This window comes from Paroedura picta, chromosome 12 (genome assembly GCF_049243985.1).
Source record: "Paroedura picta isolate Pp20150507F chromosome 12, Ppicta_v3.0, whole genome shotgun sequence".
Taxonomy (NCBI): domain Eukaryota; kingdom Metazoa; phylum Chordata; class Lepidosauria; order Squamata; family Gekkonidae; genus Paroedura; species Paroedura picta.
This window is the reverse complement of record NC_135380.1, coordinates 4325874-4447769: the sequence shown is the minus strand read 5'-3', so window position 1 is coordinate 4447769 and position 121896 is coordinate 4325874. Positions and strand designations below refer to the sequence as shown.

General features: G+C 46.6%; 3 protein-coding genes across 7 annotated transcripts; all 3 read right to left on the bottom strand.

Annotated features, from left to right (window-relative positions):
- Nucleotides 1-367: 367 nt before the first annotated feature.
- ARHGEF12 (Rho guanine nucleotide exchange factor 12) lies at nt 368-88612 on the bottom strand. 5 transcript variants are annotated; one of them, XM_077306789.1, is made up of 41 exons: nt 88041-88612; nt 57317-57340; nt 56604-56692; nt 53677-53733; nt 45585-45683; nt 43251-43300; nt 42539-42596; nt 41434-41618; nt 40130-40207; nt 39127-39246; nt 38504-38638; nt 35428-35499; nt 32145-32237; nt 31468-31581; nt 30408-30506; nt 29302-29344; nt 28812-28917; nt 27983-28120; nt 27291-27323; nt 26169-26283; nt 25754-25856; nt 25244-25453; nt 24837-24969; nt 24434-24469; nt 23673-23827; nt 23248-23394; nt 22251-22336; nt 20874-20999; nt 19884-19998; nt 18592-18692; nt 18345-18422; nt 17279-17354; nt 16530-16697; nt 14997-15084; nt 10876-10965; nt 10653-10729; nt 10056-10286; nt 9138-9596; nt 8259-8569; nt 6358-6427; nt 368-4804 (listed from the first exon to the last, which is right to left on the bottom strand). In XM_077306789.1, the coding sequence occupies exons 1-41, from the start codon at nt 88070-88072 to the stop codon at nt 4794-4796; spliced, it is 4611 nt and encodes a 1536-aa protein (XP_077162904.1). In that variant the 5' UTR covers nt 88073-88612; the 3' UTR covers nt 368-4793. The 5 variants fall into 5 exon arrangements, with proteins under 5 accessions (XP_077162904.1, XP_077162901.1, XP_077162905.1 ...); XM_077306786.1 differs by lacking the exon at nt 88041-88612 and adding an exon at nt 65979-66093; XM_077306790.1 differs by lacking the exon at nt 53677-53733.
- Nucleotides 88613-95388: 6776 nt separating this feature from the next.
- LOC143821668 (TLC domain-containing protein 5-like) lies at nt 95389-103402 on the bottom strand. The gene is made up of 4 exons (XM_077305873.1): nt 103284-103402; nt 102189-102303; nt 101586-101785; nt 95389-100814 (listed from the first exon to the last, which is right to left on the bottom strand). The coding sequence occupies exons 2-4, from the start codon at nt 102257-102259 to the stop codon at nt 100276-100278; spliced, it is 810 nt and encodes a 269-aa protein (XP_077161988.1). The 5' UTR covers nt 102260-102303; nt 103284-103402; the 3' UTR covers nt 95389-100275.
- Nucleotides 103403-106668: 3266 nt separating this feature from the next.
- LOC143821831 (TLC domain-containing protein 5-like) lies at nt 106669-110198 on the bottom strand. Its single transcript, XM_077306228.1, has 2 exons — nt 110000-110198; nt 106669-107333 (listed from the first exon to the last, which is right to left on the bottom strand). Exons 1-2 carry the CDS (start codon nt 110196-110198, stop codon nt 106804-106806), a joined length of 729 nt encoding a protein of 242 aa, XP_077162343.1. The 3' UTR covers nt 106669-106803.
- Between the last annotated feature and the right edge of the window lie 11698 nt (nt 110199-121896).

The window sequence follows — 121896 nt, the reverse complement described above, 5'->3', positions numbered from 1 at the left end:
TTGAGGCTTTGTAGAGACATTGTTGAAAAGGAGACAACACTGGATTCATTTTTGCGATGGTCAGGTGCCCTCTGTTGAACCACTGGATCCACTGGATTCCAGAAGGGGGGGGGGGGAAAGGACATTGTTTCTGTCACAGGTACCCGACGGGACGCCTTCTACGGCGGAGGTGCCAAAGCGACATGGATCGGCAGCATTCAACCGAAGAGAAGATCTGGCCTAGTCTGAGTGGATCAGAAAGGTCAGCTATGTCAAATATTAGACAGTTTCATGTGCCAGTCAAGCCCCCCCCCCCCCCCCCGGTAAGCTTATGCTGCCAAGTTCCAGGCAATTCAACGGTTTAAAAAACACACCACAACACGCCATAGTCGAAAGATTGGTTCCTTTAAGCTTATTTACTGATATCTGAATGCTTGAATTTTCTATTTCCCAGATTTTTTAAAAAAAACAACAACAAACTGCAGGTTTGTTTTTTTTAAATGACCGATATTTTGTTCCAAAAACATACAACCTTATCAGCTAATTAATGAGCGCTATTTTACAAACATACATACATCTGGATAATTAGAACAATAAACTCTTTTTTTTTCCTTAGACATTCAAACATGATCAGTTAAAAATACAGGATAGTTAATAAAAGGAAGGCTGTGTGTGTGTCACTTTTCAAACAATACGTCCAGATTTGGGTTTTTAATTTTTCCTTTTTAAAAAAAAAAATGTAGTCTGTTAAAAGGAATACATGATTGTACAGAGTAACATGGGGGAAAATATCTCTAGTAGTTAAGAGTTTCAAACAAGTCAAAAGCAAGTAAGAAAAATGCCAAGTATTTTGCTGGTGGCAGTGCACCATCGGGAATATATCTGCTTCTTCCGTTGGCACGTGGGCGGGGTAGGGGGCAATGCAAGGAAGGGTGGCACAGAAGAGTCACATTCACCCGTCATGCAAAAGCTGCATTCGGAATGAAAGGGAGGCAAAAACCTTAACACTGGTGCCTGGTTTTATCCAGGGCAACCAAAGCAAGTTATGGCAGCGTGGTCTCTGTGACTCTTTGCAGACCTTGACGGGAGTCAAGGATAATAGCAAAGCTTTTTTTGCAAGCCAATGTGCATACCTCAATGTCCATAAGCAACACTGGATCTGTTTGGACCCTTTGTTCTAACCCTATCCCCAGCAAAATGGGTTGGGAAGTTTGCAGTGTAAAAATGCAAGTGGTGCAGTCCAAACAAGATTGGGCCCGTGACTGCTGCAGGGGGAAAGCCAATACCCCTGCACAGAACCAACACACACACACACACACACACACAATACTATTATCTCATGCTCCTGTGTTTAAGATCAGGCTTGCACACACTGTAGGAGGAGACGGCAGAAAGCTCTGCATCACTTTAGACTGCAGGTCAGGGAAGCTTTGCTTTAGTAAAAAATGAAATCCCTGCAAATACCAGACTAGCCCAGCAAGGCACAGCTTGGGCTAGATTCAGCTGGCTAGCTTTCTCCCAGCTGGGCTGTTCAAACCACGTGGGAGAAGTATTAAAGCACAGTCTGTCAAGTTCTTACGGTACTGCTTTTAAAAAGTCAACCGTTGTCTTATCCCAAGTGCACGCCTCTCTAATAGTAAAATTGCTGACTGAGAGCAAATGCAGAATTTCAGATAAATACACACACACACACAATCACACACTCCTTGAGTGGAGAAGGCTAATTTGGCCCTGGCATTGCTGGGAGGTCCCCTCTAAAAGAGACCACAGCCTGGTTCTCTGCTTGTGGTCCCAAACATCTGCAAAGTGACACCATCACACAACCCACTCTGCCCCCCCGCGACAAGACCTGTTCAGTCTGGATCAGGCCAAGTCCACATCCACACAACTGATGGCTTTCCTTAGGAGGTTGTCATGTAGATCCACGCACTGGCTTTGGAATCCAAGCCCCTGTAAGCTGGTGCCAGGGACTCTAGTTAAACACACACACAAATTCCTAAGAAATGCTGTGGAGTGAACACCGGGGGGTGGGGACGAGGGGAGATGATGAAACGGGAATTGTTCCATTCCTCTGTTAAGTCTAAAGAAGGGAACGTTCACAGCTGGCAGGGAAGGGGAGAAAAGGGTCTCTTTGGCTGGAATTTCTCATGGCTATTCTAGGACACTGAAAGACAAACAACGGGAATCCCACAAAGTGCATTTGAGCATTGAACCCTCTTTCACAATGACAGATTTGTGCTCTGGGGTCTGCGGTACAGTAGATGCACTGGGGAAGTCAAGACAGCCCCTGCGTTTGAGATTTATGGCAACGAGAAGCAATTCTCTCCACCCCCACCTCCCCCCCAAAGAGCAGAATAATGCCCTTAACAGGGAATACTATTCTACAGGACAAACAGGCCTACCAACAAAGAAACAACAAACAGAAGAATGGACAGGAGCGCAGCACTGCACTTTGCTGCCCAAACCGAAGTGCCACCACACACACACAACTCACTGAGGTTACAGCTGCCACAGGACACTGGGAAGCTTTTAAGAGCTGCCTCTCAACCTGAATTCTGCTGGTCTGTTATGAGGTTGGACAACTTTGGCATCGGAAACTCAGGCATGCACTTCCCGAGCCACAGCTGAGAGAGCCCCTCTGCTTCTACGGAGCACAGACGGAAGGGAAGGGCAGGTTCTCCAGCCATAAAGGCAGAAGCCAAAAAGGGGTCAGAGACAGGCAGCTAGATGCTGAGTTGCTCAAGGGCTCCTCAAGAAAGAGGGCCACGAGGACAAAGCATACATACCGGGGTCTGTGGCCAAGAAAGAAGAGTAAGGCTCACAATGCAAGGCCAACAAATGGTACTTGCTGAAGAAGAGGGGCGTTAAAATCCTTCCTGCCCTGCCAAGATGGGCACCCTCTGTTTTCCTAACACCAAGAGGGGGTAAGACAAAGTTTCCCGTGGGAAAACAATTTACACTTTAGGAGTCAATGCTTGGGAAAGCTTCTAAAAATGAAAACAAACAAAACCGTATGTGAAATTTGGATTGGCACTGGAAGAAGTAAAAAGAGATCCTTCTGTTTGGTGGAGGAGACACCTGCACACGCACCTGGCTTCTGCTTTGGCTCTTCTCCACATCCCTAGGAGCACTATTCCAAATCTCTGCATGGAGATGGGAAATTTCCCCAGCTTGGTCTGCTTTTAAATATTCCCAGTCTCCCTGAAAGCAGAAGGAGAGGTTTGCATTTCACAGGGCTGGGGAGCAGCGGATCCAGGGGTAGTCAAACTGCGGGCCTCCAGATGTCCATGGACTACAATTCCCATGAGCCCCTGCCAGCAAATGCAGGGGAGGGCTGCAGTTTGACTACCCCTGGATTAGACTCTCGGCTGTTACAGCAGCAGGGGAAAGATGCCCGTGTATTAATGGGCCAGGCAGTGTGACCTTCACACCAGAAGGCAAAACAAGGAAGATTCTGCACAATGTACAGAGGTGTGGGTGGATGGCGACATGTTCATGGAGGACAGAGGAGAGTGTTCTGGAGTTTGGCACGTTTCAGTCTGGATGGTCGAAATACAACAGTTAAAAAAGGACAGCCCAAGATTTGGGGACTGGCACAGGCATTTCTTGACCCCTTGCAAAAAGAGAGAAGCCACTTCCTAAAGCATTCATTACACAGGAAGAGTACCCATCTCTGACCAAGCCATCTGGAGAGCACAGGATAACGGACATGGCTGCAGCCCTCTCAGTTCTATTCTCAAACAAGGTTCACTTTCAAATTCGGCACTCAGAGAAACACTGCAGCACTGGGGTTCTGGGATCCCACATGATTTCAGAGCACTTTGGCACCAACCGTGCAAAAACAAAACAAAACACACCACCAAAACTGCCCCCCTCGGCCCACCCACATGCATCCAAGACGGTCAGCAAGACGTAGGTAACTGGCTAACTATTGCTTCCCTCGGTAGCAACACCGCAAACATGCACCATGGCTCTGACATCTCCATCCGGATTTGAGAAAGGCTGGGGGGCTTGTGGATTTCAACAAAACACTGCTGCCAGGTGCTTGCTGCCAACAGGAGAGTCAGAATGAAGGTCAAAGCAGAGCCAAGAGTGTGGGAGGAAAGGAACCAAACATCCAGTCCTTTTCCTCTCCTCTGTCAACCCCCACGCATTGAGGAACGGTATCCAAGGATAACTGGAATTGCCCCATCTCCAGGGGCTGGTGGATGCCCATCGCCCAGAAGTTGTTCTGAGCGGCAGCCGGGTGGACGCTCAGCTGTGCAGCTGTTCAGAACGCAATCCAGTGAGATCTGCTTCTGCAAACCCTGCACAGTCTCAGGAGCAGAGGATTCCTGGGGCCACCTGAGGCACCGGGGGGAGGAGGGGGCTATAAACTGGCACTATCCTCTCTTATAAAAAAAAAAAGCAAAATAAAATACAAATTAAAGTGTGCTTTCAGTACACGGAATGAAGTCAAATAAATACATTGATTGTTTTCTTTTTATGTCTAAATACATTTTTTTTATATATATCCTACACCCAAAGCTTTATACATTTGGTTTTTTTTTTGTTTTGTTTTTCCTTTTCTCATTTCTGAATTAAAAAAAAAAAAGAATTTCTGCCAGCGAGAGGAGGAAGGGACAACGGCGACACCGCCTCTCCCTGCCGAGCGAGAGCAGAGGCCTCGGAGGAAAGTCCCCGTGCTGGAGCACTCAGGGCCAGGCAGTCCGTGAAAGAGAGTCCTCTTGCTACAGAGTTGAGGCCGAGGGCTGCAGGCACCAACGCAAGGCCGAGGCTCCCGTCCGATCTTCGTCCACTTCCAGGAAGAGTCACTAACTTTTATCTGAGGGCGAAAGAAGCAGAGCAGAGCTGTACTCTCTGGAGCGCAGTGCAATTCAGAGACATCCCACCCTCCTTGCAGCCTGCTAACGTGACGGGACCTGTCCCCCTCCCCCCCCCCAAGCTGCAGCAACTGCCTGGTGCTGCCCTTGATCTAAGTGGCTGGCTGGCTGCAGCTGGATCCTGATGCGATGCCCCTGACACCTATAGGAAGCAGGCAAACAAGACTACTCTTCTCCTAGGGCAGGGGTGGGCAAACTGTGGCCCTCCAAATGTCCATGGACTACAATTCCCATGATCCCCTGCCAGCAAATGCTGGCAGGGGCTCATGGGAATTGTAGTCCATGGACATCTGGAGGGCTGCAGTTTGACTGCCCCTGTCTAGGGGAAGCGTTCTGCTTGTTCTGCACTGAGACACTCTTCTTGTGCTTCTGCTCACTGCAGGGCGACAGCCAAGGGAAGTGACTGAACAGGAACAGTGAGACTTTGGTATCTGCCACCCAATCAATAATTTATTACGGTCATGGCCCAGCAGAATAAAACATGTATCTGAAGCCCTCTGTAGCTAGTCAGTCACAGACAGCTGTTGCAAACTTTTGCATGTAGACAAGGAGGCGAGGAAAAGGCATGGCTCCTAAGGAACTTTGAGCCTCCCAGGGTTTCCGGAATATCTGTAAGAGTGGCTTTGCAGAGGACACAGAATCATAGAGTTGGAAGGGGCCATACAGGCCATAGAATCATAGAATCATAGAGTTGGAAGGGGCCACACAGGCCATCTAGTCCAACCCCCTGCTCAACGCAGGATCAGCCCTAAGCATCCTAAAGCATCCAAGAAAAGTGTGTATCCAACCTTTGCTTGAAGACGGCCAGTGAGGGGGAGCTCTCCACCTCCTTAGGCAGCCTATTCCACTGCTGAACTACTCTGACTGTGAAAATCTTTTTCCTGATATCTAGCCTATATCGTTGTACTTGAAGTTTAAACCCATTACTGCGTGTCCTTTCCTCTGCAGCCAACAGAAACAGCATCCTGCCCTCCTCCAAGTGACACGATGCACAACAAAAGTGGGGAAGACAGACATGAATCTGGTGCAGATCTGCCTCTTCCTACTTCCACTGTGTTAGACTCTGGTTTCCGAACAGCCTTGAGAACCTGCATGTGGAAATGGCACAGAGAAACCGTCCCAGGCTTAATCTTCTGGTGGTCTCCTCGGGACCACCAGCCCGGTACAACTGATGCGTCAAGGAAACGGGATCATCTCACAGAGTTACAGGCTAGTGGAAGAAGGTGGAAGCGAAGCATTTCAATGTGCCACGCAATCCGCTTAAGACTCAGAGGAAGGAACGCCCCGTCAGCAAAACGGAGCGATGATTTATGGTGCTTTGGAACCAGGGGCTCCTTCTGAAAACGCAGAAGCCACAGTGAAAGCTCTGGACGCTTTTACTAGAAAGATTAACAAGCTGGCTTCTCCTGCAGCGCTTGGTGCCAAGGCCCGGCAATATTTTAACACTGCATTACCATTCAGAAATCCGCCGTCAGGAGTCAAAAGGAAGGCCTACCTGAGTGCTCGTCTGCGGGGGCTGATCCAGCCAGCCTGTGCTGAAGAGTGGCATAATTCTCCTCCACTTCCTGGGCAAACAACAACAGCAGTCTATCAGGCACGGTTTAGAGAGGGGTGCTTGACCCAAAACCTACTGGAACCAGGACTGGCCCGGTTCTGAAACAAGCTCGTTGCTCTCGCCTGAGCCATCCCTAGGAACTCTTGTGCCAAGGAAACACTTCGGATGAGCTTGGGCTGCTACCATTCAAAAAGCTGATGCCTCTCTGAAGACAGACGCCATTCTGCAGGGACAGCAGCAAAGCCTGATGCTGTGGCCCTTCTCAAGGACACAAACATCTAAGCAGGCCCAAAATCATCGCTGAAGCATGAGGGGATAAATTAAATGTAACTTTGGCATCCGTCTGCAATCAGAGAGTCTTTCAAGTGTCTTCCATAAGTAACAGCCTCTACAGCAGGGGTAATCAAACTGCGGCCCTCCAGATGTCCATGGACTACAATTCCCATGAGCCCCTGCCAGCATTTGCTGGGAATTGTAATCCATGGACATCTGGAGGGCCAGTTTGACTACCCCTGCTCTACAGTGATGGGGAGACTTTCCAGCATCTTGGCTGATTCACTGGATGGAGAAGAGTTGTGGGGAGGCTCAATGGGAAAGGCTCTGCTTTGCATTAGGGATGTTTGCACGGGAAAATAACGGTACTTTTTGGAGTTAGCCCAAATTTGGCTGGATGTGAATCACCCGTTCAATGGTTCAGTATAGGGCAGGGGTAGCCAAACTGAGGCTCTCCTGATGTCTGTTGACTACAGTTCCCATGAGCCCCTGCCATCAGCATATAGTACAGTACAGGGATTTGGAGATGTTCACTCTCTGAACTGCCAGGAGGAAAGTCCTTAAAAACTTGTTACACTGTCATGTTTGATAGACAGGTGTGGCTTAAAATCTTTTCTAGCTCTCTCTCTCTCTCAAAAAAATCACAAGCAAATTGATTCTTATGGTTTATCTTCTTAGTTCAGCATGTAGTGAAGCAACTAGTTCTTGGCCCCCAGGAGCACAAGTATGTGTTGTTTAACCCCATAGGTCTGGGGTCCCATGCATCCATTTTATTAGTGGGTGAGCTTTTTTCCGGTGGAAGGAGACCTCCCTTGATGCAACGTTTCTCTTCTGGGAAAAGCTCCTTCCGCTTGATCGATAAGACACAAGCACCACAACCTCAGCACCACAACTTAGAGCTACACTGACTCTTCTACCCCACCTTGCCTGAAACTGCAGGCCTTCACGAGGGCTCCTGAGTCTAAGCCAGTCTGACCTCACTCTTGCCCCCTCCCCACATGCCCGCAGCACTTCCTGACCAATCGTAGCACAATAATTTGCCTTAAAACCTTCCCTGACCTCAATTCACATCCCCTCATCTGGAAAGCTCCTGGTTCAGCAGGTTTACTGCAAGCTTCTTGCTTATCATCTCCTTGCATTTGGAAAACTGGGCTGACTCTTTGGGTGTTGCGATATTCACAAGTTAAAGGCATAGGTATACCTCGAAAGCAGGGGTAGTCAGCCTGCGGCCCTCCAGATGTCCATGGACTACAATTCCCAGGAGCCCCTGCTCCTGGGAATCGTAGTCCATGGACATCTGGAGGGCCGCAGTTTGACTACTCCTGCTCTAAAGAATATATTCTTCCTCTCCTGGCCTCAGAATTTATGCCATGTGAGCCACTGCCAATCTCTGAATCTTTGAAGAGCTGCCATGGAAATCAGTCAAGAAGGAAAATGCATATCTGTCCTCAAGCACGCTGTGACAATTGTCCTCTTCAGCCCCCAGTTCCCTGCCTTCTACACAAATTTGTCACGTCAGTGGACAAGAATTGCAGCCGAAAGGGAATCTGTAGCAGAACATGACATACCTTTAAGCGTTCAAGGTCAGCCTTTATCTTCTGGATGTAATGCATTATCTGCATACGTGACTCTACTGAGAAAGGAGGGCCTAGTACACCTGAGCTGGGCTCCTCTGCCGCTTCCCAGGAGGAGGCCGTGAATTCCTCCGCAAACGGTGAGCTTCTTCTGTCTGGCTGGGTGTCCGGCAGGGACGTCGGCTGCTGGGGGGCAGAGTCCGTTGCACCACTGCCTGCAGTGGACCGCAGAACCAGCGAAGACATCTCCTCGTCGGTGGAGCTCTCCTGCACTGTGCCGTATCCATCAAGGATCAAATAATTTCCTGTGAAGAAAACACCTTGACACTCTACGGCAGCCCGGGAGACAGGGCTACGTGACCATGCACTGAACTACTTTGTTTCCTTCTTAGCTGCATGAGCTGTAACAAAAGCCTCGGTGCTTAAAACCTTGGCATCTGGACTCCCAGCTCTGCGGAGGCTTACAGATATAAGCACTTGATACATGCTCACAGGTGCTCTATTATTTCTCCCCACGTTGCAGCAGGGCTGGTCCTCCAGCCAGGCCACCCAAGCAACTTCTTGGGACCACAGAAGAAAGTGCCGGTGACTCTCAGCAACTGGCTCCTCCTCCTGGGTCTGCACCCCCAAGATGGGTCCATTTCATCCTTCGGTGCTGCCTCTGGACCCAGCTGGTGACAGTACAGACCAAGGAGATGACGGGCACGCTTTGCTCAGAGCCACAAAATGCCATGAAGTGGCCCAGAGTTCCTCTCTTGGCATTCAGCCTTGGCTCAAATGACACCTGTATGGGCCACCCCATCTGAGAACTCTGAAGTTCTATCAGAATGTGGAAACCTCTCATGGCAAGGCTGCAGCTCTGGGATTGCTCACCTGAGATCCGCAACTGCACTTCTTCCTCCCCCTTTCTTTCTGCCGCTTCACCTTCTGATTGGTTCTCGTCGCTGTGGGCTTCATGAGCATCAAAAAAGTGCTCTCCGCCATCCTCGGCGCTGATCCCTTCCAGCTCTGTGACGGGGGTATCTGGGTTCGTGCTCAAGGAGTCTGTTAACCGCCTGCTACTTGACGTCGTGTCCCCCAGCTGCAGGAATTCACCTGAAGTCCGGTGACCGTAACAAGGTCCACAGCTGCTTGTTCCTGCGCCAGAAGGGTTCCTACTCACACCGGTTGGGGGTGTCTTGCTGAATGAGTGTCTCGATCCTCTTTGGACACCGGTTTCTCCTTGCGCTCCCTGGGAAACTGTCCTATGCCTTGGGGAATGGTGGTGGTCTTCCAGAGCCTCCTTTTCAGACAGGCCCAGCTGCTGCATCAGCAGATGCTTCAATAAACCCACTGAAAAGAAACGCAGAATCGTCACACGTCTTGTCATCCTGTCTCGGTATTCCCTCTTTGCTTCTGGCGCAGATAAAGAAGTCAGTGTTAGAGTTTGCCTGCCCTTGAGAAGGAGCAGGGTCTACAGCCAGCATTCACAGAAGATGCAAGACATACATCAAAGCAGGAGTCTGAATTTTTGGTCAGCCTCTTCTCCCGGGGTGCCCTGATGCTGCCACGTTCAGCCCCAGTCAGCTGGGGAGACGTCTCTCCTTTAAATGATTCCACCCCTGCAGCAGCTCCCTGGCCGTCTTACCTGCAAACAGGAGAGGTCCTCCTCTCTAGACAAGGAAGGGAGGTCATGCCTGTCTGGCTGGCGGGGGTGGGGGGGGGGAATAACACGCAATCTCAGTTGCTTATAAATTGCCCAAATCAGTCCCTTTGGGGACGCTGGTGTCACAAGTACACTCAGTGACTTACAGTTCCGTAGTGCATCCAATGCCCACCGTTCCTCTGAGATTTGGGAAGCGGATTCAGAACTCGGGGGGCCGCAGTGCTCAGAGGGCTCTTTGATCAGCAACTCTGCCGGGGGTTCTTTGCCAAACTGGCTGTCGGCCTCCAGGAGCTCCTCTTCCTCCAGCTTCTCTGCCATGGCTGCGGAGGGGGACTCGGCCTTCAGCATCAACGGAGACTCCAGCCCCAGATCCTTATCTAACAAACAAAAAACGGCAGAGCCAGAATCAACACGCGATTCAATTAGGCATTTTAAGGCAATTTTGGTTAAATCCATAAAAGCTCACAAGATTAGAGCTACTATAAGATTGTATCAGATAGGCTAAACTCGCACGTGGTTTCTCATGTGCCCCCCAAGGGGCCAGATGACCCTAAGCCTGCAATGTGATTTTTTGACTATTGGATGACAGAAATCTGGGGCAACAATAAGAGAAAGGCTCCGGAGTGGCACACGGAGGCGTCAAATTAACACAGGGCTCTGATCCCATAAAAGCAGCACGAGATGACAAAACGCATCACAGCGATAAACACCACTGGAAAAACCCACGGACGTGTAATTTGTACCTGGGCTCTGGATGCTGCTGTCAGGAGCCGCTTGCTCTTCCTTCAGTTTCTGCTGGTCTTCCTCTTCACGATCTTCCCTGCAAGATGAGAACAAATCAATCATGCACTTTTGACAATGCCCTCACCCACACCCCCTTTTTAAAGGACCCTCTGCTTGTGTACGGCCCAGGCAATCTCGAAACGCTCTGCTGAAAGTCCCCAAACAAGCAACAAAACAACTTACTCGCAGGGCCCAGACTGGGGCAATGGAATTGGCCTCCTGCCTCGCGCCACCTTCACTGTCCCTGCCATCCGCGCAATGAGGTCTTGCCACCTGCGGGTGAGCGAGAAGAACATCCTCAGAGGGACGGCCGGTCGGAAAAACCGGTAGCCGAATTGCGCATGGCCGCTGGTGGGATGAGGCGCCATCATAAGGGCGTAGGAGACGCCATGTTGGATCCGGCCAATGGCCCATCCGGTCCAACGCTCCGTGTTACGCAGGGGCCAACTAAACATCCTCCTCCCCAAGTCGGTTCCTGCGGTCCTCACGGGTATTTGATGGTGACAAGGTGAGTTTTATTCAAGGGGACAAGAGGTTTCAGCTTTGTCAACACTCTGTCACATTTCATTTCCATCCGTCCTGCCTCAGCCCAAATTAGCTCGGTGAGCTTTTAGGACGCACGTGCTTCCTCCTCTTGGGGCTGCTGTGCAGACTGGATTAATTAACACAGGAAGGAAACAGGGAACTGCTGCCCTACTGTTCTGGGGAGGGAAAAACACGCACGGCCAAGACATAAGGGGAGCAACAAAGTACCACTCTGCAGGGCAGCTAGGCGACGAAGGCAGTGCAAGGCTTGTCTGGCCCGCGCAAGCGCATACGTGTGCACACGCAAACAGGCAGTGCTGCTCTTGATTGCCATGAGGCTGCTGTATGGCTACCTTTAGTTATGTTCTTTCAACTGCACCTCCCAGAAACGAGTCAGACTAAGGAGACTGTAGCCAGGAGGACATTCCGGTGTTCGGATTGACAAAAGGGACATCATGAAGAATCCCAGAAGTAGCACACTGACCAAGGGCAAGTCTGAGTCAGGATGCAGGAGAAAGTCCCTGTGCTTCCAGTCACTGAGAAAGGGGAGTGAGTCTGGGCAGCCAGAAAGCAGCACCAAAGCTCTGAGCAGGTCATGTCCAAAGGGAGCACTGGGGATGGGGGGGGGGGGGAGGCAGGAGCGCACGGAACAGCACAGGCCTGTGTGATAATGAACAAATGGGGCTCTGAGCTGAATGTCTGAATATGCAAAGGGAGAAAAGTCGGGTTTTGTTAGGGCAGGTCACCTTCCTTAAGAAGTTTGCTCCACGGATGCAATGGGAGGAGGAGAAGCAGCAGCCTGAAGAACTCTCCGCTTGCATCTCTAGGCGGCTCTAATAAAAACGCAGAGAGCGGCTGGGAACAAAAGCTCTCCTAAAGCTACCGCTCTCATTCCTGCACTCCGGAATTTAATGGCCCACGTGAGGGCAAAAAGAAACCTCATCAGGCTATTGAAGCCTTTTGTTACCGGAGGAAGAAGACACCTTGTTGGCGTGTGAGACTTTCCCCTTTCTGTAGGGAACTGTTCACATTTATAATTAATACCCTGCGTCTGCAGGGCGTGAGAGGGCAGCAGTTCAACTGATCATCTCCTGAACCCAAAACCCTCCCTGATAGCTGCTTCCTCAGTTCTGTGAACACGAGAACCCTCTGATCCATATTCAGGAGTTCCTCCCCCCCCCCCCAATTTTCCTGCTGGAACTGAACTGGACACCCCCGTCTTTTTTGTTTGTGTTTCCAGAAGAACAAGAAGAGGCCAAATCCTATTGTAGGTTTACCCTCAGCTTCATCTGAATCTTTTGACTCCTTAATGTGAACTACATCTATCTTCGAGTGTCACTAAACTTCACCTATCACCAAACTCTTTCTCTGCAAAAAAGAAAACAAAACAAAAACAACTCTGCTCTTTTATCTGGAATAATAAAGATTGCCCCGTTTCTTGAGCCTCCAGTCTCCACCCTTAGACCTCACTCCAGCAAAGAAGAAAGGAACGGGATAGTTTTGCCTGAAGCTGTAGAAGTCCCAGCTTTGGGGAGGGGGAGCATGTCGCTGCCTCTTTTTCAAAGCACCAATTGCAGTCAACGGCCTTCCTCCACTGCCTGGGGTTTCCCCAACACCTTCTGTCCATGCAGGTTAGCCCCCCCCCCCCCAACATGGGGGAGAATGCAGAGAGCAGCATCCAAATCCTGCACAGGCGGCCCACTTCAGCCTCAGAGCTGCTTGGACATTCAAGGGGTTACTCGATACTGGAGCGAACAGCTTTTCTCAGAGCAGAGGGCGGATGAGGATAAAGCAAAGCTGCCACCTCTGTGGGCCGGCAGTTTACAATTCATGACGACAGAAGGTATGGAAAACTATTAAACAAGTGAAGCTGACAGCATTGTAAAACACTCCCAGTGAAGTTCCAAGCTGCTAGCAAAGCCAAGTGCCAAACTGGATGCTTTGGAATGGCAACGGATTCAGTACGAGGAGATGCTTTGGAAAGCGAAGAAGAAGAAGGAGAAGGAGAAGGAGAAGGAGAAGGAGAAGGAGAAGGAGAAGGAGAAGAAGGGGAAGGGGAAGGGGAAGGGGAAGGGGAAGGGGAAGGGGAAGGGGAAGGGGAAGGGGAAGGGGAAGGAGAAGGAGAAGGAGAAGGAGAAGGAGAAGAAGAGTTGGTTCTTATATGCTGCTTTTCTCTACCCAAAGGAGACTCAAAGCAGCTTAACAGTTGCCTTCCCTTTCCTCTCCCCACAACAGACACCCTGTGGGATGGGTGAGGCTGAGAGAGCCCTGATATTACTGAAGAAGAAGAGTTGGTTCTTATATGCTGCTTTTCTCTACCCAAAGGAGGCTCAAAGTGGCTTACAGTCGCCTTCCCTTTCCTCTCCCCACAACAGACACCCTGTGGGATGGGTGAGGCTGAGAGAGCCCTGAGATTACTGAAGAAGAAGAATTGGTTCTTATATGCCGCTTTTCTCTACCCAAAGGAGACTCAAAGCAGCTTAACAGTTGCCTTCCCATTCCTCTCCCCACAACAGACACCCTGTGGGGTGGGTGAGGCTGAGAGAGCCCTGATATCACTGCTCGGTCAGAACAATTTTATCAGTGCTGTGGGGAGCCCAAGGTCACCCAGCTGGTTGCATGTGGAGGAGTGCAGAATCGAACCCGGCTCTCCATATTAGAAGTCCACACTCCTAAGCACTGCACCGAACTGTATGCTTCGGAATGGCAATGGATGCAATAAGAGGAGATGCTTTGGACTGTTTACAGATGGGGGTCAGAAATCTGCAAGCGAAGTCTGTTCGGAGGTATAATTGAGTTCTTTTACCTGCACGGTCACACAACACAGTACTGTGTGGTTTAGGAAATTTTCAATTAAAAAAACACACTAGAACACTAACGCTAAAATCAATGGATTTAATTACGGCTAACAGAGAACATGAATTGAGCAGAGATAAGAATCAAGTGCTCCTCAGATTGAAAACTAGCATTGTCATCTTTTTCTCTCTCTTTTTTTAACCTCTGGAACCCTCGATCGTTTAATGACCTTAATTACACATCAGGCGGATTACATGGGATTAAAAGGCAATTTATTGTCATAGGAGGACTGAGGTCTACTTAAAACAAAATAGCAAGAGTCTCCAGGGCCCATTACCGACTCTCTGGTGCTGAGGAATCCTCCTCCTCAATGGCTGTCAATTTTAAAGACGGGGCAAGGCCATAAAATATCCCTCCTCCTGTTGCCTGTTCTTACGGGCTGTCCTTTGCACAGAAAAGTTCGCAATTCTGGGCTCATCCCATTAACCTTGCATAATTACTTCAGGACGCTGCAGAGGCGAGTGAACAAACACTGCCTGCCTGATCAGCAAAACGGGTCTCGAGAGGAGTTTATCCTGTGCAACCTTCTGAACGCCTCAGGCAGAAGTCCTGGAAGGAGCTGACCTTTATACTAGCCCAGTTCTCTGAAGAGAGAACACAGAGATCGGTCAGGCACCCTATCAGGCCATATAAGAACCAACGCCTCTTGTTCTTAAGTGGTGGAGAGGCTAGTCCTGCAGACTCAAGAGTCATGATCAGGAGGAGCTCTAGTAGGGTGGGGTATTCTATACAGGCTCCAGTGATCGTGGAGAAGGGGGGAACCTTAAGGATGTCGCAAGCCATTCCATTTTGACAAGGAAAATGCTTCATAGATAACCAAACACAAGACCTCTCTCTCTCTCCCTCTCTCTCTCTTCCCCTCCCTCCTTCGCAAGCAATTGACCCCGTGCAGAACAGCTAAGGCAGCCAAGCCCACTACTTACACAGTTTTTTCTGAAACCGTCTGTGCCACTAGTTCATAGATCTGGGCTCCGTTTTCCGACATGGAGATGACAAAGAAAGCCTTGTTATCTGGGGAAGACACAGGGGAAGTTAAATCTGGTATCACCAGGCCCTGTTGTGCTTTATCTGGGATTCAGGGAAACGATGGATTTCTACTTGGGCCAGTGGCAGTGCAAGGAAGTCATGAGAAATCACATTCCCAGAAGCAAAGGAAGTGCAGAACAAGAGTTCATTTCCAGAGATAAAATTCAGACAGAGCCTGGTTGCTGCTCCCCAAATCCCACCCACAGCAAAGTGAGGCTGCTTACCCTGCCTCACAGCATACACCAGCTTCTCTGGGACAGAGCCAAGACTGTCTACAGTGCAGAAGGCATGGGTGCTTGAACAGTCATGAAGGATGTCACCACCAAGACATACCACAGAACTGTCCCTCTTAAACCAAAGAGCTACAAGTACATGGAGTTTCCATCTCTAACTTCTAAAACTGGGGGAGGGGGAGGGCTGCTGAACAGTAGCAAGCAGCCAGTCCTGGGTAAATTATACAAATTGTGTGGTATCAAGTTGCTTGCTGGTGGCTGTTATGCCAAGGCTTCAAGGCTGGCAATATTGTTACTGACTAACAACCCCCACAACAGCCACTGAAGGGCCTTTTGATTCTTAAAGCTACAGAGGCTGCTGTTATTAATCTAGAGAGGGTTTAACCTCCAAATGTTTCAAGATTCCATGTTTTTCTGCAAGCCTGGAACTTTTTTGGATTTATAGAAAGATCCATCCTGCCTGTTTACCCCTCCAGTCTCTGGATCTAAATATGCACAGATGGGGTCACAGTGAAATCAGACATACTGATTAGCGCTTAATACGGCCAGTGAATTTTGCATCAAAACAGTCTGTGATTTTGATCCTAGAAATGATGCAATTATAGCAGGTGGTAGCAGGAGAAGTTCTAGTATGCTGTTCACTCTCCTGCCATGGCCATCGACAGCATAAGAAAACAGAAAAGGAAGCCATCACCTTTATAGCAGTGCTCTTGGCTTCATGGAATATTTGGCAACATTTGACTGTGATCTTGTCCCTAGTTACATTCAGACTGCTCAATCTTTGAAGGCTGCTTGACCACAGAAAAGAGGGACTCTTTCAAAAACACTCTTTCTGCCCAGCCTTGCCTCTGGCTCCTGCTGCCATCCCCATGTCGGCTTTCTAGAAGAAAGAAAATGACCTTCTGGAAAGCTCGGCAATCATCTCCTGCCACACATGTGTCTCTTTATCCACCAGGTAAAAACCAAGCACACACACAAAGAATGGGATTCACAATTTAAACATAGCAGTAGAAGAAAGCAAGAGCCCAGTAGCATCTGAGACACTAACAAAGGTTGTGGCAAGGAATGAGCATCCATGAGTCACGTCTTCCAGGTGCTACTGGAGTCTTGCTCTTTCCTACTGCTACAGAAAGACCTGTCTGGATCTTAAACGGATCAGATGCTCTGTAGCCAGCTTGACCCTTCAAGGGCACCAACCTGTGGCCACCTGGCGAACCAACACAGTGTTTAGTTTGATGACAGGGCTGAAAGTATGCTTGCTGTCGGCTGTGGAGGCCAGGATCTTGCTGTGACATCTCAGCACCAATCTATCATCCTGCTTCTGCAACAGCACCAGGATATCTTCCAAGAGGAGTGTGTAGAGATCTGCAGCAGGCAATTAGGGGGGGGGAAAGATCAGGACTGGGCTGCAGCCCACTACCCACTGCATCAAGAAGGCTGCATCCTACACCAAGGCAGCAATCTGCACTGCACTCTCTCAGCAAGGCATACAAATCGTTCACCTCTGAGCTACATATGGGACTTAAATCATTTCACAAATCACAGCTGTGTCCTTGCACAGTCTTAATGATCTTCTGGCACATTTCAGGGAGGACAAAAATAGCTCAATCAGCTTCAAGAAAATGACACACGTTACTGTGCCTAGAACAAAGTTTTCAGTCCTGTGGCACCTCTACAGCCAACAAAGATTAATTCTGAGCATAAGCTTTTGTGTGCATGCACACTACCCCAGATGGCCATGTGTGCACACACAAAAGTTTATACCCCAGTTATATCTCATGGGTCTTAAAGGTGCCACTAGGTTCAAACTTTGTGCAGCTGCTTCAGGCCAAGACGGCGACCCACCTGACTATTATTGTGCCTAGCATGGGAAGCAGCTGAACCTTCTCATCTGTCATTGCTGCTGCAACCCCCCCCCCCCACCACAGCCTGTGAGTACAACTCACCAATGGTCTTGTCGCGATTCACCTTCCAAGTCAGAGGACCTTCATGAATCATCTTCTTCTTGGTCAGATCCAAATTCTGCCAGGATGATACAGAGAAGAGAGATTTATTCCAAGGAGATTTACCAATGCAAACTCATGGGATCTATAGCAGAGACATTCCAGAGGATGGCCGTCAGCATTCATTAATCCAGCAGCACCTGAGAGATCAACAAGAGGTTCAGGGTATAAGCTTCTAAGAATTAAACTTCCTTTCATCAGATGAAGGGAGCTTTGACTCACAGAAACTTATATCCTAAAAACCTTGTTGGTCTCTCAGGTGGATTCGAATCTAGATTTTCTACTGCAGACCAACATAGCTATCCTCAAAAACAGTCAACATTCATGTTTGCATAATCAGATTATTATTACATTTCTAGACCACCTCTCTTCTACAGGGCTTGAGGCCATTTACAACATATTTTATGTTTTAGGCCTGGTGGAAGAGAACTGCCATAAAGCCCCCCAGCCCCAAATCAGGAACGAGAATTTTTTAAAATATCAAAGGACTTGTGATCCCATAAGGGGTGGCATTCAAAAAACACGATGCATCTATGATTCTATGCATAGGCGTTTCAATGGAGAATTATGATTTAAAAAATTGTGAGCATTGGGAGATCTTTAAAAAAAGGAGAAAGGGGACTGGTTGCCTGGATTGATTGACAGGTGAAAGTGAGACGCATATAAGGTGTTTCTTCTGCCTCTCTTCTGCCATTTCCAGCAACAGATGTGGAGAGTAAGACACGTGAAAAGAAGACAGACAAAGGCGAGACAGCAAAAAGGTGAGGAGGGGCTGGGAGGCGTGATAACATTTAGTGCTTTGCCATTCAGCTGACGTGACGCTATTTTTGCTGATGTGCGGAAATTGCCCCAGAATTGCTCCATTCAGATAAAAGATGTGCAGCATTGTGGTAAATGGGAAAGGGATGGTTAATTTTTTTAAAAAAAAAAGATCTACAGAAGTTGATGCTTTAAAAATAGCCTTTAGATTCAAGCTCGATGGGGTTCCTCGGATGGCTCCTTCACTCACCCTGAACTCATCCAGCATGGGGCCCTCCAGCTGCTTCAAGTAGGACAAATCCAGCCGGCGCTGATAGTCTTCCAAATGCTGCAGATGGAGCACAAGAGAGCCAATCACATTTCCCAAGGCCTACTGGCTGCTGTCAAGCATCAGTTCTGGGAAGCATTCCTTCAGAAGCAAGGCTCCACGTAATGCACCTCAGCCCTTTTCTCTGCTGCTGTTGCGCACCACTACCGGTCCTCTTGCCTCCCCTTACCTGCTTGTTCTCTGCCTCTTTGACAGCTTGGTTGACATAGTTGAGGATTTGCCGGCAATGATCTGCTGCTTTCTTAACTTTTTCCTTCTCCTCGGGTTGCTCTGAAATGAGAGAAAGATCATTTCATGTGGGATTCAGTTTTAAATAATTTTAAAACTTATTTAACCACAGCTTGGCATCATGGTTAAACATGGCAGGTTCCTCACTCCTCCACATGTAGCCAACTGAGTGACCTTGAGTCAGGCACAGTCCTAGAATCATAGGATCACAGAGTTGGAAGGGACTTCCTAGGTCATCTAGTCCAACCCCCTGCACTATGCAGGACACTCAGATCCCTATCGCTCATCTACTGTAACCTTCCACCCCCTTGAGCCTTCACAGAATCAGCCTCTCCGTCAGATGGCTCTCCAGCCTCTGTTTAAAAATCTCCAAAGATGGAGAACCCACCACCTCCCGAGGAAGCCTGTTCCACTGAGAAACTGCTCTGATAGTGCTGTTCTCACAAAGCAGTCTTACTGGACACTCTCAGCCCCACCTGCCTCAGAGGGTGCCTGTTGTGGAGAGAGGAAGAGAAGGCAATTGCAATTTGGCACTGCAATTTGGATAGTAAAAAGTGGAGTACAAAAAAAAAAAAGCTTTTCTTATCTGTACATTCTATTTCTGTATGTATTTTACATTGCTGTAATTCACCCAGAAATAGGGTAGACCAGGGGTAGTCTGGCAGGGCAAATGCTGGCAGGGGCTCATGGGAATTGTAGTCCATGGACATCTGGAGGACCACAGGTTGACCACCCCTGGGGTAGACAACAGGCATAATACACAGTAATAATAAATAACTGCGGACCCCAAAGCAGAAGGGCCCCCATGTCCCAATGGAAGTCTCTCTGCACTGAAGCAAAGCTTGGCTGTTGGCCAAACAGGACCCAAACTGCTCCAACTTTCATTTAAGATGAAATAACATTGTGACCCATCAGTAACAACAAACTGGACATTTTTATGTTTGGTTAGGCTTAGGCTGCTCATTAGCACAAGCTGTGAACAATAAGGATCCATCAAGTTTTGAGAACTAACTTAAGAGCTGTACTTCTAACTAAAATTTAACCGAGCTGTCTTTGTGCCCGTGCACGTTTCCCAAGACTGTAGAAAAACTAAAAGGCAGCAGCAGAGACAAAGCTAAACACCCTCAAAATGTCTGAGGGGGAGGATCTTTTTTTTTATACTCATCAGGATGCTTTCAGATTCAGCTTAACAGGCTAATTTCCCATGAAGCCACAGAAAACGCTCCCTGGTACCTGAGTACTTGGCAATATTATCCAGCAGCAGTGGGTACTTGGTCAGCCTTTGCATCTCGGTGGGAATTATATCTTTCAGCTGCAGTCGGCGACACAGTGGATTGCTCTCTGCATCCTAAATTTAAACAGCATAATAACTGCATTTGTCATTTTTATTAAGGCCGTAATTACCTGAATGTGTTCCATCTATTCATCATATAAATGTCTCGGCAATTCACATTTCTGGCAATTAAGCGCAAGTCAAGGAGCACCGGCATTTATCAGACAGACAACACAGTTCTATTGTAGTGGGCCATTACATCAAGGAAAGGCTCATCAGAAGAACAGGTGGGGGCTTCCTTCCCTCTTTACTTCGTGGGGATGCACTACCATCAGCCAATCAATCTCAGTCACTGACTCAAGCGGAGACATCTTCATCCCTTGCATCATGGAGAAAAGGCATGACGATGATGGTTTCGGAACACTGTTGGTTCTCACACGGTGAGGGACCCTAGACAGTCGCTACAGGGGTTTTTCCACCATGAAGGAAGGGCGGGCCAAGCCTGGCATTTTTCCTCTTTGCCTGGAGTGGCATCCCTCCTTGAGTTCACTAGTTACTCCAGTCACAGAACACAGCTATAAAGGCTTCTCTTCAAGTCCTGCTTTAGAGAGTCAGAACACCACGTTTTTCCTGACCGGGCTGCTCGAGCCCACAATGAGGGGCTTTGATAGCCCCCTGGGGCTGACCATGAACCACAGCAACTAGGGGAGCCCACACAGGTAGCTTGTTGAGGTTACCCTGGAAGAAGGTTTACCTCTCAGTGCACGGCAGGAGGTCCAGATCAGCTCTCAGTTGGCCTAGACTACAATATGGTGCATTTCCCATAATGCTCAGGATTCAGACGCTCTGCTCAGAAGTATCAGTCAAAGACACTTTGTCCTCATCTGCAATTTTATTGTTTTTCCAGCACCCATCCTTAGCAAACAGTTCTAATAGCCGATGGGACTTACCTGTACAAAAGTCTGGAAGCGGGAGTCTTTCTTCTGCCGTGACTTGATTACCTCCAGAGCAAAGGGCTGGTTGCTGCAGAAGGTGGCGGTGGCTTGCTTCAATTTCTCCTCCCCTGCTCCACTGAACTGAGACAAGAATCCCAGGAAACCAAATGTCAAAGTGGCGTGTGCAAGGAATATTAAAGAGCAACATCAGCACCAGCATGTATTCATGCGGCTCTGCCGTTTGGAAGCAACGACAGACCCACAACAGGGTTGACTAATACATCAGGTGAGATAGCCTCACTTGGCCCTTACCACCACTGTTCAATTCTGTTTAGTCATGTTGGTAAGAAATTTAAGACCAGGGATTCACATAAGTGTGCTAAATTCTGGATCCTCCTAATGAAGACCCCTAAAGACTTCTGTGAACATCCTAAATGTAACATATCATCAGGACCAACTTATGCTCCATAGAAAAGGGCACAGGCCATTTTTTCAGTGGAATTACAGTATGCTTAGAACAGATGTAGCTTCCTGAACACTACCATTAGTACATCCCCATTATGCAGCATTCATAATTATGAAGTCTTGTTGAAGGACTGGAGTCTGAGCATCTTTCTAAAAAGAGTTCACTTGGTGTCGTATCTCTCATCTTTAGACACCAGCCAAGAGATCTCTTTGCTTGGGTTTTTTAATTAAAAGGTTTCATCTTTTTATATGTTTAATGGTCTGCTCCTAGCTCAAGGACTGTTTAATCAATATAATTTTAGACTGTTCTTTTGTGTCTACCGTTGTGCCCTGAACTGCTTTTATTGGGCGCTTGTATTGGTATTGTTTTATTGATTTGGATTATTTTATGTTTGTATTGGTGTTGGTTGTCAGGTGCCTCAAGGAAGCCTGAAGAAGTGGCATACAAATCTTCAATAAAAGACAAAAAGGGTGTCACATACATCAAATGTGAGCAAAGCCTTAAAGTGCCCAAATCAATTATATCACCCTGTTCTCCCCATCACATCCAAACTCTCCCTTAACGTCCCTGACAACTTGGATAAAAAAGCCCTCCCCCCTTTACAAGTCACCTTCAAGGTAAATTACTCATTTGTTGTCGTCGTTGTTTTAAAAAGCATCCAGCTACACAAATACTTCAATCTGAAATGAAACACCTACACCACGCTGACCTCCCTTCATCTTCTCCACTTCTGACTCCCCCTGCTTAATGTCATTCTTTTAGAAATGAACATTTTCAGATAATATGTTCTCAGACAAGACAAATTGGCAAGGCTGAACTGTGGCTCCTATTGGCTGCTTCAGTCCCAATCTCCCCTCCCCTTTAGAAAAATTTCAGAAGGAAATGGGGGAGGGGGTGGAGGCAATGGTAAACAAAATTTGGTTTACCCAAGTTAGCAAGTCCTCTCCGATTTGATCAATGACGGATGTCTCATTCCTTTTCCGCACCGCTTTCATCTGCTCATTCAACCCGGCTGAACAGCAAAGCAAAGAAAGAGGGAGAGAAAGTCAGCAGCAAGGTCGGATGGAGGGTCAGTGCCCCAATGTATCTGATGATCCCTAAGACACCTGGGCTTCTTTAGAGCCAAAACTGCCCATGTCCAATGTCTACCTCAGAATTCACCCTTACTGGGTACACAGAAAAGCCCCAACATGAGATTAATAAAAAAGTTTAATTCATCCCCCCAGGGCATGCCAGAAGAAGCTATGATCCTGCCCCCCACCCCATCTAATCCCCAAGGAATCAAAATACACAGTCCTGAATTCTGAAAATTCCCATTTATATTAAATAAACATTTTGCAAAACTGGCCCACTTTATTCTTAAAGCACAACTCACATATTAGTGTGTCGATTCAAAAAGAATAAGAGGCAGCTGCCTCTGATAGACAGAAGACAAATATTCTACATAACTTGACCGCCTGCTTGACAGAGGTATCTAGAGGGGCACATTATGCTCTCACTGTACGCTGTTTTCATTGTTAGCAATCACAGGGAAGTTCTGAGTACAGGTCTGGAAATCTGTGCAGAACCAGTGAATTTATAGGTCTAAGAACAGCTATCCTTCGCAGTGAACCTATTTCAGACAGATTCAAGTGGGTGGACGTGCTGGTCTGAAGTAACACAACAAAATCTGAGTCTGTGACACTCTGTGCATGCACACGAAAGCTCCTGCCTTGAATAAATCTTTGTTGGTCTTAAAGGTGCTACTGATTGTGTTTCAGACAGCCGTTGCCTTCAGACGGCTGTCTGCGGAGCGGCCCAAAAACGTCCTTTGCCTTGGGGTTGGTTTGACTTTAGTGCAATAGCACCAGATGCTGCTTCATCCTGTCAACACCCCTTTAAATTAGCAGAGAGGAAAACGACGCCAGATGGCGTCACGCTCACCATGGAGCTGAAGGATGTCCTCCAGATTCGAAAATATATTCTTCAGGTCCGAGGGAGGCAAGATTCCTTCGCGGAACACACGCTGGTAGAAGACCTGATCGAGAACCTTCAGCGTTCGGACGTGAGCGCGCTCAGTGTAAAACAGTTCTGGAGGCAAAAGGGCACAGGACAGCTGTTAACGCTTTTGTCTAAAAAATCTAAAAGCACGGGAATAGGCATGTGCAATTCGGCTCAGATAATCAGAAAAGTACCCAAATCAATGTTGTTGATTTTGGGGGCCAAATATGGTCCAAATTGACCTTCCCCTGTAGTTAAACCACCCGATATCCAGCCTTGGCCAAATAGCCAAACATGATAAGGGCACCATTCGGGCATGTGGGCCATTTAAAGTGTAACGGGACCAACATTTTCCTTTCCCAGCTTACCATTAATTACTTCCTGGCGTTTAATCTCATAGGGTTTCAGGCTGAGCAACACCTCCCGGCTCACCAGCTGCTGCCAATTGGGCAGGTCTGTCTCCAGGTCAATGTCAAACAGCTCATCTTCACTCTGGATGTCTGCAGCGCCCACACTCTCCATCCTAAAAGGGGGGGAACCATCTTTACATGGAGGAAGAGGTCTTCAGGGAAGGCTGAAGAAGTAAGCAGTCTGGCCACAAGACAGAAGGGGGATTTCATCTACGAAGCCTGCTTTATGGTCCGGAATGCATATTGGTGCATGGCTTTTCCAGGGAACCTTTACTGTCACCAGGTAAGTGCAACCTTGTTTTCACCTTGTAAATATCTGGTGAGCATGAATAAGTGGCTTATCTAAGGTAAGCCAGCAAAAGGAGGCAGGGACCTCTGCTATCAGTGACAACATCTAGCTGTAAGGGGAAAAGGAAACCACAGTTTCCCAATTCATCCAGTTTTAAGCCGGGTTGATGCTGTCATCAGCACTACGCACTCATAGATCAACAAAAATGGGATGTAAACAACCCGAGAATGGTTTGCCCTTCACTGTTCTTTGGTAATAAAGCATAACTTTGCATTAATGTAAGAGGATTTGTGGCCCTCTGTCTGGAGGGTACAGGACATCTCAGCTAACCGCCCAGAGGAAGATTTGAGACTGGTGACTAATCCAAGCAAGCCTGTCATCAACTATTTTAGACAGCAATATCTTTAGGGACAGTCATACTTGCACTCACTTGCGGAAAGACTTCGGAGTTCCCAAATCGGCTAACCTAAAAGAGACACAAGGTCATTATTAGACACAACTTGTGTGCCACAGTCCAAAATAAAGTGCTGGGCATAGGCTAGATGTCCCCGTTTTCTATTAAAACAGCAGAGAGGCATCCATGGCCCGTGGGCGAGAAGACGTCTGTGACGGCCATTACATTTCCAAGCTTCTAGGCCAGGGGTAGTCAAACTGCAGCCCTCCAGATGTCCATGGACTACAATTCCCAGGAGCCCCTGCCAGCAAATGCTGGCAGGGGCTCCTGGGAATTGTAGTCCATGGACATCTGGAGGGCCACAGTTTGACTACTCCTGTTCTAGGCTTTACTGACTGCTCCCACCCAAGATTAGTCAATGATGCTTTGAGAGAAGCACCTGTCAAATTCGCCTTCTTCTTCCTGCAAATGGTCCAGGGGAGGAGACGGGAAATCGAAGATGGTGTTCGGCGTACGAGGTGTACCGTCCAGGGAATCACTGCAGGACGGAGGATCGCCAACTGGCTTCGATCCTAAAAAATAAAGGGGGAGGGGGAGATTAAAGCAGTGTTTCTCAGATGTCAAAAGTCACCCCCGTTGTCTAAACTGACTGTATTTCCCACCATGCCCCTCTGGGCCACCACTTGAGACTGTGGCAATTGGGACTTGCAACCCCAAGAGATATCCAGGGTCACACGGAGAAACATCAGTGATGGTTTAACTTTTTGTCTTCACCATCCATGCTGTACTTGCGAGCAATCACTTCCCAACTGCAGTGTATTTTTAACATGCCGAGCATCTTTTTACCTGTTTCGCTGTCCTTGCTTCCTTCCTGGGAGGTGAAAGTCCCAGCAGCTAGTGGGGACATGGGGTTAGCAGGGGGGTAGGCTGCATCCCCACCTTCACTGGACCCGCTCTGGCGCATCTTTCCAGAATCCGGTGGCTCTGGGCTGACCGAAGAAGGCGTGGCTAAGTGCTTTGGGTGGCGCTGCTTTTGCAATTCCATGGCTCTGCCGACTGAAGAGATGGGGAGAAATCAGCTTTGTTGCTCTAATTTGAATAATGCACAGGGACCTTGAAAATCCGGGCCAGAATAACTTCACTTTTTAGTGTAAAAAAAAAAAAAAGACATCTTTCAAACAAGGTCTAGCAAACAGAAGAGAGCTTGTTTTTCGCACGTACCATGATGATCAGGAACGGAGGAAGAATTTGAGGGGCAACATTTATCAGGGAAGATGGGGGGTAGCGACATTTTTTTCTTTTGGGGAAACACAGAACGCCAACTAGAAAAGGACCAGTTCTCTCCACTTGACATACTTGCATAGCTGTCATGGCGGCTTGGTCTTCTGGGGGGTCCCAGGATATTGGGGAAGACTCTCCTCTTCTTTTCGTCTCCTTCCTTCTCCTTCTTAATACTTTGCTTATGGTTGAAAAGAAACAGAAGAGAAGGGATGTGAGGGCGTGTCTTCCCTATGCAGTCCTACAAATCATGCTTTCATTAACCTCTCAAAAGTCGCAAGGGCAGGGGTAGTCAAACTGCGGCCCTCCACATGTCCATGGACTACAATTCCCAGGAGCCCCTGCCAGCATTCGCTGGCAGGGGCCCCTGGGAATTGTAGTCCATGGACATGTGGAGGGCCGCAGTTTGACTATCCCTGCGCAAGGGTCTTACAATTCTGTGGGTTGGCCAGCTCTCAGCAGCTTAGGCCAGTATTCCTGGCATCACCAATACCTTGATCTTTGGCAGGAACCCTATCCGCCCACGCTTGTGATCCAGATTCCGGGGCTCCTTGACTCTCACACCAAGGTGCTTCATGTAGGCAAGGACAACATACTGCACGGCTGAACTGTGGGAAAGATGAAACAGAGCAACATTTAAAGGGCACAGGCATTACTAGTGATGGAGGGAGGGGGAAATGGCGGCTCAGCAAAAATTGATCCCCGCCCCCTTTATTCAAATTATTTCTCTGATTCAGGGATGGCAATTTAGACACTGACAAGGCACAAAAAGGCTCAGTAAGAGAGCTCTCAAAGGTTATGCAGTCTCCTCAGTGATGTAGGTTTCCTGGAGAAATTCGAGACTTTTATCTCCTGAGAACTTTAAGCTATAGTTCCTGATGCTCCGAATATAGTGCAACCTGCCTCAACACATTTCTTTACTTATTTTTTAGCAAATAAAATGTAAAGAGTCTCAAATTAATTTGGTGTTTCTATGGAGAAGTATCTGTGAGCAGTGACTCACAAAACCCCTCCCCTGTCACAAAGTCTTAAGGTGCTGCTTGACGCTGCTCTTGACGCTCTTTTCTACTGCTACAGACTAACACGGTGACGCATTCTGATCTCTCTCTATGGAGAAATAAAGCATTAGAAAGTTGCCTGCCTTGTATCTCCGATTCCCTTATTTTTAAGATGTCGACTAGCAACTGGAAACGCAGAGAATGCCTAAGCAGTGATGTAAGAAGCTGTATTTGTTCAAACTCTAGTTGAGCTGGAGGTCCACAGCCCACAGGAAGAACCAAAGCAGTTTTAAAATTACAGGAAGAGAGGGGTACATTTCTCTGTTGTTTACATGCTTTACACATTACTGGCCTCAGGCTCAATCCCTTGCATCTCGAGTTAGGAGGATAACAGGTGGCAGGATTGGCGGAAACTGCAGCTTGAATCCCTGGAGAGTCACTGTGACTCAGTGTAAAGGACACAGAGCTGACTGTATGAGCATTGCGTAACATCAATAGTCAGATCATGTTTGCAAACATAGCCGGTAGAGGGCACCCTCAACCTGCTCAGCACACACCAGCTCTGGAAACCTTAGCAGAAGTGTGGTCAATGTACCACAAAAACCTTGTTCTCTCACCTTTTCTCTTCTTCAACTGGCTGGGATGACATCCTAAAACAGAAGGAAAGAAGAAGACTCAGCAAATTAGGTGCCATCACAACCACTGTGTGCTTTTATGGCTCTTGAAGTGGCATCTGACAAAAGATGGATGGCTCCTGTCAGGCCCACCTGTTACAGGATGGAGCTCTCTCTTTAGTCGGAGCAGTCTCCTCCTCCTTTTAGGCTCACAACAACCCTGCAAAGTAGGTTAAGCCTCCCAATTCAAACTCTAATCTGGTGTGATTCCTGGCAGCCAGCTGGGTGACCTTGGGCTAGTCAACAGTTCTCTTAGAGTTGTTCTCACAGAGCAGATCCCTTAGAGCTCTCTCAGCCCCACCTATCCCACAGGGAGCCTGTGGTGGGGAGAGGAAGGGAACGGTGCTTGATAGCCACTTTGGGACTCCTTCAGGAAGTGAAAAGTGGAGCTTCTTCTTCTAATGGTCAATCAGCCTTGCCAGGCAGAAGCCCTAAATTCACTGTTGATATTTCTGCTGAGCAGCATGTATTCATGGACAGTATCCTCTGTCTCTGTTGCTGGATGGAGGTTTGGCCTACAGAGGCAGTTTCCTGCAGTCTTGTCACAACCGAATACAGTAGACCGAGTTCCTCCAGCTGCTGCCCTTGCCTAGAGGAGAAAGTGCAACCGTGTCCACCACATTCATCATACTCACAACACTTCTTCAATTTTGGTAAGAATCTGCTCGGCACATGTCCGCTCCCTCTCCAGCATGGCTCGGTCACGAAAGCGTTCTGCGTCCAGCCTGGTCAACTCCCCTTCCGCCAGAGTCAGTCCCATGCTGCGTTTCTGTCTGAATACAGAGAAGGGAGCAGTGGCAGAGGGAGGGCAAAGAGGACCAAAGTCACTCTTGCATCGCTCAAGGAAGTCAAGGGGTGCTTTACGAGCAAGCACTTCTACCCATCTTGCTGCCAAACAGCTTCCAGCACCTTGTGAGTCTTGTTGCAGAAAGCACCCATTAACAGCCATTCCAAACTAGATGGTACAAACTCCACAAAGTCCAGTTTGGAGAGCCCGAGTGGTGTCCAATTTAAGGAGAAGGGCCATGGCCCTGTGCCCATGCCAATCAGGCTGGTTAGTCACCAGCAAGCTCTGTCCCAGGTTATCAAGTCACAAAGAAATGCATAACCACACGACAAGACTACATGGAGCCCTTGGGTGACTGTCCAGTAAAGAGAATATATTGACAAATGAGGAAGGTAAAAATCTTCAGCCAATCAGGTTGAAGCCAGAAATCCAGAAAGTGCTTTCAACCTATTTGCTTCCCGACTGATTTAGAGGGCAAACAGAACTGTTCTTCTGGGTCTGCTTTTTAAAGGGAGGGCTGAAGCAACACAAGAGAGAGACCACGCTGTCGACCACACAGCCCTGGAAGTCAAGGAGATCCTGTTACCGTGGTGGACATGCATATATTATCCCATACCTGCCACATAGTCAGGGAGCAAACAGAAAGCCAAGTGACCACTCGAAGAACGAACCCTTACCTAAAATCTTCAAGGTGCCTCTGGATCTCAGGAAAGACTTTCTCTTGCATAGTATAAATATAATGGCGATGTAGGTCTTCGGGAATTAATTCTAATCTTCTTTTCTCTGCAGGTTAAAGAGAAGAAAGAGACCAGTAGGCCAAAACCCAAAAGCAACAATCAGCCTCAGTGATGTAGTTGTGGCCACTGCATCACATCCTGCAGCATGGAATGATTACATTTATTTTAGTAAAAGAATATGCAGAACTGCCTTTCCTAGGGGGCTCCTGACAGACTTAAGAATGCCAGAGTTCACTCCCACATCAGTGGCTGCATGATTTAGCATCCCACAGCCTGGCTTGCATTATGCATTGTCCCCTAGCCTCCCTAACTGAATATTCATGCTATGACCCCAACTGCTGTTGTGTAGGCAAGGGGCCTACACAGGGCCTTTCAGCAGAGGAGTCTCTCAACAAGGGTATGTGTCATGCAAAATGTAAAACAACTTTACCTAGATCTACAGAAATTTCATCCGGAACTGGGACCTTCAGATTCTGCAATAATAAAAGCACAACTGAAAAGAACTGGAAAAAAAAATTAACTTCATTTCTTCTGTGGACTCAAAATATGCATTTGCTTCACTCGAACGCACCCCCTCTTCCACCCCAAGCCATAGTCTAAGGTGTATGCATGAAAGCCCATGTGCATGGTGGTGGTGGGGGGGGGGGCAGCAACCATATCAGCTTTTAGGAAACTCACAGTTTCTTGAAGCAAGAACTAAGGGCAGAAGAACTATGGATAAAAATGACTCTGTCTTAGACATTTGAGGGGATAAGTGTATCTGACGGCAGTCAAGTGGGTAATCTGCTGACCAACCCATCAGCTTTATTCTGGTTCTCTAGATCCCATGATGTTTCTGCCCAGTGGTGGGAAAGTGTACCCGAATGAGAATAAGCCACAGAGAAGGGATGCCCTCCCTCAAGAATGATTGGGACGGTGATCTATACTGCTGTGGACAGCTTATTTTATGCGATTTCTGTACCACTTAATGTACCATGTTAGTATTTATGCTATGTTTCCATTTCTTTCTGGCAGTTCCAGACTTAGAAACACAGAATCACAGAGTTGGAAGGCTCCACATGGCCCAACCCCCTGCTCAATGCAGGATCAGCTTCAAGCAGCCCTGACAAGGCCTCATCCAGCTGCTTCTTCATTGTACATTGAACGTCCCATTCTAGTGATTGTGCTGCCCCACTACGGGTCATGTGCCTTGAGTCCCACTGAGAAAGGCGGATTATAAATAACAAAAATAAATAAATTACTCTTCCTGAACAGCAGGATTGTTTGGCTTCAGGGCCCTTTTAACACTCAAAACCAAAATCAGGGGTAGTCAACCTGTGGTCCTCCAGATGTTCATGGACTACAATTCCCAAGAGCCCCTGCCAGCGTTTGCTGGCAGGGGCTCATGGCAATTGTAGTCCATGAACATCTGGAGGACCACAGGTTGATTACCCCTGACCTAAATGACTTTCCTATGAAGAAGAAGAACAAAGCACATGCAGCTGCAATTAGGCAGAGACGCAGAGATATCAATTGTGCATCTGCTTGGAGACCTACCGCCGCTCGCTCCAGGAAGAACTGATTAAACTCTGTGAAAACCCGACGAGTCTCTTTGGAGTTGGTCTGCTTGTACAGGTCCGCAAAGAGATAGCAAAGCTGTGGGGGGAGGGGGAAAATGTCACAGTATAGGAAGCAGAGAGAGGAGAAGATGAAGAAGAGATGGCTTTTTTTATACCCCGCTTTTCACTACCTGAAGTCTCAAAGTGGCTTCCAATCGCCTTCCCTTCCTCTTCCCACAACAGACACCCTGTGAGGGAGGTGGGGTTGACAGAGCCCTGACAGCACTGCTCTAGGAGAACAGCACTATTCGGGACTGTGATGAGCCCATGGTCACCCAGCTCGCTGGGTGGGGAATCAAAGTGGCTGGAGTGGGGAATCAAACCCGGCCCGACAGATTAGAAGCTGCCACTCTCAATCACCACACCAGGAGTTCTCAATGTGGGGGTCGCAACCCCTTGAGGGGTCGTTCGGCCCTTTCCTGGGGGTCGCAGAGACAGCTCGGCGGTGGTGGAGGCCGCATCATGGCACTGGCCTCCTCCGCACTGTCTCAAAGCTCATGGAAGTTGCGGAGATCACCAAGGCTGCGCGGAGGAGGCCAGCGCCACGGTGAGGAGCGGCGGCGGCAACACGAGCACAGGCACACCCGTGTGCACATGTCACCACCACCCTTGCTGTAGGGGTCTTGGCATTAGGGCGGTTGAGAACCACTGCACTACACCAAGCTGGCTCTACAGGTGAACGCAGCTCTACAGGTGAATGTCTCCTCTAGACTTTGGGTGATATTCTCAAAGGATTGACAGTGAAATGAGCATAGAATGGAAGACGTCTACACTCGGTGTTACCATGGAGGGCTCCAATTCAGACAAAGATCAAGAAGTTGCGACTTAATTGTACGCTGTGCAACATGCCTAATTTCAGCAGGGGGAATAAAACCCTCGGAATTCCCTCCCCCCAGTTACATCTGTACTGCATTAGCAGCATCCAGAGCTGTGCTATGTGGGGATCCAGTACACACTACACCCACGCTGGAGGAGTGCTTGTAAGCTGACCCTCTTACCAGAGAAGCAGGGTCAAACTGGGACACAACATGATGCAGGAAGACAGCCAGGTGAGCCGGGCGATTTTTCAGCAACTCTATGTTTTGGAAACAGCTGCTGTACTGCCCGTTCATCTGTACAGAGAGAGGAGAAGTTATCGGAAATGGCCCTGAGCAGATGGGCGGTCCCCTATTTGGCCTCTCAGGAAAAGCTAGACACAAGTTTGCTTCCTGTTCTTTCCATGCCAGTCTGTAGTCCCACACAAGGCAATCCTAGTTAAATATAAATGTGGAACAAATTATGTCTCTCCCCCAACGCATAAAGGTGCAGTCAGCCAAAATGCCTTCAAAGATTCTTGCTGAAATAGTGCACTAGCAGGGCTAAAAGCTAATTAAACCAGAAAAGTCAATAAGACCTATAAGTTCTGCCAGGTCACAAATTAGCGTGCTTGGGGGAGGCAGGGGCAGCCGTCTGTACTGATCCCAAACACAATTATTGCTGGTTATCAATGAATTCCCTTAACAGGTACCTGAATTTTAAGCATTTTCTGTTGAAAGGCAGCCCGTAAATATCCTAAACAAACAAAATGGGTTTTCAGAGGCAAACTCTTTACCCTCTCAAAAGTGGTGAGCAGTGGGGAAAGATCACAAAGCAACAATACTTGAAAAAACCAGCAGAGAATCTTTAAAACCTTCACCTGTTCATGTTCAGCGTCAAAGTCATCATCTTCGGCTCCTATGATTGGAGGTGCTGTGCGAGAGGAGGGACTTCCGATACTGGACTGAGAATCCTGGCCAAATGAAGAAAAATAGGTTGTTACTCGGATTAAAATCTCTGCCTGCTGAAGTAAGCAAAAACATGTACAGGAAAAACTTTGCTATCTGGCATTTGATTATCCAGAATGCTCAGTGAGCCAGTGCCATCCTGTGGGCAAGTTTAGCCACTGCACCACTGCAGTTTTAGGCATGCCTGTGTCCTGCTCCCACCTTTCCCACCAGCCAGCTTGCTGCCTCTAGCCATTGCTAGGATTTTGACAGCTGGGGGCTACCAGCCAATGGTAGCCTTAGGTGCCTTGGGTGCCTTAGCTAGCAGACTCTCATGAAGCTGGCCCGCCTGCTGCCTAACAAGTAGGATGGCCCCATGGCTCAGGAGGAAGGAGAAGGTGGGGGGAGCTGTCACCATGGTGTTCCCAGTGGGGTGGGTCATGTGGCTGAGATAGGAGGCGGGTAGAGCAATGAGTTCGAGTATCCAGCAACCCCTATTATCCATGTGTGCTGGCTAACAAACCTTGGGCTGTAACCAGAAATGACATTTTTAATCTTGGCAATTAAGACTTTTAAAATCTAAGTGGTTTCCAGTAGGCATGTGCAGAGTCAGAGTACCTTTATCAGCATAAACATGTGCAAAAAATATAATAATTCGGATCATTTCAGATGGTTTCAGCTAGGCACAAATTATTTTGTATTGGCCACCACTGCTTCCAATGCTGAGGGGGAAAAGATTCTTGGTTTTTGTCTTTTCCCCCAGCCCCTGGAAACAACAGAGTTTGGATGGGAGCACCCTATTTGGGTGCCCATAAAATTGGACCCCCAATCTTTTTTTAACTCAGGGGTTCTTTTGAGGAGAGGCTCCTGCTATACTGCAAACTTGGTGCCTCTACTTCAACAAATCCCCCCATCCTGGCCACAGAATAAACGAGAAAGGAAAAAATTGGTCCCTTTAAACTGGCATCCAAATCATGGGTTCAGCCATGGTTAATCCAAGCAGTTTAGCTTAAGGGGAAGTGCATTTCAGATCGGATTTGTCCCAAATGCTTCTGAATCAATACTGATTTGAGTTCTTTTCAGAATATCCAAAACGAATTACAGTAGTTTCCAGTAGCACTTATTGACAAGACTGCTTCATTTGTTCAACATCGTTTATACTATGCTCCACAAGAAGGGCCAATGCAAAAGTACTCTGCACCAAAGGTTCACACCAAAATTCAGGAAGCAGAGTTCTTAAAATCCATTCCTTCGGAACGCCTCATTTCATCTAAACGGCTCCCTTGGCAAAATTTATTCTCAATTTATTCTCAACCAGAAGATCTGGGAGGAAGCCTCACAGATCAACTTTTTATCAATGATCTATGTGATGCATGGAGACAGCATAGAGGAATGTGGCTGAACGCAACAGGAGGAAACATGTGGGACACAGGAGTGTCTGTTCCTGAGCCTTGGAAACCTTTACAGACACTCCTCCACACACACATAAAGGTAAAGGTAAAGGTATCCCCCGTGCAAGCACCGAGTCATGTCTGACCCTTGGGGTGACGCCCTCTAGCGTTTTCATGGCAGACTCAATACGGGGTGGTTTGCCAGTGCCTTCCCCAGTCATTACCGTTTACCCCCCAGCAGCAAGCTGGGGACTCATTTTACCGACCTCGGAAGGATGGAAGGCTGAGTCAACCTTGAGCCGGCTGCTGGGATTGAACTCCCAGCCTCATGGGCAGAGCTTTCAGACGGCTGCCTTACCACTCTGCGCCACAAGAGGCTCATGCCCACACACACATACATATTCTTAATACTCTTGTGAGGAATGCAGATATATTTTTGTCAATAGAAAAAAAAATGCACAATTTTCAGGTGTTTGGTCAGATTGTATATCCTGCACTGAACTGTGAAACATGAGCTAAGAAAGCAACTGTCCAGTGAAAGCAACTCTCAGTATAGTTTTTTCCTTGTGTCCGTTACCTTCTACAAAGTGGGGTAGTCAAACTACGACCCTCTGCTGGCAGGGTCTCATGGGAATTGTAGTCCATGGACATCTGGAGGGCCGCAGTTTGACTACCCCTGTGATACTGAAATACGAAGCTAATGTTTAGTCTGAAGCCTCAATCAACCTTCTGCACCAACTCTGTTCCTCCGAACAAACACGCCGGTTCTCCCCCGTGTCTCTCAAAGTGGAATCTGGCCCAAGCATGACTTCAAAAGCTGCCTCTCAAGTTCAAGGGCACAGCAGGGAACGGCAGAAAACACTTGAGGCTCCCACGCTACCCTCCCTGCCCACTAAGGTACACATCGCAGGCATGCCTGCCAGCGACTCAGCACACAAACAAGGCTGAGTCAGAACAGCGCTCCACCTGTTGGACTAGTGCCGGCTACACCTGGCAGCAGTTCTCGGTATGCTCAGTCGAAGGGCTTTCTCGACCCTGCTTGAGATATTTTAGCTAGAGAAGGAGCCTCACACATTCAGCACGGGCTCTTGCAACACAGCTCAGCTTCCTTTACCACTAAAGCTTTTGCGGAGGGATGATTTGTCAACAGTCAGTGAAATTACCGGACACGAAATAAAATGTTTGGGAATGTTCAAGGGAGACAACCTGAAATCTAGCTCCTGACACAAACGTTCAGTCCCTCAGATTTAAGCAGCCCCAATGCCTACAAAAATGTCTACAGACATTCAGAGGTGGTTTGACATGGCTTGCCTCTGCATAGCAACCCCGGACTTCTTGGAGGTCTCCCATCCAAATAATAGCCAGGGCTGACTCTCCCTGCTTAGCTTCTGATGCAATCAGACTAGCCTGGGCTACCCAGACCAGGACAGCAGCACTTTAGGGATCAACAAGAGCCAAAGCTTCCTTTGTCAGACAATCTGTGAGGTGGGTGAGGCTGAGAGAGCCCTGATATCACTGCTCAGTCAGAACAGCTCAGTCAGTGCTGTGGCGAGCCCAGGGTCACCCAGCTGGCTGCATGTGGGGGTGTGCAGAATCAAACCCGGCATGCCAGATTAGAAGTCCACACTCCTAACCACTACACCAAGCCAATATGGCTGCACTCTGAAACAAAAAATCAGGAACTGAAATAGATTAGCCTTCTGCAGACTGGAGATTCAAAACTAATTAGCACCTAAAGGGGGAAAAGCATCATATGTAAGAACAGTGGCTGTCAGCAGAAAAATGACCACTGAAGTGGCCATCCAAATTGTCATTGTTTCCTTACAGAATCTTGGATCTCACTCTTCTCTGGGCTCTCCTCCAAGGAGGTCCGCTCCTTCAGGCCACTCCGGGGACTCTGGGGAGGAGAAGAAACACATTTCTGCTCGGTGCTTGCTCAGTCAAAAAAAAAAAAAGGAACTTCAACAACAACAAACAGATGATCACACAAATGCATGTGTAACCAGTACATCAGGAAAGTCTAAGCACCTTGTGGTCTCTTTAAATGAATGTTATCTGGCTGAGATAGGTGTAAGCAGCCAAAAGCGAGCCTCACACCTGAGTTATGGGTATGTCCAATTACCATGCCATTTTGGTTAGAAATTACTAGACAAATTGATTTTACGCTAGAATGTTGATTGGAGCTTTATGCGCTTTTTTGTAAGACTGGGGCAGGCTAATGTTTAACAGACTAGTCTCTTAAGATAAAATTTAATGCAAGGGCTGGCACTTTAAAACTTTAAAAAAGTGTAATCAGGACCAAGTCACAATGTTTTAAACATTTCTTTTCAAAAAAACAACCCTAGTTCGGGTGCAAGCTGCCACCGGCAGGTTGCCTGACCAAACCTGAAGTTAGTGCAGCCATGCCCGTGGCTGGCTTCATACCTTCCCTGCCACCTTAGGAGTCTGTTCTCGCCAGGGTGATTTCCTGCACCTGAGGCCCTTTGGCTTGCTTCTTACTCTTGACTGCTTTGGGGAGGGAATACACTAAGTCTTTTTTCTCCTTTGGAAATGAAAGCTGGACAAATCCTTTCCAGACACCACAATGCCAGTTTTGGTATTATACAAAAACTCCTGGACTGAACGGATTGCCTCTGGAGGACTACAGCAAGCAGCTGCTCGTGATCACAGGAAGCCCCACTCAACACCAGTCTGGAGCAGCCTCGGGTCTTGCATTGCCTACAGACCATATGACAATTACAGCAGATCTGTTCTGCTCAGGATGTGGACTGTTCCACTCAGTATGGCGGGGAGGAGGGATTAAAGGAAACATTGACTATAGCCCTTCTGTAAAAAAAGTAATCCAACGCAGATCCCTGAAAGATGAGCAAGGATTTGATGACCAAGTGTTGAGGGTCTGAAACTTCCAAAGTGCAGGACAACCATAAATAAACTTCTCCCTCCACCGCGCTCCTCTGAATAGGGATGAGATAAGAAATGCCTTTTGATGACCTGAAAACACTCTGCATTGGGCTGCATGGATTCAAAAGGCTGGCTTCAGCAGAGTTTGTTAGGGATCTAAAGCTGGAGGCGGACGGTTACTCGTTCACATCTGTGGAGCAGCTTTCATACACAGATACCAAAAGTAGTTAAGTCCTGCATGTTCCACAATGGGGGAACAAAGAAAAATCTGCAACAGTTGTGAAAACAGAGGGAGAAGGAGCGGCATAAAAACTCAAAACATCAATATAGCTAAGAACAACATCCCCTGAGCCCCAATTTTCATGCATCAGCCTGGAGATGGCTTAATCAGAGGCCAAACAGGGCGCTTTGGTGAGGGGAATTAGCTGTCCTCTACTACAGGGTAGTCAACCTGTGGTCCTCCAGATGTTCATGGACTACAATTCCCATGAGCCCCCTGCCAGCAAATGCTGGCAGGGGGCTCATGGGAATTGTAGTCCATGAACATCTGGAGGACCACAGGTTGATTACCCCTGCTCTGCTATACTGATGAGCCTCTTGTGGCGCAGAGAGGTAAGGCAGCAGGCATGCAGTCTGAAAGCTCTGCTAATGAGGCTGGGAGTTCGATCCCAACAGCCAGCTCAAGGGTGACTCAGCATTCCATCCTTCTGAGGTCGGCAAAATGAGTACCCAGCTTGCTGGGGGGTAAACGGTAATGACTGGGGAAGGCACTGGCAAACCACCCTGTATTGAGTCTGCCATGGAAACGCTAGAGGGCGTCATCCCAAGGGTCAGACATGACTCGGTGCTTGCACAGGGGATACCTTTACCTTTACTATACTGTTAGTTAAATGTTTAATGTAATGAACAATACTCTGTTAAGAGCTAGAAAGAGATTGGGGGTGTACAAGAAGGAACACCTCCTCATAGCACACTACCCCATCATTTGAGTCATCCTAACGCCATAATGAGTTCTGTAGTGTTATTTCTCTCGCCATTCTCTAGAAGAGACTCCCCTAGCTAGGTCTTCTCTGCCCCGTAACTGAATTCACGCCAGGAAACCCCAGATTTGAAAAACTTGGCACACCTTTTCCCAGGCTGCCAAAGACGACCCATGCGTCAAATTTCCTTACAGCACTATGTTCAGTATTTGGCTCTCCTTCACATTTCAGCCTTTGAAAACCAGGTGGGGCAGCAGGTGCACACGCCTCAGGAAAACTTTATGGGACTGAAATGGGAGTATGCAAACTTGGGGAGGACAGAAACTGTGGCAGAGACATGAACTGAAAACCACTGGGCTTGAATCCCAGCACAGCCAGGCAGCTCCTAGTCTCTTGCTCCCAGCCTGGACCACTTCACGTGCTTAGAAACATAGAACCATAGAGCTGAAAGGGACCTCAAGGGTCATCTAGACCGAATACTAGGAAATTCACAAGGATCTCCACACCCCTGCTCCATGCCCAGAGGAAGGTTAAAAAAACCTCCAGGATTCCCTGGGCCAATCTGGTCCGGAGAAAAATTCCTTTGTGACCCCAAAGTGGTGATCGGTCTTTCCCTGGGCATAAAAAAAGGGGACACAAGAGCTGAGCACTGGCTCCCTCCCTCCCTCTTAAGATCCTGCTAAAGTCACAGCACCAACCTCCTTGTCACATGGGGAAAAACTCCAGGGGAGGAAAGCCCACCATCCCCTGAGGAAGCCTGACTGCCATGGAGTTCTTTGTAATGTTTTGCAGAAGAAGAAGAAGAAGATGGAAGTGGGGTAACACTAACAGCAACTCTTGAAGAACTGTCCAGGGGCAGCTGCCACCAAGGCAACCATGACAGCCTCAAAGCAGGTATCGCTAACCACGGAAAGGACCACTGTACAGTTTCCCAATAAGCCTATCTGAGCTGCAGGGGGAAAACTTCACTGATCAAGCCAACTGCTGCCTGTAGGCGTTCCAGCACCAACCGGGACTCACCTCGGCCGTGTCGCTGTTCGACTGGGAGCCTTCGCCAAAGCTGCAGTCTCCTCTGATCAGCCTTTCCCCACTCTCAGCTTCTACCTCGCTGAACTGCAAAGACTCTGTGGCAGGTTTGAAAGACAAAACTCCATCCTGAAAGCAGAGAAGCGGCATCTATAAAATGCAGTGTTTGTTTCCTATTAACAGCTCTTTTTTCATAGACAAAATGTGCCTACATTTTGCCAGGTGTCTCATCGGTGGAATTTGCACCTTAAAAAGCAAACAAACTACTCAGCTTTTGAAGGCTACACAGATAGGGACAAAGGGTCAGAGGCAAAGTCTTTGCAAGTACACACAGCCTCTAATCTTCCTAGCAGACCCTCTGAAGAAAGAGCAGACAATTTCTCTTTACAGTCCTTTCATTTCTCCACAGGAGGCCACTGCCAACCACCCACCCACCCATCAATCAATCATCGTCTCCTTTGGGGAGCTCTATTAGAAGGAAGGCCAAGCCATTACCTTTGATTTACTGGGTTGGGCAGGCCTGTGGAAACTGGCATGAGAACAGCTGGGAATAACCTGCTCCCACACACGGTTCCCAGGTCAGATGGTCTGATCGGGGCTGCGAGTATTTGCATTACCTGAGTAGAACCTGTGGCTTTGTACAACTGCTCCTGCAGCTGAGGGATGTGCTTCTTGGCTTCCTGGATCTCCTTGAGTAGCCGGGGAGCAGGTGTACGGTTGTAGTCATCTTGCAAGATCTGAAAGGATTCAGAAGAGTGAGAGGAGCTGTCACTCTCCTGGCCTCCTGCCTCAATTTTTCTGATCAAGCTACCTGCACGCAACCCCATGTATTGCTTATGCTTAAGTTTATGTTTCCCAGGCTGTGTTCAAATGTTGCAGAAGCCCAACATTAAGTCAAGATGGGCATGAATCTGGCGCTGACGTGCTGAGTTCTCCTGCCTCCCTTCTTGCAGAGTGAGGTACAAACAGGGCATCAAAGAGAAAATGGACTCTGTCAAGCATCTGAACCGTGCTGGCTGTCCAAGTTCATTTTTTAAATGGGATTCTCTGCACAACGAGGAAGCGCACAAAAGGATGGCAACAAGCCTGGTTTCTGCATGTCCTGCCGTACTACTGGTTTTCTGTGATGTCTGAATGCAGGGAGAGAGTCGGGAGACAGAAGCCAGAATTCCTGCCCAACTATGAAAAGTTCACCAGTAATCCTCGGGCGAGAGCCAGTGTGGTGTACTCCTTATTTATACCTCAGCTCTTCCTCCAGAGGAACTTAGGGAGAAGACAAAATCCAGTGATGCTGCGTGCACACAACTGCCCAAAGACCACTTGGTAAGCTTTATACAGGATGGAGATTTTAAGCTAGGACTCCCTGGGTCAAGTCTCTAAGCACTGCACTCACTGGCCCCACCCCCCATGCCTCAAGGTAAGCATACTTTACATTGTTATGGCTTTCACTCCCCCCCCCCCCCCGCCCTGATCCTCTTCAAAAATATAAGGAAGCTTTGTGATTTCCACAATGACTAACTTTCATGTATTGTTGCTTAAAGCTCAGGCTTTTAAATGGCCCCTCTAGGAAGCAGAAGCTCGTTTCTCACATTTCCTTCCAGAATATCCTTCTTTTGGTACCTGCAATCGCTCCTGCTCCTTCTGCAACATCTTCCTCAAAATCTCCACTTTCTGGCTGTGAACAATATTGTTTTCTTCCTGATTAAAAAAAAAAAGCAGAAGAGGAGACATCCAGCTTTTATGCGCAAGGAAGGCTGGGCTGTTCTTACACAGACCCTCAACTAGGTCTTCAAGATCAGTTGCTGTGTTCAAGCATACTCTGGAGCACCTATATCCAAGTGGGTTTGTGTATAACAGGGGTAGTCAACCTGTGGTCCTCCAGATGTCTATGGACTACAATTGTAGTCCATGGACATCTGGAGGACCACAGGTTGACTACCCCTGGTGTATAAGACAAACCTGTTAGCCGGTATATTTTGATTTCTTAGATGTCACCCTTCTTTGCAGCTCCATTTCTACTTAATCCTCAGCAAAGACGTTGCCTGTGGCTGTTTAAAATGCTATTCAAATTCTTCTTAAATGGTTCTGGGTTAGCAGACCAGGTTAATGACAATTGTCATCATCCCAATCCCGGTCTGTTTAAAATTTTCACCAGTCAATTATAAGGGGGGTTTCAATAAGTGGAAAGACTTTAGATTTGGGAGACACCTTGATCTGATTAAAAGATATAAGGTAGTACCAGATGAAGAAATGTGTTTGAGAAGTGAAACAAGAACCTTAGCCTTAGTGTCTTAGTCTGAAGTTGTTGTTGTTGTTGTTGTTATGTGCGAAGTCGTGTCCGACCCATCGCGACCCCATGGACAATGATCCTCCAGGCCTTCCTGTCCTCTACCATTCCCCGGAGTCCATTTAAGTTTGCAAGTCTGAAGTTACAAGTTGCTTTTTAAAAATACAGCAGACTCCAATATGGTAATGTAGCATATGAACTATCACAAACATGAACAGACACAATTTGAACAGCTTGTAATGACATCAGACAAGGTCTACTCCATATTACGTAGACTGAAGTCTTAAGAATATTTTAGATGATAAAATATTGCCAGCAATTGGCCACATAAAAAAAAAATCCTTAGATTTTCCTTAGAAACGAACAGCTATGAAAAGCATAAGTAGAAAGGTGTAATTTCTCTTCCTTCATTTGTTTTTAATTTATGACTTAGGCATAATGTGTGCTTTGCATAGGTGTTCTGATTTGCTTTAGGATGCTTAGGGCTGATCCTACGTTGAGCAGGGGGTTGGACTAGATGGCCTGTATGGCTCTTTCCAACTCTATGATTCTATGATTACATACTGCTGTATTTTAATAAAAAAGAGTTTTTAAACCCAACCCTCTCCCCCCCCCCTCCAAGCCTGCTAGACCTTACCTCCATCAGCACTGGGCTGGTAATCCTCTCTGTGTTTCCGGATGCTCCTGGTGAGTGAGGAGATGTCGTGACAGGAGACATGCTGCTGGAGGCACAGGCTGCTGGATCCATTTCAGAATCAGCCAACAGAATCTGGGGCGACCCAGGTGGGCGCCCTTGCACAGTAAGAGCTACATAGGAACCCGCTGCAGAGAGAAGACAAAGTCCCGTGAGTTTTTTCCTCCCCTTCCAACTCCCCTAGACAGGACAGCCTGTCAGATAATCAGTTCCTCGGTCCTCAAGACTTGTCAGATATAAACTTCACTGGATGGGGAAACAATGGCGAGAAACCAGAAAAGTTTCATCATTAAATATTGACATGAGTTTTTGACATATGCTGAAGGAATAAGCATGAAAAAAATACACCGCATCTTCTCTTGAATTGGCTGCCTCCTATTCAACTGAGGGCATACCTGGCACTCTTACAGTCAAAGGGAATGGATCCACTGCAGGATTTGACCCGTGCCCAGAACTCACCCAGCATACAACTGCATCATTGGCAGAATCAAAACAGAGAACCGAGTGATCCCACTGATGGGTTTTGCCAATGTGAGGGGCACATGAATCAGTAAACGACATTCACCCAGCAAGCACAAGTTTGCCTTGCACCAAATCATTAGTTACATTTATTTAAAGATGACATGTGTCAGCCTATCATTCAACAAGCTTTGGCCTTAGTGCAGCACATGACGTCAGGTAGAAACGCAGCCTTTGTACAGACTGAATAACAAAACTCAGGGAGATGGGAACAGTACGTTTGAAGGACCGGCTGATAAGCAGCCCAGTTTTCTACAAACTGTGGCTACAAAACATGAGTGGAGGTTGTACACGAATGAAAATAAGTTCAGCCATCCGCAGCATCTTTAACACCTCTCTAAATTACTGCGGGTACCATTTTACATTGCACTTGAATGCACCTCGAGGTCTTTAGACAGGTAATATGGCTAAAATCCATTTCCTAACACGCCTCCTGACTACGTCGGGGCAATTCATCTTCCACCGCTCAACCCATGCACATCCCAAGGGCTCCGCTGGGATTAAAAATAGTTGCACGGAATTTACTCACACTTTATCAGCTTCACCACCTCCAAATGGTTTGAATGTGTTACCAGTGTCCCGTTCACCTAGGCAAAGAAAACAGACTCATCCATTTGACGCTAGACAGGGTGACATGAACGATCTCTGCCCTTCAAAAGAAGTCTTGGTTTCACATCCTCCATGTTCTTCAAGAAGACGTCCCTTGAAATCAAAAAGTCTAGACAAGAAGACTAAGGCCCTGTAAAAAACTCCTTGAGCACAGAGATCAGACGTTTCATGTGACAACAGCAAAACTTCTGCAAGTATCCTTTGTATGCTAATTTTCAACCCAATGCCTAAATTACTTGCTTGTGGCACTGACAAAGAGCTGCCTGAAAAGCTGAAGGGAATCCAAATGCTTAGTCATGAAGCAGAAGTCCTGGCTACCCCTTCCCCCACCCGTCCCAAGGCTTACAGTTACGGCCCTTTGAGCAGACATGAAATTGAAACCTTGTGCGACGTGCATCAGCTTTACAAAGCAAGGTTATGAAACTGGAGTGCTTTCCGCGAAAAAGTAAGCGTCTGGCAACAGGACCTCTCCTGCTTACTGCCAATTCTAAATATAGGAAAATACACAGTGCCTCAAATGTTCCTGAGAGGTAACTTTTGGCAAAACACTGTTGTACTGATGGGGACCACTGAAGCATTCCTGTCTCTTGCCAACAGCAATCTAATCTTCTGACGACACTGAGTGTTCCTACCTTAATGATTCGGTCACCAGTCTGGACTCCAGCCCGCATGGCTGCTCCATCTAAAGAAGGGAAGAACCAGCCACTTAGGAATTCAACCAATTTTTGTTTTCAGCATTTTCCTGTTCTGGACTCCAAGGAAAATAAACCTTCCCTTTCAGATTATGCAAGGGCCAAACTTCAGCAAACACAGAACATGCTGTGTACCCCTGTCTGGATCCCCACTAGCACCAGCTGCTGCTGACCTTGCAGGTCTCTCAAGTACTGCTGCTTCTCCACATCAGACAGATCAACTGCAAGACCAGCACAAGACACTGAATCTACACTGCAGGAAGTCCTCAAGGGAAGCTTACCATACTTCCACTTTGTGGCTTGAAACCTATAAGGTGGTAAGTTGCTATGCAGAGACATCAACTGACACCCATAGAAGTCCTTCCTCTATCTCACAGAAGTGACCCCGGCATCTATAAGATCCCAAGGCCCTAATTAATTAAGGCAACTGGCCCAATCTGAACCTAAGAGTTCTGACATGGCTCAGATTATGAAATAACTTCTGATCAAGGTGGTTTCTGGAGCCAAACAGCTATCCTGCAGGGTATATCACCAGCAAGGTAATATTACTCCTAGCACACAGGTTGCAACAGCTATAAGCAAACCTCTTTACCACTTTTTAAAAACCCTGCCTTTTCTACGAAGTGCTCAGGACAGCGTTTATGGTTCCCTCCCTCCCAATTTTGTCCTCAAACAAACCTGTGAAAGACATCGGGCTGAGAGAGACTTGTCCAAAGCCAGAGTCAAGTCAAGCAGCCATATTGGCCTGAAGCAACCGAACAAAGTTTGAATCCTGTGGCAGCTTTAAAACCAACAAAGCTCATTGCTGAGTATAAGCTTTTGTGTGCAGGCACATTTCATTCGAGTCTGATGACGTATGCATGCACACAAAAGCTTGTACCTAGAATTAACCTCAGTTGGTCTTAAAGCTGCCACTGAACTCAAACTGTGTCCAAAGTCAAGTCAGTGAGCTTCATGACGGAATGGGAATTTGACCATGCCAGGTGCTAAGCTAACATACTAAATGCTATACTGCACTGGCCTCTCCTTCTAGGTTGAAACGTAACTCCTGGACTACTCTTTGCTAGAATAATTGGGCTACTTGACAATTGATTTTTGCACTTGGGCAAGATAGCCAAATATTTGCACTGCCTATAAGCTAGGAAGTAAATGTCAACTTTCACGGCTATTCTTTAAAAATGCGTGTAAGATGGAAAACAATTTCCCCTGAACGTATATTTATATTAAGAGGTGGGGTGGGGTTATGGAGTGAAGGGAAAAATGCATGCTTGTTTCACATCACCGGTAGTTCCAAACTTTTAAAATCCTAACGCGCTGGTTACGGAATGTCCCATTTGTCGATTGTGCTGACTCACTATGCGTAATCTGTCTCGAGTCCAAAGTCTGAGTCCTGTGGCACCTTTAAGTTTAAATATGGATATAAGCTTTTGTGTGCATGCTTATCCCCACTCTTAAACTTTGCTGGACCTAAAGGTGCCACTGGACTCAACTTTGTTTTATTGCTTCAGACCAACGCAGCTACCCTGAAAACCAGAAAGGGAAACCAAAACCCAGCCTGAACAGAAGTCAGAAGCCCAAAAGCTGAGCTGCAAAACAATATTAAAAAAACCATGACAAATATTTATTAAACAAAGTGCACTAATAATCTATTAAAAACAAAATAAAAGCAACACATATCTCACTGCACATGACAGAATAGACCAAAAGTGTTTCGACCCACAGGGGTCTTCCTCAGTGGCCAATATAGTGTGTGAGATGTTCTCTTCTATAAGATCAAAATCTAAAAGGCTTGCTGGGTGGCAAAGAAAAATCTGTTTGGTGTAGCTCCAACTTGTGATTCTAAAGTCTCTGGTTTGGAGCCCCCCTTTCTAAAATATGTATTATTATCTGAGGCTGCCACCCTCAGCTTTTGCCTAACTCTACATCAAGAGTATATTTCCATGTGTGTCAGTTCAACTTTTGGATTCCAAACAGCAAAAAGAAAGAAATGGCTTTTGATGCTGCTTCATCCGTTTCAGCTGTATCCAGGCTGCATATAACGTAAAACACCTCCTCAGACACACTAGGTGCAATGCCAGCCAAGTGCATTATTTCATGTGGGCTGAGCCACGAAACTGTGAGGCTGAGAACCAGAGACAAATTCAGCATTCTGCAGTATTAGCTCACATTACGTGCAGAGCTCAATGAATTGCATCTTTCTGTTACGAGCTCTCTATGTAAATTGCGCCAGTTTAAACGGAAGAACGCAAAGTGTCCCTTAGCAAGCCTACTCACCTTCCTTGACGGACTGCACAAACACCGGATTGTCTCCGCTGACGGTCAGCCCAAACCCATTTTCATCCCGCTGGATAATAACACAGCGCTGAACAAGACCTGTACAGGGGCAGGAAAAGCAAGACAAGGAGAGGGGTGTGGGCATCGGACCACAGCCTCACTCTGCTAGGAGATAACAGATCACAACTGGCAGGACGGAAGCTGTGTGGTCAGTGCAGGATAGGGGGCACAGAAAGAAAGAGGCCAGAAGCAAGGAAAACTACTAGAGCAGGTCGTGCTTTCAAGACTGGTCACATGACATGGAGGTACAGTACAGTGAGGGAGGATGTTCTGGATCATCAGCCACATTTCAAGACATCTTTGCGAGCAGAATTACTGAAGCACTCCACATACCTGTCCTTGAGCAGAGCATCTGCCATAAATCCCATCTCTTTCTTCAAAGCTGGGCAGAAAACCGGTTTGAATTGTCAAGAACATATTGCCATTATTGGCCAATTGGCCACCAAGAATCTACCAAAATACTTAAGGAGTGGAAGTTGGTTATGTGCTCCACATGGTCAAAGCAGCATAACTGAATGGATCAAAACCAATATATTGTGGCTAAATGGACCATTTTTAAATGTGTCCCTCCCAAAGAACTGTCAACATTATAGATGGATACCACCATTAAAGAGACATCCGTTTCCCAGGCACGCAGATTTTTACAATTTTATTGAGGTGCTTTTATAGTTTACAATCATACTGCAAAACAGTAGTCAAAAATCCAGCTTTGCTTATAAGTGAACAAGAATGTTGCCATGGGTGCCTGTCCAAAGTAGGTTGCACACAAATCCATGTAAGACTAGGTCATTTTATTCGTAAGGTGTTTCTTTTCTGTTTTCTTGTGTGTGAGTATGTATGCTTAGGTTACAGAAAATCACAGAATTATAGAGTTGGAAGAGGCCACACAGGCCATCTAGTCCAACCCCCTGCTCAATGCAGGATCAACCATGCTCTGTACAAATTAAAATCATGCCAAAATAAAATCCCCATCAAAATTAATCCAGAGCATGGTCAAAAGCAATTTTAAAGAATACTTTCATGCGCGTGGAAGATTTGTTTCCAAGAGGTTTCTTTTTCTAACGTTGCTCTGGTGCGGTGCTCTGTTGTGCTTCTGTGGTAAGACAACAAAATAACACACCCTCTTTTCTCAGACATTTCATGGGAATGGAGCCCAAGTCATAACGGGTCTTCAGTGTAACAAGAGTGGAATTGAGGCATCTAGCTCATTCTCTAATGAAGAACAGTTTGGAAATTTTCTGTAGGCCTCAAGCTGCTTTAGTCACATGCAGGAATCTGATCCACTGGGCGACAGCATTGCTGTTGAAAAGCAAACTGCATGAGCATCTGTGCAAATATCAGTGAAGTGGTACCATTGGAGCCTGGTGTCATTTTGTGTTTTATCTCATCCAATTTTAACCCCCACCAAAAAAGGACCCATGAAAAAAGGGGTGTTTCTCAGGTATAGAAAAAACACAATCAGCTTCACTGAGAGCCTAAATTATGGAAGTGCTCTTTGGCTTGCTGGTACCAACCATATTGCTAATGTATATTAAGTCACCTAGGACAGATCCAGAAGGGTGGCATCCTCTGCCTTCTGCAGTATCAAATGCTGCTGTCTGCCTTCACCTCCTTTGACATGACTGAATGTCTCTAAGCCTTGCCTCAACAGATGATGCCAAAGGGCAGGGTGTGGGGAAGGGAACAAGAATGTTTTTAAACTTGCCTAAGAAATATTAGAGTTTTATGAGGAAGGCCTTAGCTTAATCTTGCTAGCAAAAACCTTATAAATTTCACTGTCTTGCAAAGGTAAGGCAACTCTATTTTTGTACATATTTGTTCGGATTCTTCAGAACCATTATGGATCACACATTTTTTCTGTGAACAGGCTCTGTGCTTACAGGAAATGGCACAAATTCATAGAAAAATGTTTAAAAGCACTTCAGTGAGTGAGCACAAAATGGAAGGCTTTGTAATTAAGGACAAGGAGTTTGAGACAGACTTGGGAAAACTGAATGATATGGAATACATCGAAATATTTGTTAATTAAGCTTTAAGAGCATAAGAAGCTAGTGGTGACATTTAAGTTGGTTCCAATGCAAAGACTAATTAAGAACCAAGCCAGATGCACCAGGAGGTTTAGGAACTGAAATGAGTTGGGTACAATCCACATATTGTTGACTTTCAGCCCCTAATCTCATTCAGAAGTCTCATGTAACTATTGAAGAGCATGACTGACACAGTGGAATTCTAGGATACTCTGTCCACTGATTCCGCTCTTTCAGCGGAAATGCTTTATATCCAATCAGGAAGAGATCATAATAACCACCAGACAGCCACTACTCTGACACCATATTATAACTGATGAGTAAGAATGGAGTGATATTTCAAATGGCATGGACAGATCTAACAAGGACACCAGCGATCATGCTCCCCAGGAGCAATTTTGCCACCACATATCGGATGCTCTATCGCTTTCCTCCCAAAACAGCAAACCAGAGACCAGCTGGATCTATTCTCAACTTGTCCTTCCCATTAGAATGTATGGGAAGAACAATCAGCAGAAAAGAATTGCAAAAACAGCTGCCAGAAGCCAGACTGACATGAGTCAGAGACTTGGGGACAACCAAGTGACAAATGACCTTGAATAATTCAGCTGTCTGAACAATTCAGAATGCTGTCTGATTTGTCCCAAGTATTCTAACTAACAATGCTCTAGTCATCTCTAACCCAAATTCATTTCCTCTTGCCCAGCTCCCTCATAAACCATGACAGATAGTACACCAAGAAAGTAGGAGGATACTATTTTGGGTTGCATCCTATTATGTATGCTTAAATTTTGGTCTTGTAAGATGCCTCAAAGGCAGGGTATATACATTTAACAGATAAAGGAGAAGACCCATCTATGGCTCCAGCCATCCCATCATTTCAAGAGTCTCCCCAGAGCCACCAGGATGGATTTCATAAGAAAAAAAAAACCTCCTGCAGGTCCATTTAGACAAGTATCCTGTTTCACTTAGAGGCCAACCAGATGTCATGGAGAGCCACCAAACAGGCCAAGGAGGCCAAGCCCTTAGCCCATGTTGATGACTCAGATGCTTGCTGCCTCTAACTATAGAGGTTCTCTTTATTCACCATCTCTAGTAGCCACTGATGTACCTATCCTCCATGTATCTGGCCCCCTTTTCATACCATCTGCCATCGCTAACTTGCAAACTGATAGGATCTGAAGCTGGACTGTCCAAAGACGCCCACCAGCTCTGCAGACAGGAAGCAGGAAGTTTAAATGAGCTTTCACAGTAGATAGTGTTTCACCACAACAAGCAAGTTGCTCTGTAGCACAGAAGAGTCCGATGTATATCTTTTGACATGTGTTGAGCCAATCACAACTGGAGATGGTCCCATGGCTGTCCTGGTGGCTATGAGGTCCTGAGCTTGACCTGGCAAGACAACCTAAGCATTGGTACTGAATTGCCCAAGAACAATCACTCTTGAGGCCTTCATCACCAAATCTGAAGTCACCTCTGTCAGCTCAGCCAGGGAGCCTGTTGGGAAGTTAGGTGGATGCTATTCCTAACCTGTCTCCTGTACCCAACATGGGGTCAACACAATCAAACTTGGTCTCTGCTTGCACAGGGTATCTACTAACAGATACTTACAGATATAAATTGCTACCCACCCCTGCCCTGTTGTTCAGTTCGACAAGCAGCAGTGCAAACTGGGGCTTGTTTACACCGCACATGGTTTTGGTTAGCCTTAAGGAATCAAGTTCCAATCCGCTGAGCTGCCTGCACTCAGACATCACAGTGAACTGGAGCTTGCTGAGGTCAGGAAGAGTCCAGTCATGATCTGCGTGCCAGGAAGGAGAAGCAAGAACCACAACAGCAAACTAAATTCATGCCTAACTGGAGTTGAACTGCAGCTTCCTGTGTCATCGGAATGTAGCAGCAGAGGAGTAAAGTCTGAATTTGGCAAAGGTGAGTTGCTGAAGGAATCTGCAATGAAAAAGATCAACAGAGAGAGATTGCTTTGCGGGTGATAGAATGGCAGTTCCAAGGAGCAGGGGAGAAGGCAAGAGGAAGGCAATGAATGAGGATGAGAACTGGAAACAGGAGAATCGGTAGGTGCCATAATGTCGGAAATATTCATCAAAAGAGGGAAGGAGAAAGACTGCAAGGGGAAAGAGGAATTTGGCAGAGAGGTGTCCTAGCTTGCTGCCTATGTGCAAATGGTGTGAACTAGCACCACCCCGTAGTTCAAGGCCCAGGGCAGGTGCGAAGCTGGAGAGAGAGGATGGGATGAGGTTAGCAACAGGAGCTGCCACAGAAGGGAAGGGGGGGGGGGAGGAAAGGTGGAAGCAAGGCTGGGTGGGTAGCCAGTGTAGGGAATAAGTCAATTCCACCTGGACCCAGAATCTGTTATGTCTGAAGTAACATGAATAGAAGCTTCCCAGGACTAGGAGCCCCAAACGTGACCTAGATGGTGCCTAGCAGAAAGTAAAGCTCTATGGAAAGATTCTAACCAGAGATACAAAGTTGCTGGAGTTTTGTTTTTCTTTTCCCAACCAAGTCCTCTTAATTCCCTGAGGAAGCTGAACATTTCCTGGAAGCATTTTCATCACTGAAGTGACGCTTATTGAGATAGAGACCACTATAAGTAGCACTTCAAGATGCAAACTCCAGCTTTCATTGCACAGAATGTGTAACACAGGATTCTTCAGGAGGGCATTTTTCTAAAAGGAGCAGACTTTAATGTTTTAATGTTTTAATGTCTGAGAACTTTTTCTCAATTGCACTGTTTATTGACCTTTTATGTTTTGTTTTATCTTGTTGCTCTGCAGTTTTTTAATTGTCTAATTGCGCCGTTTGCTGTAAACATTAAAAGGTCATTTTGCATTATTTGCTAATTTTGTAATGCATCTTTCATGACCTTGTGGGTTATACAGTACGGTCTTTGTGACACTGTTTCAAAATGATGTGTTCCACCTTGAGACTGAGAAAAAGGTGGGTTATAGAAAAAGTCACTAAGTAAATAAAGGCATTGAGTCATATTACAAAATGGCTTCTTCAGGAACAAAGAAAATAATGTTTAGTCTTTTGGAGATAAACATTACTAAGAAGCTGAGAGGGTTTATGAAGAGGAGAAACCCTCAAACACTGAATTGGTTTGCAGGATATTAGAATGACGTTCCTTGCTTAACTTGCATCTCCTTTTACCAAAGAGGAAGGACTCTGAACTTTTCCCTCCTTCAAATAAGGATTCCAACAGCTTTGACCTCAACAAACTAACTGCCATATCTCAAAGCACTTTTGCCACTGCAAAGTATTTCCTCACTCATGTCCAAGGGAAGCAATAAGAAACTGTGGTCACCAGCAATATACAAAAAACATTTTTTTTTGCTTTCAGGCTCTTAGGTAGCTTGGTTTCATCCAAAACAAACATTGCAAGGGTTTCTACCCAAATTTCAGCCCCGATAGGAAGAGGGGAAGAACAAGCCCAGGGAAAGACTGACAAGCAAAGGCAGAGGGGGTGGAACCTGCCCTTCTAAATCCTAAATGCAGACAGAGCTTCTGTAGGAAGGATCAGAGGAATCAAAAGGGTTTGAGTTAGGAGGTTAGGTTTCATTTTTCACACATGAAAAACTGGACACAGTGCAGGCACAAGAAGCAAACTACAGATAATCCTCAACAGGCATACATGTTTCCCATAATCAACAGTTTAAGGCAGGGGTAGTCAAACCGTGGCCCTCCAGATGTCAATGGACTACAATTCCCATGAACCCCTGCCAGCATTCGCTGGCAGGGGCTCATGGGAATTGTAGTCCATGGACATCTGGAGGGCCGCAGTTTGACTACCCCTGGTTTAAGGTCTACACAGATACGTTTTGGGGGGTGGGATTTCCCATCTCCATATTTCTACCATGAATTTTTGGGTGGCATTCAGACAAAGATCCAATATGAAAAATCTTTTAAAATGCTAATATGTGACTTTCAAGGAAATAATACATTTATTACTTTTTTTTTCTGGGTAAAACAGATAGATAAGCAAATATCTGCAAAAGGCAAAAATCCTTTCTTAAATAGTTCCTGTCCAATAAAACCAGTTTCTTTTCAAGAGGGAGTTTTCTGGTCCTCGGGGCAATGAACACTTGAAGAAAGAGTATCAGCAACCACTGGAACCATCCGAATAATTCCCCATGTGTATTTGCAATGAGCTTTGAACAAAGAATTTAGTCCTGAAAATGCTCTTGGAAAATATGTCCAGTTTTGACAGTGTAGTAAGAATGTGTTACTTAAACACAAGACTTGGAAAACTATGCTAATTAGTGCCCCAGTCTATCCATAGAGCACTTCTACAGCATGAACCAGCAAGTTCCAATGGCCAGCACAGAATTCAAAACAAGATCATGCCCTCCTTTTTAATCTCTGTTATCCACTGCTTTTCTAGGGAGAGCATGAGATCACTTCCTAGCATTCAATGTGAGTAGGAAGAAAAAGAAAAACAACATCGAGGATGGGTTTGTCTTGAAAAGAATTCTAGTGCTAAGGCAAAGTGACAGCTCAGTAAATGACTTGCAGATTCAAGATTACTTAGAACCTTAGGCCTTCTTTAGGATGCTATGTGCAAAGACATGCTGTTTAAGGGGACGGTGGAGCCATAATAGCTTCTAGCACATCCTGTCTTTCTTGAAAAGACAGTTGCAGAAAAAGCATGTGGAAACACTTCTAGGAATACAGATGTACAAAAATCTTAGGGTTGGGATTTACCACTTTAAAATGAAATCAATTCCTTCACATGATGAATACTGCTACGGGAGAAATTCTGAGACAATCCATTTGTTAAACAGAAGCACAGAGTGAACTTGATGCAGTTTGGACCTTTTTAGCCATCAAGCCCCACCCCATGTTATGTTGAAGAAACAATTTGCTTTAGGGATGTACATTCTGTTTAAATCCAACTGCCTAACCAATTAAAAACGTTTATTGTTTAAACCAGGGGTAGTCAAACTGCGGCCCTCCAGATATCCATGGACTACAATTCCCAGGAGCCCCTGCCAGCAAATGCTGGCAGGGGCTCCTGGGAATTGTAGTCCATGGACACCTGGAGGGCCGCACTTTGACTACCCCTGGTTTAAACAATAACAAGCTCCCTTTTGTGAGGCTATTATTCCTTTTAGTGTGCTCTATCTTCAAGACTAAAAATGTACAACGGGCAGGAGGACATCCTACTCCAAAGAATTAACAGTGTGACTATGTGTGTTTGTGTGTGTGGGGTGGGGGGGTCTACTTTTTATTAAAAACCTGAGAATTGTTTGACTCTGTAAAGGCCACTCTTCCTCCTGGGTAACTAATATTTTTACTGGTAATTCTACAGGTAATTTTAGGAAATGCAAGAATCATGCACAAGGGGTATCCCTACCCTAATGATCAGAGGCATGGCCTAACCAGCTTTGGATGACTTCCCCCCACTGAAGTAGGAGAAGCCACCACGGGGAGTGAGCAAGCAGGAAAATGAAATTATTTGGTCATTTCTTTGGATAAAAATTTTCTCCTGTACGTAACACAGATGCTTCTGAAGAGGAGTTGTTGGTTTTTTAAAAATGCCACTTATCTCTACCTTTAAAAGGCTCAAAGCAGGTTACGGTTGCCTTCCCTTCCTCTCCCTTGTGTCTGTTACTGGCCCAAGGTCCCCCAGCAGGCTTCAAGTGAAGGAAGAGTGGGTAATCAAACCCATTTCTTAACCATTACACCACACTGGCTCTCTGCCTTGTATATTAGATGGCACAGATTCCTCAATCACATCAAGTCAAAGTAAGTTTTCCTATTAGGGAATAGAAGACAATGCAGAAAACACCCAGCGTTTGCTACACACAGGTTAGTAACCATCAGTTGCAAGCTTGCACATTTAAGCCACTTTAGAAAGCTCCATCCTTTCCCCTGCAGCAGAGCAAGCCATGCACACAGGTAAAGGGCACAGGCCTGAAGCACACAGAGCAACAGTATGGAGCACACCAAAACAAGGCAGAAGGCTGCAGTGGCTGCGTCAAGCTTACCATACGTCTCGGATCTACTCTCCTCTGAGCTATACTTTGTCTTCCTGGAGGAGCTATCTGCACAAGAGCAGAAGAAAAGGAGAAAAAAAAAAGATATAGGAAATATGGAGACCAACATGGAATTTAAAAAAATAAAACAGAATGATTTGTATAATCAGGTTAAATCGTGCAACACACAAAAAAAAAAAACAAGGAATGAGCCACACAGAGGTGATAATATCCGGAAATCAGGATGTGAATACCAAAGGCAAGAATGACACACGCAACAACACACTGTAAAGTGCTAGAGAGCAGGGGGGGGGGGTGCTGTGCTGTGATTAATCTCTTTCCTATTAAGGGAAGAGAAAATCCTAAATATGCCCAATATATCCTTCCCTATAAAGCAACATGTACACCAGGGGTAGTCAAACTGCGGCCCTCCAGATGTCCACGGACTACAATTCCCAGGAACCCCTGCCAGCACTGGCAGGGGCTCCTGGGAATTGTAGTCCATGGACATCTGGAGGGCCGCAGTTTGACTACCCCTGATGTACACGAATGGTGCTGTATAAATAATCACCATGGGAGTTGCCTTGCGCATGAAGAAGCTGTCCATATACACCCTGTTCCCAATACTGTTCCAGTGGGGCCATGCAACAAATCTTGAATACAGCTCTCTAGGAAATACTTTTCCCAGCTTTACTTTCCAAAATCCTTAGAAAATCCAGGGAATCACAACCGGAGGGGGGGAGAGACTCAGAGCAGACTAGCACTTCTTAATAAAGGATCCTAAAATACTCATGAGCAGATTGCTGCCGATCCAGATCAACATGTTTCACTGTCACCAATGAGAAGAGAAATATTTATTCATTAGCATAACTATGCCTGCTTGAAAATAAATCCTTTTAAATGCATAACAAGGAAGTACTATTTATGACATGACTCGCCCATCCCTTTCCTAGGGGCCAGGGATGGCATAACTTCTTGCTCTTCCTCATAAACAAATTGCAAAGGAGACCTTTCTCATTCCCATTTTTCAGATCTGGAACTGAAAAACCACCCAATGAGTACAGGGCCCCTCCCTCGCCTTGCGAGGCGTAGCCCAATACACCACCAAGTAGATCTCACTAAAAAAAAGAAGTGGTCCAACAATGTGTTTAAGGTAGGAGAGCCGGACCTTCCTTTGTAATTTCTTATACTTGCAATCTGCAGCCTTTGGAGTCATCTCTCCCTCATTCCACGTCCCTAGGTAATTTCAGACTGAATGGCATGGCACATAGACAGAAAGCATGGGGCCAAGAGGCTCATGCGCAAGCCAGTCACACAGTTAGGTGCACACAGCAGTCACCAGGTTAGTAGGCTGGAGTGGGTGGAACCTTCACATGCAGACTGAAGTCCATGACAACACTAGAATGCAACACATGGTCTACAACAGATGGTCTACAAATATTGGGGGGGGGGGGGAAGGTAAACAGTTGTGTCCAGTTACAACTTTTGAAAATAAAAATGGACAAATGCCAATCCCCTTAAAAGGCTGCATAGAAGTTCTTTTGCTCACAAAAGGTTGCATGGTTTTCACCATCTGCTCCTCAGAAAACAGCTTTACCAGGGGCAGCAGTTTACCCAGCCCTGTGATCTCATTTTGAAAATGTATATGCTACCCCTCCAAAGACTTGCTCAATATTGCTCAAAGTGGAAACAAGATGATAAGGCCACAAACACAGCAACATACTAGTGATCAAGAATGTCATAAAACAGAAGCCGTAATAAACAGGGGCAGAAAAACATCCAGCAACCTAAAATGAGAATCATAAAGCAGTAATCAGGTACAAAGTAGGACACAACACCTAAAAAATAAAAATGTCTCTGGATTAAAAGAAATGTGTTGGCCTGATATGTTCAGAGACTTCAATATAGAGGGCAGATGCACTTCAAGGGAGAGGACGGTCCAAAGGCAGGGTGCTACCTGTGAAAAAGTCTCATTCCCTGGTAGTCATCCACTTCACTTCTTCAGATGGGTGCGCAGAGCTTGGGAGAAGGATCTTAACTGAGACGCTGGGTAATATGTCACAGCAGTACATACTACAAAGGTCGACCCAACTGGACTGAAGGCGCTGAAGGTCAACCCAACTGGACCTTCACATAAATGTAAGGGGAAATACCAGAAAGGCAAAGGCTGACCTTGTAGGGTTTTGAAAAAACCTTTCAGCTCACTGTCCTTTAGGTTCTGCGTCCTGCGCTCCAACACTCTCATGATCTGCTACTCATGCACAGATACCACCTGTGTGGCTGGTAGTTATGCATGTGTGCAATGACCATACTTGGCACCCCACCCCAGCCTGCCAGGGGACCATGAAGTTACAGTTACAAGACTGCTTTTGTCCTATCACTGTAGTTTAAAAGATAGCAAATCAGCTATACGCTGTCATGTTTGCTTTCACTCATCACTGTACCATTTCGCATCGGTAAATCTGGACCCTCGCTCCCAACGAGAAAGAGCTCTTGGCCTTGTATAGTTGGACAGAGGGAGAGGGTGTGTGTGAGGGGGGGGGGGGATAGAACTCTGCATCGCCATCTTTTAATGCTTATTATTGATGTTAATTTTAAACGGGTTTTAATGGGGTCATACTGGTTTTTATCGTTTTATTGTGACCCACCATGAGTGCGAATGGAATGCGGCGGCATATAAATACAAAAATAAATAAATAAATACCGGACCAGATTTACACAACTGAACAGCGTAACAGTGAATAACACGCAAACCATTTCATTTGAAAAAGGAGTCTCTGAAAGTATTATGCACTTTTAGTGTGCAGAAATATCAGGGAGAGCTTTTGAACACTACAACACTGAAAATATGTGACAACTTAAAAAAAGAAACTCTAAAAAAAAACTCATAGAAATGAAGTACTGGGCTTCTGTGTACTGGGAGGCGAACAGGATTCTACCTGTAGGGTCAAAGTCGTGGGCACTGATGCAGCGTTCAACCTTCTGCTTCTTGTCCGCTGGAGACTCTCTGCTCAGAATGCTGCCATGCCTGAAACAGGGAGGGAAGCCAGCTTGTGTAAATCACATACATGTCAGCCACGACTCCGAAGAAATCATAACTATTAAACAATTTTGTTAAGCAATCTCAACAAACACACAATTCTTTTTACTAATAACCCTACAGCAAATGAGAGAAATTTACTAATTTTTTTACTCTTAAGTATTGTATATCTGCAAAAGCTTTCCGAAAACAATAGATGTATATGTTCCTCAAGAATAACTGGTCCAGTTGTGCCCAACTGACTATCCACCATTCATTTTTAAGTTTAGGTCTGGTTAATACCCACCGCTTCAGTGCTCCCATACACTGTTAAATTTCAGTCCTCATGAACTGGCCGTACAAGATAGGAATCACTATTAATGATCATTAAACGCCTTCAGACACACACATCCTCACCAAACACATTGTGCTTCAATCAAATGATAACTTCCAGATTTTCTACTACCTGCAATTTTCTTGAAAACTGAGGTACAATCACTACTGACCCAAATATAGTTTTGTGTTTTATTTTGACAAACTACTTATTGGCTGATGGTTTTGGGAACAGATGAAAAGCGGTATCAGGACAAGTGTGACATGTACAGGTAGTCAGTCAAATTCTCAAGAACTTACCTTGTAGGTTTTTTTAGGGGAAACCTGAAAAAGAAAAAAACAGTATATCATAAATATATCACAATTTGTTATGAATAATCGGATCTCCTTCCCATTTCACCTCTTGAATTTATTGAACAAAAGTATTTTGAATTTTCACGGAATAAGATCAAAGGCGGTTATCCCACTATCAATTTTGCGTGTCATAAATATACATTTGCTTCCAATTTCTTGCAAATTGTCTACACATCTTTGCTAGAGTCTGGCTGGTGCTACTGCTGCATTTCTAAGTGCCCAAAGCACAATATCTTGCTCCTGGAAAAAAATAACACCACCTCCTGTAGATACTACATTCACTGATTTGTGATCACAGGCAGGCATCCACATAATGTAATGCTGCCTTAAACATTTCGGAACATGAGCCCATAGAATAAAATGCTAGCGTGCTTAAGTTGCCACTTCAAAATCTCTATTAAGTAGATAGCTAACTACTCCCAGAAATGTCAATATAGTATGCTTTTCGCAAACAACATAACGTATCTTCAGAGCTTTCCTTTAGCCACTGTAAAGGACAAATTTAGAAAGATACTTAAATATTGTTTGCACTGACATCAGCTGGCCAACTTGCATTTAGTTACACCCATATACTTATGTATACAGGTAACATTTTCCTGAGCCACAGAACACTGCTCCACAGATAAATTATTGTGAGAGCTTTGAAAGGATTTATTTAACTGGAAGCTGGGTGCACCCCAGTCCCCCCGCATGGCAAAAGACCACCTTCTGAAAGAGATACTTGTTCTATTGCCTGCAAAGGTACAACAGCACCCATGCATGCACACACAAGCATCAAATGTGGCTTTAGGTAATAAACTCCAAAACGATCATCTCTCTGCTTGAGAATGGCAGTGTACAAACAATGCCGCATGCGTCAAGGGGAGAGTTATCCCAAAAGGATGCTGGGATAGATTCCCGGAAAATCCATGGGCTGCAAGCCAGAACCTCTATTTGTCTCTGAAGGGGGGGAGGGCAGGGCATGTAGGAGGTCAGGACTGCAAGGAAATTCTCCCTGTCCTATGCAGATTCAGTCCATTCACTGCAAAGAAGAAATATAAGGAGATGTAATTTCTGCCCTCCAATGTAAAACACTGTATTGTTGTATTCAGAGCCAAATTAAAACCAAGATCAGCCTATGCTTTTGTGAAGTCACTGATTTCCTTTCTAAAAGTACTTTTAAGTGGTTTTGAAATATTCCACAAAGCAAACAAAACTGTGGCATTAAACTCAACAGAACCTGAATATATCCTCTCAGCAGAACTAAAAGCTGCACATCATTTTTTCATAGTCTCATTTTCTCAAGCCAGTTACATAATATTTGAGGAACTGTAAAGTTAAGAGGCTGAACAGTGTAACATCCCAAGGAATAGAATTTTTTTAAAAAAAAAATTAGAGTCTGTATCCTTTGTGGCAATTCTATTGTTTTCCCTGAACATGCATTGTTCTTTTTTGGACCAGAATGTCAAGATGCTTACAGCCCCCCCCCTTTTTTTTTTTCCTTTTGCTTTTTTGAAGAAATTCCAGTACAATACAAAATACTGACCATTTATTTTTTTTTTTTTTGGTTTTTAAACATAAACTACAGAAGGTGACATCTTAAGAAAGGCACCCAAGTGGGACCCACCTCTAGCGCGCTCCATGAAACTGACTACATAAAATAACACACTGCAGCAGACTCACCCAAAATGTGACTCATGAAAAAATTATTTGTGGTATTATTTGCTTTAGGCTTCTGGCAATTCTACAAAGAAGTTCTAGCTTCAACCTTCAAAGTTGAAAATACAAAGTCTGCCACTTCAGGAAGCTGGAACCTTGGCTAAATTTTCCAATTCCAGATTTCACTGAATTAATAGGTATGCTCAAGTGTTCCGCTAGTAAGGACATCAAGTATTTGTTCGTGTATGCTGCTAAGAAATCTATAACCAAGAGCACGCCTCAATTGTGAAGAAAAGTGGCTAGATAATATAGCACCAAGCCACCAGATTTGCAGGGTTTTTTTCCCAGTCTACATTGCTATAGTGGAAATGACTGTCACTGTTTGCAAGAATAATATTACTAGCAAACAAACACCGCTGATAGACTGTCACGGTTGATATTAAACGATAGAATTACAAATTAAATATGTGTGCGTAGGGGGTGTCATGTATGGCAACTTGAACTCATCAAGGAAGGGTGGCATGAAAATGTAACAAAATCAAGCTATCTCATATGGAGCCTAACTACTGCAATGATTTGCTCCTGAACTATCTACATCAGGGGTAGTCAAACTGCGGCCCTCCAGATGTCCGTGGACTACAATTCCCAGGAGCCCCTGCCAGCGAATGCGAATTGTAGTCCACGGACATCTGGAGGGCCGCAGTTTGACTACCCCTGATCTACATCCACTAATCTTGGAAATCTGACTGTGGACGAACATTCTGTCTCTTAGAGATGATCTGAGAAGATGTAAACAAACTCCAAAAAGAAACTTGAAGAAAGAGGAATGCAACAACACTAAAGCAGAAACCCCAGAATGGTAGGTTGCCAGCCTCTACACTCACTGTGTGGCCACATTTTGGTCAGATGGTAGCTGGAGATTTCCTGCTATTACAACTGATCTCCAGGTGACAAAAAGCAGTTCACCTGGAGAAAACGGCTGCTTTAGAAGGTAAACTCTATGGCAATATACCCCAGCGAAGTCCCTCCCCAAATCCCACCCCTGCCAAGCTCCTCCCACCAAATCTCCAGGTAACTTCCAACCCAGAGCTGCCAACCCATTTCCATTTATTTCACTGGCTCATTTAACGAAAGTTGTATCCAGTCTTTCCAAATACATTCTCTAAAGAAACTCGCAATAAAACTACAATTAAAAAAAATCTAAAATACAAAATGATTCTAAACGATTAAACACTAAACGATTAAACACTATACAAAACAGCAGCAGGAGAAGTCAGGAAAAACCATGGTAAGCCTGTTGGGTTTTTCTTTCCTACATGTGTTTGAAAGAAACTAAGAATACCTCCTTGGGAATGGTAATCCAGAAGGCTCTACCATCAGTCACCACCAAGGCATGGACACGGCCTATAAAAATCTCAATGAATGCTCAGGCTTGTAGGGAAGCCTTGGGCACCTCTGTTCCATGCTATAGGTTGTAATCAATGCGCTGCGGTACTATTTCTGCCACAGATGCATATTGCATGATAAGACTGCAATGCTTTGAGAAGAATTAAAGCCAAGCCTGTACCCAGACAAAGCATCTTTAGGAGCAGCGTTCAATTCGTCTCCATCCGTCATCTCCTGGAGCTCCTGCTGCAATCCGCCTCCGCTGCATGTCACTCAAGACTTGTCAAAGCAAGGTGATCTCAACTTTATATTGGTAACTCATGACAATGCCACCCTTATTTCATCACTTCAAGCATATGTAGAGTAATGCCACTTCAGCAGCAGAGCTGGAGAAACACTGAGAGGAGAGACGGTGGGAAGGGTAAATGCCTAGCTACTAAAGTTTCAGCCACAGTTCAGCCATTCAGCAGCCCAAGCACTCAGCGCTCTTCCATGACACAAGTCCTTGGATTTTTCCAAGCGCTGATGTCAGGGTTTTTCAGAGAGAAAGAACTGCATTTACAGAGTCGTCAAGGAAGGAGGGCTTCCCCGGCAGTTACTCTCAATGTGGCCATTGTACTTCTGTGTAGCTAGAGCCAGAGCCCTGGGAGTAGCTTTAGTTGCTGTAGAAATTTTGCTTTGGAAAGTGGGACGTTTTATAGCCAAACAGTTCCAGCATCAACTCTATAGTTCCCAAAGGGTTTTTTACCATGCATAGTTCATTCCACAACTAAGGCCATAAACTATTTTAGTCCCACTGAAGCCTATGGGATAAAACCAGGGTGTGTCAGGATTCCAGCAAGGTATTCCCCAGTAAGATATACCCCAGAGACAGCGTGGTGTAGTACAGGGGTAGTCAAACTACAGCCTTCCAGATGTCCATGGACTATAATTCCCATGAGCCCCTGCCAGTGAATGCTGGCAGGGGCTCATGGGAATTGTAGCCCATGGACTTCTGGAGAGCTGCAGTTTGACTACCCCTGGTGTAGTATTTAAGAGAAGAGAACTGTACAACCATGTGGGGTGTTGCATCCTAATAGCTTTCCCTGATGTGATTATTAAAATAGGCGTGAGACAATTCAGACAACCAAGTACAGAATAAAGTGAGAGACTAAGTGGGTGAAGAACCCCACCTAATACACAGCAATTATCACTGATATTCTATTACAGACGCTTATCTAAAAAGTCAATTAAAAACTCCATCAGAACATTAACACCTGAACATGCACATTTAGAAAAGACCAGAGGAAGCCGGTAATTAATATACACGGCTCATCTGACAACATACAGGATGTTATTGAAAACATTAAGGAACTGAGTCTGTGGAAGACTTAACCCTGCTATGGGAGGTTCTGTGATATACTGTGCTGCGCAAGCAACATCAGAGTCTTATGAACTCTTTAGCTGATGAGGAGGAAAGAGAGAAAAGAAAGCATTCAGGACTGACAGGGCTTGGAAACTGCTTCCGGGTCCTTGCTATCAGCAAGAAGTGACTGAGCAAATAATCTGTGGCAAAATAAGGCACTGAAAGGGGCGGGGGAGGAAAGTTCTAGAGCAGGGGTAGTCAACCTGTGGTCTTCCAGATGTTCATGGACTACAATTCCCATGAGCCCCTGCCAGCAAACGCTGGCAGGGGCTCATGGGAATTATAGTCCATGGACATCTGGAGGACCACAGGTTGACTACCCCTGCTCTAGAGGAGACAAGTACCCCCCCCCCAAAAAAAAAGAACATTGGGAGAACCCTGCATGGGTCAAAAAGAATGAGTAAAATGAAAAAAACATTTTTTTCTTCTTTTCTTTTTTTACTATATTTATGGTCTGCTTTTTTCATTGAGATTAAAGCAGATTATACCATGGAAATCAGTACAACCGATATGATGAGATGTCCCCCAAGCAATGTCGTAGAACTAAGATTACAGAAGTCTGAATATACGTAGCATATTAGACATGATGCCCTGACCTATACAGCCCAGGCTGCCTCTATTTTGTCAGGTCTCCGAAGCTAAGTAGAGTCAGCCCTGGGTCTACTTGGGTAGACCTCCAAACAACACAAGGGTTGTGATGCAGGGGCAGGCAATGGCTAACCATCTCTGAATGTCTCTTGCCTTGCACACCTATGGGGGTTGCTGTAAGTCAGCTGTGACTTAGCAGCAAAAAAAAAAAATTAGACATGAGACAGGTGATCATACAATGCAGAAAACCGGTGTTACTTCAGCAGAAAATGAAGCCAGCCAACATAGTAATGTGTGCAGCAAACATGTCCTATACACAATGGTGCAGTTTACAATCCCTTTTATTTAGAATAGAATCATAGAGTTGGAAGGGGCCATACAGGCCATCTAGTCCAACCCCCTGCTCAACGCAGGATTAGCCCTAAGCATCCTAAAGCATCCAAGAAAAGTGTGTATCCAACCCTTGCTTGAAGACTGCCAGTGAGTCTTTATAAAGTGCCTACAACCCCTCTGTATTTATAAGGCACCTTCTGTTGTTGTATAGCGTCATTCAGGCTTCCTCCTGAATATTTATGTAGTTTGCAGAACAACAGAAAAGTAGATGCCTTCCCCTAACATCAGGCATGCCATTCCACAAGGCAGGGGTCACAACAGAGAAAAACACCCAAGTTTGTTACTCATATTGGGAGGCTGCATGTAAGCAGGCTGAAAAGTAGGAAAGAGGAGGCAGTAGCAGGAGGATTTTCTTCACTGGAGACCTCGAGCTGCTGGGAACAGGAAGCCCCAGTGACCAAAGGGATGCAAGGAACTACCTTTATGTATACTGTGGACAGTTTTCTGTAATTATGGAAGAAGCTCAGGCAAAAACGGCCTCTGGGAAAACAAGTGAGTGCATCCCTGCTGATTCTTCTGTACCTCTTGGGAGTTTTTGATGCTGCCAACCACAGTATCTGGAGACGCTGCAGCTGGAGGGCACTGTATTTCAGTGGCTCTACTCTCTCATGACTGGCCAATTCCAGAAAAGGCTACTGGAGGCCTGCTGCTTAGCCATGCGGCATTTGTGCTATGAGGTTCTGCATGGGGTTGAAAACCTACATGAAACTTCTGGGAGGGATCACCAAGCAATCTCAAGCAAGGTGCCCCCAACAGGAGGATGATACCCAGCTCGACTTCTTATCAACCAAGCTGGGGAGTCAATGGAAGTCCTGGACCAGCAGAAAGCAACAGGGCAGATGAGGGCCATCAACTAAAGCTGGGGCCAGTCAAGACTGAGCTGCTACTCACTGATGACAAAACTGAGCTGTCAACGGGAGGCAGTTGCTCTCTTCCTGAAGGAGCAAGTTTGTTGTTCGGGTGTGCTGTTGGACCTATAATTGGAGGTGCATTCCCTTCCAGGGCACATAGCACTCTATCAGCTTTGTTTGATATGCCATCTACACCCGATCCTCGAAAAGCATGATTTGGCTACCATGATCCATGCTCTGTTACATGCAAAATGACACCTTAATAAATATTTAACTATCCCATTATTACTCCAAAATATCTGAAACAAAAGGGCTGTAGGCATGCAATTCAAACAGAGTAGCTTCCCCAATATCTAGTGCAGGGGTAGTCAAACTGCGGCCCTCCAGATGTCCATGGACTACAATTCCCAGAAGCCCCTGCCAGCGAATGCTGGCAGGGGCTTCTGGGAATTGTAGTCCATGGACATCTGGAGGGCCACAGTTTGACTACCCCTGATCTAGTGCACTGTGATACCTACACAATCCTTAAGGGAAATTTCTGAATGCTGTCTGAGGGAGGGGCCATGGATCAGAGGCATGCAAAAAGTTGCTTGTTCAATCCGTGGCATCTCCAATAAAAAGGGCCAGGCAAATAGGTGAAGTGAAAGATCTCTGCCGGAGACCCTATAGAACTGCTGCTAGTCTGAGAAGAAAATACAGAGGTAGATGGACTGATGATCTGATTCAGGATAAGGCAGCTTGCTCTTGCTCTCTATGCAATACTTTTCCAAAAATGACCTATGTGATAAGCAGCAAAATGGCTACACCTGTCCTCAAATTGAGGTGCCTTTCTCAAGAATAGTCTGATGCACTGCCTGGGACACAAAGTGCACCTGAACAGGGTTGACTGGTTTTGCTGGAATCCACACAGTGATCTCACATCTTTGTAATTAATGTCGTGTTGTTTTATTCCATTGTACTTTACCAAATACTGTTGTAATGGCTTCTACACAAAATATATGGAGGTAAGAAAGTTTCGGTGGAACCAATCAGGTGAGGAAGGAGAGAGAGCAACAATGTCAGAATGACTGCAGCAATGGGAAACATTAAAAATAAACACAGTGTGAACAAATTGCTGAAAATTACACTGGGATGAATACACACATTATCCTAGTTTCTCGTCAAAGTACTTGAGCACTATACCAGAAACTCCCTGTAAAAGGACATTTTAGTCATCATTGTCAACACTTTTAACAAATAATCAAAACCTTTTGCTTCAACACACTGCCGCTGTACTGGCTCTTGGGGGGGGGGGAGAGTCTAATCCCATTGAATGCAAAAAATTGTTAGTGTTTATTGAGTTCAAAGAGAGGTGAAGGCTCCTAATGACTTGCTTCCCTCCAAGAGATGAGTATATAGAGTATTGTCTCCCTATAAGAAATACTCCTTCCTTTATTGTAATTTTCCCTCAAGGAAATGGTTTCAGAGCATCCCCACCCATCACATCTAAACTAACATCCATGAATTAACAGACCTGATTGAAGATGGATATAGTGACACTCCCTGTACTACCATAAAGCCACACAGCAGCTTCCCTACTCATCTCATAAAGCTGGCACTACAATGGCGGAACGTTTCAAATTAATTCAAGACTAACAATGTTTAGAATGCAGACGGTGTCCAACTCCCCTTTCCATAAATTAAAAAAAAAGGTTTGAAGCAAACAAACTGTAGACTTCATTGAAGAGATGCCGACCTTCCTTATATACCGATTTGGATGGCTTGGTTGCTAAGCAAAGGAGATTTTATATAGGTGGAGCATATATATATATACCAACGGTAAGAAGAAAACTCCTCACACCCCACTACAGAGAAAATATAGCAAGCACTGAATTTTATTTTATTTTATTTTTTACTGAAATCAACACCACGCCGGAGGGATATTTGCAAGTCTCACCTACAGGTGAATCACAAAAGATGTCCAGGTGGTTCCAGCCAAGAAGCATCAAGACAGGGATTTAGTCCAGGATCGAAGAATGAAAAGGAGCACTGCCTGCTCCACTGTGAAAGACATCAATTCTGGCTGTCAAAACCTTTGTTCTCAAAGCGACGCTGAGCACAGATTCCCCCCCCCCTCAAAAAAAATGCTTTTAGATATAGGACGAGACCACACAGGCGCACATGTAAAAAGCAAATGCACAATTGCCACCCGGCTGCCTATGACATTCCACTCTCCATTTAAACTCATTGCTCGTCGTAAATGAGAATTCTTTTCTCTTTTATTACCTTGCATCCAGAGAAGCTATTTTTCTATCCCTCTTACCACATCACACATCAGGGAAGGGAAACAAAGACTCCCGGAGATTACCTGGATCGAAAGAGGAGGGGGTTGTCCAAAGGAGACTTCCAAAGGCCAATCGGGGCCAAACCTTTAAGGAAAGCCAGCTGCCAGCATATATGGAGGGGAGGAGGGCTCTTGATAGTCATCCAGTATTCCTAGCGACGCATCTGCCTGGTCCACTGGGGTGACAGGCAAGAAGAGGTGGGGTTTCTTCATCCCCCCCCCCCAGCCATTCTCTCAGCTACAGCTCAATGCTGCGCTATTAACAGGCAGGCAGAAAACAGCATTTACATGCCTTCTCTAGAAAATACAGCTTATCGGGATTAATAAACGGGGCTTTGCCTGAACATTTGCCTTAGAGGGAAATGAATTAATAACATAATTAAGAAGAGTCAAGGGTTATGAAATTCACTGAAACAAAAGCAAAGGAATGGAGTTCAAGAATGTGGCTTTAGTTTACTTATCTATTCTTTATCATCTTTGGGGGTAGTCAAACTGCGGCCCTCCAGATGTCCATGAACTACAATTCCCATGAGCCCCTGCCAGCGAATGCTGGCAGGGGCTCATGGGAATTGTAGTCCATGGACATCTGGAGGGCCGCAGTTTGACTACCCCTTTTTTGTTCTCTCACATGTTATGAGCAAATGATGCTTTGTTACATCAAGGCGGCCCACTGTCCCATGTCTTCTATGACTGGCAAGCTGTCCAGGGTCTTGAGCAGAGAATGGTCTTTTCCAACACCTGTCATACATGGGATTCTTTAGTTGCAGACCTTTAGTGTGCTCTACCAGTACACCACAGTCATTCATCCATGGACACTTTCAGAGTAACCTGGGGTCAATCACACACGCTAAGCCTAACCTACCTCATAGTGGTAGATTCAAATGGGTAGCAGATTCAAACGAAGCAGAAAATCACAGCAGAAAGATGGGAAAGTAGTCACAAGGTCAGGCTTTCCTTCAATTTTCCATATAATATCCAGACACAACCATGTTAGCAGCCGGCTGTTCATGGATTTTATTTACCTTTTCCTACAAAGCTGCTTTGCATCCGATTAGCAAAGCGTGGTTGAGCCATTCTTGAGGGAGTTCTTAGTCTGAGGAAGAGTGCTTGCACTCAAAAGCTCACACCTTGAATAAATCTTTGTTGGCCTTAAAGGTGCTACTGGACTCTGATTTTATTGTGCTACCTCATAGTGTTTGTGTAACTTTAAAATGGAGGGGAGGACAATGTAAGCTGCTTTAGTTCCCTAGTGGGGAGAAATGAGGTGAATTAATAACATAGTATGTTTAGTTCTTCTAATTAGGACAATACAGATCAGTTCTCCTCTCAACATATTTCTATATCATGATGTAACATAACCATGTAGATAAAGGATGATGTTATTAACTTACCCTCACAATGGACAGACTTTCAGCATATAGTGGCAACCCTGATGAAGAGTTAAACCTGTCTAGTAATTTATTTCCCCATTTTAACTTATTCACATGAGACAGAATTGTGTGCCTGGGATCAAGAAGTGACACAGCCACATATTTCCCCCTGGAAATCTCACCATCCTAGCTTCCAGCTCTTTAAACACAGACATGGCTGAGCCTTAGAGACATCTACTTACTGGTGCGGGGAGGAAAAGCAAAACTACTTAAAATCATCATCCCTGGCTCCAGCAGTTAGCTGTTTATCGCAGAAAACAACCATGTGCAAATCTTTACCCACAGAGGACTTTGGCCTCTCTTCCAGGGCTTCTTGGTAAGCCTGCCTCTGACTCTTTGAACTGGGCACTGAATGACGGTAAAGACCAGCGCAACAGCCTGCTTGGCCTGGCGCTACAGTGCTGATCTCATATTTCCTAGCTTTCCTTCCTTCCTGGCTTACATCCCAGCCCAGCATTGTTCAGCAGCGGGCAAAATGCTGCAGCTCAGCTATGATCACGTGCTAGGTGGAGCATGTGTATTGCAGCCATACTGCAATCTCTCCATTGGTTGCTAGTCAGTTACCAGGTTCAATTCAAAGTGCTGGCTATAACATCTAAGGCAGGGGTAGTCAACCTGTGGTCCTCCAGATGTTCATGGACTACAATTCCCATGAGCTCCTGCCAGCAAATGCTGGCAGGGGCTCATGGGAATTGTAGTCCATGGACATCTGGAGGACCACAGGTTGACTACCCCTGATCTAAGGTCCTTCACTGCCCTCGCCCTCATTATCTGCAAGACCATCCTTTCTCCTATGCTTTGCCGTAACACATCACTTGAACAAGGCCTTCTGCAGGTGCCATCCTACAAGCAGGCAAGGTCAACAACAAGCCATAGGCAGGTATTCTCTGTAGTGGCCCCCACTCTCTTGAATGGCCTGCTTGAGGTCAGCAAAGCTCTTACGTTTCTGGCATTCCACAAACTACGTGAAACAGAATTCTTCAGGAGGGCACTTTTGCAAAGCGAATAGCACAATAATGGAACGGATTAAGGTGGTGCTAGGCACATGCTTAAGGTCGACCAAACAAACAATACCTGCTGGACCCCCCAGAAGCTCCTCCCCATGAACTGACCCCCGAACCAACAACCAATGGGAGCATAGTTGACAATGTTGTCACCATTGGTGTTGGAACTGTTGCATGGAAGTGTTGTTGGAAGTGTTGTTACAGGCTGCTGAGGCTACTATTACTATTGCGACGTGTGAAGTTGTTGAACTGTACTTATTCCTACGTTCTATGGAAACCAAACCGCCCTGAGCCACAAAGGAGGGTGGTATATAAATATAATTAAGGGAATGGGACTGTGGACTATACTGCAGCACAGTAAGTCCTACCTGTTTGCCATGTGTGCTACCCTACTCCTCTGCACCACCTTCCGTTTATGCAATACCATTTTCTGATCTGTTAAATGTAAAACATCTAATACTATGTGCTTTGTTTTAAATGTCTGTAATTGTGCTCTGACATTCTACTGACTGCTTCAACTTACACTGCATAACCCACCTTGTCTTTCAGTGAGAAAGGTAGATTTTATAAGTAAAATAAAAGTGAATAAATAAAAAAAGTTCCTCTTTCCATGGATTCTGCAGTGTCTGCCTGGCTGTGGCCCTGGCTACTCTGGATTGCTTTGTGTACCACCAGCCTGACTTTTCTGCTCCCCAGCCCTGGCTCTTCCTCAGCTTTGCTGTCATCTGTGCCTGTCTGTCTATGGAACCCTTTGCCCACTGGAGCTATGAGTACATCCAAGGGCTTACGCCCAGCGACGACAAAGTGCATGAGCAACAAGATCCAGGAATTCTGTCATGATGGAGGTCAGCAGGTCAGTCCGGAGAGCGGCCAGCTCACTGCTCTTCCGGCCATGAAACTGATTCAGCCGTGGGGAAGGAGGGCAGAAGTGGAAGGGCTGTTTTCTTTTTCTGCCCCAATAAACCTAATTAGGATTGTGAGCAGTGCTGGCGGGAGAGAAATTTCTTCACGCTACACTGTCTGTTTGTGTTTGATTAATGTAAATCTTCCCAAGGCTCTAACCATGCCCCAGGCAACAGGATGGCTGGAACGTTGTTAACAAGCATCCATGCAGCTGAACTCTGAAGAAAGAAAGAAAATGGGGGGGGGAGACTATCAAGGCTCCCCCCTCCCCACAATAATCTAGTGCTGGTGACACTGTCAACAATATGCAACAAATGTTGCTCTAGTGCATAGTCACTTCATACACACTAAGGAAGCTGAGAAGAGCCGTGGACACGATCAACAGCAAATATAAGCATAAATATTAGGGAAGTAGTGTTCTTAGGTGCTCGCCCTACCATGGATGAGACCAAACTGCAAATGGTGTGTTGCTAGGTTGCTTTAAAGCAGAGGCAAATGCTAGAATTCATACAACATAAAACGCACGTGACCTCAACATTATAACAACTCTGAAACCCAAATAAAGGCAGTCAACTTAACACAAAAATCTTTTAAAATGAGACATTAAATCAGAAAATCTACTAATACGGAGCTTGGATAATGTCACTGGCTCTCAAAGGAGTAGCCACTAATCCAAGTGGTTCTGAAACTCTACTCAACCTTCAGTTGCCACTGCAAGCGAACATACATGGGAGGACGGGGGAAGGAGTGATAGTGGAAAGCGTCATCAAACCACAGCTGACGTATGGCAACCACAATGGATTTTCAAGGCAAGAGGCGTTAAGAGGTGGTTTGCCACTGTCTGCCTCCACTCATGGTTCCGGGGTCCTTTGGAGGTCTCCCATCCAAAACCTAGCCAGGACCAATCCTGTCTTGCTTCTCTGACAAAATGAGGCTGACCTGGGATATCCAGTTCAGGTACTTGACCAAGGAGGCCCAGGTTTGAATTTCAGCTGCGTGGTAAAACTGGATAGCACTGGAGCCCCTCTCATTTATCTCAAGCTAGCTCAGACATCTTCATATGACATTAACTGAACATGGATGACAGCAGGGGGTACCAGCTTCTTCATTCCTAAACAGTCACAGAAGGCTCCCATGGGGGGGGGGCATGACAGAGAGATCATGATGAAATAGAGGACTTCAAACTAATTCAGAACGGAGCAGCTCCTCATCTTTAAATTTCACTCACATACTAAGAAACCACATCGCTTTTGTTCCCCTAGTTATAAACATGCTTACTAGTGCATCCTTTTAAGGGATCTCTGGGGATTAATTGAATTTCTATCAAGGGCTTCACTTGATAAGAAACTTAAAAGAAATTTTTGATGTTAAGAATTGATTTTGCCTGGTTTTTAGCCATATTGATATAGCTATGATGCTCTGTGAGCTGCTCCAGGTACAATGCAGCTAAACAGAGGATAACATTTTAAGTAATACAATGATTTTAAAATATCCCATACTAAAGGATAATGGAAATCTCAAAACATTAGTAGTCTTCCACTTATCAAACTATAATAAGATGTCTCAACCTACAAAAGAAAATTTGCATTGTTACTGCACATTCATTACAGATCTCATACCTTTCCTTACCATATTCTTTATCAATGTCCCAAAACTAGATTACTGAACCACAAATTCTAAAATGCTATATATATCATGGACATGAATAACCATGTTGACTGAAAAAACTAAACATACAGAAGAATTTGAGCAATTTAATGAATCCTCGTAGCATCTCTTAGGGAGTCTCTTGGTAATAGCTGTCTGCAGACATGTAGAAATAAACCTAGCAACCAGAGAGTTTGAGCACAATGAGCTGCATTTCACAAGATTGATGCATTCTCCAAACTGAGGGCTTGATATTCACCATATGGTGTAAAGAAAATATACATATAAAACAATCCAAATCATAAAAAGTCAACATTACTTTGATTTTTACAATGTCTTAACTTTACATTTTATCACTATGTTTATATTCTAAAAAGAATGTATCAGCCAGCTAAAAACAGGCTATATTCACATTGTCAAGTCAAAGAAAATATAAGTGATTTAAATTCCTTGGAAACTGCAAGTCATTACGGCACTGTGACTTATCTTGAGTACAATGGACACTTTACTGAAACATACCTAGCACAAGGAAATTATGTTAAAAATCAGGAGCATTATTTCAATCTATATTTCCAATATTCCGTCATTTCCTTTGTCATCTCTTTCCTCGTGTCTTTCCTATCCAGTCTGGCAGTTGCTTTCCCTCCCATATCCTTTGCAGATAAAGGAACTCTGCTAGTGTCCCAGAAGCCTGATCCCTCTAAGAACGAATGATGCAAACGGATGCTTGTTAAAATGACAACAGAAGCAGTTCTCCTGCTGGTTAGAACAAGATATGGTAAATATTTATGTGGAATTCACAGACCTTTACCCCAAAAAGGAGACAAGCATGGGAAATGAGCAGCTTCCCAGAGCCACCACAGCGGATACAGAAATGTCCCCAAGGAACAGACTCCTCATCGTGGAGAGAAGTGCAGGGCTGTACACTGCCAGATCTGACTGAAAAGTGCCTGACTTCCTTTCTGCATGGCTTTATGTTTGTATAAAACTATTTCCAGTGCTGAGTTGCCTCTCTATGCACCAGGCCAAATTTACTACTTCAATACTAACATGAGTTTTAACATCCACCATAAGCCGTGAATGAATACCCAGTGCCAACAAATTTAAGGTAGAAATGCATAACTAAAAACATAAACAAGAGGCAAATCCCCAGGTCAACCACTAGCTGCATGCAAAGGGTTAATAATGCCAGGTAAGCGGCTGCCTGCCTGCAGCACCAGAGATGCTTTGCAGATCCTATGCTCCTGGATATTCAGAGGTCTTTTGGGGGTTCTTCTGTTGCTTCATTCTTTCTCCCCCATACACATATAAGGGTCACCCAAATCCTACGCTGAGTAAGAGCAAGGATTGACTCTGGCACCTATGAAGATAATTTCTCTGGGGAGCTGAACATATTTCTAAGACAATGTATATGCCATTGTTTGACTATGATTGCTATTCTTAGAACATTGCATCATTACTAAACTACATATATTTATTTTATTTATATTTGAATGTATATCCTATCACTCCCACGCAGTGGCTCATGGTGGGTAACAATCATTGCCCCAACATTAAATCCCCCCAAACAATAATAAAACCCTGTATAAAACCCTCCCATTAATGGTGAAAATTCCCATCTCCCCCAGGCTCAACAGACATTTTTGATAAAAACAGTGCCTCAGTGGGACAACTCCAGGGGAGCCTGATGGATTGGCTAGCAAGTGAGGGGCCCAGATCTTACTGGCACTGACCTCAACCAAGGAACTTCGTGGGAATAACATAACATCTTGTGGGAAACATTCAATATCTACGAAGGTTTAGCCACAACATCAGTAATAAATATGAAGGGGGAGGGGATCAAGTTAAAAATATAATGATTGCAGACCAGGGGCTGATCAGTACCAAATGGGAGACCACCAGAAACTCTAGGTCCCTGAATGAAAGGATATAAACGAAATGAGCTAACTCAATGAAGCCAAATTTCTCTAGTCAAATGGAATTCATGCCAGCAAGCTGTGTTTATTTAATTATTTTTTATTTGTTTATATTTGGATTTATTTCCCAAATGCTATTCTTGACCCCATTTTATAGCAAATTGAGACTGACAAGTCAGGGTCCAAAGACATGCAAGTCCTTAGCTAAGATGGGATATGAACGAAAACTTCCACACAGAGAAACCTATTTGCTATCAGTTCATGTAGCTGTGCTTTTCTGAGCAAAGTAAGCATTTTGTAAAACATGAGTCATAGCTACTGTTCAGTGCGTTCTAGAGGAAATCCTCAAAAAATAAACAGAAGCAGAACAGAAGGATTTGTACAAAGGTGTCTGGTCTCAGAAAGAGCAGACTGGGAAAAATGCTAAGTTTTAAAAGTCGATGGTGTGAGTTCCTACAAAAAAAACCCTGTTGAAATTTGCTTTACAGCTGAGTTGAGACTGAGCACTCTTGAAGTATTTCAGGAGACACCATGAGAGACCTGACAAAATCACCTCTTTGAAAAGTAAACAAGCAGTAGGCAAAGGGAAGACTTTAGAACAGGGGTAGTCAAACTGCGGCCATCCAGATGTCCATGGACTACAATTCCCACGAGCCCCTGCCAGTTCTTCTCAGCCCCCCCCCCCCTTGGTCATGTCAGTGGAACAAATAAGCAGCAGTGGTGAAGAGTTTCCAGCAGATGTCAGAGCATTAACTAAAGAAAAAGAAGCAATAAGACGGATAGTATATTGTATATTTTAAAATTTATTGTTAGCAGCTCTGAGTCTCTGGGAAAAGGCTGGGTATAAATATTAAAAAAACAAACAAATAAATGAATAACTGGCTTTTCCAGTTAGTGAGACCACAGCAGACTGCCTATGACTCAATGCTTGTTGCAAGGTTATTTTTCAACCCCAGAGCTTAATTATCTGCTGCTTCATCAGCAATGATTGAAGGAACAGTTGAGAAAACAGGCCACCTTCTTTGGAAAAAGTGGTTTCAAAGAGCCTTCGCTCTTCACCTTTCCCCAACACCTGCCTCAGTCGAACATACCTCTACTACTAAAGTGTGCCAAGGAGCCCCCAAAACCTTCACACTTCCTAGATGAGCTCTGAATTCCACAGTGGAAGTCCATCTTTGGCCAGCTTCTCATCCAGGGGACTGGAGGGATGGTTTCCCAAGAGTTTCAGTTAAGGCAAAAGATTACATTGGAAAATAAAGTATTGAAATGTCCTTATTAACTCAACTCCTCAGCAATACAGAGAGGCTTCACATGTATCAGTGCTCCATCCATAACACTTAGCATGCAACAGAATAAATTCCCCTGAAGTGGTTTGATAATATTATAATTTAGCTAATATATGTTAATTAAAACTGTTCTCCATGGAATCGAAAACTTGTATGCTTCTTGTCGTAATCACCCTGAGCCAGCCAGAAAAGGCGGGTGTAAAAATAAACCTGTTATTATTATTACTGCTGACTCCTGAATATTCCTTCTTTGAATTAGCCAACAATGCGTCACACAAAGGTGAGTGCTGGCAGTCTAGTAACGTCTGTGAAAGTATTTCCTACGTTAGGTGGATACTGTTAGCCTTACAAGTTTTCCTGAGGGCTGAACAAAAGCATAGCAAGAAGATTTTGCTATAGATAAAATTTATTTATTTATAATTTAATTTATACCCCGCCCCTCCTGACAAAGTCGGCCCGAGGCAGCTTACAAAAAGATATAATACAACAATTTCCATCAATACCACTCAATTAATCCCCAATAAAATAATAGTACAATCTAAAAACTCCAACAAATGGCGGAAACAAAATCCTTCCCCTATCCCAGTCGGTAGATCACCTATCTCAACTATATCCATACTCTGGCACCACCAGGTGGATCTCACACAGCGCCTTCCACAAGTCAGGACTTCTAGTTTGTAAATCCCGGGACAGCTCTTCCTCCCCAGCCTCAACCAAAAGCCTGGCGGAAGAGCTCTGTCTTACAGGCCCTGTGGAATGTTGATAGTTCCGCCAGGGCCTGCAGCTCTCCTGGGAGCTCATTCTACCGGGCTGGGGCTAGGGCCAAAAAGGCCCTGGCCCTGGTCGAGGACAGGCGAATGTCCCAGGGGCTCAGGATAACCAGTAGATTCACACTCACAAAGTGTTCTGCGGGGGCTTAAGCAGATAAGTGGTCCCACATTGTATCCTTGGCAATAAGACCTAGGGTTGCAGGGTAGAAGGAATACTTACAAGGGCTGTGGTACCTTCATCTTTTAACCATAAAAGAAGTCAATTTTGAGCAGGCAAAGCAGTAAGCTGCCACGAATCAGACATGAGAGTGGCAGGCAATGTCCAATGATAATGATAATGATAATGAGGAGGAGGAGGAGGAGGAGGGGCAGTTTAATATGCAGGTATAAAAACTGATCTTACATTGCTAACTCCGAACTTTATCCTTAAAATTGCATGCAGCATGCATTACTATTGCAGAGCTACCTTCCACTTCGATATCATGCTGCAAAGATGTAAGTATGCACTGTAAACAATATAAAAACTTAACTCTTCCGTTGTCATAATAACATAAGGAGTAAAATTATTTTCTCCGTTGTCATAACTCTGCATTGAATTCTATAACCTTCTTGTTATTTTGGTGCTCCTGAAATTTTAACAGGAGAGTATATCTGTCTCTACCAGGAGCTTCAACATCACTGACAAAACTCTAGGTATTTTAATAAATCCACTCAACACGGGGCCACAAAATAAATTTTGCCACGATGAGGCCTTTCTCAGCCAACCGGCAGACACGGAAACACACACACACATGTGGTACGAGCAGCAGTCAGATCACCACCCACAAGAACCACTTCCCCTTTAGAAACCACAACTGCACACAGTAAACCACAACTTATCTTGATCATTCTGACAGACTGCAGGAACAGACCACCAGTCTGAGCTGTATAGCTATTTGTGGTGAAATCCAAGGGGCCACCATTATGCTTAATTTTGGAATTCATATCTACTTTTCCAGGTCATTGGGCAGGTGAATTACCTTAATTTTTCTTTATGTATCATGCTTTCTTATCCAACAGTTTCTAGATTTACTATCCAATTACTTTCTGTAAATAGAAAGCAGGAAGGAAGAATACTTATGCAAAATAAGTTTTCAGATTTACTCAGACCGTGGAAGAAATGTAAAACCATGTTAGCACCCAAGCCACCTGTTTCAATACAACCACCAGAATTTCAAGGGAGAAACTGCCATTCTAGTTGAACTCCAACAAATGTTATACAGCATGTCTTACCCAACCTAGCAGGCATACAGTGCACATAATGCAGGGCCTTCTAAACAAACCTTTTAAAATGGATGCAGATTAAAGTATCCTGTCCTGCACACAAGCTATTCTTTATTAGGTATGTGTGTATTTGTCCAAATCTCCCCCCCCCCCCGTGTTCTTTTGCTTTGGACCCCTTTCCATTTGGCTTCCAGTCAGGCTATAGGTCAGTGAAGCCCAAGCAGTTCAAGTTGATGACTTCTGTCTGAAAGGTGAAAAACGCCATGCCTTTTAATTGCTCCTGCAGGGTTGTCTGCAGCCTCTGATACCATGCAGTACGCCATCAAGGCATTTGGAAACAGAAGTACCAGGGGATCTGTGCTCAACTGGTTCACAGCATTCCTCATAGAAAAACCTCAAAGGTTGCTCCATGAGACAAGTTGTCCACAGTCTGGGACCTATTCTTTGGGGTTCCATGAGGGTGCCTGCCCCTATAACTCCTTATCCAAGCCCCCTGGTGATGCTATACAGGTCCTGAATTACTGCCTGTCTGCTGTGGTTAACTGGCTAGGCATTAACAAATTGAAGCTACATCCTGATAAGGCAGAAGATGCTAATTGGGAAGGCAGATCTTGGAGGATGTCGTGCTTCCCACTTCCGATGGAGTTCAGCTGACCCTTGTTAAGAGCCTAGAAGTTATGCTGCTTTCAGTACTACTGCTGGAGAATAAAGTTAATGCAGTTGGCAAAACAAACACCCATTTCCTCCAACTCTGTTTAATTCTGAAGGTGGCCCCCCCAATATTGACTCAGCCAATCCAGCCAACTCAATCCCCACCATGGAAACTAGACTACTATAAAGCACAGTAGATTCCACTTGGGAGTCTTCAACTGGTGCAGAACTCCAGAGCTCATGCTAACTTGGTAGTGCTTATGCTTTGTGGTCAGGTCTGCTTTGAATTTCGCCAATCCAAATCTTTCTGCATTGTTTATCTGATGTCCCATTCCAATGACTGCTTCTGCACATTTATGGGGTCAAGAGATCAGCATGGAAGAACAGATGCATAAATCAGTAGAGTAGGCCTTCCTAACCAAGGTTACACTAGTTGGGGGGGATTTTTTTTTTAAAATAAATTTACCTGGGGTGATTTTGTCCATTTGGGGGCAGGTTGACCCATCCCCTCCCAAAATGGCCACCGATGGGCCTGGAAAGGATGGGAAGGAGAACAGCCCCAGCCATACAAACCTTTGCTGGTGAAGATCCTCATTCATTGCTGAACTGGTGGTGGGGGCTGGAGTCCAGTGAGGGATGAAATCAAGTCCTTTCCTTAGTGAAGCAGAGCTCATAGAAGCGGAACAAGAAGGTATTTGACCCCTTTGTCCATCCTTGCTCCAGTCCCCCAACCCCACAAGACCTGCAAATCTCACAACCCAGGAAAGCCCTGGAAGGGGCTGCCAGAAATGGAGAGAAGGACCGGGAAACCTCAGTGTATGAGTGATTGGACATGGCTGCAGGAACAGGGAAGAATGCAGGGAAACTCTGTGTTCTGTGTACAGTGAGCAGCATACAGGCCACTAGCTAGATAATTACACAATTTAGGCTCCTGTGTCAGCCAAAAGTTATTATCCTCAGAATTTTTTCTCAGGTTAATGAGCAGCAATGTGTCTTGATATGGAATCTCCTTAAAGCAGCCAAGATACTAGAAGCAAGGAAGCAGAGAGCAAAATGTGTTTCAGAATATTCAGAACAGCTGACTTGGACATCATGCATATGAGGGGGGGGGGGAGAAGTGTTTACTTAAAAAAAAAGTTCCACCTCTCAGTCACTGGACTCCCAAAGGCAACTAATTGAAGATAAACAGTAAAACATTCATATTCATCATGGGAGAATAACAAACATCACTGGAGATCTGATGACCATCTTGTCTTTCCTGAATGTCTTAAAGCGAGATATATTTATTTGGGATAAATCATGACTACCGTGATCTATGTTGTTTATGAGTAACATTCACTGTCCTGTCCTTACTCCCCCGTTTGGGTGATGCAGCCATCAACACTGAAAGCCACTTTCATCATCCCAACTGTTAGACCAGGGGTAGTCAAACTGCGGCCCTCCAGATGTCCATGGACTACAATTCCCAGAAACCCCTGCCAGCATTCGCTGGCAGGGGCTCCTGGGAATTGTAGTCCATGGACATCTGGAGGGCCGCAGCTTGACTACCCCTGTGTTAGACTGTGCTGAGTTCCTTGTTGTTCGGAAAGAGTGGTCTTGTCTAATATCTGCTTTCCAGACATCTGCTAACTAGAGTATTTACCTCTAAAAACTCTACATTAAGTAGATGGGACCAAGCAAGCAGATGATACTCATGCAGATGATACTCATTAACACACAGTAAATAAGTTTTATTGCATACTCAGAACATATATAATTCATGGGAGGGTCACTTATTATGAACAGCAACATCACAAAGCAAAGTATTTTTAGGACTATCACACCAGTGGGGATGGGAGACAGGGAGTTTTATTTGATAAAGTCTATTTCACAGAGCCTAACACCTGGGGAAATGATAGGCTGCTATTTTTTTCCATTACACGGGGTATTTCTTTATACAAAGAACAAAACTGGTCCCATATGTACCAGAGGAGCTGATAAGCTATAAAAAGCTAGTGCTGGATTTACTAACTGACACATGAAGAAACTTTAAAACATGCAACTTTTTTTGACTTCACAAAACAGTAGCTAGTCACAGTCCTGTTAGAGCTGTTCCCATAGAGCAGTTCTGTCAGAGTTCTCTCAGCCCTAGATGCCTCACAGGGTGCCTGTTGAGGGGAGAGGAAGGGAAGGCAATGGTAAGCTGCATTAAGACAACTTCGGATAGTGAAAAGCAGGATATAATAGCCAGTTCTTCTTCATCATCCGTGGAACTCATGGTCGCAGGTAGCTACAAGCATAGACAGCTTCAAGAGGGGATTGGGTAGACATATGGAACAGACCTCCATGAGTGGCGATTAGCCACAGGTATAGACTGAACAGTGATGCTCTGTATTCACAGTACTGGGGGGCTGGGGTTACACTTCTGGAGTTTCAGCTTTGCTGGTGAACTTCCTGATAGCACCTGAGTTTTGGCCACTGCTGGACTGGATGGACCACTGGCCTGATCCAACATGGATTTTCTTATGGTCTTATGCTCACAGACAAAGATTTAGCTTTCAATTTAACAACGGTAAACGATAGCGAAATAATCTGTCTTGTGACATGACAAACTGCGATTCTAAGCCTCAAGTCTGTTTCCTAAACAAACAGGAACTCTCTTGGGCCAGAGCAGGGCACATAAGTGCAGGGGAAACTGCCTGAATAACTTATAATTCTCTGCAGCACACAGTTTGTACAGCGGAGGATTAAGCCATTCCAAGCATGCTGCCCTGGCAAAGCCACACCTCATTCGTGTGGTTACAGGCAGGCAGTGAGGCAGTTCTCCCTTTGGCAGTTTGCACATGCCATTTCTTTATCCACACCAGAGGCCCTTCTAGTTAATTCACACCTTGTGCTTCATGCCACATCCCCCAATGAGATCATAACAGAAGCAATAATTTCGCTGAGCTGTTTAAACAAGTCTAGAGGCTTAAAATGCATCTCCCAAGTCAGCACATCCTGTTGCAATCCTGAAGAGAACAATGTGTTTCTAACAGAGACAGCAATACTTTGGTCATTAATGACAGGACTCTGAAGGGCATCTGACAAATCGTATGACAGCCCACACAGATTAGATTAGGCAGAAACCAGATATGAACTTGAAGGGGAACCTGACAAGTTTACACAACTATCCCATCCCACGGACAACACTGCCGTGTTTGTTTGCTCTTGCAAGTCAATGACAAATTTTCGCTGCCCAATAGAACCCATAGGTTCAGGGAAGTCAAATCAAGCAGCAGGATGGCATATACAAAACGACCTATGAAGAAGATGTACACGTTTTTCATGTTATAAAGCTCAAGATTGATTTTTGCTAGCTGCACTGGTCAGGGATTGGAACAGTATGAAATATACAATGAATAAATAAAATACTTATTCTTAATTCATATCACGTGAATATATTTCTGAAGTTGAAAAAAATGGCAGCACATACATTAATATGACTATAGTTACATAAGCTAGCAAATCTGATAGGACAAATTCCCAGAAAACATTATATGAAGCAAGAATCAACATACAATTTTTTTACAAAGTGGATGTTTCCAAAAAGAGATGCCTAAAGCTGTGTTCAAATAAAAAGTTCCCCCTCCCCAAAAAACAAAAAGAACAGCATCATGTTCAGTAACTTTATTTTCTGTACAGTGTTCGGAACTGCTTCTTATAATATCTTATTCATAACAGAGTGTCTTCAAGTATTTTGTTTCACCTTTGCATTCATAATCCACACTACATCATCACAGAGGTTTTCTGTGTGTGTGTGTGTGTGTCTTAAAGAGGGTCTCTTGTTTTGTATTTCATTCATTCCTTTACAATATAATGGTTTCTTTATGGTTTTGCTCATTCAGGAGGTTTTTTTCAACTTTCAATATTTCTCCCTGCTTCATCGGAGCACTCCTTGGAATAACTGCTGCTCACAGAACAGACAGGAAAACAAGGAATAGGTTTTTTTTAATTTATACACTATCCTTCCACCAAACTAGGGCTCCCCGGACACTGCAAAAACACTTCAAAAAGATTCAAGTTAAAGAGGAAGTTAAAACATTGTTAGGAGACCTGCTGACAAAGATTAAGTTACAGAATGTGCTGTTTGTCACTGTTATCTTCTTATATACATAACAGGTACTGCTATGCCTCTATGAACGGAATCTGAGAAATGTATAATCCACTTTTTGATTACAGTCTCAAAGCTGTAAGCACACAAATAGCATATTTTTTAAAAAATCAGTATCAATTACATATTCAAAACAGAAGGCAGCACATAAATTACTCAATTCAAACATTTAGGAAACAAAGCATGTCCAAAGAAAGGATTTTATAGCCCTCTCAAAAACTGGCCAGTGATGTAAAGGCCTATATACACTGTCATCACATATTTTTAAAGATATTTTATTGTTTTCATATGACTGATTCTGTGCACAATATAATAAAGAATGTGTATGACAATACAGTATGGAATAGGTCCGTTTTTCACTGTTTAACCAATATCCAAATCCGCTGGAATCTTAATGCTACAACTGCATGAATTCCCCCCTCCTTAATGTCTGATAGCAAGAATTAAGATGCAAGCACTGATGAAGAATAAGTTGAAGCACACTGCAATTCTCGCCCTCTCTAGTAACTAGATATATTAACAGTTTCCTCTGAGCAAGGCAAAAACTACAAGCTCTGTCATGTAATAGTCACTGGATACAGAAGATGGTAAAAATCTGTATCCCTTCAGTACTATAACAGCCAGCACAAATTATTTTCCAGCCTCATCAGACTGTTAACCAGTATGAAATGTGAAGAGCCATTAACTGGTTTCCTTCAGGCTGGATCCAAAGAGGATGCTCCTGACGGAATGAAAATACTTGATATCACTACTGTTCTCAATCTTAAATCCTCTGTAAGCAGTACTAATTCATGTCACAAATAGTTCAACTCAAGGAAAGGTTTACATGTGTTTGGCTGACTGTCTCCACCCAAGTAATTACCTCAACCCCACAGCTTTCTTCAAAACCAGAAAATCACGCTCCAGTTTGGTTCTGTCTCCCAACAGAACAATAAGCCTGCTGGTAACTCTCTAGTTTTGGTAAATGTCTTCTCTATTGTTATTTTAACCATTATGTATTAATCACCATGCTGTTAACCACCTTGAGCCGACTTGCTAGGAGGGGAGGCGGGGGTCACAGAAATCCAAATAAATAAATAAATGGCAGTGACTCCCTTGCAACTTTTTCTAGGGGGTGGGGAGAACATAGCGTAAGCTTTTTTTATATCCCACTTTTCACTACTCAAAGGAGTTCCAAAGAAGTACACAGCACCTTTCCCACAGCACATCCTTCATTACTAGAGTGCAGACACAGCAACATAAGTAAAGACAACATAGGTAAAGAAAGGCTTAACTAAATGACTAGTAAACCCTTCAAAATCTTCAGCTTTTCAGATCAACTGCAGCAATGAAAGCTCTGAATTTCAGAAAGTGACACCTTATTGTCCATCAACTGAGATGTCAGAATAACCACGAAGGCATACTAATATTTCCTTCCACCTCAAAAGGAAGTATATCTATGCAAAGAAGAAACAGTTCTGATACCAGGGCCAAAAACCAATATTCTTGTACATAAATTCTCCAACCTGGTTTCATAGTAGCAGGGGCTTTTGACATGGTTCTAAAATTGAATGTACAAAATGTGTATCAACTTCTGAAAGACACAATTTCCTCCAGAATTATTTTATACCACTTTTGTAAAGCCTCAGCAGTAGGCTCAATACGCAATGCAATAATTAGTTTCTCTTCAGCTTTGCCAGACTACACACAGGAGAGGAAGCAGGTACATGCAGGCCACACAATAGAGCGCTGATCACTTTTGTTATATCAGATACTTGATAGTATCTGATATTTAGACAGAATACTATCTAAGTTCTGGCATGCCAGAGAAGAAAAACAAAAATAAAAACCTTTGTCAAACTCAACCAACTTGCATGCAACAAGTGACGAATAAAACTATGCAAAGTCAACTTGCCTGGTTTCAGTCCAAGACAGAATTACTCTTCTCTGTGTTCGTGCGTGTCTGTGTTATGCAATTCTTTATGACCATGAACTGAGAAATACAGATGTTAAGTCATCCTGTCAACTCAGTAAAAGCCAAGGATGGACCCAAAATCCATTATTAAAGCTACAGAAGTGGTTTTTTTAAGCTTAGGGGAAAAGAAGGCCTATTGAAAAGTCTGCTACTATGTCTTAAACATGAGTAAAATAGATTACAGAGCAACAGAAAGAGCCAAAGAGATACATGACTTCATATAGGCTAAAGGTTCTTGTAATTACCAGTTAAGGCAGTTAAGGCCCAGTATACCTGAGGGACCTCCTCCCTGCCTATGCCTTGCAAAGGGCTTTACGCTCCGCTGCCACCAACTGGCTAATGATCCCTGGCCCTAAAGAAGCCCGCCTGGCCTCAACCAGGGCCAGAGCCTTCTTAGTCCTGGCCCCCACCTGGTGGAATGAGTTCCTGGAGGAGATCAGGGCCCTAAGAGCTAAAAAATGTTCCGCAAGGCCTGCAAAAGGGAGCTCTTCCACCAGGCATTTGGTTGAGACCGAGCGACCAGCAACATTTACAGGGCCCCTGCTCCCTCCCAAAAAATCCATTCATGTTCTGCTCTGGACCGGTTCATATTGTTATAGTTTGCACCTGTGTTACAGTTTAATGTTAATATTATTTATGTTGTATGAGAATCGTTATGAAAACTAAGTCCTATGTACCATTTCTACGTTTTATGTAAACTGCCCGAGCCTCAGGGGACAGCAGTATATAACTATAAAATAAATAAATACATAAATAAATATTCTTAATAAATATCCTCTCTGCTATTTCTCAAGTATTGCTTAAGAGGCAGTAAAGTTAAAGGAAAAAGAAAGATGTACGCTCTAGAATGGCTTTCCAAGACACAGGAGAGGTATATTATTAAATTAACTTTAAGAGCCTTTAGAAACATACTAAAAATATGAAGAGGGCAGAGAGGTAATATAGTTTTGTTTATAAAAAAGAACAGAAGCTATGACAGAGAATCATGAGAAAGAGAGTCATGTTTGTCACTTAAATTTGTTACCATCCTTAGTGCAAGAACCTCGCAATCCAATTCTGAAAAGTGCTTAGAAACTCACAAACTGTAACTTCCAGCTGTGTGATCATTTATAAAGCTGGAGATATACAATGAAAGGGGGGAAAGAGTGAATGACAGAATTTAGCTTCCGCTTGCAGGCTGAGCTACAGGATCCCACATAATCAACCTCAGATAGACAGATAGTTTTGCAGTGCTCTCTAATTCTGTAATTCCTAAGCCTACTGCATTGTTCATTAAAACAGAGCTATAAAACAACTAGATTCCAGTAGGCAGCTGTGTTGGTCTGAATTAGCAGAACAAAGTTTGAGTCCATTGGCCTCAAACAAATAACTCACATAACAGACTTTTTTCAAAGTCACTGGACCTCTTAACAAAGCATCCATCTTAACCTCAGAAGTACAGATGGATTTTTAAATGGTCTTAATGTACAGAATATGAGAACACCACTAGCCTTAAATTCCACAATGAAGAAAGAACTGGCAAAACAGCCCTGTCCCCCACCCCAACCAACCTGCCTTCAGTGAAAGAGGAAACTCCAAGCCAAGCATCTTCTGAAGATCTTAGTATATAAGGTAGACTAGTTATTTTATTACAAAAACCACCACAGATGAGATCATCTGCAAACTGAAGAATGAACAAGTTCAGCTCTGGCCACAAAGTATCCACCCTGGTATCAGATCCAAAGCCAAAAGGAAATAAAGTTTCCAGTGGCAGCTCCTAACTTAAGGAGGCCTGAATTTGTACCATTTCATAATGTAACAGGATTAACTTTTCTTATATATTCCTACTGTTATGATGGTCAGTTCTTAGTCTGACGAAGAACGCTTGCACTCGAAAACTCACGCCTTGAATAAATCTTTGTTGGTCTTAAAGGTACCACTGGACTCTGATTTTATAGTGCTACTTCAGACCAACACGGCTAGACATTTGAATCATTTCCTTCAAAGAAAACCTGTACGGTTATTTTACACAGACGACAAATTTGTGCACAGCTGGATGCAACACAGGCTGAAGAAACAAGTACTATGCAAGTAGACTATATGCAAGCTCAGGAAAAACCAAAAGTTCACTGCTACCTAGGCTGTCAAAGATCATGGACAATAAGAGCAACAAAACTGAGGCCTAACTGTTATGTAAGTAAACATAAAACCACATTACAAGGTATCATGCCTGAAATTGACTTGCAGAGGACAGACCGGTACATTTCTCTTAATGAAAAAAAGAAAATAAAAAAAGAAAAGAGACCAACCTGCTATCAAAATAAAGACTGGAGTGGTCACCAGGGCTCCTTCCAGTGATTATTTGCTAGACTCCACCTCTCGGGGCGCAGCAGATGTTTATAAAGTCATTGCTGAAGAAGGGAGGGACCATGAAAACAATAACCTTATCGCCATTACAAAGAGAGGGTCTTCTAGGGCAGAGGTCAGGAAAAAGAAGCATGGAAAGTGGAAGCTTCCCATCATGCCAGTCACTGTTATTACTACATCTGGATAAGCAGACAGAAAGAAAAGTTTCACCGGGATCAGCAAGTATTTTAGAATGTTCAGGAAAAGGAAGTCTGCGTACTTTTACATTGGCTGTTTCAATACGATAATATAGACCCTGCCTTGTTTCAGCATCAGATAACTCCACCATCAATTCTGTATCATCATAAAGATCATAAGTGACGGCCATTGGTGGTGTATTGCAGGGGGGGGGGGCAGAGACACAAAACCATCACAGTGACTTTTCCTGTGATTTAAAAAATAAGCAGCACAAAGAAGCTTTCAAGATCCCCATAACTCTTCAAAAGGATGGATGACCACTTTCTTTAAAAAATATGAATGTCAGCCATATCTCTTTCAAATTCTGACCATCAGAACAAGCAGGTCCCTTGTAAGGTAAAAACACTTGTTTTTGATCAGAAAAACTGGAGATTAATTTCAGCTGACACACAGTACAAGCCAAAAAGACTAGCACACTTGAGTAGCAGTTAGGAGCAGGTAACCTCCGTAACCAGAGTCCCATTGCTAGTAAGTAATCATCCTAGTTGTCCCACTGCTAAGCAATCATCTTTGCACTGACAAAGCCTTCTCTTTGACATCTGAGTTCAGTTATTTCCCATAGCAAAGATTGCAAATAGCCACCCAAAAGCATCAGAAGGCCTTTTATTGACAAACCAAAAATGTAACATGTCCTGAAATCTCTTTTTCTCCACCTTCCCTTTTGGACTGAACATCTATCCTGATGTTCCCCTTCTCCCAATGAGCTCAGGACGGCACAAATAGTTCTCTCCTTTTCTACTTCACCCCCCAGGACACTCCAATGAGAGATGGAACGCTGAGAGACCATGACCAGCCTAAAGTTATGAATCAAGCTACATGGCTGTACAAAGAATTCAACTTGAGCCTCCCCAGATCTAAATCCACACTTTAACCAGTATACCACACTGATTCTCTCTCTGCTGAAAATTTCTGGGGAATTCAAAAACGTGCAACTATTTTGTAACAATTTGGTTTGTCATAGTGAAAAGTATCATGCTGTTGATGTTTCTGGATATCTCACGGGATAACTTTTTGTTTGTTTGCCATTCCTGTGTTATAGGCAGAAAGGAACTGGTTTTATAAACTGAAGTAAATCAAAGGCCTAACTGTAGTTCTTCTACTTAGGTACTGCAACAGACACACATACACTTTTATGTCCTCTTGGGGAAAAAAACAACATATGATGAAAAGTGTTTAGGCACATACTCTACAGAAGAGGCAACCATTCCATCACCTTCACACTAGTCACACATTAAGAATGAATACACCAGGAAAATGTACAACTCTCCCTACTCCAAATCAAAATATGCTACACACACTACACCACACCCCTCATATAAAGAGAGGACTTGTTACAGGCTCAGCACTCTTCCAAGGCTCTCTCAATTAGCCTCTCTTGTAGCCAGCTCTGGAAGCCCTGTGTGCTGCTCTTCTTGCTCTCTCTGCAACACAACAAAACTAGTCCTGTGAAACACTTGCAATGATCCTCATGAGATCAAACATGTGGCCCAAACTTCGCTTGCGCTGAGAGAGTGGATTAGGAACCACTCAGTTAGGAAGAGTCACAGAGTACTTGCCAGACAAGACAGCTAACCTTACTACTTTCAACATCCTTCTCTTTATGTTGTACTTGAACTTCACTATTTGAACCTATTACGACTCCTGCATTTTCATCTTATATTTCTAATCCTGCCTACTGGATTGGGAAGTATTAGAAATACTGCATGTGCTGATAGGAGCTCATGGCAATTGTAGTCCATGGACATCTGGAGAGCCAGTTTGGCCACCCCTGCTGTAGGGGATCAGGCCAGATCTCTTAGTTTCCAGCCCTGCCTACTTCTCCAAGCCACCAGTTTGGGGGGGGGGGGAAGAATAGGGTGAGAAAGCAGTCTAATGGGATCCAGAGATAAAGGAGGGAACCTACAAATGTCTATGCCAGGGTAGCAGCAGTGGGGATAAGAGAGGGAGGAAAGTGTTTTGGTGTTGTGTACCAGTAACAGATTTCTCCTCTACTTCAAGGATTCATGCCAGCATCGAACCCTGGAGAACCTAGACAAGTTACATGTTGTTGCACTACAAAACAATACCACAGATGATAGAAATTGAGCCTAGCATTCATTTGACCAAAGAACATGGACGGGCTATTTGGTAAGTTAACAAGTCAGTGTATTAGATATACTTTCACCTCCTACCAAAGTCTAGACATTTTAAACCCTCAAAGGCAGGGAAAGTACACAATGTTCAAATTAAGAGAATCCGCCAAACGGCACGGCTATCCTGCTCACTGAACGCCAAGGATCCATACCCAATACAATCACAGCAACAAGCTGAGAGCCTTGAAAGCCAACTGAGCAAGTCAGCATTTGGATTCCAAATCTAACTGCTATAGTTTGATTATCAGCAGATCTAAAGGGGCCTTGTCATTTCCAAAAATAAATTCCAACCTTATTTAGCTGGGCCTGTTAACCTTTGCATATTTCGCCCTGTCAAAAGATGAACACGAAAAGTTCCAAGCAAGTTTTCGACAATGGGGGGAGGGGGGGTGTCAAGAACCTTCTTCATACTGACCTGTCCGTGATTGCGGACTGTGTGCCACTCATTGGAGCCCTTGGCAAGGAGACGATTATTCAACCAATCTGCATCTCAACCAATCGGCATCGTACAAGCGATGATTTCAAGGGTTTGTCACTGGTCACTTTTCCATATGCACATGCTCAAGTTAAGAATTCAGATTTACTCCAAAAGAGGTTCAGAAGACAACTAAGAACAACAGCAGCAGCGCGGTTCTTCACAGTCGGCAAAAAGATCCATCTCAGGGAGAGCTTCCAAAGACCCACAGGGAGCTCCCTCTAGACAGAAGCTTCCCCCCACAAAAAACAAGGGAGAGGGCCTTCAGAGACATGATTCAGCCTTGCCAAGGATCTCACTGTTGCCACTGCTTCGAAGGAGGGGGAAGGCAAACCCGGGCTGAAAAGCTGGCGTCGTCAAGATGGTAACTGTCAGACAGAGAGGCATTTGCTCCAAAGTTCTTTCAGACCCTCGTGTCCAGTCACTACAAGTGCCGTAACTTTTCTCAAGTTGCAAAGGTGCCCCGGCAGTTAGCAGATAAACAAAAGGAACAGTTCTTCTCCCGCCCCCCCAAAAAAGACTTTTCCTCTGGGGGTGTGAGCTCTCTCCACCCTCCCTCCCTCCCTCCCTGAGAGTGACAGGGTGCCTTGACTAATACTCACTCCAGACCTGCCTATCTGCCCCCAACCACCTGCCTAAGGCACAGAAATGACCCCTTCCAGCACCCCGGGGTGGGGACCTCAGTTCTTCTGAGCTGAACCCGTGGCAATTATGACTTAGGGCTGCCTGGACAGCCTCGGCCCAGGGGAGGGAGGGGGGGGTCGTCCTGGAAAGGCGGCTTTCTACACTCTGCCGAGGGAGGGGGGTAGCCCCCCTTTTGCAGCGCGGGTCGAGTAGGAGCTGGCCTCCCCTGCCCCAAAAGACTAAAACCTGGCCCCTTTCAACTGGGGGGAGGTCAGCGTAGCCCCCCCAAGCCAGAGAACGCCTTTTGGAGAAGGGGGGCTGGAGGCAGAGCCCCCAGCAGGGTGGGAAGGAGGGGGAGAAGCAGCCAGGCGGGGGCTCACTGCGGCCCGGTGGGGGGCTGCCCCCCGGAGCGCCCCCTCCTCCTCCTCCTGCTCCTCAGCGCGGGGCCCATTGGGGGGAGGGGGGAGAGGAGGGAGGAGGGGGCGTCCCTCGCGAGGCCCCCGCTAGGCCCCCCAGCGCCCCATCCTGCCCTGACAGGGCTCGCCCGACCGCAGCGGGGCCTGGGGAGGGGAAGGGGCCGGCGCCGATCCGAATTCGCCTCCGGGTGGGGTGGGGGAGGGGAAGCGGAGCGGAGCGGAGCGGGGGGGGGGAGGCGTCGCGCTGCGGAGGCCGCTGGAGGTGGCGGCGGCGGTGGCTCTGCCTCTGCTCCTCGTCGCAGTCGTCGTCGTCGTCCTCTTCTTCTTCTTCTTCTTCTTCTGTTTCTTGGCGGCCCTCCGCCCCCGCGCCGACGAGCGTCTCCTCAGGCCAACCGTCCCCGCCGGCTTCCCTCCGGCAGGCCCCGGCTCGGCTCGGCTCGGCTCGCTTCGGCGGCGCTCGGCCCTTTCCGGCGGGCCCGGGACTCGTTTCCGCCGGGATCGGGAGGCGGCCCTGGCCGCGCGTGTTTTTTTTTTCCCCTTCCGTCATTCCTGGCCTCCGGAGGGGATCCCTCCGCCCCGGCGCCTCACTGGGTTCCGCCGGGGTTTGGCGACGCGTTTGGCCCCTGCCGCCTGCGCCGGCGCTTCGAGAGAGAAAGAAGTGCCCGCGTATTCTTAGCAAGAAGGGCAGTGCTAATGGCAAAGGGGCGACATATTAAAATAAATAAATAAAACGGGCGGGGGAGGAGAAAGCAACCACACAAAGCAGCCGCTCGCCAGCGACCTGTGCCTTAGGCTTCCCCATTCAAATGTTGTTGCGAAATATAATAAAATAATAATAATTTGGAAAGCTTCATATTTTAAAAGCCGGGTAGAGAAGCGACGTTTCTGCTTAAAAATAGTAGTAGCAGCAGTTGTATTGCAAACGCTTGGGATAAAAAAGAAAACCTTCCAGAGACGGAGAAATCAACAAAATGAAGCCAACAACATGATGCTTATGATGTTTCCACATAAAGTATTATTAATATTATTAAGAATAATTTTATGTTTATAGCCTGCCCTTCCCAGTTGGCTCAGGGCTGGTAACAACAAGCGTGTACACACAGAGGGTGGGGTTTGGGGAGGGCAGGGGTTTCAATGGGGTGTAATGCCATACAGTCCACCTGCTGTGCCCATTTTCCTCCCTGGGGCACCGATCTCTGGTGTTTGGAGAGGGAGATGGGCTCTAATTCTAGGGGATCCCCAGGTCCCACTTGGAGACTAGCATCCTGCATTGCGCACCCTGGAAGGGTGGTTGTGCATTAATGTACAAGTAAGGACACCTGCAGGCTGGCATCCCAGCAGGAAGATAAAGCCACAACAAGGTGGAGGAGGTTTAGCTCTTAGGACGAAAGCTCAGAGGTGAAGTATCCATTTGGCATACAGAAGGTCCCAGTGAATGATGTGCAATATGAAGATGTGTTTACGTGCGCCAAGCCTTCTGCCCATTAATGCAACTGGATGAGCTGGAGAACCAGTAGGAGGACAGAGAGAGGGAAAGCTCTCTCAAAATTGGATGATTTTATACCTTTCTATTATCATATGTTCTACAAATCTATAACCCCCAAATGCCTTTCCTCTCAGAGAAGGTGCCCCATATCCCGTGGACACATGAAGAATTTTGACATTCTTGACCATCCATCTGGCGTAAACATAGGACATACGTTTCTTCTGTTTCCATTATAGTTGGTGGTAACCATAACTGCAAAATGAACTGAACAAGCCTCAAATGACACCCTTCCTCCAACACTGCATAATTTTATACCCCTTTGTACACTGGTTCCTAGAAAGCATAAGTATACTTTTGCAGGAGATGTGGGTTATCCCCCCCCCCGTAATTCCCCCTAATTGAGTCTCAGCCCACTTATGGTGACCCCAGAGGGATTTTACGGGAAGAGATGTTCAGAGATAGCTTACCCTTGCCTGCCTCTGCACAGCAACCCTGATATTCTTTGGTGGTCTGCCATCCAAATACTGACCAAGGCTGACCCTTGGTCAGTTTATCCTGGAGTGGAGACAACTGAGAGGGAATCTGATAAAGTACTTAAAAGGCTGCCCTGTAGAGGATGGAGCAGAGTTGTTCCCTCTTGTCCTGGAAGGATGGACCAGAACCAATGGGACGAAATTAATGCAAAAGAAATCCCATCTAAACATCCGGAAGACGTTCCTGACAGCTAAAGCGGTTCCTCAGTGGAACAGGCTTCCTCGGGAGGTGGTGGGTTCTCCATCCTTTGAAATTTTTAAACAGAGGCTGATTCTGTGAAGGCTCAAGGGGGTGGCAGGTGACAGTGGATGAGCGATAGGGAGGTGAGTGTCCTGCATAGTGCAGGGGGTTGGACTAGATGCCCCAGGAGGTCCCTTCCAACTCTATGATTCTATGAGTCTGATTACCTTCTGAGACCAGGCTAGCCTGGATCAGGACCCATGTGTAGTCTACCAGTGCAAAGAATGAGAAAAGATTCAGGTGGTCTGAAGAGACACAGCACAGTTTGACTCCAGCGGCACCTTTAAGACCCGACAAAATTTCATTCTTTTGCGTGCAAACACGCTTCATAAGTTCTCTCAAAGAACGAGAAAATCAACCACAGTATGTTGCCATCTACTGAACAATTTGAGAACTGCAGTTTCCATACTCAAAACATGCAGCATTCACTAGAAAGGAGTCTCAAAGCAGCTTACAGTTGCCTTCCCTTTCCTCTCCCCACAAGAGACACCCTTTGAGGGAGGTGAGGCTGAGAGAGCCCTGATATTACTGAAGAAGAAGAGTTGGTTCTTATATGCCGCTTTTCTCTTCCCAAAGGAGTCTCAAAGCGGCTTCCAATTCCCTTCCCTTTCCTCTCCCCACAACAGACAGCCTGTGAGGCATGTGAGGTTGAGAGAGCCCTGATATTACAGCTCTATCAATGCTGTGGTGAGCCCAAGGTCACCCAGCTGGCTGCACGTGTGGGGAATCAAACCCAGCTTGCCAGATTAGAAGTCTGCACTCCTAACTACACCAGCTGGCTCTCAATTTATAATTCCTTCCACCTGTTCTTTGTCAGCTGAACATTTTAGGCATGGAGTACCCCTCCAATCCAACACAAGACTTCTTCCAAGAAGTCTGTCTGTCTGGCTCTCCAGTCTGTTAGCTCTCCAAGGTTGCAACCCCCCCCCCCCCTTTGTAGCCATGAGGACTAGATACCCACTATTTAATTTAAGCAGAGCCGTGATCCTGTTTTCTGCTCAGACTGCCAGCCAGCTCCTCCATGTTAACATGTGCTTGGGGGGGGGGGGAGTGCATTTGGGACTCTCCATCCATCAAAGCTATTTAAAGTTTTCTGAGTCACTTTCTTTGCAGATGGAAAACAACACTGAGCACTGCGGGGGGGGGGGGATTGTGGTTGGTATGTGCGTGTGAGAGAGAGAGAGACCAAGATACTGAGTGTTTAGTGGAGAGAGCTGTCATTAAACTATCAAGAAAGCTGTTCAAAAGAAAAAATGAATGCCAAAAACAATCCACTGTATTAACATAAAGCACAAGTCAACATGATGGGGGAGGGGGGGAGGCACTTCTATTTTTTAAAGTTCCCCTGGAAAGACTCACACTTACCAAATAAAGAAAAGAAACTCAATTTAATGACTTAGGAGAAAGCTAACATGGAGCTGCTTCCCCCAGCACCCCAAGTCTAAGGATTGCAAAGTGTGGAATTCTTATCCATATCGCTCCGGATCGAGCTCTCTATCTCCAGGGGAAAGATGCACAATCGGCAGAAGCGGAATCCATCAGGAAAGGAGGCCAGTCCACTTATTTTTGCTTGCCAGAAAATCCATTTGGCAACCTCTTAGGTCTTGCATTCAGTAATGCAAGAATTTATCATTGTTAGGCCAGGGCTGCCAAGAACGCAGTCCGTTTAAATCACATCTCTGAGCCCAGCTGGCAGCCGGCATCTCTTATAAACTCATGGCACATGCTAGCCTCCCCCCATTGGCAGACCTGCAGTGATGTCATGGAATGTTCAAACGATAAGGAAGGCAGTGGTTCTGTTTTGCGGCAATGCTCTTGCTGTTTTTTTTCTGTCAAGCTTGGTTCCTAGAATCACCCCTCTGGGTTGCTACCTCTTTTGGAGAAGAAGAGATAGTTTTTCACCCTGATTTCACTACCCGAAGGAGTCTCAGAGGGGCTTCCAGTTGCCTTCCCTTTCTCATCTGCAACAGGCACCCAGAGAGGCAGGTGGGGCTCAGAGAGCTCTGAGAGAAATTACTCTGTGAGAACAGCTGTATCAGGAATGTGACTAGCCCAAGGTGGAGGAAGAGTGGGGAACCAAACCTGGGTCTCCAGATTAGAGGCCACCATTCTTCACCACGACACCAAGGTATTCTTTTGGACAGTCTTGGCCAACATGGGAGCCCAGGGGAGGGTGCAAGGGTTCCTCATGAAGCTACAGTACCCTTTGCTGACAGTATTGAATACAAAAAAGCTTTAGGCCCCGATTTATTCTGGAGATTGTCTTCTTCTTCCAAGAGACAATTCGCTTCTGGAATTCACTGCCACTTTATGTCAACAAATGTAAGGAGGGTAAAACCATGAAGGACAAACAGGAATGCAAACTAAGTTGATGGAGGTTTTTGTTAAAATTGGTTAATCTTTTAATATAGAGCAAACTAATAAGTAATACCTTTTAATAAGGAGGAATGCCAGTAGTAAAATGTATAATAGAGAATATGCTGGGGATCTTGTATGTAACTAAAAATCTAGAAAGTATTTTGTGAGAAACATGATTTGTTCTATATTTTTTTTAAATCTCTACAATGTTTAATTTGAAACTTACTTTCTTTTTCTGTATTGACTCTACATTTTGGAAAATAAAACAAAATTTTCAAAAAAAAAATGCAAACTAAGTGAAACCTCCCTGTTTAGAGGCATCCTACCTTAGAGTATGCAGAGGCCAATGCCATATGCAGGGTCCAACATCAAAGGAAGCCAATTAAGGACAGGCTGTGTTTGTGAGCTTCCGGAAGCACCCGGACTAGACAAATCTTCATACAGTGCCCAATCAACTATTTGTTTGTTTAATTAATTTAATTAATTAAAAATGCAAACTAAGTGAAACCTCCCTGTTTAGAGGCATCCTACCTTAGAGTATGCAGAGGCCAATGCCATATGCAGGGTCCAACATCAAAGGAAGCCAATTAAGGACAGGCTGTGTTTGTGAGCTTCCGGAAGCACCCGGACTAGGCAAATCTTCATACAGTGCCCAATCAACTATTTGTTTGTTTAATTAATTAATTTATACCCCACCTTCAATGGGAACCCAAAGCAACTCAGAACATTCTTTCTTTCTACTGTACCCTCACAACAACCCTGTGAGGTAAATTAGGCTTCTGTGGCACAAGAGAGGATTTGAACCTAGACTTCACAGGTATTAATTCAACACTCTTAACCACGACACCACCCTGTCTCTTGCACCAGCTGAAGAGAGTTGAAACCAGCAATTCCAGGGGTTGAATTTATAGCCTTCCAGTGTGTGTTTTCCACTATCCCCCAAGAATCTTGTTCTATCCAAAATGTCGGGGGGCATTCAAGGCACAAGCTAATGCCTGTCCTGCCAAACGATCATTCTTCCATTTCTCCTGCACAAAAAACACATTTTAAAAATCTGTATTCTGGACCAAAACATTCAAAGTGGCACAATTTGAAATTCAAATGAGGCTGCCGAAGACAGCACTGGCCTCTAAACTCTGATTTCATTGAGAATCGGAGCAGACTTTGCAGTTTTTCTCCCCAGCCAAGCTCCGTAAGCATCTTTCTGAGCTTTGATGGGACTTGAAACGTTCTCTCATCTTGAGATCGAAGCAACCAGCTTGCTGACAGGGCTGGTCTTTCTTCAGACCCCTACGATTTGAAAAAGCTCCAGTGTTCCTTGGTGACCGGGCTATGTTCAGAAGGCAAAAACGGGCCAGGATGTTACAAATTACCAGCCTGTTTAAATAAATATGCAAAAAAAAAAAAAACCCATTTCAAAAAAGAGGGCTGTTAATTGAAAAGGGAAATATAAATAGCAAGACGGTGGTCGCTTCTGCTGCAAATTTACTGCGTGCTCAGCTGTGGGAGCCAAACCGGGGAGAAGAAGTTGCTAGAATTGTATTTTGCATTCCTTTTATTACATATCCATCATTGAGGCGAAGAGAAAGTCCAGGGGCGGGAGGTGGACAGACAGACACAATGGACTTTTTTACTTTCATAAAATCTCTTTATTTTTAGAAAATATACCAAGCTGCTACATCCATCACTGGTAGAAGTTCAGAGTGCAGCATTTGACCACTAGAACCCTGTTCTGCACGGGAACAAGATGCCCTCAGGGGAGCCCTTCCAGTCTCCGGAACTGCAGCTTCCTTTGGGTGTTTCACAAAGGAGCCTTGGGTGGCACAGCGAGAGCCAAGCCTGAGGAACAGGTGACCGCATAAGAATCCTCCACATTCAGAGGCAGTCAACCAGGGGGCAACATTGGGGGAAGGCCTTGGCCCCTATGCCGTCACGTTGGTCTCCAGCAGAAATGATTGGCCACCGTGTGAGACAGGATGCTGGACTAGATGGACCACTGGTCTGACCCAGCAGGGCTCTTCTTATGTCCTTAGGATGCTGGACTAGAGGGACCCCTGGTCTGACCCAGCATGGCACTTCTTGTGAAGGTTTTAAGACTCTCTACTCTGTTGTTGGCCCTCCAGCAGAACTGGTTGGTCACTCTGTGAGACAGGATGCTGGACTAGATGGACCAATGGCCTGATCCAGCATGGCTTTTCTTAAGTATGGCCGGCTGGCCTATCAAATCAGGAAAGACCTAGGGAATACAGTTTACGGTCACGCCTAATTTAATTAGTCTTAATTATATGATGATTTTATCTGTTTTGTTGCACTTGGTAATATTCTGTATTAACTGTTAAGCTCGCAATCCCGATCGTATCACCTAGCCTATTTTATGGCTTATATTGTTTGACTGAATTGGTTCAGTCACTATGTTTGATCTTTGATTTGCTCAGTGACCATATTAAGCCTTCTAGTGTCTGATCCAGCCGGGCTCTTCTTACATCCTTACGCTACAGGGTCTGTGATTGCTGGTGGTTTGTGGTGGATCAGATCTTTCAGTGCTCTCTACTCTAAAAACTTCCTTTGGGGCTCCCAGTTTGCAGGGAGGGGGGTCTGTTCAAGAACCCCTCCAGTGGTACGGTTAAGCCAGCCACCCTCCATGCGGGCACGTACATGCACCCACCCTCCCAAGGGAGAGGTGAAGGACCACGATTTCACACCCTTTTACAGCCCAACTGTGTCAACAAGGCTGAAGGAAGCTCAAGAGGGCTGCCCTCCACTCCACTCCCTCTAGGTACCTGTATCAGCACAGAAAGGGAAACGGCTCCTTCCAGTTGGGAACAAACAAGCCATCCTCTATGGCCAGCTCTTTGCCCACCTGTGGGCCTTGGCTGCTGCCCCATAAGTCCAACTCTTGACACCAACTCATGGAAATGTCAGGGAGCTGTTCCAGCACAGCCCAGATGGCTCTTTTGCTAAACACAAGGATTTTAAAAAAGATTATACCTATCAAAGAGCAAATGCTCCATATTTCCCCTGCAAAATGAGGCACCTTCATCACATGTGCCACCCAATCAGGGGCTTCAGTTATTATGTGCTTTATGCTACATGCCTTCTCTACATCACAGATTTTGCTCTGCTGCTGGAAACCGTCCAGGCTGCCCAACTGACCTCCCTTTTCCAGTGGATTTTCCAGTGGACACCAAGTTAAGGATCGGGCACCACTTTCTCTGTTGCACGCCCCGGCTTTCCGAGTAAGGTCATAGCCACACTTTGGCGGTGTTTGGACGCTGGCCAGCCGGGGTCCGAGGCAGTTTCTGTTCACAATGCCAGCAGACGGACCCCGCAGCCAAGGGCCGGAAATGGAATGTTTAAAGTCTAGCCTCATTGTTCAGATGGAACCTGCCCACCTGCAGAGTGCCTTGCGAGCTTAGAGGAAAGGGAGAATACAAAACCCTCTACGCTCAGAGCCTCAGGACAGTTGTAGTGGATCCTACAAAACATCACAGAGCTGGAAGGAAACTCCAGGGTCCTACCCCTGCACCATGCAGGAAACTCACAACTCCCTGCCCTTAATTCCATGCCCAGATGATGTCCCCTCCCCAAAACCAGAAACATCATGTGCTCCACGAACTCAGAAGTCTGCGATGCTTCAGTTGCAACAACTTACGCTCCTGAGCTCATGCACAGCAGGCGCATGCATGTGGCAACAGCCCCCTTTCCTGTGAAAGAGCTAGATTCCAGTCCCGTAGTACCTTAGAGGTCAATGAGGTTTTTGGAGTGGGAGCTTTCAGGGGTGGATGCTACCTTCTCCAGATACGAGTCTCTTCGTAGAGCGTTGAGTCTTTAAAAAGTTGATACCCTGAAATTCGTGTCCATTTCTGAGGCTCCACCGGACTTGTATCTCGCTTTGCTACCGCAGACCAAGAGGACTAACCCTCTAAAACTACTCCGGGTTGAACCGTGCACATTAAGCAGCAAAGATCAGGACCGTGACACGCCAACACAGGAGCCAGCAGCCCTACCCAGAATTGCCAAATCCACAGAGGGCAGTTGTGCGCTGTATTCAGTTTCCCTTTTGTTTTTATCCTTTTGGTGGCGTTGGGAATGTTAGAAGAAGGGTAAAGAAGGGCATTTGCTCTCCAACTCCTCTTATTTGCCTTCATAACGACAGATCTGAGGGCAGATTGAGTCGACGCAAGAGAGGCTAGAACCAGGGTCCCCAGGGAGGTGTCTGTAGGCATTGTGGCAACTGGCTACATGGTGCGTGCCAATTTTTCTTAGAAAATGGGTGGGGCTACAGGCAAGGTTTGCCCGGAATGGCTTCTGATTGGCTATTCGAGATTTTGATTGACTGTACCGATTTTTAACCACAGTGCTTTGGCAGCAGCGGCCGTTACAAGACACGGATCTTCTACGTGTGGCTGTTGTGAAGGGGCAGCAGGCATTTTGTGGCAAGACGCCAAACAAAAAGGGAACAAAAACCGAACCGGAGAGAACAAGCCAGGAACCCAAAGGTTGAGCAGCAAAATAGATTCAAATTTAAATATACGTATTCATCATAAAGTGCTGCTAAGAAGATTAAAAACATGGAAACCCAAAGAATTAGGGTATGTGCAATATTGCACATACAGTGGTTGCACGTGGCATGATCATAGACCAGGGGTAGTCAAATTGCGGCCCTCTTAATGTGAACTTTATATTTGTGGTATAATTTTCATTTATTTTGCGGCTCAACCTTTGGGATCCTGAACCATTTCGTGGCAACGCCCACCACGCGGTGTGGGGGTTCCAAAAGGTTCCTGCTGGCTCGAAAAATTGGGGGACCCCTGGGCTAGAAACTCGCTCTTTTCATTTCCAAAGGAAAACTGCCCTCCTGAGCCACAGTGACCTGGTTCTTCCTCAGACGACACCCTCCATAAAGTGATGGGGAAGAGGGCTAATGAGCTACCCTACTGCTATGGCACAAGACAGGGGGTTACAGAACCGCCTTCCCTTAGCAAAGGACGACAAAGCTGCTTCATTTGCCAGGACTCAGACCAAGGGCTGGAGGACTTCTCGGTCCAAAGCTGCTCAAAGGGAAGGTCATGGCCACCCTTGGGCGGGACCGATGCTGGCGAGCAGGGACCTGAGGCAGTTTCTGCTTCCCATCACCAACACACAGATCCCGCACCCAAGGACCAGAAATGGAATGTATAAAGTCTAGCCCCGATGTTCCAGGTGGGACTTTAGGGGGCATCTAAAGGATAGGAGAGGGATTAGGAGGGGCAAAACCGCCCAAATGCCCCTCTTTCCCCTAGCGATGCGCTAATACTGATTTGGCCCACGGTTGCTAACCCCCAATAAATAGCAGGCTAGATACAAAAATAAAAAGCACCCAGGGGCTAAAAGCCACCCTGGCATCCTAAAGGTGCTGACGTATTTACAAGGACTAAAAATAAATAAATATATATATATATATATAATATTTAAACTGGCAGTGTACCGCTGGAGCAATGCTCACACCTATTCTAAAAGCACCGTTTCTACTGAGACCTGGCTGAGCAGGGTGGGGGGGTCCTTCAACCTCCCCCCCCCCCAATTTTAAAGCTGAAAACACTGAGGCCTGCCTCTGGAGTAGCTCTTTGTGACGATTGCTACAGAGACCTTCTCCGTTCAGAGGCAGTCTATCTGGGAATACCGGAAGATGCTGGGAGGAAGCAAGGTGGGAAGATCCTCTTCTTCACACCCTACTCGGGGGCTTTGTAGAAGAACAGAGCTGACCTCTGTCGGACACAAGACGCTGGGCCAGGGGGAACCTTTGATTGCCTAGCCAAGCCAGTGGCAGAGATAAGAAACCTGACTTCAGGCCCGTCCTTCTGGTTCCAAGGAACAATAATCTCTGCTGTTAGACAGTTCTGGAGAGGCAGCACATGCATTCTCTAAATAAATTAATATTTGAAATAAATAGGGGGAAACGCACCAGGCGTATTGGGTGTGCAGGGCCACAAAGGCAGGAATGTACCGGTCGTGATTTAAAATCCTCTCGAGGTTATGGCAGTGACGGAGGAGTCGTTGGCTAAGGGCATTCATTCCATGCGCTCTCCTTGAGCACAAGCAATGCAACTGTGCCAGCTAGCCTTTTATGCTTTGTTTGTAGCACCTGCACCACCCCAGCACTCTCTGCTGTGCAGGGAAGTTTCTACCACGTAAATTCACTAATGCTGGTGGAGTTGTACCAGGGATAAAACCCACCCTGCGGGTCTCCACTGTGACACTTCCTGCGTTTGCACACCCCTGTTCCCCGAGGAAGCTCAGGGCAACAAACGAGGAAGCGATCCCCACAACAACGCTGCCAGGTAAACTTTGCGGAGAGAAAAAGTGCCTGACCCAGCAAGTGGGGATTCGAACCTGGGACTCCCCTGTCCTAATCCGAAGCTCTACCCACTACACTGCACTGTATTGCTGCTCCATTGTAGCTCACCTCCCGAAATGGGGCCTGTGGACCAAGCCCCTTTGACCGCCAGATCACGAACGTGGCCGCCGGGGAGCGTGGTCAGTGGCTTTTTAGATGCCCGTTGGCATTCGAGTTCATCTCCTGGTGGAACCGACTCCTCCAGGCGTGGTATTTTTTTAAGCTTTTTCTCCGGGCGAAGCGGCAGATGCTGACCATGAAGACCCAAGAAACGGCATACATGATCACCCCTCCGAGTTTGATGAACCACTTGGGCTTGGGGGACATCAACACGCAGTACATCAGCCGGGCCCCGACCCCGATGCGCACGCCCGCAAAGAGCACGATGAAGAAGAAGTCCACCACGTCCCCCGTGAAGCTATGGTAGAGCCCCTTCTCCCGAAGGAACCACCGGGCCTGCAGGAGCGGGTTGGTGATCTCGCTGCCGAAGATGACGGCGTTGACCTCTGCCGCCGACTCGCCCAGGACTAGGGACACGGCGATCCCGGCAATGCTCACCGTGTGATGGGCGAGCATCAGCGCCCCTTCGGCCTGGAAGTAGACGCACCAGCCCAAGTCGAACAGGAAGTAGCCCAAGCTCATGCACAGTGCGTGGACCTGGAGAGGGGTGTTCGGCGATCCTGGAAGGAAAAACAGAAGTCAGGCGGCTCTGTGCTCAGAGAATTAACAGCCAATCAGGTCTCTAATGGCCAATTGGAAGCCCTGCTGGGCAGGACTCCCCCTGACTCTTCCCCCCAACATGTCCTAGCATTATTGTCTTTTCCAGTGACTCTTGTCTTGCATGATGTGGCAGAAGTACAATGGCCTCAGGTTGGTCTTTTTAGGTTCTACGGAGCGTTTAGGCCTGTAAAACTCTCCTCCAGTGCCACGTTTCAAGCTAACCCCTGCTCTACTTGATGCTTTTTGAGATGAGTTGACCACAGCGGTCCGTAATATTCTGAGCATGGACAAACCGCAGATCTGTCAGTCGGCACAGCAATATTGGCTTTTTCCCAGTACACAGAACTCGCTTGATTCAAATGGGTAGCCTTGTTGGTCTGAAGGAGCACAATAAAATCAGAGTCCAGTGGCACCTTTAAGACCAACAAAGGTTTATTCAAGACGTGAGCTTTCGAGTGCAAGCACTCTTCCTCAGACAAAGAACTCCCTACATGACAGTGGGAATATTTAACTTTTGCTTTATATTCCCACTGTCATGTAGGGAGTTCTTTGTCTGAGGAAGAGTGCTTGCCCTCGAAAGCTCACGCCCTGAATAAATCTTTGTGGATCTTAAAGATGCCACTGGACTCTGATTTTATTGTACAGAACTGGCTTGTTTTACTAGCTCTACAATGACATTTTTGGGACCGGCTAACTGGCATTCCACCCAAGGGCAACCAGTGAGGACGTACCCGGATAGGACATCGGCCATGGGCCGTCAATGAACCCGATGTAGCCAGAGAGGCAGGTGGCCAGGACCCCGTGCGTCAGAGTCACCAGTCGGCAGCTCCACTCGTAGGTGCGCTCCTTGTACCGATGGCAGGACCACACGTAGAGGAAGAACCAGCCCGTCAGGCTGAAGGTCACCCGGAGGAACACAGAAGTCGCCATGCTGTAACGGGATAGACAGGAAGTAAGAATCATAGAATCATAGAATAACAGAGCGGGAAGGGACCTCATGGGTCATCTAGTCCAACCCTCTGTGCTATGCAGGACGTAGAATGTTGGGCCGGGACAGAAGAGACCTAGGTTCAGATCCCTACTCTGCCGTGTTTACTCTGCCGTGTCATCACAAGAATCCTAAACTGAATTGCCCCCTCCTAGACCTATTGAGTTCCATGTGCTCAGAAGGGGGGAACTCTGCTAAGGATCACTCCTTGCCTTTTGCTGAACAGCGCCAGCAAGACTCAATGGAAAACAGGCCGGGCAAGAGACAGCGCTCAGGGCTGGAGATCGTTTCCCAAAATCTGGGCACCAGGGACCAAAGGCCTTTGAGCATGTACAGAGTGTCTTACTTTTGTGAAGGAGATACTTCTTCACCCGCACAGAGATTGCTCGGCATGTCGGGAAATCCAGACGCCTCCATCTCCCCTCGGCTCACCTGCCCGAGGTGTTAGTGGCCGAGAGGCCCTGCAAGAAAAGGTAGAAAGGGAGATGAAGCCTGTGGGATGCCTTCATGCGCAGGAGTGCAGTGTGACACCAAAGGAACGCTCATGACCCGCCAAGCCCATTCCACTGGATTTTTAATTTCTGACATTCCGTCCTTTGATCCTGGCAACTGGTTGGGAAGATAATATCCGCTGGGGCCAGTCAAATCCTGGCAAAGTTGCCTTCTACTGAATCAGCCCCTGGGTCCCTCAAGGTCAGTACCGCCTACTCAGACTGGCAGCAGCTCTCTAGAGTCACAGTCTTTCACATCACCTGCTGCCTGAGCCTTTTACCTGCGGATCCTGGGAAATGAACAGGTGGCCTTCTGCACTGAGCCACAGCCCTTCCCTGGTTCTGCCGGATCAGGCCGATGGCCCATCTAGTCCAGCATCCCCTTCCCTGCAGGGCTAGTTTTTTTGTTTTGTTTTTCTTTTCCTCCAGGGAAACCCACCAGTGGGCCCTGCCAGCTGCTCCCTGAAGGGGGACTCTCCGCCTCTGGACCCCCAAGTCCCGTTCATCGGTGACCAGCAACAGGCGGCAATAAACGCGTCCGTCACCAACCCGCCCTACATCGCCTTCCACGGGGGCATCACCCGGCCTTTGTGCGGGGCAGGACTTCCTCCTGCAGGTCTGGAATGGACTGCAAATCCGTTTAATAGGATGATCTCGCCTAGCGGACGGGGGAGGCGGCGGAGGAGCTCTCCCTCTCCTCGGCCCCCGCCTGCAACCCTCTCGCGGGAGCGGGCGGCCTCTGCCCGGGGACCCTGGCCCCGTTTCGCCTGCGCCGCGGGCTCTGCGCTCTGCGCTCTGCACATGCTCGCCGCGCTCCGTGCCCGCCCTCCGTGTCGCCCCCAAGGCCTCCGCGGGCGGACCCCGCACCCGCAAAAGAGCCCGGGCGCCCCCTGCTGCTCCCGCGGGAGGCGGTCTTGGGGAGAGGCGCGGGCGCCCCTCGGCGAGGTTACCTGGCGGCGCGTGGGGCCGGGCCCGAGAGCAAGGCAGGCCGGCCTGGCCGCGGCCGGTGTCCCGCTCGGCTCCTCCGCCCCCGGGAAGCCAGCCAGGCAGGCGGCGCGCTGGGCGGCCGAGATCACCGAGTGATCGCCTCGCAGGCGGAGCGCAGCCCGGCTTAGGGTCACCTGCCGGTGGGGAGGACGGATCGCAGCGGCGCCCAGAGCGGAGACAAGCGGGCGGCGGCACCGGGGCAGCGAAAGGGGTCGGAGGATGCCGCCTCCCGGCCGGGAAATTACGGGGGGGGCTAGGAGGAGGAGAGACCCTAGCCAGGTGTGCTTCAAAGCAGGGTGGGTGGGAGCGATCTCTGCCGTCCGCAGGGCAGGTGCGCAACTGACCAGAAATCCGTGCAGGATAAAGGTTGGGAAATTCTGGAGATCGGGAGCTTGGGAAGAGCAAAGGGGTGTTCTTGGGGGGGGGGGGGAGAGATTTGTAGGGGGTGATGGCATGGAATCCACCCTCCAGAGGAGCAGGGGATCGCTTGTAATCCTGGGAGAGGTTCAGGCCCTTCCTGGAGGTTACAACAAACAGACAAGAACTGGGGCTAACCTATGGCAGGGTTGGCCAATCTGCAGATGTCCATGGACTACAATCCCCATGAGCCACTGTCAGGTACTGTGCTACTTCTGACTAGGCCAGTGATTGCCAAACTGGCTCTCCAGATGTCCATGGACTACAATTTCCATGAGCCCCTGCCAGCATGTGCTGGCAGGGGCTCATGGTAATTGTAGTCCATGGACATCTGGAGAGCCATAGTTCGGCCACCTATGGGATTGTAAATTCTTCCTTCCCTGGATCACTGAGCGGGCGATGTGCTGCTTGGAAAAGTACAATTTGAGGTAATAAATCGCTTTGGGGAGAATTATTCTGAGTCAATTTGTTATTTATTCCCTTGAGGAACTGGGAATAACTACCAGGTCCTCACTGGGATTTGAACTAACTTGTTGGATTTTTGCCTGAACTATTTTTTTTTGTATTGTGTGTATTACACTATTGTACACAAATAGAGAGTATTGTATAGTGATTACACAGGATTGTCTTTCTGATGCTTTAGAAATGACTTTTGCAGTTCTGGAGGTAGTGTTGACAGTACATTCAGAGCCACTATTCCACAGCCCTCCCCCCATTTTTCCCTGGTGTTTCCCACCTGGAGGTTGGCAACCCTAGCCATGACCCCAGCTCTCCAAGCCCAGCAGTCATCAGGCCAGGGACACTTTCGGGCCACGTGTCAAAGGGGAGTGCCTGAAATGAATGACAGAGAATGACAACTGGCATACAGTCATTTGGGAGGAACTGGGGTGATCTGTCACACCCTCTCTCTGCATCTCCCTACCCGAGACGATTTCTAGCAAACCGGGGCGTGGTCTGTTTCCCTGCCCGGATGTGGCCTGACTCATGTCCGAGCATCATTCTGCGATGGCAGTTTGAGCGCATGAGTATAACATGATTCCATGCGCCTTCTCACAGGACATTCCACCGGAGTGAGCTAAGAGTGCCCAGTCCACGTGCCAAGCCACGGGTCTACCCCTTAGGAGTTGTGCCAATAACTTTGTGGGTATCCTTTTATTCTGGTGGTAGTGCACCTGATCCTGTGTTGAGCAAGGGGTTGGACTAGATGGCCTGTATGGTCCCTTCCAACTCTATGATTCTGTGATTCTGTGATTCTATGACCTGTGTGTGTACTCTGGGGTGTCAAGTTCCTCCTGACTCATGGTGACCCTCTGAATGAAGGTGCCCCAAAAAGGCTGAGAACGTTTATCTGAGAAAAATCCGCCTCAAAACTGACCAAACCTCCCTCCTCAGGTTTTAATTTTTAATTTAAAACCTAAATGTAATATTATATTCCATATTGTAAGTATTGGAATTGTGTTTTTTTTTTTTTACTTTTGATGTTACCTGTCGTGAGCTGACTAGGGAATGGCAGGCTATAAGAATGTATTAAAAGAATAATAAGAATAATTATTATAATTATTGTTATTCATCCTTGCTCTGGCCTTGCAAACTGAGGGCTTTGACATTGATTGGGTCAATCCACCCCATGTTGGGTCTTCCTCTTTTCCTACCAGCTTCCGTTTTTCCTGGCTTGATTGTCTTGTGCAGAAATGATTGCATTCTCATTGGCGTCAAAAAGGATGTGGACAAAATGGAGAGGGGGTGGAGGAGAGTGACGAGGGTAATCCGGGGCCTGGGGAGGAAAGGTGGAGGAACTTAGGAACGTTCAGCCTGGAGAAGAGGAGGTGGAGAGGGGACATGATTGTTCTCTTTAAGGATCTTATTCTTTAAGCAGCTGGTGCTTTGCTCCTGTACATATTTATACTCTGCCTACACTGAGAACAGTTTTGATTGGAAAAACTGAACTTAGCCAAAGAGATGGGAGGCTGAACCATACTTTTCCTCTTCTCATTCCACAATCCAAATGGGCTACTTCCTTTTGAAGCCCTGTTCTTCCCATTGTTGCATCGTTAAGCCACCCCCCCCCCAGCTGCTAAGGGCAAGGGAATCTTTTTCGATGAGCCTCAGAAACAATTTATTGAACATTTTGTCATATTAAAAAAAAACATAAATAAAAATAAACTGTTGCCACATGCCCCAAGCTTCATGAAACAAGGAAAGCTCAGAAGGAGGAAGGGGTCATATAAATAAATAAATAGGACACAAACAAACAGAAATGATCCAAAGGTACATGGCTGTCACCGTCTTGCAGGGGTGGCGTTGGAGCTGAGTGCCTGGTGCTGATCGTGCCTCTGCCACAGACTCCCTCAGCGGCCTTAGGTAAGTCACATTTTTCTGCCCCACGCCTGCCATCTGTGGGCCATAGTCCTGGCAGAGGGAACAGGACTGGGGTGAGGGTGGCGTAGATCTCTTGTGGATGCTAAAGGCGTACAAGCACACGGGCAGAGACTGCATTCTCTGTCTTCAAGTTGAAATGAGGCCAAGGACCGATTTAGGTACAGGGGAAGGGCAGGATCTGTGTCTTGTCGTCTTCCACCCCCCAAAGTCTCCCTTAACTTCTCTGCCTGAGTTCTAGATAAGGGGGCAACTGCAGCCAGACCTGGAGAATTTGCTTTGTTAAGCTTTATATTTGTGTCTTTACAACCCTGCAAAAACCTAACTGGGTCACACTCTAGTGCAGCACGCTGGGTGCAGTGACCTTCTCTCTGTGCCCGGCCTCCTGCCAGGCACCAGACTGAGTTGCCCCAGACCAGCGCTCACTCGGGACTCTGATCTGTCCAGGAAATCAGTGGGCAAGTGTGTACACGGGCATCGACCCATCTGTCGGCTTCACAGGCCCATGGAGTTTCTGGCCAAACCCTTTCCTCCTACATGTATTCGTTATCCTGCTTCAACTCTCCTTCAGGGACCACCAGACCCTCCCAGAGTTCAAGCAGGACCTCCTAACCGCGCCTCTCAAGATGCCCCGTGTGATTTCTCACAATTATTTCTAAGCCGGGCACCAGGGTGCCCTCGAAGTCCCGGTTAACACGTGGGCAGATGCCCGTTGCTTTTCGGCGGCTCTGCCCCCCTTTGCCAAGCAGAGCGTCTCTTCTTCACTTTCCTCCGGGCAAACCGGCTGATGTCCAGCATAAAGGCCCAGGACACGGCGTACATCACCAGGACCCCCATCTTCAGCATCCAGAACGTCTGCGTCGAAGCCAGGACCACGCGCATAATCCATGCTCCCCCGACGATCCGCAGCGCCACGAAGAGCACCACAAAGAGGAAGTCCACCACGTCGCCCGCCAGGCTGGGGTAGCGGCCCGCCTCCCTCAGGAACCAGCGGACCTGCAGCAAGGGGTTGGTGATCTCGCTCACAAAGAGGACGGCGTTGACTTCGGTGGCCGACTTGCCCAGCAGCAGCACCAGCACCAGGCCGCTCACGCTAAGCAGGTGGTGGGAAAGCATCAGGTCGCCCTCGTTGCCGAAGAAGAGGCACCAGCCCAGGTCGAAGAGGAAGTAGCCCAGGCTCAGGCACATCAGGCACACCTGGAGAGCTGTGTTGGGGTGGCCTAGAAGAGACGGAAAAGCAGTGGGCGTGATTCACCGGCATAATGAGAATGTCCTGCAGGGGGCGGCGGAGGACGTGCGAATTTAGCATAGTTAGACCAGGAACTTCCTGGTGTTTTTCTCAAATGTTTTATTTTCTCTGATGCCCTGATTGGCTCAACTGGAGACTTCTTGTTCCTTGAAAACCCTCCCGCCCTCATTCCCTCCAGGACGTTTAATTTCACATGCCTCGGATTGTGCGCCGTCAATGTGCTTTAGGGTCAGTTGCAGTTAGCATTTGGATGGGAGACCACGATGGCAGCACTTTATACACACTGGAACCATAGAGCTAGAAGGGGTCCTACAGGCCATCTAGACCCACCCACAAGCATCCATGAGAAGGATCTGTCCAGCCGCTGCTTGAAGGCCACCATTGAGGGGGAGCTCCCCACCTCCTGAGGCAGCACATTCCACTGCTGAACTATTCTAGCTGATCTCTATCCTGATATCTAGCCAGTACTGTTCTCCACATAGTTTAAAGCCATTACTGCAGGTCCGATCCTCTGCTGCCAACAGGAACCACTCCCTGCCCTCCTCTAACAACCTTTCCAAGACTTAGACGGCAATGTCCCCTCTCAGCCTCCTCTTCTCCAAGTTAAACGTTCCCAGGTCCCTCAGCCTTTCCTCTTAGGGTCATCCTTGTTCCTCTCCTCTGCACCCTCTCTATTTTGGCCACATCCTTTTTGAAGGTCTCCAGAATAATCATACTCAACTACTCACCTGAATAGATCATATCTTATATCAAGTACTAGGGGCCAAGCTCGTGCATTCAGGAATACAATGGGTGCTAGATTAGGGGTGGGGGTGGGGGTGGAAGGACTCTGTGGATGAACTCCTCCTCCCCCCAGGACCTGGAGAGGCTGCAGGCAGCTGTCATCGGCAGGGGCAGCTCTCACACAGCAGGGATCTGCAGCCTCCAAGCCTCAGAGAAAAGGAGGAGGGGGTGGTCAGGGGTGGGAGACAGAAGGTGATTGGCTGGCTGCTGGACAGACAGGCAAGCTGGTTGGAGGAGGAGGCACTCAGAGGCGGGACAGCCACCCTGAGTGGGTGTTAAGCGCTGAGTGGCACTTAAGCCATGAGACCAGCTCCTCCTCCAAGCCCTTACCAGAAATACGTGGAACAGATTTATAGCAGTTGTAGGCTTACTTGTCCAGAATTTAGCACAATGTATTTTTGCCACTAAAAACAGGAGGGTTATTCCTTCCTTGTCATTTCTCTGAATGCCGAGTAGTCTTCTATATGCCCCCCCCCCCAATAACTGGGTCAAGCTTGAAGGCTCAAAATACTCTGTTTTTTCTCAGTACTAGGCTTGACATTCAACATTTGTTGAAATTCCAAATGATTCACCATCATCTAAAGGTTGTCCATAAAACCTGCTGCCTCCTGCTTTCCCCCTCTAGCAATATGGCTGAATGTGCTTTATTGTGCTGGGGATTGGTAAACAGCCAATGGGAAGCGTCAACGATGCCCTTTTGCCTGGCTGGCTGCCCTTACTAAGCCTCCGGGCAAACCGGTATCTGCCTTTGCATCTACCACCTGGGAGACTTGACTAATTATTCCATATAATAAGAATTGCATAGGGCTTCCCTATGGTCCCTAGGAATTCTACCCTTCAGCTTCTCTGCCTTGCTTTCAAGGCAGATGACCAGGACCAGAAACTTGGGCGTGAAGAAGGTGCCTGCCACGTCCCAGGAGGGTCGGTTGTGGCAGGCTGGGAGATCAAGCAGCAGGTGAGTTGCAGGGACTCAGAAAGGAAGGGGAGCGGGCAGGAAGGCTGGGCTGTCAATGTTGGCGGGAACCCTCGATCAGGTGCCAGCGTGAGACCTCAAGGGAAGGGGGCCAGCTGCCTGCTGTGGGCAGAGAAACCCCCACCTTTCCATTGCCAGCACTTGTTCTGGCGAGCAGCGGAAGAAAATTGGGGTGGGGGATGCGCAATGTCGCAGGCACCTTGTGACGTTCTGGGAGCTGGGTAGTATTAACCATAGAGACTGGAGCAGGGGGGTTCCGAGAGTATTGCGGGGGGGGGGGTGACAGGTTCTGCCCCAAAGCAGCTCCTGAGAATCATAGGTGCCAACTCTGGGTTGCAATATGCCTGGAGATTTTTGGGGTGGATCCTGGGGACGGTGGGGCTTGGGGGAGGGGGGGAGAGGGATTTCTGGTGGGCAAGAAAGGCAGGTGAACAGCAACAAACAAACAGACAAACAAATAAATAAAAATCAAGATGTTGTGTGGGGAGGGGGGGTCAGAGGAGTCCCAAGCCCCAATCATTAGAGCTGCAACTAGTGTTGATTTTGGGTTACACTTTCAAAACTTCGAATTTAGATCATTTCACATTTCTATTGTAACGTCTAAGAACATCTAAAGAATCCTAATGAGGCTAGATGGACAGAAATGCTGATTCTGTGAATTTAAGCAGATGGTGAGTGGGTGGGCAGAAGGGATTGTGCATTTGCTGGCAGGGGCTCATGGGAATTGTAGTCCATGGACATCTGGAGGACCACAGGTTGACTACCCCTGCTCTAGGGCCTCAGTCATCCAGCCGGCTTTGGAGTCCACACACAGGCCATGCCCCCATATCCTCTGCTTGTGGGCCTCCATACCCCCCAAAGGTGGGACTCCCATTACGTACCTGCATGAGTCAGAGGCCAGGGCCCGTCGACGAGAGCGATGTAGCCGGAGAGGAAGGTGACGATCAGGCCGTGGGCCAGCGTGACCAGGCGGCAGCTCCATTCCGGGGCACGATGGTCCTGCCACCGCCTAAGGCCTCTGTAGAACGACAGCCAGGTCAGGAGGCTGCAGAACACTTGCAGAATGATGAAGAACATCATTCCTGAATCGAGAGAGGAAGGACAGGAGGATTAATCCAGCGGTGAATCACTGAGACCCAATGTGGGTCGGCAACTCAAGGCTAAAAAATTTCTGGAGATTTGGGGGGTGGGGCTGGAGCCTGGGGAGGGTGGCGTTTGAGTAGTGGACGGTCCTCCTCTGGAAATAAAACCATAGAGCCAAACTGTGGCTGTCCAGATGTTCATGGACTACAATTACCACAAGCTCCTCTCAGCACAGCCAATTGGCAGGGGCTTATGGGAATTGCAGTCCATGGACATCTGGAGAGCCACAGTCTGACCGCCCCTGCCATAGGGTCTGCTCTCCAAAGCACCTTAAAGACTGACAAGGTTTTTGACATATGATAAAGTTCGGAGAGGCAAAACTCCCTTTGTCACATACAAGTAGGAAGGGAGGTCCCATCTCTTGGCTGGATATAAGGACTCCATTCCTGTTTGGATCTGGCAAAGGAGCCTGTACTCCTGAACATCTGCTGATTTCAAGGTGCTGCTGAATTGAAACCTTGGTGGTCTGCAGAATGAAGGGTGGGACTCTGCCCATTTGGATGCTTCTCACACAAGCCAGGTTATTGACCTCTATATATGAGCCCCTAGCATAGTTCATAAAGCCTTGGCCGGGATGGCCCAGAATCTTGTCAGATCTCAGAACTTAAGCAGTGTGACCCCTTCCAATGCCATGATTCTAAATAGGCCAGTTTTGCATTGGGATGCAAAACAATCACAGATATTTGCAGTGTCTCTGGCTGAAGGGAGTCACTGGTTAAACCCTAATTCTCTCTCTCTCTCTCTCTCTCTCTCTCTCTCTCTCTCTCTCTCTTTCTGTGTAGTTCCGGAATCTGGCGAGTCACTTGTCTTGTAAAACCGCATCATATTAGGCTCATAAAAACACCCTTCCTCGAGCAAAAGAATGCAAAGCTCAGCCTGGAAAAAGATTCTCTGCCCCAGCAACCCTGCTCTTGCAAAAGCAATTGTGTCATTCAGTCACTGCCCACAGCAGGCAACGTCACCAAACAGAACGCAGTGCAGTGGCTGCCCCAAAAAGCTGAAATTTGGAGACTAGTGGAAACGACACCTGTTTTTCATAATTTGCTGTGGATTTCTGACCTTCTTGTACCGCCGTGACTAGGGAATGCGCATTCCTTCCCACGTGTGTGATGCTCAGTGAATTCACCAAACCCCAAAGGGTTTTGTTTGAATAAAAAGAAAAGCATGGAGGAATGCCTGTCCTTTATTTCATTCCATTTCCTTACTCTTTTTGACTTTAATTGGATATGTGCTGATTTGGGCTTTATTTCCTTAAGTAGTTTTACCCCACTTGTCATCCCTGGAAAATGCAATTTAAATCAATGGACATAAAAAAAGAGTACAATGACTCACATCCTTGGCTAGTTAACTGCTCCCCCCCCCCATTTCTGGAAATTTTAATCCTTTTATTTTCACTGTTTATGAATTTGGAATAGGGATTTAAAAATTTAGTAAGCACTGAGAGAACTGTGGCTGGCCCAAGGTCACCCATCTGGCTGCATAGAATCATAGAATCATAGAGTTGGAAGGGGCCATACAGGCCATCTAGTCCAACCCCCTGCTCAACGCAGGATCAGCCCAAAGCATCCTAAAGCGTCCAAGAAAAGTGTGCATCCAACCTTTGCTTGAAGACTGCCAGTGAGGGGGAGCTCACCACCTCCTTAGGCAGCCTATTCCACTGCTGAACTACTCTGACTACTACTTTTTCCTGATATCTAGCCTATATCGTTGTACTTGAAGTTTAAACCCATTACTGTGTGTCCTCTCCTCTGCAGCCAACGGAAACAGCATCCTGCATGTGGAGGAGGAGTGGGGAATCCAACCCGGTCCTGGAGATTAGAGGCCACTGCTCTTAACCACGACACTATGCTGGGTCTCAAGCTGTTTGGGATTCTCACTAGGCAGAAAAGTGGGGTAAAAAGCCTAGATCAGAGGTAGTCAAACTGCGGCCCTCCAGATGTCCATGGACTACAATTCCCATGATCCCCCGCCAGGCATTCACTACCCCTGGTAGATGCTAGATGGTTGACAGATGATGAGAGGTGGAGAATGTAAAAAGAGACGGAAAGTGGGAAAGATACAATCTGCCATCGCAGCACTCATAAGCAATTTTAGGATGTGACCTCATCAGTTACAGCTCTCTTTGTTCGGAGAAACTCAGCACTCAGAATCCTGCCGAGGCCTTGCCCCCAGCCAGCCATTAATTAATTAGATCAGCCATTTAAAAAAACCACACAGCTAATTGCCTGAATGAGCTTCACACGACATAATGAGAGCCCAGAATTATCGGCCATTAGAAACACGGGCTGCTTACATAACAGCCGAGATGGGGACCCACGTGCCTCGTCCCACGCAGAGGCTGGGCCTTGAGCCAAGCAGAGGTTTGGGGCAGGGCAGGCTTAGGAAGGGTCTGATCCTGTCCTTCCTTTCCCTCCCCTGAGAGCCAGCATGGTGCAGTGGTTAGGAGTGGAGGTTTCATTCCCTACCTGTTTCACAGGGGGTCTGTTGTGGGGAGAGGAATGGAAAGGTAAGGTGCCTTGGGGCTCATTCGAGTAGTGAAAAGCAGGGTATAAAACAACAGCTCTTCTTCTTCTTCTTCTTCTTCTTCTTCTTCTTCTTCTTCTCCTCCTCCTCCTCCTCCTCCTCCTCCTCTTCCTCCTCCTCCTCCTTCCCCTTCTTCTCCTTCTCCTTCTCCTTCTCCTTCTCCTTCTCCTTCTCCTTCTCCTTCTCCTTCTCCTTCTCCCTTCTCCCTTCTCCCTTCTCCCTTCTCCCTCTCCTTCTCCTCCTCCTTCTTCTTCTGTTGATTGGCTCCAATGCTGGTCTCGTATGTGCCTTAATTCCTGCAGATTGAGGATGGCACCTCAAAGGTGTACTGTGCCATATAGAGTCCACCCTCCAAAACTGACCTCTCTAGTGTGCAGCTGAACTAATTCTGGGGGGGGGGGTCCCACCTGGAAATTGGCCACCCTCATAGTCAGAGCAACTCCAAATGGCTTCAACTCGCCACCCCCTGGCCACAATAAGCAACGATTCTCCAGCCCCCATCAGCCTTTTCAGTGGGTTACCCTAGTTCTGGAGCAGTTATCCTGGAGAGATTCCCGGCCACCTATTGGCTCTCTGCCACCAAAATACTTCTTATCTAACATCACTCTGTCTGCATCGCGTCCATCTCTGCATCCTACCCTGGCTCGGTGTAGCGGCTAAGAGCGGCGGCTTCTAATCTGGCAAGCCGAGTTTGATTCCCCACTCCTCCTCCACACACAGCCAGCTGGGTCATCCTGGGCTCATCACAGCCCTGATAGTGCTGTTCTCACAGAGCAGTCCTGCCAGGGCTCTCTCAGCCCTACCTCCCTCACAGGGGGTCTGTTGTGGGGAGAAGAAAGGGAAGGTGACTGTAAGCTGCTTTGAGACGCCTTTCGGCAGCGAAAAGCAGGGAATAAAAACCAACTCTTCCTCTTCTTCCTGTCCCTTCCTGGGTCTGGGAGAAGCAATCAAAAGGGGGTTGAATTTTAACTCTTTGGGCCAGGGGTAGTCAAACTGCGGCCCTCCAGATGTCCATGGACTACAATTCCCATGAGCCCCTGCCAGCAAATGCTGGCAGGGGCTCATGGGAACTGTAGTCCATGGACATCTGGAGGGCCGCAGTTTGACTACCCCTGCTTTGGACTTTAGAGCAGCATTGAATTGCAGTCCATAGCTTGCCCATTCATGTGTTCTTCACCAGTTGGACATCCCCCCTCCCCTTCTGCCTCCAATGTTCTGTTTCTTTTTTCGGCCACTTTTCTTTCCTTTACACTGTCCTTAAGGGCAGTCAATTAAGGCTGTCACGGCTTGCTGAACAAAATTCCGGTATAATACTTGGTTAATGCTGCTAACGAAAGTTATGAGACAGGCTTTGTTAATCTGGCATTTAGTTCAGCATGCATGATAGACAATTTCTCCTTTGGCTTGCAAGGACTGGTTAATAAACAGGATGTAGGATTTCTAATTTACATATTATTTATTATTGCATATGTCTATGCACACGCAAACTTTTTTGCTTTTTGTTTTTTTGATGAACTGGACTCACTATTTGTCCAGCTGCTTCAGACCAACATGGCTACCCACTGGAATCTTTTTTCTTTTCTTTTCTTGCTGTTATCTTCTTTGTGTGCTCCTGTTATCTGAGGATCCACTTCATTCATGCATCAACCCAGTTGCGATTTTTCCGCCAGGATGTTGCTCAGTAGGGAGTCACACCCTGCTTGCCAAAGTCCCGTAAACTAGCAAGGAATTCCCTATACGTCAAGGTCCTTTTTAGGTCTGTCTGCTCACTCCTAATTCAGTCCCCCTCTGTTTTTCTGCCCCTCTCTCATCCCTGGCAATTTCACATTGAACTGACAATGTACAGAAGCAAATAGGAAAAGGGTGAAATTCCTCAAACACTCACCCGATTCTTTGACAGCAGGGAGGACGATGAAATCCCCAAATATCCTTGAACTGAGTCCAGCTGAAGACCTTCTGGAAAACTCCTCCTGAGGTCAAGTCTGTGTTGCCAAAGGCCGGCTGCTGACCCTCTTCACCTCCCCTCCCCTCCCGAGTGAGAGGAAACCATTTACTTGCCCCACACAGTTGTGTCCCAGGAAGCTTACAGCTCACCTCCCTCCAACCTGTGTGACTTATATCTCCCTCTGTGTGGGCAGGTCACCCTCTGACCACTGGGCCTTTGCACTTCTGCTAATGACAGCCAGGTCTGCCCATCAGTCGTTAAGCTAGTAAAACGGGATTCTTTCGCGATTACCTTGAAGGAATTTCTGTGCGAAGAACGTATGCTGATGTGGATGCAGCTGCATCAGGAAGAGGGCAACCATGCCCATCTCCTCCCCATCTTTCAGTGGGACACCAAGAAAAGAGGCCAGTCTCCGGGTGGGAGGTGGGGGGTTCCTCTGGAATTATGGCTCCTCTCCAGGTGACAGAGATCAATTCCTCTGGAGAGGATTTGAAAAAATACCAGGAAATGCCCATCTGACTATGTTAACGGCACATCACTTTTGAAGCCCCCTGTAGCAGGGGTAGTCAACCTGTGGTCCTCCAGATGTTCATGGACTACAATCCCCATGAGCCCCTGCCAGCGAATGCTGGCAGGGGCTCATGGGAATTGTAGTCCACGAACATCTGGAGGACCACAGGTTGACTACCCCTGCGCTGTAGGATGTTCTTTCTATGATGCTGAATCATGCATGCTGCAGGTTTTGCAGCTTCCAACAAAAAGCAATGTAAAATGACATGGCAGAAACAGACCTGAATTTCTGACCTTTTGTCGTTTAGCTCGTTGAAAGGAGAACCGTTTAGGGGAAGTGCTGTGATGGAGGCAAAGGGGCTACCAGGGCTGCCAGGTGTGGGAAATTCCTGTCGTTTGGGGCGGAGCCTAGCGAAGGAGGGGGTCACGGAAGGGAGCGGCCTCAGCAGGGTACCTTGCTGTAGAATATAAAGCACCCAGTTGCCGGGAGGTCGGTTCTGATTCTGGGAGATCTCCAGGTCCTGCCTTCTCTTGTAATTACTCTGCAGGCTCATCCGCCTCTCTGCTGTGGGTGGAGGAGGCGTTCAGCCAAGGGAATACCTTGGAACCAGAGGTTCTTGCTGCTCTACCCTGCTTTCCCCTAGTTTTGCAGAACATGAGAAGTAGGGCTGGTGGAAGTGTCCTCTTGCGAATCAACTACATTTCCCATCAGCCTTAGCCATCGAGCCTTTCCTGAGCATCCACCCGCAGAGGGAAACAGGGAAACAGGATGCTGGACGAGATGGACCGCTTCGGATGTTCTTAGGTCACAGAGTCTATGCAATAGCAAACGCCGCCCAGTTGCACAGACAGATGCCAATGTCCAATTGAGATGTGGACAGCTGCCTGTCAACCTCTGGTTCTGATAGGTTTCTTCCTTTCACCTCTTCCCCCAATTAAACCCATATCCTAAACTGTGTTTATTATCCTGTAGGCTAATTTATGCGGCATGGCACGGTGCCCACCCTCCTGAGCAGCCATTTTCTGCAAGAGTGTCTGGAGAGCAATTGTAATCGTGGGATATCCTGACCCCTGATTGGTGGGACAATCAGGTGGGCCTACCCCTGAGGTCTTAACTCCAGGGGGCTGTTGGCAACAGGATCCTTCATCCTCCCAGAACACCCACGAGATTCTGATGTCATAGAAATCTGTCTGCTTCATGCCCTCCCGTTTGCCATTGAGCAGGGCTTCTTTCATAACACAGTTTGAATCAAGTCTGATCAGACCACGTGAAGCTGCTGGCTGGGGAGGGGGGGGGCTCATGAAGGTGGCTGATTGCCCCCACGTTCTAGCCCCAGTCATCTCACACTTCTGTTGTCCACAGCATTCATCTGGAAGCATCATCTCTCTCCCATCTGGGATGTGAGATTTCCCAGTTTGAACCTGTCTTCGCAAAGCCCTTAGCCACAGGCAATCTCTCCGTCCGGACTCAGCTAGACCCTGCCTGGTGCATCTCTGTCTCTGTCTCTGTCTCTGTCTCTGTCTCTGTCTCTGTCTCTGTCTCTGTCTCTGTCTCTGTCTCTGTCTCTGTCTCTGTCTCTGTCTCTGTCTCTGTCTGTCTGTCTCTCTCTCACACACACACACACACGAGTGGAGCAAAGAGTGAATCAGCCGCACATGATGGATGTCAATCACATTGATGCAAGCACAATGGAAAGAATCTCAAGCATGAAAGTGGTGAGGATTCTGGGACGTGTTTCAGCATGCCATTCCGCAACTCTCAAGGCAGCAAGGGCCCGTCAGCCGGATCTCAGGAGCCGAAAACGAAAACGAGCCAAGCTGACGATGTCTGTGTCTTCGAAGAGTCCCGTGGACTGTATTCAAGGCAAAGCAGATTCAAAGCCAGCCCCGGTTTCTATTAAGCCCGCTTCCAACAATATAATCTTTCTTCCTCGGGGACTCAGAATCTTAGTGAAGCAAAACATTCTTGGACAAATTGATTCCAACCAATATTTTTACCATATAGTTTGAAAGGACCGCAGAGATCCCAAGGTTTGGCCAAGTGCGGGGATCAAGTGGCACGCAGCCGACACTGCTGAAAGCTGGCTTAAGAGAAGCCGGGGCTGGTTTTGACTCTGCTTTGCCTTTAATAAATCCCACAGGACTCTCTGAAGACACAGGGATCGCCAGCTTGGTTCATTTTACTCCTCGACTAGAGCCAGAATGTCTTGGGGTCAGGTTGCCAGGCCTAGGGGATGGGGGGGGCAAGGTTTAGGGGGCCAGATCCAAATTGGGAAATGACTCTCAGTCTCACCTACATCGCAGGGTTGTTATGAGGATAAAAAGGAGCAGAGGAAAATAGACGAAGAGCTGGTTTTTCATGTCCCGCTTTTGACTATGCAGAATCCCAAAGATGCTTCCTTCCTCTCCCCACAACAGATACCTTGTGGGGCTGAGAGAGCTCTGAGAGAACCGTGACTAGCCCAAAGTCACCCAGCTGGCTGCACATGGAGAAGGAGAGTGGAATCAAACCCGGCTCGCCAGATTAGAGGCTGGTGCTCTTAGCCCTGCGAGAACAGCTCTAAGAGAACTGTGGCTGGCTGGCTGCATGTGGAGGAGCGGGGAATCAAACCCAGCTCTCATGAAACCCCAGTGGAGAAAGCTTGCCTTAAGGATCTCAGGGCTAGAGATGCTCAGAGGTGGTTTGGCATCACCTGCCTCCGTGTAGTGGCCCCGGTCTTCCTTGGGAACTCCCATTGTTGTTGTTGTTGTTGTTGTTGTTGTTGTTGTTGTTGTTGTTGGATTTCTAGCCCACCGCTCCCCTGAGGCTTGTGGCAGGTAACAACATGTAAAACCCCCATAAACCCCCTAATATATAAAACACCTAAAAACAATCCCCAGCCCACCCACCCCACCCCACCCCACCTGATGGTGGCCGAAGTATCCAGGAAACGAAGGGTCACTGCTGATGTAGATGTAGAGGGGGGGGGGGGGGGGTCAGCCTCAACCATAAGCCTGCCGGAAGAGCTCCGTTTTGCAGGCCCTGCGGAAGGATGGCAAATCCCCATCCAAGCACTAACCAGGGAGCTGACCCGGCTCGGCTCCTACGAACAGGCTATACAGCTGCTTAACTGCCTCGAAACCCTACTGCTTTAGGATGCTTCGGGCTGACCCTGCGTTGAGCAGGGGGTTGGACTAGATGGCCTGTATGGCCCCTTCCAACTCTATGATTCTATGATTAAAATCCATAAGGCCAGTGAACCTAATTGTGTGCTCAGGCCTCATCGATTTAATTGCTCTGCTTCAGTTGAGACTCCACAGGGCCACCACAGCCACATGAATGCTCATTTGTCGAGGACTTTCCGAGGGATTTGTATAGTCATCCTTACAAACAGCCCTGCAAGGCAGGCAGCCAGCCAGGTCTGCATTAAGTCGGTCTTTCCGGCTTTGTCTTGCAAGCAGCCAAGGCAACCTTTCGAGCATGACTCCCAAGAATCGCCATTCATGACCTTGGGATTTGCATTTCTCAACAGCACATCAATTAATAATTGTGCAGTGAGGCCATCGGGCAGCTTTCTATGAATGTGTCACACGAAGACCCATCTCGTCACACAAGGCTGGTCCTATGCCGAGTCACATCAGAAGGAGGATGGTAATTTTTTAATTGGCTTACGCTGGAGTAACTTTGCATGGGGTTCTGATTGCTAATCACTCCCGTGAGATTAGGCGAAGGTATTCGCAATCAAGCCTCCCCTGCCCTTGAGTGACCCAAAGGGAGTCCAATCGACCAGCCGGTGTGACCTCATGGATAAACATAAGGAAGTGAGTGCAAAGGGGAACACACATCACCGCGCATGATAGAAGATCGAGAGGGCTGATGCGGAAAGCCACAAGACCTAAATGTTTAGGAAGGGATCTAAAGCTCACAACAGAATTCTAACACAGTCTAAATCTTAACCCTAAATAACTGAAGACATTCAGATCTCGGTAAATGTCCCAATCGAATCGTATTGTCCGTGCAAATCAACCAACCGAGACCAAGCCTCTGGTCATAGAATCATAGAATCATAGAGTTGGAAGGGGCCATACAGGCCATCTAGTCCAACCCCCTGCTCAACGCAGGATCAGCCCTAAGCATCCTAAAGCATCCAAGAAAAGTGTGTATCCAGCCTCTGCTTGAAGACTGCCAGTGAGGGGGAGCTCACCACCTCCTTAGGCAGCCTATTCCACCCATCCAGAAAGTGTTAGAATTCGCCTAAATGTTGCCAGCTCAGCCCGTTAGGGTTGCCAACCTCCAGGCACTACCACTGATCTCCAACAATTCTTGGAGATCATGGCTGCTCTGGAGGACGGACTCTGGCTCTTCCGCCAGGTTCACGGTTGAGGGCAGTACACCAAGAAGATCTGGACCCGCCTCTTGGACTATTCTACGGGCAACTTGAGATTGTTTTCCATGCCCACCCCTGGAGCTGGTTTTAGGGGGGTATTTCGGGTTTTTTTTATGTTGCAGCATATGTCTTGGTTGTTGGATATTGTTAGGATATTGCTGTATATTTTTAGGGGTATTTTATTGGGAATTTTTATTGGATCTAACCCGCCATGAGCGTTCTCAGGAGTGGCGGGGTAAAAATCAGGGGGGGGGATTATAAATAATCCCTCCCATGGTCTCTCCTTTGCCCCAAACTCACCCTGCCCTGGCTCTACCCCTAAAATCCCCAAATATTTCCTAACCCAGAGCTGGCCCTTTTTTCTTGCCCACTGTTTTAAAGCTAGTGAACTGTGATTTCAGCTATAACGAAAACTCGCTGTCTGTGGATAATGGACTTGGAGGCTGATTTGGAGGGTGAACGCTGTGGCATTATACCCTGCTGTGGTTCCTTCCCTTTGCACACACCCCCTTCCCCAAACTCCTCCCACCCATTTTCAGCAATATCCTAACCGAGAGTTGGCACCCTCACTTGACTGGGCACCGAGGGAGCTCTCTGGGTGAGAGAAATAACCCAGAGACAAATTCCAGCTTCAGGAAGGGGCTGTGTCTCGGTGGTAGAGCACCTGCTTTGCATGTCCAAAGGATCGATCCCTGGCATCTCCAGTGGAAAGAACCAGGCAGTAGGTAATGTGAAATAGAGAGAGCCAGTGAGGCATTATGGTTAAGAGGGGCAGCCTCTAATTTGGAGAACTGGGTTTGATACCCTGCTCCTCCTCCCCATGAAGCCAGCTGAGTTAAATTGGGCCAGTTACAGTTCTCTCAGAGCTCTCTCAGCCCCACCTGCCTCGCAGGGTGTCTGTTGTGGGGAGATGAAGGGAAAGGGGTTTGTAAGCCAGTCTGGTACTCCTTTGGGTAGTGAAGAGCAGGGTATAAAAAAACAGCTTCTTCTTTTCTTCCTGGGAGCCTAGGGAACCACTGCCAGTCTGAGAAAACAATATTGACCTTTGTGGACCAGCAGTTTCATATGTTCAAGTGTGTTTGGAGGGGGGGGGCATGGCTGAACATAGAGTCTCTGCTTGGCATCCAGAAGGTCCAATCCCCGGCACCCCCAGATCAAATTTTTGAGTGCTATATTATGTGAAAGACTTCTGCCTGAGTCTTCTTTCTGGAAAGCCGCACCGCTGGTCTGAGTGGGTAATCCTGACCTTGAACCTGATTCCACATGCGTTCAATACTCTCTAAATTCAGAGGAGGGCAACCGTGGATTGGCAGCTTGGAGCACCTTCCCTAGGAGGAAAGGATGAAGAGACGGTGACTTTCCAGTTTAGAAGAGAGATTACTGGGGTGGGGATGACAGAGGTTTATAAAATGATGCCTGCGGTGGAAAGGTTTGACTAACAGACATTTCTCTCTCCCAAAATACAACTCGGGGACATCTGATGAAGCCGATAGGAAGCCGGTTCAGGACGAACAAAAAGGAAATACTAATTTACATAGATAGCGTTTGAATAAATGTGGAATTCGCTGCCAGAGGAGGTAGTGATGGCCACAGGAGTAAAGAGCTTGAATGGGGGATTTGATAGATTCATGGAGGAGAATTCTATCAGTGGGGACTGAGGGGAACCTCCCCATTCAGAGGCACTAATCCTCTGGATCCCAGAGCCAGGAGACAAAATTAAGACCTCTGCCTCCCTGCCCTGCTGTTGGCCTTCCAGAGGAACTGTGAGAGACGGGATGGTGGGCGAGATGGACCCTGGTCTGATCCAGCAGGGCTCCTCTGATGTTCTTAGGAAGGCCTCAGCCTCCCTGCCCTGCAGAGGAACTGGTTGGCCCCTGTGTGAGACGGGAGGCTGGATGAGATGGACCCTGGTCTGATCCAGCGGGACTCCTCCGATGTTCTTATGACCCTGGTGCCAGCCAGCACTGTCCTTGATGAACGAAGGGGCTGGATTCAGTTTAAGGCAGCTTTGCACCTGCTCATGTGCTTCTCCCACTGCTGGGATGAATATCCGACTCTCCATTCATCCGAAAAGAACAGCATTTCAAATGATTTTTAATGAAACCAAAACAATGCATACAACATCAAATCTTCAAAATTCACACCTGAGTTATACAAACTGTACTCCTGAAGAAAGAGAAGTGCAGGGGCTTCAAGAAATAAGGAGGGGGTGAGGAAGCTATTTACATGGCAGCAACCCCCCCTCGAACCCAACAGATCCCCAACAAAAAGCGTGAGGTGGTCTCACAGA

What these genes read in the sequence shown, in the direction of transcription:
- LOC143821831 (XM_077306228.1), bottom strand. Translation starts at nt 110,198, where the DNA reads ATGATGTTCTTCATCATTCTGCAAGTGTTCTGCAGCCTCCTGACCTGG. An exon ending in CTGGCCTCTGACTCATGCAG is followed by an intron (nt 107,334 to 109,999) that starts GTACGTAATGGG and finishes CGTCTCTTCTAG; the next exon opens with GCCACCCCAACACAGCTCTC.
- LOC143821668 (XM_077305873.1), bottom strand. Translation starts at nt 102,259, where the DNA reads ATGGAGGCGTCTGGATTTCCCGACATGCCGAGCAATCTCTGTGCGGGT. An exon ending in GAAGTATCTCCTTCACAAAA is followed by an intron (nt 101,786 to 102,188) that starts GTAAGACACTCT and finishes ATCCCGTTACAG; the next exon opens with CATGGCGACTTCTGTGTTCC. An exon ending in ATGGCCGATGTCCTATCCGG is followed by an intron (nt 100,815 to 101,585) that starts GTACGTCCTCAC and finishes TTTTCCTTCCAG; the next exon opens with GATCGCCGAACACCCCTCTC.
- ARHGEF12 (XM_077306789.1), bottom strand. Translation starts at nt 88,072, where the DNA reads ATGAGTGGCACACAGTCCGCAATCACGGACAG. An exon ending in CAGTCCGCAATCACGGACAG is followed by an intron (nt 57,341 to 88,040) that starts GTCAGTATGAAG and finishes TTTCTTTTTCAG; the next exon opens with GTTTCCCCTAAAAAAACCTA. An exon ending in GGTTCGCCAGGTGGCCACAG is followed by an intron (nt 15,085 to 16,529) that starts GTTGGTGCCCTT and finishes TGTCTTCCCCAG; the next exon opens with ATAACAAGGCTTTCTTTGTC.